The sequence below is a fragment of the Callospermophilus lateralis genome, chromosome X (genome assembly GCF_048772815.1).
Source record: "Callospermophilus lateralis isolate mCalLat2 chromosome X, mCalLat2.hap1, whole genome shotgun sequence".
Classification (NCBI taxonomy): domain Eukaryota; kingdom Metazoa; phylum Chordata; class Mammalia; order Rodentia; family Sciuridae; genus Callospermophilus; species Callospermophilus lateralis.
Genome location: NC_135325.1, coordinates 56,345,695 through 56,488,253, shown reverse-complemented (window position 1 = coordinate 56,488,253; position 142,559 = coordinate 56,345,695). Strand labels below are relative to the sequence as shown.

The window sequence follows — 142,559 nt, the reverse complement described above, 5'->3', positions numbered from 1 at the left end:
TATTATTTTTTTTACAGTACTAGGGATTGAATCCAGGAGCTCTTGACTACTGAGCTTCATCCTCAACTCTTTTTTTCTTTTTAGACAGGATCTCAAAAAGTAGTCCAGGCTGGCCTCAAACTTGTGATCCTCCTGCCTCAGGCTCCTGAATCTCTAGGATTACAGGCATGAACCACAAACTCAATTTTGCTCAACTTTAACCTGGTATTTGGCCAGGGATACAGCTCAAGGGTACAGCACTTCCTAGCATGTTTGAGGCCTTGGTGTGAAAAAACAATACTGAAAAAACAGACAAAAACAAAACAAAACAAACCTACTATTGTTTTGGCTATACTGTTCCACCTCTCTGAATTGGCTGCCTCCAAATCATTTTTTTTCTATTACTTTCAGCCTTCACAATGTCATCACTAGAAAGGCACTCCTGTGGGGTAACACTTACTTCTTCAAGAATTCCCTATTAACATGTCAGAACAGCATACCTTGGAAATATTAGCATATTTCAGTTTACAACTTTAATCTAGCAGTCACCTAGCAGGAAGCAAATGGGAGTAGGTAACAGATGGTAAGTTTTGGTGGAAGGCAAAGGAGGGAAGAGGAAATGTAAAGTAGCTGAGAGAAGGACCTAAATGTACTAGAAAAAAATATAGGAGCTGGGAGTGTAGGTCAGTGGTACAGTGCTTAACTAGCATGTGCAAGGCCTTGGGTTCCATCCTCAGCATCACAAAAAAAAATCTACAAAAGAAGAACTATAAACCACTAACAACATGAAAAGATACTTAATCTCAGTAGTAATTAAATAATAAAATAAATACAATTTTTTTCAGTCTAGCATATTGGCAGAGATTTAAATGACTGATGATACCTGGTGTTGGTGGGCATGTGGAGAGAAAAGTACTTCATACGCATTGTAAGTTATGCAATGTAAATTAGAAAAAAACTATCTGAAGGTTGGTTGACCACAGGTGTCAAAATTCATTTTTTACCCTTTCGCCCACTGAGGAATAAATGTGGATGACTGTATAGAGATATATGCATACGTATATACAGATATATCACAATGCTTTTTGGCAGTGCAAAACTAAAAACAACCCACGTGTCCTTTGATAGCAGAATGGGTAAATAAGCTATAATACACCCATGCAATGAAACACTATAAAGCTACTTAAAATGGGGAAATAGACCTATATTGATAAAGAAATGCCCCTAAAATACTTCTGAATGAAAAAAAGCAATAAAACAGCATGCAGAATGTAAATTATTGTGTGTGTGTGTGTGTGTGTGTGTGTGTATAGAGTATTGATTTAACATTCCAGCAGCCATCTTAAATGTTAACCGCCATCTTATGAGATAAGTTTTGCTTTCCTATTTCCTCCCCCACCCCCCTTACCCAACTCCCCCACCCCCCTTAGTGACCTATGTCATGGTACCATAACCCTAAGCCAATCCCAGAAAGACACAACCCCTTGTCTCTGGAAAGCCCCATGATGCTATCGACCTAAACTAATCCCATGCTATTCCCCACCGACCTAGCTCTGACACAAGCACCCACCCCCACGGCCTATCCCATAGTGCCACAGCCACAACTACAACTTCAAACCCCTACCCCATAAAAGCTGAACACCCAAACATCTCAGGGCCTCTCTCCATCTATGGAGAGATGTGCCTTTATTTGTTAGCTCTGACAAACTCTCCTGTGTATTTCTGCCTGGTCTCTGTCTTTTATCTTGCTTGCCCATCTCCCAGTTCCTCACTTTCCTTTCAGTGTGTGCATGCACACACATGTGAATTATCCTAGACAATATTAATAGAAACATCATTTCTAGAAGAAGGGAGGTAACATTTCATTTCTACATTAGGCAGTTCTCCAGGGTCCAGCTTTGGGCACAGCATATTAAAAGGTACAAAGATAAGTGACAAATTGGAGTCTGTCCAGAAGGAAGTGAGTAGGCTGGGAGGGAGTGGAACCTGAGTCAGGGAAACAGTTGAAGGAGCTGGAGCCAGAGAGGATTGAAACCCCATGGAAATTTATTTTGATTTACATAAAAGAAGCTCTTTGTATGGCTCAGGTCTTCGTGATTAAATATGTTGTCTAGCTAGGGATGAGGAGTGAGTGAGTTTCTCACTCAGGAAGTGTGTTAGGAGAGGGTCAGGGAGTCAGTTGGATGACCCCTAAATCCCTTTCCTTCTAGCTTTCGAGTCTCTTCAGACTTGACAAATGTTGTGTACTTGCACTGCCTGCCTGAGACTGATGAAAAAGGCAAAGATAGGGGGGCCAGGAAATAAAGCCCATTGGAACCTTCAATGAGTTAGAGCAAAGGCCACAGTCAGCTTGATTTTCTACCCTCAACCCCTTAAAAAGATCCCCCATCTCCCTGCCCTACCAGCCCCTCCCTCTCCCATGGCCTCTGAATTGTGGAAAAGACAGGACTTCTACCACAGCTTGGAACTCCCCCCCCCACCTCCTCTCCCCTCCCTCTGGGTCAGAGTTTAAATAGGCTCTACTATTAGGCTGAATAGGCAGGTGGTTAAGTAGGTGGTGTGGTCCCAAGGGCACTAGACCTACCCCCCTGTTTCAAGATACCTCCTCAAGGTCTGATTTTTCATTAGTGCTCTGTCCTTTGAATCTTGAATGCTTTCCAAAATTCCTTTGCAAAAATGCCAATAATTCCGGGAAGGGGATCACCTTAAGCTGCCAGGAAAAGGGAGGGGTGGGGAAGGGCTCTGCATTCTGCAAGGGCCTCTTTTGAGTGTCTAGAGGAAGTTTTGTAGGCTGGTAGGCTGGGCAAGGAAGGAGGGGAGGAGGCCCTTAGGGAGAAGTTTTCTATCCAGGGGCCCAAGTACTCTGTGGTTAAGGCTTAGAATGGTTAGACTCTGTAGTTCCTAGGCCTGCCCACACATTAGAATCACCCAGAGAGTTTTTAAAAATATTGATGCCCAGACTTCACTCAAGCCAGAAGGTTCCAATTTAATTGGTCTGGGGTGGGATCTGGGTATAGTTATTTTTGTAAAATCTCCCAAGTGATTCTAATGTTCAGCCAGGACTGTGAACCACTAAACCAAGAGAAGCTCAGACAAATGCAATCTAACCTGAAGGAGAAGAAATAGGGGCTGGGTAAGCTTCTTGATTCCTTGTAGGGCAGGACCTATAGGAAAGGGAATGGTACCAGCCCCTGCCTCAAGGGTGATTGAGGGCTGGTAGGTTAGTTAATTTCCTGGTTTTAATATTATAAATTCCCACATCCCTGGAAAACTGGAAAGATTGAACATCTTACAGAGGGCGACTGTAAGTATTTAAATCTTAAGTCATCTGAGCCTTATTGGGATAACCACCTTTTCCCCTCCCTCAGTTTTCTCTTCTGTAAAATGGGACTAGTCTTTAAACACTCATTCTGCCTCTCTCCTGGCTTCTGTAAAATGGAATAACATTAGTGAAGGGGCTCAGTGATTTGTGAAGCATTGAACACACTCTGGATGGAATGTTATAAATAATAAGCAAAACCTGCCAGGCTGAAAAGATCACAAGATGATTGCCAGTTAAATTTGTAAAGTCCACTGTAATGGCAGACTGGCTTTCATTTATCCTTTTCTTCCTCTCCTATGGGTTACTTTACCTCTTCCCCCAACTTTAAAAAAATATTCTAGGATATCAGGAGTTCTGGGATGTGGCTCTAGCATGTGCAAGGCCCTGGGTTCCATCCTCAGTACCATAAATAATAATAAATAAACAAACAATCCTAGGATATCAGGGATCAAAGGGACAGCAGGCAACTTTCAGTCCTATCCCACCATCAAACAGATAGATTGAAACCTAGAAGGTAAAATAACTGACCCAAGATCATATAGTTCATTTAGGGGCAGAACTGGGGTTCAAACTCGACATAACTTAATGCTTAGCCCCTTCATTCCAGAGTTGTGTATTACTTCTCAAGCACTGCTCTGACCCCCATAGGCCCATATGTCCATTTGGCGATATTGTGTTTAACATCTCCTACAAACATGCTCTCAATACAAAGAGAAAAGGGACTATGGGAAGCTCAGCATGGGGGAATTTAATCCAGCTTAAGGCAACTGGCTATGGTCAGGGAAGACTTCTCAGATGAAATGACCTGAGACTAGAAGAAAAGTAATAGTTCTTCAGGTAAACAGAGAGGGCCAATGGAGGAATGACATTCTAGGCAGTGGGAACTGCATATACAATGGCCTATAGGAGTAAGAAAACATAGTTTTTTCAGACCACTGCAGCATTTGGTATAACTGAAAGTCAGGGCTTGGGTAGACAGATAGGAGATAAAACTGGTCATATTTACCCTGATTCTGGACTTTAGCCTGTAGGTGTCAGAACACCATTGAAAGGTTTTAAACTAGGATCAGATATTTGATGCTATTTAACCACTTGTAACTCCAGGGCAAACAGAGAGGGATTAACAAAAACAATGGGAAAGTTACAGAGCACCCTCAATCTCAAAACACAACTAACACACTCCTGGCCCAAACCTCTGAATACTGGAGCTGACGCCTAGCCCTGACTCATCCTTGGGATACTGGGCTGGGAGGAGGTCCAGCCCCACCCTCTCATGTCTGGGCTGAGTCTAGGCTGAGCCATGTAGACTCTGGGCCCAGGCTGGCAGACCTTCAGGCCATCCCTCTCAGAATGTGCTTCTCAGGCTGGTCTGGGCAGAATCCTCGACCCTGACAGGGACCAACCAGTACCCCAGGATCTCTATTGTGGTTCTTGTTCTCATATATATCAGTGCTGGTTTTTTTTTTTTTTTTTTTTGGTGTTTCCTCAGGCTTCATGTAATAATCCCTTGTACTTCCAGGTTTCCATAACAGAGTTCTCTTTCTTTCTAGCCCATGGAGTTTCCCTGAATCATGTTCATGAGGGAAGTGGGTGTCCAAAGCATTGTGGCAGCACAGAGAAGGAAGGGAATTTGGATGAGTTGTGAGGCTGAGGGTGGAGTAGCTACACAGAAAAAATGACACTTAACTTGGGTTGTGAAGGTGAGTAGGAGGTGGTCAGGTGGGAAAAGATTATAAAACTGAGGCACAGAAGGCTTGACGGCACAGAATTTTGAACTTACATGGGAATGCTTAGTGGGTCCAAGAGAGACAACATACATGGTGTTGAAAAGGAGAACAGGCATGGGGAGGAGACCTGAGGAAAGACTACTCAAGGGTCTCTTGAGAATCACCACCTTGATACTTCACGGGTACCTCAAATTTACTATGTCTAAAAATGACATCATTTTCTCCCTACTTCCATAAATGGGTCCTCTCCTAATGCTCCAAATCTCTGAGCCTTATTTATTCTACTTCATTTAATCTGGCTCCAATTTATTCTCTTCTCTCCATTCCTGATGCTACTGTCCAAATCTATAGCTGAAAAGTGAGCACCTCTAGGTTAAATCCCCAGTACAAAATATAACAAAACAAAAATCCTAATATTATACACAAAGCCATTTATGAACTTAGCACCTCTTATTCATTTGTACTTACTGAGCACCAACTATATTAAATGCCAAGCACTGTACTGGGCACTGAAAGTGAATAGCTATCAAAACCAGACAGTTCTTATTCTCATGGAATTTATGGGTAATTTATAGAGATAAACATTAATCAACTCAACAGTCAATTAAATGTATACTTACAAGCTCTGGTAAATTCTCTTAAAGAAGGGTGGACAGATCTTTAAAGATGTGACAAGTGTCCTGATATGTGGCAGGGTTTAGAAAGTTCCACAATAATTGATTTTTGAGGGGCTGGGGTTGTAGCTCTGTGGCAGAGTGCTTGCCTAACATGTGTGAGGCACTGGGTTCAATCCTCAGAACCACATAAAAATAAATAAAGTACAGGTATTGTATCCATTTACAACTTAAAAACATTTTAAAATTGATATTTGATTTAACCAAAGGGTTGGATTGGTGTTAATTAGGTAAATGGTGGGAGTGGGGAAGCATGTGCCTTCTCACGAATAAATAGTATACAAAGATCTTCTTGGGGATAGGTTGGAAGAAGCATGATACACTTTAGAAACAGAAAGAAAGGTAGTGTGGCTGGGAGGCAAACACCAAGAGGCAGAGTTGGTTGAGACATACACTAGAGAGGCAGAAACCAGATCATAAGATAATTTCCAAGGCCATGACAAAGATTCTCTGTTTTTCATCAGAAGAGCAAAAAGAAGGAGCCATTGAATTCGTTTAAGTTGGACAATGACGCGATCAGATTTACATATTGAAAAGATACCTCTGAGTTGTGGAGAATGGGTTGGAGGAGTGCCAGAAAAGATGTGGGGAAACCAGTTAGGAACCTGCTGCAGTTATCCATATGAGTTGATTGGGACCAAGGTATTTAGAGTGGAGATGGAGAGAATCAGGCAGATTTGAGACTTACTGAGGAGGCTCAGTGATAGGAATTGGCAATAGGATGAAATGGGGGTGAGTGGGGACAAAGTAGGTATTAAGGTAATTCTTAGTTTCTGGAAGGAGATAGGTTTGAGAGGGAAGATCAGAAGAATTTTTGCAAATGCTGAGATGGAGGCATCTGTGAGGTGGGACATATTTGTTACATGGACCTGGTCCTCTAGCTTCATCAGTCTGCTTTCAGATCTTTACATTTCCAAGATCTCTCTTGCTTCCTTTACAATTAGATATTGTTCCTTCTGCCTGATGCACCATCTTCATTTATTCTCCCAAGCCTCCCTTTTCCCTTTCTAGGAGAAAAGTGTCTTTGTTCATTTATACTGCTATTACTAACACAGAAAGCACTCAATATAACAAAATACCTCAGACTGAGTAATTTATAAAAAACAGAAAAATATTTTTTATAGTTCTGGAAGCTGGAAGATCATAGTTCAAGATCATAAAGCCAGCAATTTCAGTGTCTGGTGATTGCCTGGTCTCTACCTTTAAGATAGCACCTTTAATGCTATATCCTCACAGGCAAGAGAGGATGAAAGGGCAAAAAGGAACCTAATTAATTCCCTTCATCTTTCGTATAGAGTTATTAGTCACCTTCATGACGAGAGGGCCCCATGACCTAATCACCTAAATGTCCCTCCTTTTAATATTGTTCTTGGGGCAATATGCTCTTGGGGCAATAATTATGTTTCAACATGACTTTTGGAGGGAATACAAACAACAAATCACAGACAAAAGAACAACTAGGGGAAAGTCTCCAAAGTGTATGAATAGGCAGCGTGAGTATGTGTGTGTGTGTGTGTGTGTGTGTGTGTGTGTGTGAGAGAGAGAGAGAGAGAGAGAGAGAGAGAGAGAGAGAGAGAGAGAATATACAACAGCCAAGAGAGTATAGTAGTCGAAAGTGTGGGACTGACTGGCAGTGTAAATAAGTGGTAGAATGCAGGTTTAGTGTGTATGCATGAGGTTCTAGGTTCAGTACCTAGCAAGGAAAACAAAATAAAAAGTGTAGACCCTGCATCAGAGCATCTGGGCTCATATCATATCATCTTCAGGGGCCAATGACCTTGGACAAGTTATTCTTTCTTGGCTTTAGCTTCTTCCTCTATAAGATGGGGATAACAATAATAACCTATGATTTGAAGTTGTTCTGAGGATGAAATAATTATGTATATCAATTCCTCATATATAAAAAGCACTCAATATTGATCATAGTTATTGTTGTCAAGTTTTGTGGGTATTGGGAGGGATGGACAAGGTCAATGAATATACCAATCTAACTAGAAAAATTCAGTGGAATTTATTTTTTTTCCATTTGATGTGTTAACTTGTTAATTTGTTTTGAGATGGGGTCTGGCTATATTGCTCAGGGTGTCCTTGAACTCCTAGGCTCAAGCAATTCTTATGCCTCAGCCTCCTGAGTACAGGTATGTGCCACCAAGCCCAGCTTCAGTTGCACTTAAATGAAGAGATGTGACTGGAAATAAAAGGCAGGGCCTGGTGGTAGACAGGGAGAGAATGCCAAAGATCATACTGCCCAGATATTAGTGAGTGAGCTTACAGACCTAGGCTGGGATGCTAAATCCTGTGACCTTTCTAAGTAATTTACTGCCTATTTTCACTAGGAAGAAAATGGAGGGAAAATGGTTGCTAAAAGGCAGGGCATATCACTTCAGCAGGGAGAAGGAACAGTGTTCAGGATGTGGTCTCTAGGTCCAATATGCAAGCTTGTATTTAAGGGAGCAGTGGATGTATATGGTAGTAAAAAAAACAACAACAAAAACATTAGTGAGTAGCACATGTGAGGCACTGGGTTCAATACTCAGCACCACATAAAAACAAAAATTAAAAAAAAAACAGAAGTATTGTGTCCATCTACAACTATTTTTTTTAATTACTGAGTTTCATATCTAGAGAATAGGATTCCAGTTCCAGCTTTTATGGTTGTATGGCCCTGGGCAGGCTTATATGTTCTCTGGGCCATTTTGTAGAAGGGCTAGGAATCCCTACACTGTCAAAGCAAAAAGCAAATGAGCTAATACAAAATAACATGTGGGAAAACAGACTGTCACTGCTACCATCCACAAATAACATATGAGCAAGCTCCTGGCATTGCACATGACATATACCAGGTGCTATAGGAAAGATTCTTGGATAAGCAACATAATCTGATTATATATATCTGATTATATATATATATATATATATATATATATATATATATATATTATACACACACACACACACACACACACACATATACATATGTATGTAAAATATGTCCTCACAGGCAGAGAGGATAGAAGGGCAATGCTATGATACACACACACACACACACACATACACACACACTTGCGCGCATGCACGTGTGTGCATGTGTGTGTGTGTGTGTATGTGAGAGAGAAAAGGAGAATACATGTACATTCTTGCGTGGATAGATAAAGGGAGTCCATAAGACTCTCTTTCTGAAAAACAAAAGATGTACCTGAGAAATAAATGATGTATGTTCTAGGTTATCTCTCCATTCAGGTGTTCAGGTGCTGACTAGGGAGGTATTGGCCTCCCTTGGACTTAGCCTCTTAGGTGAAATACCACTCCATATTGAGGGACATTGTGAAGGATTGATGTATAAGGCATGCCAAGATTTCATCCATTTATCTCTATTCTGTGTCGAGTGGTGGGACTGTGGTGGTGAGAAGAAAAGGTCCTGGCCTCACAAAAATCATGGTTTAGCTGGGTGTGGTGGCATATACCTATAATTCCAGCTACTTTGGAGGTTTAGGCAGGAAGCTCAAGCTCAAGATCCTAGGCAACTAAGTGAGACCCCATCTTAAAATAGAAAGTAAAAAAGGGTCGGGGGTGTACTTCAGTAGTTAAGCACCCCGGGTTCAATCCTCAGAACCAGAAAGCAAAAAAAAAAAAAAAAAAAAAAAAAAATATATATATATATATATATATATGGTCTAAACTAGATATGGTGGTGCACATCTCTATTCCCACTTGCTGGTAATAGAAAAGCTGAAACAGGAGAATTTCAAGTTTGAGGTCAGCCTGCACAACTTAGCTGAAATATCTCAAAATAGAAAATAAAAAGGGCTGGACATGTAGCTCAGTGGTAGATCACTTGTCTAGCATGTGTGAGGCCCTGAGATCAATCCCCAGTACAGAAAAAAAATAATCACAGTCTCATGGGGGGTAATAGTTTTCTGTAACTACTGTTAAAGTTATAATAATTTTAATGAGTTTATAATAAACTTAGTGGCTTAATACAATTCTTTTTTTACAATGCTGGAGGCCAAAAGTCCAAAACAGGTCAGCAGAGCTGAGTTCCTTCTGAAAGCACTAGAGAAGAATCCATTTCTTTGTATTTTTCAGCTTCTTGAGACTGTCTGCATTCCTTGGCTTGTTGCTCCTTCTCCTTCTTCAAAGCCAGCAGTGTCAGATCCAGTTGTCACATCACATTACTCTGATTTCCTCTTCTGCCTCTCTCTTCCACTTAGCCACTTCGCAGGTAGGGGGATGGGGGTCTTGCTATGTTGTCCAGGTTTGCCTTGAATGTGTTCCCTCAAACAATCCTTCTATCTCAGCTTCTGGAGCAGTTGGGACTATAAGTGCACACCACTGTACTTAGCTTCACTCTTCCACTCATAAAGACCTGTGATTATATTGAGCCCACTTTAGCAATCCAGGATAATATTCCTATCTTGAGGTCAGTTGATTAGCCACCTTATTTCCAACTGCAAACTTAATTCATTTTTATGATATTATATAACATATTCATAGGTTCTTAAAATTAGGATGTGAACATCTTTGAGGAACCAGTATTCTATCTACTACACAGAGGTAGATATTCAACAAGTAAACACACAGATAAAATACTCTTTTGCAAACTACAATAAGTGCTGTGAAGGAAACAAAAGAAAAAAATTATTTTGGTATGAGGGATTAGACCCAGGGGGTTTAACCACTGAACAACATCCTCATCTTTTTTCATTATTTTGAGACAGGGTCTTTCTAAGTTGGCTTTAGGGCCTCACTAAGTTACTGAGTCTGGGTTTGAATTTGTAATCCTCCTATCTCAGCCTCCCAAGTTGATGGGATTACAGGTGTGCCACACTTCTCGCAGGAAACAAATCTTTGAGACTGAGAAGAAAGGGTTGTTTTTTTTGGAGAGGTGAGGGCATTCTACCTTACAATGACTGAAGAGAGAAGTAATATTTAAGCTAAGACCTGAAGCAAGGGAAGAAGCCACCTTTGCAAAGCATCAGAGGAAGAATTTTCCAGAAAAAGTGAACCAGAGACTGGTGTCATGGTGCTCTCCTGTAATCCCAGTGACTTTGGAGACTGAGAGAGGAGGACAGCAAGTTTGAGGCCAACCTGGGCAACTTAGCAGGACCCTGTCTCAAAATAAACAGATAGACATTTTTTAAAAAGGGCTGGGAATAGAGCTCAGCAATAAAGTGCCTCTGGGTTCAATCTCCATTATAAGAAGTAAAAAATAAATAAATAATAATAATAATAGTGGACCAGGCAGAAGAAGCAGCATCTTTAAAGGTATGATACTGTGCAAGGAGTAGAAACAACCCAATTCTAGAATTGCCTAGAAAGTAGGAGAGCTTAGGTGGCAGAAAACTTTATAAAAGTAGAGTAGATGATGAATGAATAAGTGTGATAATGTAAACGTGTCTCATTACCTCCATTCTCATCCCCAGTGAGGTCTATGAGGTCAGAGCCTGGAGATTGGAAGCATCTCCCCTAGGTCATCAGACAAGCTCAGGTCCCCCAGGATGTGCTGTGCTCATTCAGGCCCCTGAATGATGGATATAACTAGAATGAGGAGCACCAGAGAGCTGGTGCAATTGCAGCACAGGGATACTGCCAGCCAGTGGGTGGATCCCAGACAGAGGCCTTTGCCCAGGCAGCCAGGATGATCTCATCTCTATGGCAAGCATCATCAATCAGGAGGTCTGGCACTGGGCAAGTTTCTAGGAGATGAAAAGAGAATGTAAGCCACAACCCTTTCCTTCAGGAGCTTTCGCTGGAGATCTGAATCTGATTTCACAGGAGGGAGATCTCCCCTGTTTGCAGATCAGCTGCTGGACAAGAGAAACCCACATTTCTCCTGGGTCTTAGATTCTGCTCTGAGCAATGTCCAGGTTGACTCTCAGCGGAGAGACCCACGAGACAGCTTCTGTACCTTTTTCCCTCTCCCTAAAATCTTCTTGATTTCTATTTTTCAGATTTATTCCAATCAACAGACTATAGGACCATTTGTCTCTTTATTAACTTGCTTGATTTTGTATTATTCTTGCATCTGCAGGCCCAGTGGAAACACTTGCATAGGAGTCAGGAGAACTGAATTTTCCCTGAGCAAGTTCATTCACCTCTCTTAGCCTTAGTTTCCTGACATATAAAGTGGGGACATGTATCCTAGATGATGTTAAAGGTGTGATATTTTAGGATTCTGTTTTCACTCTTTTACAAGGATATAGAAGAGGTGGAGTTAGGCAGTTATGAAGGAATATTCTCTAAGATTCAGTTAAACACAGGGTGGCCTCTATTTTGTCAAACATTCTAATACACAGAATAAATGGCTGAACATCATTGGAGCCAGTTATCTGGAAGCATATTTAAGGCTTTGTTGAACTGAGGAAAGTAGAGTCAGAATGCTTGGCTTCCAATCACAAAGGCCTTGGAGAAGGGGAAGCTGAGGAGTTGGCAGTGGTATGTGTGTGTTTGTGGGGGGGAGGGAACAGCCCCTCCTCTTTCCCTGAAGCATTAAACTGCCAGCACTACATCCTCTGGAGTCACTGGAGAGGCCCAGGAACCCAAGATGTGGCTGGCTTGAGGCACACTTCAAACCCTGGGGAGGGCCTAGCATTTTCCCCACCAAGACACAGCCACATATGGGCTCACATCTGCATGGACACATGGTTCAGTGGAATATAAAACAGTACTTTTGGCTCAGTGGGAAGTAGCGGGAAGGCTCTTAAAATATAGTTAGGGATGTTTTGAGAACTGCATTTCTCAGCTAAAAGAATACTAGTATTCTTTCTAGTCTGAGACTAGGGTTTAAGGAATATGAAAAATTATTTTAGGAAGGTGGACTATGAGAGGAAGAGGCTTATTTGGAAATACACATTAGGCACAACGATATACTATAAGCAAATTGACACAATCAGGCAAGCATGGGAGCATATGGACAACACCCACATTGCTAAACAAAGGTACATCTGGGATCAGGAAGACATTGGAACTTATATTACATCCCAAATACACATAGCTATGTTGCCTGTTTTTCCATGTGCAAGCACTTGGATTTGTGAAACACTTCTCATATGCAACCTTATATATCCTATTGACAACAATCCTGGGAAGTGGTGTATATATTTTTTTTTTCTTCAATTTTTACAGGTGGGGAAACTGAAATTTGGGCTAATTAGGTGATTTTCCTAAAGTTATCAAAATAATAAATGGCAAAACTGAAACTAAAACCAGGTCTTCTGTTTTCCAGATATGCTTTTCCCCCCAATATTGAGGATTGAATCCAGAGGCCTTCTACCACTGAGTTTCTCCCTTGGCCTTTTTAATTTTTACATTAAGGCAGGGTTTCTCTAAGTTGCTCAAGCTGGCCTTGAACTTGCAATACTCCTGCCTCAGCCTCCTGAATTGCAGGGATTACAGGTATCTCTGCCACTGCATCTGGCTCCAGATGTACATTTTCTCTCTCTCATACACATAGAAAAATTGATGCAGCTACTTCTATGCATGTATATAAAGGCATGCATGTATATAAAGGCATCGCTTGGCATGGTGGCACACACCTACAATCCCAGCCACTCAGGAGGCTGAGGCAGGAGGATTGCGAATTCAAAGCCAGCCTCATCAATTTAGCAAGGCCCTAAGCAACTTAGGGAGACACTGTCTCAAAACAAGATACAAAACTGACTGGGGATGTGGCTTAGTTGTTGAGTACCTATGGGTTCAATCCACAGTACCCTCCTGCAAATAAAGGCCTATACATAAAGATAAAGCATGTATACCTCCACAATAGGAGTTGTGGGTCTGCGCTGTCACAGAGGCCTCAGCAATGGGGGAGTGGTCTGTTCAAAGCCAGGGACATCCTCCTTTATATTTCTTGTCCAATCACCTATATGTAGCTTTCTAGCCTCATTGAGGTGAGAGCTATTTATCCTGAGTAAATTTTCCACTGACCCTACTAAGATGAAGCCTTTGATTCCCATAACTCAACACTTAGAATGCAAGGAGTAGTGGAAAGGAAACATTTCACTAACTCATTTCTTTGTCTTTCTTACCAGTTAGTGAGCTCTGTGAGGGTAGGAACTTCTATCTTTTCATGTCTATACTGACAGAGCCTATTACAGTACCTTGTTATAGTAAACATACACACATTTTGTTCAATAGATACATGAATAATAAAAACAAATGGCCTGATTTCAAGTCCTTATTTGTAGTGTGATCATGGCCAAGTGACTTTACTTTTTTAAGTCTCAGTTACCTTATCTGTCAAATATAGAGTGACATCTATGCTGTCTACCTAAGCTGTTCTTAGAAGTGAATGAAAAAATTATTTGAGATGGTTTTTTGTTTGTTTGTTTATTTATTTACTTATTTATTCATGCATTCATTGTACTGAGAATGCACCCAGGACATTTAACCACTGGGCCACATCCCCAGGCCTTTTAATTTTTTTATTTATATTTCGAGACAGAGTCTTGCTAAGTTGCTTAAGGCCTTGGTAAGTTGCTGAGGCTGGTTTTGAGCTTGCAATCCTCCTGCCTCAGCTTCTCAGTATTACAGGTGTACACCACCATACCCAGCTCACTTGAAGGTTTTCAACATATTGGTTGAAATGATTTCATGATTCTCAGAGCATAGAAATCTCCTCTTTAACCTCCCAGTGTGGGGTCATCCAACTTTTGTTCACACACCTCCAATTATGAGGACCTCAGTGCTCTCTGAGTAACTCTCTCCAGTTTGTGGCAAGCACTGCCCTAAGAACCCTTTCACTTGTGTTGCATTGTAGTTTTCTCTCACTGGTGCTAAATTCACTCCTTGGCATGCAAAAATCCAAAGACATACATAACATCCCTGAGAATCTTCTAAATATTTAACAGCTTCAGATCCTTCAATTATCCTAGGTCCTTGCTCCCTCTCTAGCCATCTCACACCACTATGGACAGACTGTGTGTGTGTGTGTGTGTGTGTGTGTGTGTGTGTGTGTGTGTGTATGTGTGCATGCACACATCTCTTAAAGTTGGGCAGCCATAGCAGAATACAGTTCTTCAAACAACCTTTGACTAGGACATAAGAAGGCAGAATGGCCCCCTTTCTTCTTTACACAAATAACTCCTAAGTTTGAATCAACTCTCTTAGCAGCCATAACCCATTTTTAACATCTATAGAATTCACTATCAAGTAAAACCTCAGAGATGTTTTTATCCATACTACTGCTAGGCCACATCTTTCCTATCTTTTCTTCATGAGGTTGGCTGATTGGACTCAAGCACAATCTTTACATTTGTTTCACTTTTAAACTTTACTATTATTTGTGCTTGCCATAAACTTTTTGGACCTTGATTTTGTTGCCAAATTAATATACATTCTTTCCTGGAGTATTCTTATTTTTCCTTTCTCCCTCCTCCTCTTTCTTTCCCTCTTCTTCTACCTCTTCCTCTTTTTCTTTCATTTTTAATGTTTTACATTATTACAAAAGTAATTTATGTTCATTGGAAAAATCAAAATATACAAAACATATACATTAAGAAGTAAAAATACTCCTTTTAGTCTCTTCCTTCTTCCCAGTTCCATCTGCAGAGATAACTATTATTATCAACTTTCTCCTTTTCTGTTGTTGTTCTTTTTTTTTTTCTTGTACTGGGGATTGAACCCAGGAACACTGTACCACTGAGCTACATCCCAAGCTCTTTTATTTTTTTATTTTGAGACAGGGTCTCACTAAGTTGCTGAGGCTGTCCTTGCACTTGTGATCCTCCTGCCTCAGCCTCCTAAGTTGCTGGAATTACAGGTGTGCGCCACTGTACCTGGCTTTCCTTTTCTAGGAACTTATAAACGAGTAAAAACCTGGGTATTTTAAATCATAAATGGGACTATCCTATTCATATTGTTCTGTGACTTAACAGTGGATCAAAAGTCTTATTTTCGGGGCTGGGGTTGTAGCTCAGTGATAGAGTGCTTGCCTTGCATACACAAGGCCCTGGGTTCGATCCTTAGCACCACATAAGTAAATAAAATTTTTTTTTAAAAAAGACTTATTTTCATTGTAGCTCATGTTTTCAAAAGGCTGAACTGCATCCTGTTGCTCAAACCCAGAACCTCACAAATGCTAGGCAAATACTCTAACCCGAAGCTACATATTTAGCCCTACCATAATGCATTTAGTCAGTTCCCAAGTAATGGTCAATTAGGTTGTTTCCTTTAATTATTATAGCACTATAGTGAACGTCCTTGTAAATGCTTTTTTTTTTTTTTGTGCATAGTACAATGTTCCTCTAAGGTAAACTGGAACAAAGCTGGCATAGTGTGTGTGTGTGTGTGTGTGTGTGTGTGTGTATGTGTGTGTGTGTTGTTCTGGTTGTGATTTGGGCCAGAGGAAATATGAGATAGGAGGCTCAGTTCCATTGGTCTTGTCTCCTAACAGGAGAAGCTGAGGTAATGTGAGGGGGAACTCCAATTCTTAGAGAATCTGGACATAATACAAGTTGATAAGCCCATAGGGCTGGAAATGATAAGAGCGGATCCTTCCTCTTCTCTGGTCTTGCTGAGAAATCTGGCCTGACCTCCCAAGGAGAGACCTGAATGGAACACAATGATATATATGACATATGTCATTGCTGTAGCAGTGGAATGAAGGAAAGAAGAGCAGTAGTTAGCAAGAGAGCACTATGGACCTACCGAGGGTTCTACAGGATTGGGGGCAGGCAGAGAGCACAAGGAGGGAGGAGCAACTGAGGGAGGACTTCATGCTGGAACTGAGATCCAGGAAGCCCATTGCTGCGCGTGGTGAGAGTATCCTGGCTAGAGTGCAAGGCCTGTGTTGAGGATCTACACCAGGAAGAGAGAGCTGGGAAGGGAAGTGTATGTGTTGGGGACTGGGTCGCCTGCCAACTGAGCACAGGTGAAGGCTGCCTGTCTGAAGATCACCATGGTCCCCATGGTGGGGGCTGGGGTAGGGCAGCATTGAGGCAGGGCAACCAGGGAGGAGGCTGTTTGGACAGCTCAGGCCAGAATCTGTGAGGGCTGGCCTAGGGCGTTGGCAGGGGAGATGAGAGGGAGAAGCTGGGAAGGACAGACAGAGAGCAGGGCTTGGTGACCGATGGTAAGGGTCAGGCAGAGGAGAATTAAAGATGATGACATTGTGCACACAACAGACGGTGCTAACAACAAAACCACCAACAGATACAGTCGCTGGGGAGGAAGAGGGCAAGCCTTCCTCGTGGAGCCTTGCATAGAAGCTAGCACCTACCAGGCACTCAGGCCCTACTGGACAGGTGGGCAGGGTGGAGGGATGGGGAGTGTCCTTCCAGGTGTATGGAGTGCGAATTGCATGGTTCATGGAGGGACCACGTGTCCAGTGGACTGTTTGTTCTCTCAGCACCCAAGGATTGGTCACATATGCCCGGCCACTGGACTGGGGGCTAGGGACTTGACTGAGAGAGTATCTCTGCGGGCCAGTTTTGTACTCCATGAGGACCTTGGTTCAAATTGAATTGATATTGGCTGGCTGTGGGAAGCTCTTGAAAAGCTTCCAGCTTTATTAGAGGAAAAGCTAGAGTAACTCTCTGCCCTCTCACTGTGGTCCATTAGTGTGATTAATAATAAATATTCTCAGGCACTCGATATTGGCAAGAAGCCTTATCACCACTGTTTGTTATTACCCACCCACCATCTCCAGCTATCCAGTCGGACCACTCAGGTGCAGGATGATACAATCTCAAAAGACATTTCCTCCCTTGTGTATGCCTGGTCACAGCTCAGGACTGAGACAGTCACAGGTTCCAGCTGATGGAAAGAAGGTAGACTTCAAACTGACAGGACATGGGCCCAGATCCCTGTCCCACTGTCCACTGTACAAACCATGTGACTTTTGGATAAGTCACTTCACTCCTCAGAACCTTGATGTCCTCATTGTTATTGCTAAAGATTTTTGTGAGGGATAGATGAGGTTAGATATTGAAATGATCTCCCCACTGCTCAGCACATGGTAAGTTCCTCATTAATATTATCTTCTTTCCTCTCAGCCAAACTTTGTTTTGTGTTTCCTAGAAGTGAGTAAAGACAAGTGGTTAAAAACAAGATTTCCCTACTGCATCAGTCTATGCTTTAAGTCATATTGTACCACAAGGAGATCTTGTTCTTTAAGTGTATTCTTAAGTCTATTCATATATATATACTAGGGATTTAACCCAGGACACTCATCCACTGAACCACGTTCCCAGCAGTTTTGACAATATTTTATTTAGAGACAAGTTCTTACTGAATTGCATGAGGACTCTATAAGTTGCTGAGGCTGGCTTTAAATTCATGATCCTCCTCTCTCAGCCTCCTGAGGTACTGGGATTACAAGCATGCCTGGCCTTAAGTCTACTCTTAAAGTCTATTCTTTTGTTTAAGAGACACAAATTGGGCTATTGACCTAGGGGAAGAAAGAGAGCAAGATGTCAGACATTAAGACCTACATCAAGAAGAATGACTTTAAGACATTTTCCAGTAAATGGGTGGATCTGGAGACTATCATGCTAAGTGAAATCAGTCAATCTCCCCCCCCATAAAAAGGTTGGATTTTTTTCTCCAATATGTGGAAGTTAATCCACAATAAGGTAGAGATTAAAAAATGAATTTCAGTGGAGGAGACAGGGGAGTGAAGAGAAGGGAGGGGGATAGGAAAAAGGAAAGACAGTGGAATGAATCTGACATAACTTTCTTATGTACATACATATGAGTGTGCCACAGTGAATCTCGCCATTGTGTACATCCACAAGAAATTATTTTAAAAAATAACTATGGGTAAATTGCAGAAAGATCATTAGAGGGGAGGGAACAGGGAATGTGGGGAAGGAAGGGGAAGGGAAGGTACTTGGAACTGAATTAGAACAAGATATATTCCATGCTTTTATAGTTATGTCAAAATTGATTCTACTGTCAAGTATAACTACCAAGAACCAATAAAAATTTAAAAAATACCCAATATCAAGCTGATGTCTGTCCTCTTTCTCTAACACATTTCTTTTCTATGAATGAGAAGAGCAGCCTCAGATGCTTAGTTCATTCCTTCCATGATGATCAACAAATGTGCTGAATAAAGTTCAAGGGACATAATTTAAACATAAAGAAGAACTTCCCAAGAATGATGAAAATGATAAGCAGCCCCCCCAAAATTCTTATTGGTGGGGAACTTTCAATTATGCTACCAATCCAATGTATTGGGTGGAGGATTTTGTCATCAAAGTATCCCAGGATTCAGGACTGCTTCCCACCCAAATCCTTTGTGGGTATTGTCTGACCTGCACTGCACTGTGTCCTCTGAGAGAAGAATACCATTTAGAATGCAGAAGCTTCTTTACTGCAGTGATCTTAGATCTAGGATGGGAATGATATATGGGCAGGTGATTACAAGTCCAATTTCATTTCTTTCTTGAGCTTGGCATAGGCTTCCACATAAATCAACCTTATGAAGTTCTTATTGCCATTCCCTTGACTTTGATACCCAGACTCTCTGCAGCTCTGGAACAATCTCAGACTACAAAGAATCCTGAGCCTTCTCAATAGGACCCCAAGTCCTGCAACCTAGAGCCCAGGTCAAATCATCTTCTTTTGTATCTCCTGCACTCTGATTATGATAGCCCCAGCTTTGTTGGACTTCAGCTACAAAATGTTCCTGCTTCATCCTCTGCTCCCCCTCACCCCAACTTAGCTTTACTGTTTGAAAAAGGCTTGCTTGTTCTTCAACTTTCCAAATTCAGATCATCTAAAACACCAAATAACTCTTTATTTCCATGTATTTCTTTCTACAATCAAGGCATAAACTTCATCATATATAAACTTAATTTGGAGAACTAATCTGGTCCCAGGAATATTGGTCTAACTTTCAAGTCACATAAGATCATAGTGGGAGGAGAGACCAAAAGTTACATATAGGCATAGGGTAGAATACAAAGAAGTAAGAAACAAAGGTATATTTCATTGGCCATCTTGAATAAGAGTACTGCAGCTGAATCTGCTTTGCTTTGGAAACATGGAGACAACTGAGACGAATGCTTTCTAGCCAGAGGGTTTCTATTTTTTTTAATTATGATCAGCTCTAATCCCAAAATTTATTAAATTAAATATATTTTAAAGAATATCTGTATGATCCTTTAAGAAGATAGAATCATAATTTCATTTTTCTTATTATTCAAGTTAGTTTATTATTTTATTTTTAGTTAAAGCTTTTCAAATCTAACCTCTGAGCACTGTCCGGTTATTCAATCATAATCACCATAACTGACTTTGTTCTGGTGTAGTAGGGAGGGGGCACCTACTTACCTGGTTCTATCTTTCTTGCTTGTACTACTGTAAGAGCTTTATTTTTGCACTAGGAATTGAATACATTCTCACTTTACCACTGAGCTACATTCCCTGTTGTTGTTGTTGTTATTATTATTATTTTGATACAGAGTCTTGCTAAATTGCTGAGGCTGGCTTTGAAATTGCAATCCTCCTGCCTCAGCCACTCTAGTCATTGGGATTACAGGTGTGTGCCAGCATACCTGGTTGCAGTAACTTTTTGATTTTAACTCTTTTTCTCCTCTATTATCTCATTCTTCACACCAGTAGTTAGGCCTTGGGCAAATCCTTTCCTTTGTGATCTTCAGTTCTCATGACTCAGATTGAGGGCTGAACTAAACAGAATCTGATAATCCATGCTCTCTATTTTCCATCCTTCTCTTTCCCTGAGATCCAACCCCACTCTGTCCCTCAATCCCTTTTTCTACTTACTTTGCTAGCTCCTGCACCCTTTGACACCACACCTACACTCGGACTCCTGTACCCCCTTTCCCATTTAGTAGTGTGTTTAGCTGCTGACACTGTACCTAACTCTCCAGTGTGTGTGTGTGTACATGCACACAAAGGTGGGAGTTGGCATGGAAGGTAGGAATAACACATAGGGAGTTTCCACTTTCTAGAAAGTTGGACTCTCCAATCAACTTCTCCTTTTCCTTTAGGCATTTAGCCTAGTGCTGAGCTCTGTGGGCTCTAGATGAACACAAATGAAGGAATCCGTGAGTTCCTTGAGCTCCTGGGGAAAAAGGGGCCATGGCAGTACCAAGGAGTGCCATTGCTAACCTAGTTGCTGAGATTTTCTGATAAGTGCTGCTAGTGTTCAGAACAAATGTTCAGCTTAAGAAGATGGTCTTAGTGGGAAACGTTGTTTATCCTAGAATCCATTAATGAATCTTGGCAGTAGTGAGAGAAACTGAGGCAAATAGATTCATGCACACTGTTAAGTTGGGAAAAACAAGGAAGAGGGAATAAAACTGTTGGTTTCTGAATGTAAATGCAAGTCTTTATGTAGCCCTACTAGGTTGCTCTGTTGTCCTAACCACTCTACATCCTTTCCCATCCTTTTATAATGAAAGGACCTTGGAAGCCCAGGGGTTCAATCCTTCTTACAGAATGGGAAACTCAAGTCCAGAGAGGAGTACATACTTAACCATGACCATACAGAGGTACAAGTAGAGGCAGAGCTACAAGTAGAAGCAAGGTGTCCTGACCACCCCTCTCAAATGTCCTTTCCACTGTCCCACACTAAGGTATGTGGTGCCCTATTTCACAAAAGATACTCAAACCATGCCTCTGCACAATTGCCAGTGGAGAGGAGAATAAAGGACTATGGCCAGTTACTTTCAAACTAAAACTCAGACTTAACCAGGTTAACTGCAGGCTACAACACTGCTGTCTTGGGACTCTGTGACCTTGACAAGAAGTACAAAGGGAGTTCATGGACACACCCTAAGGGACTGGAATAGAGAGGTACATCTCACCTGAGGGAATTATAGCTTCATCAAAAAGGGAATGTGTTGGGGAGGGGGCTGAAGAAAGAGGACGCTGATTTGAGAAGAGTGGCGGCTGGGATATAGAACAAAAGTGAGTAGAATACAGATGTGGGGGAAAAGGTTTTTGTGAAAATGAAGACCTAACAAAGATGCAGAGAAAATATGAATCCTAGAGAAGAGAATGGATGAAGTTTGGCGGAAATAAGGCATTTAGTCAAGAGACGTTTCCTGGGGGATATAGGATCTTCAGACCTCTGAGGAGCTGTTTGATTGTAGGAGGATAGTTGTGGCTCCAGGGAACAGAGCTGAAACGCAACGATGGAGGTCACACAGAAAAAGAGTTCAGACGCGCCCAGGAGGAACTTTCTAAGAGGCAGGATTGCATTGAGGAACAGGCTGTGATAGATAGTGAGTTCCTCATCAGTGAAAAGTTGCAGTCAGGGGCTGCCTAAGCATCTGCCAGGGTGCGGCCCAGGGTCCCGCTCTGGCTCTGAGCGGGGGCGGGGCAGGATGGCCGGGACGTGTGAGGCTGGGGACTGGGAGGGAGGTGGGAGAGGAATGGGCCTGATCCGGGGTGAGAGCCCCATTTAGGCTGCCCAAGCCCAGCCTGGCCCCCCACGTGGCCAGGCTGGCTGGGCTGGGCAGGGCCAGGCTGGGCGGGGCAAGGCCAGCGGCCCGCGGGGAGGCGGGGAGGCGGGCGCAAGGGCGGGGAGCGGCGCGGAAGCCGGGCCACATAAAGGAGCGGGCGGCGCAACGGGGGTGGCTCTTTCCTGGGTGGGGTTTGTGAAGTCGTGGCCCGTTAGCAGGAAGCCGAGCAGTCTCCCCGACGCTAGAGAGGGACCCAATCCGAGCCCCCGGCCCCCGGAGTCTAAGCCGTGGGTACTACGTGCTCAGCGCTGCCCGACAGTTTCTAGCCAAACTTCCTCAACTCCGCCGCCTTTGCCGCCACCATGCCCAAGACGGTGAGTGCTGGGGGTTGGCGCTGTAGACGCCTGGGGTACTAGTTGACCCTCGTAGCCCTATGTTAATGGCCATGGGCTTGGCCGGCCACTGGCCTGCTTGGGACGCCACACTCTCCCTCCGCCATGGCCCGAGGTGGGGAGGAGACCTGGTCCTGGTCTGGAGCGCCCTAGTGAGTGAGGGGATGTCCAGGCTAGAAGTGCGGTCAGGGCGGGGCCGGCCCCTTTTCTCAGGTTCCAGTTCCCTGCATCCGGGGATGCGACAGTGGGGAAGGTTTCGTTGGCGGCTCGGGGTACCCTCGTCCCCCAAAGGGCCCTGGACTCGGGACAGAGGACTTAAGTTGTGAGGAGTACACTTCCTAGGGCCCAGGAATTGGCGCCTTTTTGGGGCAAGGCTGCCACTTTTCTAGAGGGGCTATGAGAATAGAGAGAAGCAGGGAGTAGAGAGGGACCTGCTCAGGGCGGATCCTGCACCCCCCCGGCCCCACCTTTCATACAGCCACCCAGGGCGGCTTCTGCTGTTTCCCACTAGGAGGTGAGGAAAGAGATGTAGAGGGACTCATCATCCATATAACCCCCTTTTACCCAGGAGTGCTAACACTTGACTAGGCACCAGTCTCAGGAGAGGCCTACTCAGTCTACTGGGAGAGAGGACCAGTTTCTTCCTCCCTTTTACCTGCCAAATCCCTGGCCTTCCCATTACTTAACACCTCTCTATCCCCTCTTGACTGCTCTTTGAGGTGTAATAGGTTCTCTCCTATGGGGCCACACCTTTCTAGAATGGTGGTTGATTTTGGGATCTGGTCTCCACCCCACTGGCTGTTATGAGAAGAGCAGAAGCCTCTTGGGAGTGGGGCCTAGGGGGGCCGGATGCCCAGGAGGGAGGGGCGGGGGAGGGGTGTGCCTGACTAATGAGCTCTGCTTGCTTTTGTGCAAGTCATGCCAAATGGCTGCTGGGGCCCTTCCCTTGTTCAGGAAGGCTCAGTGACCACCTTGGCTTGAGTCAAGCAGCTTATTGGGCTGACCTACAAGGTACAGTGTTCCCATATATATATGCTGGGATTGCTTGAGCCTTGTAGATTGGAGATAGTGACTAGTAACCTTGAGAAAGGTTGTGAGCCCATGGGATGAGAGGAGAAGACTGGGGAACCCAGTTCTTTGGGTGCATGCTGAGGTTTAGTTGCCACATTGCTGTATTCCAATCTCACTGCCAAGTCATTGTTGCCTTTCCAGAACACTCTCCTTCAGAAACACCAAGTTTTCAACAAATATATATTTTCACCATCTCTTTTGAATTGCCTGTGGTTTTATGACATGGGACTTTTCCACACTTTCTAACCAAACCCCTCCCCCTACAAAGTAAGAGTGGTTTTGCAAAAGGATGAGAGAAAACCCACTGTCTGCCAACACAGAGGACTACAAATGTCCTCCAAGAAGCCTCTTTTCTGTCTATCTCACTCTGTTGGTTCTTGCCTCTTCTTAAGGTATGGCTTTGTCCAGTTTGATTTAGACTCCATCCTGTGGCCTCTCTTCTTTAGTGGTATATCTCATCCTCAATTCTGAGACATCTAACTTTAAACACAACTTGATGGGTCTGGAAGTCAGCTCAAAGTTGCAATAACTAGCCCAACTCAGTCAAAATAGGAAAAAGGAGTGTTGATCCTTTCCCTAAATATGGAGACAGAGGAATGTTTGGAGTCATGCCTGGGGTGCTAAAAGTACCTGAGTACTGAAGTATTTTTATGCATATTGAGAGAGAGAGAGACCCTCATTCTGTTAAACTCAAGAAATGGCAATTTTGGGGGGGAACAACTATGTCATGCCTGTTAAGACCATAGAAAAAGGGACTTTGGAGACTATCTAGTGTAATCCTCTTTTTCAAAAAATATTAATAAGAATATTTAGGCCTATAAGAAAGTACCCTGCCTAAGGGCGCATGGTACTGAGCCACAATTGGGGTTCAGGCCCACTAATGCTCATTCCGTTGACCCACTACCATGGCTCATTCATTGGTTCTTGAAGTTTGAGTTCACTTTCTTGCAGAAAGCAAATTGTGCACTGTTCTCAGGACTTCTTTGTCACTAGATGAAAGGAAATATGTAATTTGGGAAAAGTGACCTATGCTGGCATTTGTGTGGTCTCTTGGTAAGATTTGGGCATGTCACAAGGTGCCTCTTGTTACTTTTCTTATTCCTCATCCCAAGGCTGAGCCATCCAGGGGCACACCCTAGTTCACTGTATACCAGCCAGTAACTTTAATGAAGAAGGGAAAATTCCCTTTTCTCACCACTCCTTCTCCACTGGTGTGCTTTAGGCTATTTCTGGAGTATGACAGATAGACAAAGGTAGTGGAAAAAATCAAACCCATTCATTCATATGAACCATGTCTCTGGTCTCTCCAGGGCCAGTTTCACTTTTAGAGCCAATTGTTTCTCCTAGTTAAGCCAGCCTCCTTTAAATGTGTTAAAACATGCACAGCCCCCTTCTTGCCATTCTTGGACTCTGCTTCTGGTTGCCAGTTTCCTGAGTCTGCCGTAGTAGCCAAAATGGAGACGCTTATTAACTGTCAGCTGTGATTTCTGGTGATAAGAAAATTATGAGTAAAAAGGTTTTTCCATCTCCCTACCTCATTTAACATTTTTTCCCCAAATCAGAAAGATTTGGCAGTTATCTTGGATTCCATAGAAAGAAATTATTTTGAATTTTCAAAATGTTCTTGAGTTTTTTGGCTCTCTCCTTATGATTTATTAAATGTCAACATTTAAAAGGCTTTTTATAAGTATCAAGTCCAATCCTTCCCATTGTACAGATGGGGAACTTGAAACTTATGATGGGGAAGGACTAATTTAGATGATACAGTACGTCAGTGGCAGTGCTAGGACTTGAGTCTAGTTCTTAGAGGGTCAATCTTGGTAAGATCTCTTTGATTTGCTGGGTTTTTAGCCGTAGAGCAACTGGTCAGGGGAATGGTGATGGAGTGGTCATTTGATGGCATCATCCATGTGAGCAGACATAGAGCATAGTTCCTTGAAGTATTTGAGAGCTTCTCAGTCTATATTCAGCTAAACTTTAACAGGGACTATGTAGACTGTTTATTCTCCTTCCATTCCTAACATTACTTGAGCCATTCAAGTGGCACTAAAGTGGTACTTTGTAAATAGGAGGCAGAATCTAAGTCTTTCAACCCTTGAACCAGACCTACCTATGGACTTCAGGGTGGAGCAAGTGATTAGGAATGGAGGTTGTACGAGAGAGGCTTCTACCTCTCATTTTTTTCATGTTTTAGTTCACTGCACACTTCTTGAAAGCATGGATTATAATGACCCATCTTTGGGATTTTTTAAGGCTTGTCTTTGAAGAGCATTCTGGGTACAGAAGGGCTGGTTGGGCAAGAGGGCCTTTGTGGGATCCTCAAGGACACCAACTAATCTATGTTCCCATGTTAGGCTTGAGGAAGGAATGTTGCTCTGTCAGTGGTATTGACCATAAATCTGCTAACTTTCCATTTTTTACTAGATGTTGAGGGTGGTGTTCTTTCTTCTCTCTTACCTCCTCTTCTCATGCAACTGCTTTACTGAATGGTAGAGCTAGAAGAAATGTTTAGAGGTCATCTGGTCTATCCCTCTGCCTCTAAACCTAATTCTCTTTGGATGAGATGAGATGACAGCTATGATTATTCTGAACTCGGTTCTAATAGTGTTGCTTGGCAACAGCTTCTCTTAGGTCCCTTTGTGTATTCCTGGGAGTCACATTCCTACTGAAATTTCTAGACTCAGTGTCCCTGGAGGGGAGAAGATTTGGCTACCAACACTATCAGGGTTGGGCCTTTCATGGACAGAATTGCTCTGATCTTCAAAGATAGACCTGTGTCAGTCTCTGATTTTTCTAAGATAGAACTGGATTTATCATGTGCCTCTTTCTTAACTCAATCTTTTCTTTCTGCTACCCTACCTCATTCTTTTGCCCTGAAAGGAAACACACACACACACCAGAGTACAAAGGTAGTCTTCTTTGGGGAGTCTGTTGGTCAAGTGATGGGGCTGGTGTTTTCATGATTGACTGGCTTTGCTCTTCATCCCTCCTCCCATTTCATGCTTGGCAGAGCCGAAAACCTTTTTAATTCCAGGTTCCAATGTGTGGTATAGGAACTGCCACTTTGGAGGGTTATCTCAGGATTATGTGAATTTGAAAGGTGTGTGCTGGGAAATGGAAAGTAAAACTATATTGAAAATTTTTATTCCTTTTTTATGTAAGAAGATCCTTGTTCTTTTTTTTAAATATTATTTTTAGTTGTAGTTGGACACAATACCTTTATAATTATTTTTATGTGGTGCTGAGGATTGAACCCATGGCCTTGCATGTACTAGGCTGGCACTCTACTGCTGAGCCACAACCCCAGCCCCAAGATCCTTATTCTTGTCCTCTGTAAAGTGATCCAAATGAAGCAGGCCCTTTCTTAAGTTCTTTCTTCAGTCTCTCAGTGTCTCTAGTACTAGGTAAAAAACTCAAGGGACCCATCTAGGAATGATGTTCTTGAGAGCCTTGAGGGTACTCCTTTTTTTAATATGTATTTTTTTAGTTTTAGGTGGATACAATGTCTTTATTTTATTTTTATGTGGTGCTGAGAATCGAACCCAGTGCCTCACACATGCTAGGCGAGCACTCTACCACTTGAGCCACATCCCCAGCCCTTGATGGTACTCCTTGGGGCGTCTGTTCCTATCTTCATTTCTTCAGACAATCTTTCCTAAAAATTTGAGTAACTTCTATGTACCAGGCAGTGCCAGGGGATACAACATTGGACAGTTTGCTAAAATGTATCTTGTTTCCCTAAACTTCTGGAGTGCTGTTACTTCCAGAGCAAGTTCAGAATGGAGATTTTCTCATTTGGGAGTTGATTTGTTTCATTAGTTGACCTGACAAGACCCGGGTGAGCACTCTTGCCTCTTTCTTCCCAAGTCCTTGGAGGGGAAAAAACTGTGCTTTACTAAGGAAAGAAAGAAATGGAGAGAAAATATAAGCTTTATAGGTTCCCCTGCCTTTCTTCAAACATTTCCCAGGGCCTGCCTGAGGGTAGGGTAGACCCCCTACAGTTCTGCTGAAAGGCCATGAAGATACTAGGTAAAGTTTCAAATTTCTTTCTAACCAGGTGAGAGTGATAGTTAGATACATTGGTAGACACTGAGAAGCTGGAAGACATAAGCAAAGCTGGGGACTAGCTATGTGGAGTGCAGCTTTTCAAATGCACTTAAAATAACCCAGAGCTTCCCAGCCTTAAGCTTTCCTTTAAGTGATTGTTCTGGTTGGTTAGGGTTTCTCACCATCCAGAGGTATTTCACCACAGGACATTTAAGTTGGCCTTAAACCTTCCAGTTTAGCCTGTATGTTTTCAATGAGGACGTCAGGGCACAAAAAAGGGAAGAGATTTGAATGAATTAGTAATAGGCCAGGACTAAATCCAACCTGCCCAGCTGCCAGTATAGGGGAGGAACTTTAAATACCTGCTTTCTAAAAGGTGCTCACTCCAAGGAGTTCTGTTTTCTCCCTCTATGCTGGAGTTGACTTGACCATGATGGTCAGGGAAAGAACAAGCCCTGAGTGTTTGGAGCTGACCTCAGGGGCTTCTTTATACAGAGATGATTCAGGCTCTGATTTTAGGTACTCTTTGTAGCATTTCCTAGGAAGGTATTTTGCTTTGGCTGTAAAGGATAGTGGAAGCAGATGTGTAGGCTGAAAAAAGGGAAACCTGCTGTGTTTTCTTGCTAGAGACCAGATCATGCTGTCCTAAGAATCTTTAGGGAGTAGAGTTATATATTCTCTGGCTTGATGGCCAGCGGGCTTAGGTAGCTTGTTAGGGGTTCCATAAATTGGAAAGGAGAACTTGACTTTCTTAAATCCCAAGTTAGTGATCTCCCACTGAAGATCTTCCCACTGCTTTGGGAAGAAAAGTCTTTTCACCCAGGGGGCATAAACTTCCAGAGAATTGGCTCCATGGTGATTACATTAACAAGATGGCTGCAATGGAGTTCCCCTAAATACCTTCTGCTGTGGCAGGTTCCAGTGAGTGGGTGACTCAGTTCTTCTGGGACCTTAGAATGACTTTCTTCTCTTTCTGCCTGCCCCTAACCCAAATTCCCCTCTTTCTCTTTGCCCTTTTTAGTTTAGAGCTCTGACTTCTTTGAATTCTGACTCAGTGTTCTACAATTGACCTGTCCCTTGAGTTAAGAGAACATTATGGTACTTTCCTTTCCCGTTTGGTGACAATATTTGCTGCCATAGAAACCCTTTTGGATACAGACTGGAGACTCCTGGCCTCAACTCTCCCCACTAACTTCTAGGTGCTTGTAGGCAAAGTCAGTGGTAGGTAGCTAGCCAAAAATGGACTTTCCAGGCTTTCATAGATGGGAGCACACAATAGTATTGAAAAGAACAGACTGTAGAACCAGACTGCTTGGACTCAAATCCCCAAAGTGTGAATAACTAGCTGTGTAGCCTTGGGCAAGTTACTTAATATCTTTTTCCTTTCCTTCCCATCATTTTCTCTTTCCATTTTTCTAAAGTTCTGTTCTTTCTTTCTTTTTTCTTTTTTTTTTGAGATGGGATCTCACTGTGTTTATCCATGCTCATCTCAATCTCCTGGGCTCAAGTTATTAATCCTCTTCCCTGAGCCTCTAGAGTAACTGAACTGTAGGTATAGAACACTGTGTCTGCCTAAATTACTGATTTCTGTGCTTCATTTTCCTCAAAAGTGAAGATAATAATGATTCTTGTATCATAGGGTTGTTGTGAGAATTAAATGAGGTAACTCATTATAAAGTGCTTATGACTGTGCCTAGCATCTAATAATGCTATACAAACATTAATTATATGTATTATTATTGGTATAACTGTTATATACTGATATAATGTTGATATGATTATTGGTAAAGTGAATAAATGATTTATTATTAATATATTTACTTTTTTTAGTTGTAGGTGGATACAATACTTTTGTTTATTTTTATGTGGTGCTGAGAATTGAACCCAGTGCCTTAGACATGCTAGGCAAGTGCTCTACCACTAAGCTACAACCACAGCCCCATGATTTATTATTTATTATGTCCAACCCTCTGCTAGATAGGATGAATAAGAAGGAAAGCAGGAAGCTGCATTCTCTTCTTTCTTATTTCTTTTTTATATGGGGGAATTTAGTTTAAGAGCCACTTGAAACCACTGAGCCACTTGAAACCACTGAGCCACATGCCTATCCCTTTTTATTTTTCATTTTGAGACAGAGTGTCACTAAATTGCTTAGGGCCTCACTAAGTTGCTGAGGCTAACCTTGAATTTGGCAATCCTCTTGCCTCAATCTCCTGGTTGCTGGGATTATAGGCATGAGCCACTGTGCCTGACACAGGAAGCTGTATTCCTATCATTTATTGAGTGACTTCTATGAGCTTTCACTGTAGATGGTATAAACAAATGAATAGAGGATGTAGTTGCTGCATTCAAATATCTACTTAAGGGCCTGGATTGTAGCTCAGTGGTAGAGTGTTTGCCTAGCATGTGTGAGGCACTGGGTTTGATTCTCAGCACCACATATAAAAATAAAAAACTCCATTTACAACTAAAAAACTATTAAAAATCTACTTAAATGGGGATTTAGGGTTAACCCAATTATAAACGGTTTGAGACAAATGTATGCCTAGGATTGTCTATAGATTTTGATAAGGAAGGGTTTACTAGGATATTAACAAGGCCTTAAAGGATATATATACTTGAGGCAATGGATATTCTGGTTGGAAAAGTGATGTGGCTTTTGTACATGGATATAAAACATGTGACCCTAGATTAGCACCCTCATGAAAGTGAATTTATTTGAAATAAAGGCAGGCTTAAGGTGCTGATTCTATCAAAGGGAGCTACAGAAATGTACATGGATACATATACTAAGTTGTTGGTATCTTTCAAGAATTATTTAGAGCTAATAGTCTGTTCTTAAATGGCAGACCTTCTGAAAAGATCTGTGGGCTCATTTGTAAAGAAGAATGAAAATATGTCATTTGTAGGAAAATGGATGCAGAACATCAAGTTAAGCAAAATAAGCCAAACTCAGAAAGTCATGGTCATTTATTTTTTCACATGTGGAAGCTAGAGCAGAAAAAATGGAAAAGAGAGGTTTGGGAGCATCTCATAAAAATCCAAGAGAAACCAATAGAATAGAGGAAAGGGACAAGGGGGAGGCAGGAGGGAAGGGAAAGAGGAAATACTGGGGAAATATATTGACCAAATGACATTGTTATATAATGTGCAAGTATGAATATATCACAAAAATCCCACTATTATGCATAATTATAATGCACCAATAAAATATGGCAAATTGTTTAAAGGTTTTTTTTTTTTTTTAAAGAAGTCTGTGGGGAAGACTGTACCGTGGGTTTTCCAGAATTGTGTGAATTTATTTTTATAAATTTGTTGTCATTTACCCAGTACAGTGGCACATGCCTATAATAAACAGCTTGGAAGGTTGAGACTGGAGGGTTGCAAGTTCGAGGCCAGCCTCAGTAACTAAGCGAGGTCCTAAGCAACTTAATGAGACCCTGTCTCAAAATTCAAATAAATAAATAAATAAATAAATAAATAAATAAAAAGGGCTGAGTATGTGGCTCAGTAGTTAAGTGCCCCTGGATTCAATCCCTGGCACCAAAAACAAAACAAAAAACAAACAAAACAAAATAACAAAACAAAACAAATCTGTTATCTTTCTTGTCCAAGTAGGTATATAAAAGGGTCCTTCCTTCATGTTTCCATCAGAATCAAGGAATAGAGCTCATTGAGGATTCTGTTTAGGTCAGCAGACTAGAAACAGCTTTCACTTCTTCCAGTGGTTTTGCTACAAGATCAGGTATTTGGGAAAAGGGGGAGATAGGAGAAAGAATTCTCAGTGTGTGTGGTTGTGATAGGTCAAGGACTGTGGCACTTTTTGGCCAGGGATCAGTTGTGGCATTTGTGTCTTGAATCTGGAGACAAGGCCTTTTGGGTGATTTTCAAAGCACAGATTTGGCTGTGGCTGATGACAGAGACTCCAGAGTTGTTGCTCCTTTCAGTGGATTTGTAGCATAAGGTAAGGGCTACTAGTATGGTAAATGGCTCTGTTTCTGCTTAGTACTGTTTTGTCAGTGAGCTCCTGGGATTGGTGACTCCCCCACAATCTCTGTGTAATACTCTACCTCTGCACTACATTCCCAGTCTTTTAAAATTTGTTTGAGATAGAATGTCACTAAGTTTCCCAGTCTGGCCTTAGGTTTGTGATCCTATTGCCTCAGCCTTCCAAGTAGCTGAGACTATAGGGCATGCACCATTTCACCTAGTGGGATTGGTGACTTTGAATGCTGGCATTTCTTCCCATACCTGGCAACACTTTTGCATTGTGGGAATTTGCTAGATACTTTGTGTGTTCAGGGCATTGATCAAGACCAAATCAGAAGAGTTGAGATTATGAGTATTTGGTCATACAAAACCAAATATTAACTGGGTGTGGTGGCTCATTCCTATAATCCCAACAGGAAGACTGAGGCAGGAGGATTGCAAATTTGAGGTCAACCTCAGTAATTTTAGTAAGACACTGTCAAAAATAAAAAATAAAATAAAAAGCTTTGGCTTAGGGGTAGGGTGCCCTGGAGTTCAATCCCCAATACAGAAACAAAAATAAACAAACAACAACAACAAAAAACACCATATAATCCAAGGAGGGAGAAGAAGGCTTATCTAGTCAGGTTTGGTCAGCATTTTTTTATCCCTCTTTAGTTTTGGCTTCCCCTAAATACCTGGGGAAAAATGAAGTCTGTCTGTCTGTCTCTCTCTCTCTCTCTCTCTCTCTCTCTTTTTCTTTCTTGTACTGGAGATTGAATTTAGGGGCAGTTAACCACTGAGTCACATCCTCAGCCCATTTTTACTTTTTATTTTGAGATAGGTTCTCACTAAGTTGCTCAGGCCCTTGCTAAATTGCTAAGGCTGGCTTTGAACTTGCTATCTTCCTGTCTCAGCCTACCAAGCTGCTGGGATTATAGGCACGTGCCACCACACCCGGCAAGTCTTATTTTTCTTGAGTTAATTATGTTTAGATAGTTTTGGATCTTACTTTTTTGGTCTAATCTGCCCCACACCTGGCCTAGTCCTTTTTCAGAACTCTCAGCCTGGGTTTTTGATGAAGTATACAACGAGGCTCTTTCTTACTTGTAATCTTTAACTGAGATTGACTAATCTGTGGTATGGAGTTGGAGGGTGGGTGTCAAGGTAAACAGCCAATATGGTATCATTAGTTTGCTATCTATAAGGATTTACAGTGAGCTGAACTCCTCTTTAAACATCATTGTAGATACTTGTGAGAGACTGACTAGCCCTTAGAAGTTTCCTTAATGAAAACAAAAGTCACGTGACCACTTTGCCTTTTAATTTTTCATTTCCCCTACATGAACATATCAGCAATATTAATTGTATGTAGATGTAGTAGAGAAAAGCCCCTTTTCTCTGGTTCCTTATTCTCCTTGGTTTCTGGATCATGGTGGATCTAGCATATGCTTGGTGAGAACAGAACACCAGCCATTTTTGAATATCGCATCTCTGCTTTGGGTACTTGGAGAGCTGTTTGAGGAGGGCCTGAGGTGGGTCTAGGAAAAATCTAGCCTACTTGTCTTTTTCGCTGCCATAGCTTGGGCATTTTCCTAAGATTGGGAGTTTGCCTCCTGGCCTTAGTCCAGTTGCCAGAGGAAACCGATGACTAAAGGCTTCCTCCCTGCGACGTCAGCTTCTGGAACCTTTCCTGATGATTCCCTACCAGTCAAGTCTGCCTTATTTGGCTATTTTTCTCCCCCCTCAAATGGCCCCCTCACCTCAACTAGTGCCCTGTTCTCCTTCAGTACAGGGAACGCCTTCTTCAAATTTATGCAAGGCTACCTGCAATCTTTTCTCCTTGGTTAGAGCCCTAACAGGGGTAGGAATGGGGAATGAGAGAGAGAAAGATGAGAGAGCTCTGGAATGACTGTGATTTCCCCACCCTACTTTCTTATCTCTTCTTGTTCTCTTGACCCTTCATGGTCACCCCTCTCTAGCTTCTTACCTAGAATTCTGACAATCTAGGAGTGGTCTTGTTTAGCCTGAAAAGGCTTGGAGTGTGGGGGTTGGGTGGGGCTGGGACTCTCAACATCTGAAACTATTCCTTTGGAGTAGGTAAAGTAAGTAAGTAAGTTGGTAAGTCCAGTTTTTGGCATATGCCTGTTGTATGCCTAGCATTCTTGCTTGGATTTCCCGAGAGGGCTTAGTCCAAGGTCCCTATCCCAGCCCTGAGCTTAGGTTAGAAGAGTCGAGCCTTTGACATTTCAAGCTTGGAGCACTTGTCTGATATCTTTCTTTAAAGTATACATTTTAGTAGAAATGGTATAGTGGAAAGAATAGTGGACTGAATCAGCATATCTAAGTTTTAGTCTCTGCCTTTGTGACTTTGGACACAACGTTTTTTATGAACCTTAGTTTCCTTCTCTGTGAAATGGAGATACTATCTTTTTCTGACATTCTGATAAATTTTAAGAAATTCTGAACCCTTTAAGAGAGGGTTCTTGGAAAGAGTGTAACAGCAAACAGTAATGATTGTAGAAGTTGCCATTATTCCCCTTTAGAATGGCGTCAAGGGTGTTATTTTCACCCCAGCTATCAATATATAAGTGGCCCCATTTATTTCAGTGAGCTCTGCCCTGAGCTACCACTGAACTTGCTGTGGGGAGCCTGGCTTGGAAAAGCAACTGTTGACTGAGTGCCTTGGGTGGGGCCTTGGAGTCCAGCCTGAAGACTACAGTTGCTGGCTATTTTTGGTCATTGGTGACTCCAGGAAGAATACAAGACCCTTGGATTGGTCATTCTTCCATCAGGGAAGGGGAAGACCAAGAAACAAACCAAAACTGAGCATAAATGAGATTTGACTTCCTCTACCCCCCACCCCTACAACATCCTTCTCCTTGAGGCTATGCAATTGCTTTTGGCTGAGTCTTAAATTGCTAAGCTCCCCTTCCCCTTCCTCTGTCTGAGTCACTGGTGTCTATGTTGCCCTTGGATGAGGAAAACTAGGTAATGTGGGTTTGGGTGGAGGAATTTCTAGCCAGGGAGTTTTTGCCACATGCCTAGTGCTTAGTGTTGGGTTTTCAACTAGTCCTGCATTTTATGAATATGGGTTAGAAATATAAATAAAAGGAAAGGGGATTCTGAATTTTTTGCTAGGATGATATGGCATAAGCAAGTTTCTGGGGATGCTGTGCCCTTGTCTGGATCTGTTTTTACCCTATCTTTCCCTCCTACATCACTTCTTCCTCTTCTTTTTTCACTGTCATTTTGTCCAGTGCTTGCTTGTGAATCAGGGCCTCCAGGTTGTCTCTCAGCCACCTAGGAGTGACCATGAACATGAGCCTCACCTGCTCTGAGCCTCTGGATGGAGGGCAAGATAGAAGTATTGGCACCTATATACCATTCTTTAGGAACAAATTCCAAATGCAGTTTTAATAGAGAAGACTTAGTTGGGTAGAGCTGGACAATGCTGTTGGGAGCAAATTTGTTTCCCAGCATCGAGCTGGAATGGCCTCTGGGTCATGAAGGAGCTTGCTTCTGTGAGCAGCTGCCTTATTGGCAACTTCTTCTTCTTCTTAGGGGCCTCATATGGATTGTTAAGGATGCCAGTTGCAGATGGTAGATCAAAGTGGTCTTGATGAGTTAGGGTAGGCAAGCAGGAGGATGAAGGAGAAGAAATATGAAATCAAATGGAAGAAGAGTGTTTTTTTTAAATTTTCATATCTCCCCTTTTGATAAAACCCAGCATGGCATATGACAATGTTTTGTGAATACAGGGAGAAAATCATTCATAAACCCACCACTTTAACATAGCAATTATTATTTGTATTTCTTGTCACATCGTGTTTTTGTACCTTAGTTTTCCATGATGAAATCATAGTGTGCATAAAAAGTCCTACTTCTTTCCTCCTATTAAACATATCACTAAAAGCTTAGATAAATGCTATTCATTTTTATTCTTAATTTTTTTAGTTGTAGATGGACACAATACCTTTATTTATTTATTTTTATATGGTGCTGCGAATTGGACCCAGTGCCTCAAAAGTTAGTCAAGCACTCTACCACTAAGCTACAACCGCAGCCCAAATGTTAGATTTTAAAAAATGAATATTTTAATGGCTTTATAAAACTTCATCCAATGACTATGACAGATTTGGTTAACTATTCCCTTTGGGGGTCATTTAGGTTACTCTCAGTTTTAACAAGTTATGCAAACATAAGAAAATTTGAACCTTTTAGTCTGGCATGTAGGGAGGGCCCTCTGATACCTGGCCCCATTCTCCCTCCCTTTCTATGCTCATCTCCCACTTATTCCCACACTCACACTATGTTTCAGCTTTGTGGGATCAGGGTTTCCCAAGTAAGCTATAATTCTCTCTCTCTCTCTTTTTTTTAAACTGTGGTAAAGCCATCATGCCTTTTTATTTCTTTTTGCTTTATCCTATGCTTCTTTTTTTCAGCTTGAAATGTTAGGTGCTTCCTCTTCACTTTCCCTACCTATGCTTGAGACTTTCCTCTTTTTTTTTCCCTTGACACTTTGGATCAAACATAGGGCCTCGCACAAGCTACACACCCATTATACCACTGAACTACATCCTCAAACCCTGGAAGCTTTACTTAATACTCCTAAGTAGATTAATTGCATCAACTTCTGTGTGCCCAGTGTACTTAGTTAAGAACTCTGTTATGATGTTTATCATGGTTTTGCAACCATCTGAACTCCCAGACTTTCTCCTGTGGCAAACTTGTGGATTTGAAAGCTTCTAACTTCTCTTGCCTCAAGAGGAGGCCATCTCCAGTTGCAGATGGTTATGGAAAGTTAAACCTTTGAAGACTGTTTAATCAGTGATAGACATGGAGAAGAGCAGCAGCAGCAATGTATGCAAGGAATCCCACAGCACTGGTTGAGCACCTGGTAGAATATGCTACGCACCAGTCATAGAAGAAACAGCACAAAGAAGGGGAGAGTGAATTTGTACTTATAAGGAAGAGAGGCCTGAGTATAAGTACAGAGAAAGCCTGGCTGGTCTCAACTCACCATTGCAAACTTCTTTTATTTTCTTTCTCATTTTTCTTTTGTGTTTGGTTTGATAGGATCTTGCTATGTTGTCTAGGATGGCCTTAAATTCCTGGACCAAGTGATCCTCCTGCCTCAGCCTCCCAAGTAACTAGGAGTATAGGCATGCACCGCCACACCCAACTTTGCAAACTTCTTAAAATATTCCAGATCTTAGTTTCCCATTTGTGGAATGGAAAGGGTAATAGTACCCTACTTCTTTAGGTTATATATATTGAGGATTCATTCAGAATGTTCATGCTTCTGAATATGCTCTGAGAGGTATAAGACCCAGAGGAATGAGTGGTAGGCCCAGGATATTCCAGAAATTTTGTTCTAGTTGGTCTCTTAAAATTTTGTCATGTGTGTATCCCATCAAGCCTTCTCTGAGCCATGAATGCCAGATGCTAGTTTCTCTGATCCCCCCACATAGGGGCTCAACAGCCTCATTCTCTTTATTAGGAGGCATGCAAGGAGGTACCATTTCCCTGTCCATCTGAGCAGCATAGCTCCAACTATCTCCAGCATAATCCTGCTCAAGAATGGCGAGAAATGACTAGGGAGAAAGAAAGAGGTGGGGAGGTACCACCTTCTTCTTACCCTTTTTTTCTTTTACATTATTGAGGATCAGACTGAGGACCTCACAAATGCTAGGCAACTGCACTACGACTGAGCTACATCCCCCACACTTTTTGATTTTGAGATAGCATGTAGCTAAGTTGCTCAGGCTGGCCTGGAATTTGTAATCCTCCTGCCTCACCTTCCTGAATAGCTGGGATTATGGGTGTGCACCACTGTGCCCAGTTTACTTAGCTCTTTAGCATCAAACAAATGGTAGTAGAATAGAGGGTTTCCTAATATCCTTTTAGATGGACGTAGAAGTGTTATAGAAGCTGCAGTGAAACTGGTACCTTTCAGTTCTCCTGGGCCCAAGCCTGCCATGCAATGTTAGGACAGATCTTCATGTCTTTCATTGCCTATACACTCTTCAGAGGCTTTCCAATTCTACCTTTGTGGGACAACTGGCTCTTGGGGAAACCTGCAAGCTAAATTTAAGATCTTTGAGTGGAGATTTTTGATCTAGTATTCTTTTTGTTTTCACCACATACTTGTTGCTGTCTTAGACATTTGCAAACTCCTAGTCTACTCCAGGATTTTATGTTTTATAAAGAAGCAAATTACCTGAGCCTGTTGAAGATCTGTTGGTTAACCTTAAAACATAGCAAGATAAAATGACTCATTCGAAGTCATGTAATAAGTCTGGAGCAGAAGTTGGTCTTGAAGCTGAAGCTCTCAGGAGAGTTGTCTGTCCATTACCTTAGCCTGGTCCACTAGAATAAGAACAAAGATGGTTTCTGTTCCATTACCCAGTGTATCCCCATTACTTAACATAGTGGCATAGAGGAGGTTCTCAACAAATATTTGTTGAATAGATATATACAATATTTGTTGAATAGACTCTTGTCAAGTTGGAATTGTCTTAGATTCCTTTAGCTAGGTTTGCCAGTTAGCCAAACATTCCCAGTGGTGTACTTGAAACTACCTAATGTGAACCTATCTGGATCCTGGCAGAATGGGGCTTAGTAGTGGTAGGGAATGAGAAGGCGTTGTCCCTCTTATGCACCTTGGAGAGCCTGTTTATCTGTGAGTTGCCAGCTTGTTCACAGCCAATTTCCACTCCCTTTTTCCACGTCTTCACATAATACAGTAGTGTTCATGCCAAGGGGAATATTTGAATCAAAGCTTTTAGTGGATTCGAACAGGCAGCCATGAAAGCACTTCTGTCTGCCTTTTTGAAACAGCCCAGAGTTTGACCATGGAGTATATATTTGAGGCATTACCCAGTTTTTAATGTTTTTATGTGCACTCTCCTTTTGCATGGCCAGCAGGGCTGCCTTGTATAATATAATCCTAAGTGATTTGTGCTCCAAAGTTTAGGAATTGGGTTGGCCTCTGTGCTCAGGGATGAGCAGAGCCAGTCATGGATCAGGAAGGATAGCAGGGAAGTCCTGGAGATCATCATGTTAGGGAACCCAGCAGCTGTTCACTCCAGCTGTTGGCACCACCATCACCACTACCCCCGAGCCTGACTGAAGGCCCAGAGCTATATATATTTACAGATTCAAACATGTTCTGCTCAAGGTAGGCTTATTTGAGGGGCAATAGGAGGATTTTTTTCTCTTGCTCTGGAAGGAAGAGCATGACCAGCATTTAGGAAGTATAGGTTTAGGCTTACTAGGTAAGGTTGGATGCCCTATAGTAGAGATTCTGAAGGTTACCTTATTTTTAAAGCAGTTATTTTTCCTGTCTATCTTTGCAGTGCTGAGATAGACACTGTACAAGGAATGTTAACAGACAGTTGTTTGTTGGGCAGACTTAAATAAAAATAGACTTTATTGTATAATTTTGGATTAGTTTTTTTCATTATGAAACTAATATATATTTTTGTAATAAATGAAACAGTACTGAAAAATAAAAAGTCCTTGTCTTCTATCTCTGACTCTACTTTCCAGAGTAAACCACCATTAACCATTGATGTAAATGTATTTTTCAATGCATTCATACATATGTATCTTTAAACACACAAGTAACACTAATTCATATTGTTCTCCAACTTGATTTTTTGCCTTATTATGTGGTGGCCATTTTTTTTGGTCAAACCAGATTTTAAATTCTCTTTGGGCTCCTTAATAAGCAAATTAACAAATGAGAAGAACACATAACATCTGTACAAATAAAGGGTCCATATTCATTGAATGGAAAATAATGGCATTGTAAAAGCTTGCTTTCTTAGGAGTGAAGTCTTTCTGAACAAGATGGGATTTGTGGACCCTGCTGTTGGGATAAAGCATGCTCCCCTTTCGATGTTCAGTAGAGCATAGTTCTAGATATTACTGTAATTTCACATGTGTCTAATTGATGTTGGAGTTATTGGTGGATAGGTAAGACACTTTCCTGTGAATAAAGTGGTGGTCCCATCTCTGGTTCTGTGGTTTTGCCAGTTTGGGGTCCTTTGATTGCAGGTAATTCCTAACTGAGAACCCTGCTCATCAGACATCTGGCTCATGGAACTGTCTGAGGTAAAGGAAAGAAACTTCGAATGTATGTGTATCTGTGTGTGTGTGTGTGTGTGTGTGTGTGTGTGTGTTGGTGGTGGGTACACATTTTTCCAAAGAAGAGCAGTGGGAAGGTCTGTCATTAATCAGTGAAGCTGAATTAGAATCTTCCCTCCCTCCTTCTGCATGCACAGCAGCAATCTTGTCCAGGTGGTAGAAAAGTGGAATTTTGCAGAGTGCTCATCTGTAGCTGAGCCACCTAGTTGAAGAGTTTAAGGAAATAGAGATTTGTGAAATTTATATACCTGCTATATTTTTAAAATTTTATTTATTCTAATTAGTTATATATGACAGCAGAATGCAATTCAATTCATATTACACAAATAGAGCATAATTTTCTATATTTTTAATGTAGCGTATGTGACCACTGGTCCTGGTCTTAGAAACCTTGTTAGCTTGAGGATATTGATCATGTTGAAGGAGCCAAGCTGGGAGAGGAGAAGCAGAATTACCAGAAATGCTGGCTCGCTTCTGCCCACTCATGGCAGGCCCCACCCTTCTCTTGCCTTCTTAGTTCCCAGTTCCCAGACTTCCATGGTGGGTGGAGCAGAGCTTCTTCTTGCCCCGCCTTTAATCCTGGAGCCTCTGCCACCAGAGGTTGACCCTGGCTGGGCTGGGCCTACAGGCCACTGCAGGCATTATTGCCTTCCCCTTCAGACAAACAGGAAGCTGCTTGCAGACTGAGTGATTGGAGCTTTTTGAATCCTTATGGGGCAGGGAGAGCAAAGCTCTGAGATCAGCCTCTAAAAAGGGAAATGGAATGATATTTAAATATTATTTTGGCCGTTTAAGAAAACTTGGATCCCCTGTATCTCCAGGCACTTACTGTAGGCCACACTTGTATGAAGTTTTGTGTTTCTATACTTACTGGCTGCACAACCTTGAGGAAGTTCCTTAACCTCCCTGAGCCTCCTGTTCTCCTGTTGATGAAGTGAGAATGATAGTGCTAGCCTTGGAGTTGGAAGAAATTTGGATAAGGTAAAATTGGAAAGTCCTCAAATGTTACCTCTGTAGAAAATCATGCGTACAGAATTCAGATGCCTAGAGTAGTTTAAATCATGTTTTAATAGCTTCTGTTGACAAAGGCAATAGAGTGTGTCAGTAGATGAAAGACTTTCAGCTCACCATTAAGAATGGTTATGATCCTTAAAAGGGCAAGCCTCAGTTATCAAGAAAAGTTCACTTCTGTGGAATAGCTCATTTATAGACCATTGGGGACCAATGAAGCATTGCCATATAATTGGCTCTCAACTATCCATAACAAACCTTATTCCAGCTACCTGTGGACTGCCTGCCCTAAGTCATGTGAGCTCAGGGAATACAAACTCCCTTGACTCTTATGATAGTCCACATAAGATATAATTATTGGGTAGACATACCCCCCAAATTCCCAAATTAAAGTGGTTAGATTGTGGGTATTACTATTGCTTGTGGGTATTACTTTTAGTTGATGTGTAACTGATTTTAATCACAAGGAAAATGATGAATTGTTGCCCTCTGAAGTAATGGATATGATAGACTTCTACTTCACAAGTTATTTGTGACCTCACTGATCCACCCTTCAGGCTGTGAACTCAGGTCAGGGTGACAAATTTGTGAAACAGGGATTGGAGGGGTACAGCTGTTCTTAGACTGGAGGCAGATATGACCTTGTGTGACAGTGTTCTCTGTGGACTATATTCCAGGGAGCGTTTGAATATTCCTCCCTTCCCGACACTCCCTTGGGATTCAACCTTTGGCAGGAATAGTCAGTGCCAAAGAATATCTTGAAAGGGTCTTCCTGGGCAAGATCCTCTGAAACCTCCAGCTCTTGAGCGGCCCAAAAAAGAATTAGGAAATAGGATTAGGAAGCTGGGAGGGAGTTATAAGTTTAGGGGATAGCTGCCTACATTCCAAGTAGTTCCCTAATTAAATAGACAACTCAGATATGAATTGAAGGAATCCTCTTACATGTTGACTGGTATTTCTCTGTAATTATTTTTCAGTGTTTTTAAACTTTTTTTACCTTGTCTGGACCAAAAACAAAATTCCCCAATATAAGTGGTGCTGATTTTCTACATTTGTAATATTCTTCATAGTTGTAAAGCCCTTTTTAACATTTTTATTTTGAGGCAGGATCTTATTGCTAAGTTGCCCAGACTGGTCTCAAAATTGCTATATTCCTGTCTTAATCTCTCATGTAGCTGGGATGGTAGGAGTGTGTCACCATGCCTGGCTATAAAGTTCCCCTCCATTTACCACTATTATTATATCACTTGATATTCATTAAGTCTCTCCTGTTGTCAGGTTAGGAATTATCCCCATTTTCTCATACGGGGAAACCAAGACTCAAAAGAGTCAAGTGACTCTGAAAATATTACTCAGATAATGAGTAACATGCACAGGACTTAAACAGAAGGTAGAAGACTTTGATTTTAGACTATGTACAGAGTGGGGTATGGGAAGGGGAGGGAGATGTTCTTTCATAAAACCTGGACTTAAGCTCTGGTGATGCTTAGGTCAGATTTCTGAGGCTAGCAATGAAGGTTCATCTTTAAATGTTTGGCCCTTTCCCCATTCCAATAGTTGCTAACCTCCCTTTAGCCTCCCTTCTAAAAGATCATGAGTCAAGAAAAATGATTAGAGAGAATTCAGGCTGTTGGGGCTGTGTAGGGATGGCCACCTGTTACGTTGTTTGTGTTCTGCCAGCTTGGGGCTGGCCTAACTCTTGTTTTGCAGCTGGCTTCCTGTGTCACCCTCTTGCTAGTGTCAGACCACTGCCTTAAGGATAGTTGCATTTTCCACCTGGTTGAGCCAATAACTTGCTTGGCTTTGCCATGCTCATAGACACATAATAATTACTTGTTAGCAAGCAAAAATTGTTTGGGGGCTACTTAGACCTAACTAATATAGGCTCCTGTTTATACCTTGGCAGGAATATGAACATTGATCTAGTTTCTTGTTGAGATGATGACGTATTGGGGGAATTGTGCAAAGGGGACTTTTTGGATTTGAAGGGTTGTAGTTTAGGTTCTGCTTCTAGCTTTCCTGGGTGTGTGTGTGTGTGTGTGTGTGTGTGTGTGTGTGTGTGTGTGTATTGATTCAACCTAGAGCTTTGTGAATGCTAAACATGTACTGTACCACAGAGCTACACCTCCAACCTATACCAAGGCAATCTTGTCCCTTTCTGGTCTATCATCTCTTCTATAAAGTATTGTACAACTTTGACTGATCTCTGAGGGCTGAGGGCTATTTTTTTTTTTTGTGGTACTGGGGATTGAACCCAGGTGTGCTCTACTACTGTGCTACATCCACAACCCTTTCTGTTTTTTCTTTTTGAGACAGGTTCTTGCTAAGTTGTCCAGGCTGGTGTCAAACTTGCTATCATCCTACCTCAGCCTCCTAAGTCACAGGGATTACAGGCAAGCACCATGTCTGGTTCTGAGTGCCATTCTTATTCTAAAGTTCTGACTTATTGAAAAATAATAGGGGCCTGTCTGCTCTCCCATGGGCAGAGGGATGGTTGGCAAACATCTTTGAAATGGTCTCATTCTTTGGGAATACTGAGCCAAATAGGCAACTGTTTGAATTATAGGAGGCTGGAAGTGTTTATCTGTATCTGACTTTTGAAGTGGGAAAGGTCTTGGGAATGTTCAGGAGCATGACTGGGTGAAGGGGTAGGCAGGTGAGGGTAGCAGGAGTCAGTCTAGGCCTGAAGTGGTGGTGGGTGAGGAGGAAAGAGGTTCTCTGGAGAGAGAATTCTTAGGGAACCCACCAGAAATGGATTATAGACTGACATCCTAGAGTAGATAGTTTACCAGTTCTTGGTCACAAGCAGTTGATAAGCCCTCAGGAATGTGACACCATCACATGGGAATGTGTCACTAGAGCAGGCGAAGGTTGTGACGGCAGAAAAAGCAGCTCCCCCTTGTCACCATACACTCTGAATAGGATGGGAGGTCCTTAATGTTGGGCCATATGGACCATATGTGGTAAATGGAAAAATACAATTCTTAATGGCAGAGAGAACTGTCCTTTAGAAGAAGGAAAAGTCATAATACTTGTTTGATGTCAAATCATGTACAGTTAGGTTTGTTAGTGATGATACATTGTATTTTATTTGTGAACTTGATACAAGTGTTAAAGAAGAGAGAAACTTGAATTCTTGATTGTAGTGACCCTAGAATGAATCTGGAAATTAATTTTTAGATCTGCCCTTGTTGTAGTAGAAGGCTAACTTTTGCATGGACCTAGCTAGGCTCCCTGTCTTCTGATCCATTTTGGCCAGAGTGTGCCTGGGGAAGTCCAGCTTGCCTGTGCAGCTGGTCTAGGCCAGTGTATGTAAGCACCCATAGGCCTGGTTGGTCTGGGTTAGGTCTGTGGACATCGATATTTTCTAACAACTCCTCTAAGGGATTCTTTTTTGTATTTTTGTTGCTGTACTAGTGATTGAATCCAAGGGCACTTTATAACTAATTTACATTCCCAGTCCTTTTTATTTTTTATTTTGAGACAGAGTCTCACTGCATTGCTTAGGGCCTTGCTAAGTTGCTGAGGCTGGCTTTGAACATGCAATTCTTCTGCCTCAGCCTCCTGAGTTGCTAGGGTTACAGGTGTGTGCCACCATGCCCAACTCCCGTAAGGGATTCTAACTTTGGGCAAATGTTTATAATTATATCTCTAATGGGAGCTTTTCTGTCTTACCTGCGAGAAAATCAAACCTGAGAAAGGATCTTATCAGAGTCCTGTGCCCATACTACATGGATACAGCTGAGCTGAGCCGAGACTTTGTTTAGGGTTTTTCTACTCTGGTAACTGGAGGTAAAGTGGCCCGACAGCTTAATTGGGCATCCTCTAAGGTTGGTCAGAAGGCCTGGAGGAAATGGCAGTAATTTCCCCCAACCTACAACAGCTGGAGCAAGGAGTGGGGTTCAAGGTAGCAAACCAGACTTTTAGGAAATTAGTAGCTCTCTTTATAGGACGAATTTCACTGTCTGGGCATGTGAAGACCAGTGATGGTTGGGGAAGGATAGGATAGAATGGGAGATGAGTAAATCCGTGGGCACCTAGGCATTCACTTAGTGGGAACATTACAGGCAGTTGGTGAGTAAGAGCCCAAGGACCTGGTGACTTCACTCTTCAGCTCTCTATATAAGTGCTAAGCTGGGGCTCTGTCCTGTGTCCAAGGCAGAGTTCTTGGGAACTGAGGATTGCTTGTTCTCTGCTTCCTGTTTCAGCTGGATGGCCTTTATACCTGACTAGCCATAGGTTAGCTTCTCCTAGGCTCCAGCCCCTGCTGCTCCTATACTTTCAGATTGTATCAAACTTTCTTACATGCTGTGGCACTATGTCGCAAAGTGATCTTTGACCTGATTAGAGAATAAGCTCCTTCTTTGGTAGGGCAGGGGGCTTTGTTCCCCCCAGGGGCATGAGAAGGTGTTTAACCATTATGTCACATTGTCTTATAAAACTTAAATTGAGCAATTCATAGGTGTCCTATAAAATTTCATAGGTTTTATAGGTGTCCAATATATAGGATGATAGAACATAATAGGTTGATGTGGAGAATCAAGCATCACCAAGAAGACATTGAGTTTGTTTTCTGTCTCCAACCTCCAAAAGATAAAGGTGATTGGGAATTTTAGTGTAGATGTAGTACACACTTTATTCTGGGAGGTTCAAGAATTATGTCTTTTTTCTACTAGCTGGGGAACCACTTGAATTCAGGGTTTGTTTTAATCTCTGTGTTCCCAATTTCTAGTAAAATGTCCTCACATTTATCAGGAGCTCAATAGCTGCTGAACTGATTAAAGGCATTTCTACTCCTATGCCCTTCCTTGGGTCAGATTAGATCCCCTAGATGACCTTTATCTCATGACTGAAAAATGTGGAACCTAATAGGGAAGAAAGGATTGCATCTGAGGATTGCCTGCTTGTGGTATCCCTTATATCCAGAAGTCCACAGTTATTGGCAGTACTTGACTTTTCAGGTGCACACACTTTTACATATACATGTTTTTCTTTCCTTTTCCTATAGAAGTATCAATCAAGGTGCAAATTTCAAGAAATGGATGTTAGAAGGTGGGCACTCCTGAATGGTTGTGTTTCCTCTCTAGTTCCTTGTGAGAAAAGTGCCAGACAATGAGCATCCTAGACCTAGTCCAGAGAAGAATGGCCCGAGCATAGTGTTGGCCACTAATGCAGGTCTTTAGCCTTGTAACTTTGTGGTTGGTATTAGTTTTGTTCTTTGCCTCTCCCTCCCACTGAGTTTGGCATCTCCAACTTGATTTCCTTTTATTCTTCAACTTTTTCTGAGGGGATAGGAAGAAAAGCAAGCCATATGTGTCCCTTTGTTTCTTGAGCCCTTAATAGGACAGCTGGGAGGAGTCCCCTTGCTTTTCTTTCTTCTTCTATGCATGCCACTTGCTCTCCAGGGTCAGGGACTTAATCCAGAGGCTTAAGAATTGGGAGAACAGTTTAGCCTAGTGCCTTCCTGGTATGTGAATGAGCTTTTGGGAAAGACGGTTGGTGGTATAAGCTTATTATCTATTTTCTCCCAATGCTTTTGTATGGGAAGGGAGTAGGCTACTGTGTGAGATTATCCAGTATGTGGGCTAGTTACACTTGATTAACTTTTAGATGAGACCTTTGTTTCCCATCTTCTTTGGTAATTAGAATTGAAGAGAGTTATTAGTCCAGGGTTGAGACCTTGCAGATAGACAATGGAGTTATCAGCCTACCAGTATTTGATCTATCCTAAGAATTGGCAGATTTGCTTCTATAGGGCCCATTTTTGTATGTAGTAACAATAGGTTTTACATTTTAAAAATTTGAGAGAAAAAAAAAGCAGCTAATTGGGAGTCCCAGGCAGGAGGATCACGAGTTTGAGGCCAACCTGGACAATTTAGTGAAACCCTGTATCAAAATAAAATAAAGAAAACAAAGGTTGAGTGACACAACTCAGTAGTAGAGTACTTGCTTAGCATGTGCAAGAAGGCCCTCCATTAAATCCCAAATTACCCCCCACCAAAAAAAAGCAAGCAAGAAAAAAATAAAAATAAGTTAAGAATATGCAATAGAAACCATATGTGGCCCACACAAACAGTGCCAAACCCTGGTAGACTATGCTTTGTACCATCAATTATTGTATACCATTTCTTTTCTTTTCTTTTTGACACCAGGGATTGAACCCAGGGGCACTCAACTACTGAGCCACATCCCCAACACTTTTTAGTTTTTGAGTCAGGGTCTTCTTAAGTTGTTTAGGGCCTAAGTTACTTTGAATTTGGCAGTCCTGCCTCAGCTTCCCAAGTCACTATGACTTACAGGTGTGCTACACACTTCTTTTTTATTTTTATTTATTTTAATTTTTATATTTTGAGATAGGGTCCCTTTATGTTACATAGGCTAGCCTTGAATTCTTGAGCTCAAGTAATCTTCCCACCTTGGCCTCCTAAGTAGCTGGGACTACAGGTGCCTGCCACCATACCCAGCTTATGCCCATTTCTTACATTCTCATGACTCCTTTACACTTACCTCTTTCCTGAGACAGGCACATTGAAGGACTTTGAATTTTTTTTTTTTAATTTTTAGTTGTGGATGGACACAATACCTTTATTTTATTTGTTTATTTTTATGTGGTGCTGAGGATTGAACCCAGTGCCTCACACATGCTAGGCAAGCGCTCTACCACTGAGCCACAACGCCAGCCCTTAAGGCCTTTTAATTTTGATTTTTGTTTGGATTGCTTGTCACAATTCTTAATCCCTTCCCTTTTGGTTACTAACTAAACTACTATCTCCTGGGGTACACTTGGGGTCATAATTATCTGAGGTTAAAATTAAAATTGTATCTTCCTTGGAGTAGAAAGAACCTGATAGATAAAGCTTTCTTCCAGCTCACTGTTCTTTTGTAAAACTTTGCTTTTCATCCCAGATGGCCCCAAATCTGATAAGTATGCATCTGCTGTTGATAGTAATTAAGGAGATTTGAAAACACAAACATAAAAGTCCAAAGCTGTACTCAACAGGAGATTCCAGAACTGGGGCCAGCTCTTCCTGTTCCTTCCCCCACACTCCATCCCTGGCCTTGCCGAATCAAACCTGGTTTTTCGAGAAGGTGCTTCCTTTGTGCTATTGTGGAACTATGTCCAAACAGAGGGAAACTTGGCTACTTTTGTAGGAAGATACTATGACTCTTTGGAGTTGGGGTGATACTACAGTATGGCCTTAGTGGTAAGCTTACCCAGCCAGGGAAACATTCCCAGTTCCATCTGTAGTCCTTATTCCTTTTGCAGTATGTTGGCTGCTGTGTGTTTATGTGGATATATGCCTGTTTTGTCACTCATATTATGTTGTGCCTTTGGGAATCTTTTAAGTGAAAGGAGTGTGGTATTAAGACTAGGTCACTTTCCTGCAAAGGTCAGGATTATAAGAGGATTCACTCCAGGTCTGCTGTGGATTGTCTTCTTGTCTTCTTGGTGCCATGCCTGCCTTTCCATTTGTAGATGCCCACCCAGCTGCAGGCTACTAGACCTGGAAGACATAACTACTGGGCTTCTGACCAGGATTAATGCCCAGGGCACAAAGTGGTAAGCAGCACTCATCAAGGCTGCTTATCCTCTCCCATTCTCTAGTGCTCCCAAAGCCTTGCACTTCTACCCACAATAGTGGAATAGATTGTGAATAATATGCAAAGATGCTTCCACTGCTTAAGGACTGAGGCATATTTGTGAGTAGACAGTAAGTAAAGTTGGCTTAGATAATTTTCAGGTGACAATAACTGACCATCCCAAGCAGAATAGCCTCACATTTTCCTTTGACTTTTGGGGGGCTGGTTTCTGCTCTAAATCTCGTGTTTTTCCCTGAGATCAGTGAGTTTTAGGGCCATGGTTAGGCTCTGCCTCTACATGACTTTTTTTAAATAGATAGGAAACTGAAAGAGTTAGTGATGCCCATGACTGATCTAGTTTGCAGTGAACTCTACCCATGGTGCTTTCTGCTACTGCCCTTGGGTGGAGGGGAAGAGAACAGTCTGAGAATCTGCATGGGTGTGTCTATCTCTGTTAAAGAGGAACCCCACTTCTGGGGCCTCTTGAAAGTCCCAGGATGAGGTAGTGGGGGAAAGGAGAAGAGGTGTATGACACTCAGGGTAGAAAGGATAGTTATGGTGGGAAGATTGGAGGATGTGCAGAAGAGAAAATGATTAGAAGAACCCTTACTCAAGAGGGCAAAACAGTTTGTGAAATCAGTGGGCCCCTGCCCCTTTGCAGAAGCCAGGCAGCCTTGGCTGGGGCCCACCCCAGGCCCTTGCTGTGCTGGTAGCTTTCACTTCCTCTTTGTGTGAACGTGGGGTGGGGAGACTTGGGTGTGGGTGCAGGGGAATCTTATTCTGGTCGCCCCTTCAGTCCTATCTGTAGATGGATGGATTATATATAAGGATTAAAAGCATGTTATAGTTGGCTCTCTCAGTTCTGGAAGGTCTCCTATGAGGTCTGTGAGAGCTAGGGGAGGGCGTGCTCATCAAGTTAAGTTGTGGCCTCAGTGGGGCTGTAGGAACAGGGTCAGCTGCCTACCTATATATTGGGCTACCTTGTCTGGTTTTATCTGTCTGTGGCACATGCCCCATATCTGATAAGCTGGTGCCTAATGCCAAATTGTCAAAGCAGTCTCTAAGTTTTTTCTTTTCTGATGGATTTTTGGGAAGGACTTGATCTTTAACTTCATGCCTTTTGGAGGGTTTTCAGTTATCGTGTTTCTCTGTTGCACTGCATTGTGTTTCTTGCTCTGTGTCCTTGTACATGCTGTCTCTATCCAGAACGCCACAAGCTCCCCTCTCCCATTAACCTTTTTCCTGTGACAGTCTTATTTATCCTTCAGGATACATTAGCTCTTTCTCTAGAAGCTTAACTTCCTATTTGCCCTTGTCTCTTTACTTTACCTATTATGGACTAGATGGCCCTTCTTTGTGTTTCCACAGTTGCTTCTGATTACTTCTGTCACTGATTATACCCCAATCATGTATATCTATATGTTGACTCCTTCCAATAAATAATATTTTCACACACTCCTGTGTGTTCTCTCTCACATGCACACATACACATGATTAAAATAATCTTTAATTTCATCCATATTGAGTGTCTGATATGGGTGGTATATGGAACCAGTATCTGTGTGTATATGTATATATATATGTAATATATATATATATATATATATATATATATATATATGTAATATATATATGCTTATGTCAGGGGTGTAGGTCCTTTTTTGAAACATCTGAGGTAAGTAAGAGCCTTATTTTCCTTTCCAGGTCCTACTAGAATTATAAGCAGATTTTTAGGAGTTTCTTTAGATTGTAGAGTAATATATGTTGTTTAGGACTTTATGGAAGCTGCAGGGTAATCTCTATATTCTTGTGGGGCTATTTTCCTGCTACTTTCTGAAGAAACTAGACAAAAGTTGGGGGATGATAGGAATGAGGGTTCTTGCTGTACCCAAAGAACTGTTATGTGTATGTGGGGGGAGGGGACTGGGTGGGTTCATGAATGCTCACCTCAGCATTAGGGGGTGCAAAAATATATGCTTATGGTGGTAGGAGTGCTAAAACCCTGGTATTGTTGCTGGGATAGGTTAAATACTTTTTACTGGTCTCAGTAAATTGGTAGCTGAGTTTGTGGTTTACAGGGCAAGATGTGGTTTTATCAACTTAAAAAAAATCACAAAAAAACAAAGCCAGCTTTTACAGAAGTTATCTCAAGCCCAAAATTTAATAAAATTTAAAATTTAAAAAAGACCAAAAATTAATAAGCTGGATGCCATGTGTTCTCTTACCTTCTCACACCCCCACTGCCTTTGTCCATCAAAAGAACTTTCGAAAAACAATCACAGATACACAGAACCCGAGGGCATTATTTGGGGTCTCTATACCTCTGCCTCCAGGAAGGCAGGCATGATAAAAGTGAAGACTGATCTAGTGGCTATAAACAGAGACACTTGGGGAAGATCAGCCTCTAGCTAATCCACTAGAGGTAGATATTCTTGAAAGTCTGTATTTTCTTTTAAGTCTATTCAATAAAGCTTGTTTCTTAATGTGGACAAGAGTTGGATTGGGCTGCAAGATTAGTGTGGGGAACTAGCAGGGTGGGTGACACTAGGGACATCCTGCTCAGAAATGGCCAGCCAAAATCCCTTTTTATAAGCCAGTCAAGGACCATGCTACACTGAAGGTGTACACTTAGGCAGTACTGTGGAATGGTATCTGCCTTCTGAGTTCTTACCCTGGTTGGGTGAGGAGGCCCTCCCTGAATACTGAGATGGAATGTTCAGTCACATTCTTTGCTATATTTACAAGCTGAAAAGGAAAGACAAAGGGGAGCCAGGGAGTGAGCTGATTATAGAGGAGTGAAGAAAGATTTAACAATGAGTGGGGCTGTGGTACCCCTTCACCATTCCTTCTTTGTTTTTAGAGCTGCTCCTAAGGGTTTGAAGTCATTTTCTATTTCCAAGTGGCCAAAGTCACTCTTTGACTATTAAATCAAGCTTCTTAAGCAGAAGTGCCAGTGCTAGCATCTAAAACCCATGTTTAGTGAAACAGTGATGTTTGGGATCCTTTTTAAAATATCAGTTTTATTGTCTTGGCATCTCCTTGTTCATTAGTCAAAGAAGAACCCTGGCTTGTTACGTCCAGTTCCTAAATGTAGGAGAAGTTGCTAATTTGTGTTTTTCAAGAATGTTGGTTATAATAAAACTGTTTTTGACCATTAGCATCTCTCTGTAGGCATGGATCATCCAATGTAATGTGGACATTATTCCCAGTGATAAGTCACCTTTTTTTCATCTTTTTTTTCATATCCAGATAGATGTTTTATTTATTTTATTTTGGGGGGAAGTCACCCTTCTAAGGGTAGTAGCAGGCCCTTCTTATTCTCATCTGTGAAACTGAGAGATTTACTGCAAATTATTCAGCCTGTTCAGGCAGACAACTCCAGCTCCCTCCCCAGTCAACCAAAGCCTCATCCAGGGAGGGGAAGTGTGGTAATGACATTATCTTTCCCCAGGCAGCCACGTGTTCTCTGAGAACAGGATGTGGGGAGGGCTGGGCCCCAGTCACAGGGTATGGGGGCGGGCGCAGGAAAGTAACTGGCAGTGTAGCCATGAAAGTTGGTGCCTGCCTCCTTGACAAAAGCTCAGTGGCATAAAGTGAGTGGGTTCATATTGGTCGCTGTACCAGGCCATGCCTTGTGACTTCAGCACCCTATAGGTCATTTTGGCAAGGAGTTGTTAGAGTGTTGGGCCCCAGTAGACAGTGGGGCTATTTTGCTGCTCTTTCTCAGGGCCCTAGTTGGTTATCTTCCCCAGATGGCTCCTTAGCACACTGAGGTGATTTGCATGTTCAGTTTCCTTTTAGGCCCCATCTTCTTCTTCTCCCTGCCCCCACTGCTTCTACTGGGGACCTTTGGAGATGTGCTGCCTGGGGTGGGGAAAAGAGGATGTAGCTAGCTTCCTGTGTAAGAGAGGGTGGGGCGCCCGCCTTCCTGCCTGTCTGCCCACCGCCCAGCCGCCATTCACCCAGTGCTTGAGGAACTGCCTGAAGAGTTCATTCCAGAGTCACCAAAGGCTGAGGGGGCTTTCTGGGGCATAGGGATAGGGCTTTGCTTATGCTGGTCCCTCTTCATGATGGGGATAGCTGGGCTCTATTTTTTTTTTTTCTGGAGTCAACAATGCTGAAAGAGCCTTTAAAGGCTAACTTGTTTAACTATTCTCATAATTACAGATGGGGAAACTGAGGGCCCAGAGAACCTATAATTCCCATGAGGAATTATTGGCAAGGTTAATATGCATAGAATTATAGAAGGTCAGACCTACAATTCTTTCCCTCTCCCCAAGTTGCTAGTCCAGTGGGTTGTAAACTATTTTGCTAAGCTGTCTGGTAAGCTGCAACCCTGTTCAACCAGAACATCTTTGATTTTATGTACTTCATATTTTGAAGTTTCATGTAATTTTTTGTTTGGGAGAGTGAGGAAGCAGGAAGCTGCTAAAAAAGTTGGAAACCACTGAGGAAGACCTACCAAGTACAGTTGGGGATAGACAAACCTAGAGGGAATAGGGAGTATACCAAAGTTACTGGGACCAGACCCAGACCTGAGCTCTGGGCCACCATTCTTGGCTGGTTGCTCCCAGGTAATAGTGTGACTGTCTCCACCACAAAAAGGACCACCCCTACCATGTGCTGCTTTGTTCTTCTCACATCTCAGTGAGGACCCTTCTTGTAGCATCCTAAGACAGAGCTAGAGGCTAGAGTCTACTAAATTTCTTAGATGGAGTAAATGATAATAGTTAAGCCTTTGGAAGGATCCTCTGTAACCTTAGATAAGAGCAATTTAGAAGGACAAACACCATTGTACTTGTAGTTGGGGAGACCTGGTTTCTAGTTTTGTTTCTGCATTTGAACAAGTTGCTTTTCACTTCAATGAGCCACTATTTCTCCCTTCTGTAAAATGGTGCTTGTCTGTGCCCTTCCTTTCATACAGGGTTGAATCCAGTGCCAATGCATGTGTACACATCTTTTAATCTGTAGAGCTGTGTGTGATGGAACACTCCTATAATCTCAGTGATTTGAGAGGCTGAAGCAGGATGATAGCAAGTTTGAGGCCAGCCTGAGGAATTTAGCAAAGCCCTCTTTCAAATTTAAAAGGTGAGGAGGGCTGGGGATATAGCTCAAGGTAAAACTCCATTGGGCTCAATCCCTAGTACCTAAGTAAATAAAAAAATAATTTGTACAACACTGTACATGTGGAGATAAGATTATTATTGTATATAGATGGGCCAGAGGCTTGGCCATTGAGGTTATAGGAGAAAGGAACTAAAATGTATCAAGTATCTACTGCATTCCAAGTGTTTTCCTATAAGTAAAGGGGGTAATGCTAACCTCACAACAATCCTATGAGATAGGCATTACTACTCCCTAACACTAACGCTAAAGCTAACCCTAGCCCCAGCCCTAATGCTAACCTTACTTGTAGGGAAACTGAGGCTTCAAGAGGCCTAGGGACTTCAGAGCCCCAAGTCATTTTCAGATATTTATTAAGAAATCTTAAGAGTGTGCAATGATTTCTATTGGAGCTTTCAGCACATTCCATGCCCCACTCCAGCCCCTCACCTCTGGTGGAAGATGGGGTTGTCTCTTATTTTCTTCATGTCTCAGTTCTGGGCTTTTGACCCCAAGCTTTTTTTATTGGTGCATCAAGCTACTTTAACCTTTAGCTGATGGCCTTGAGTCAACTGCCTTTTGGCTAATAAGAAGGGCCTGCTACTACTCTGGGAATGCTGATAGGGGGATACAGGGTTTTATTAGCTCACCAAACAAACATGGTTCTTGGTGAAGATTATGTAGCTAGAAGATGGCATTTGATTCCCTTCCATAAAACTCAGTTTCCTCATTGGTAAAACAGGTTGAAGGATGCTTGTTTTGCATGTGTTTCTTGGCTAGTATGCTTGTAATAACAATCAACTCTCTGAAAAAAACATGATTTGTACTGTCTGGCAATTCCCATGTTGTAAATACTCCCACTGTGGCTGATTCAAGCTGCCAACACAAAGTCCTTGATGAAGAAGTTGGGAAGAGATGTGCCTGATCAACTCTACTCTAAGCTGATTCCAGTGTACCATTGTTAGTCATGCTTATCTTAGACTCCCTCCTCTCTTCTCCAACTTGTTGATATCAGTATGTAAATGCAGCATCCTCTACTACATCCATTTTGTTCTCTAAATTCCTAGGTCACCCAGGAAAGGGAGAACATTATTTAAGGTCTGTTTCTTGCCTGAAAGTTCTCCCAGGAAAGAGTGAATATGCAGTGTTTGAGAGAGATAGGCAGGAGGATCCTGAGTATGAGGACTACCTGGGCAACTTGTAAGTCTCTTGTCTAAGAAAAAAAAATTTTTTTTTTAAAGAGAGAGTGAGAGAGGAGAGAGAATTTTAATATTTATTTATTTATTTATTTTTGTTATTGGCAGATACAACATCTTTGTTTTGTATGTGGTGCTGAGGATCGAACCCGGGCCGCACACATGCCAGGCGAGTGCGCTACCGCTTGAGCCACATCCCCAGCCCCGAAAAAAAATTTAATAAGTAAAGAGGCTCAGATCTTAAGAGGCTTTAATTGGGGCCTGAATTAGAGCATTTTGATCAATGTGTTTTGGCTGTTGAAGTATCTGCACCAGTTGTTTTCTCCCACTGTCTGGTTCTTGACTAGATGGGAGGATGATTGAAGACTCTGGACAACAGCCAAAGGTTTGGCACATTTAGTTTTCTGACTGGAATTCTGAAGTCTCCTTCTCCTGTCTGCAGAGCCTGCTCTTCTGGGCTAACTTCAAGGTCTGTGACATGGGGAATCTCTGGCCCAGAAAGCATTTTTGAGGACCAGACTTGTATGGTCCTATATTCTCATCTCACCACTGTCTGTGCCAAGGGATGTTACTTTAAATTTCCAAGATGAGGCCAGGCATGGTGTCGCATGCCTGTAAGCCCAGTGACTTGGGAGACTGAGACAGTAGTATCATAAGTCGTAGATCAACCTCAGCAATACAGAAAGACCTTGTCTCAAAATATAAAAAAGGACCAAGGATAAAGCTCGCTGGCAAAGTGCCCCTGGGTTCAATCCCCAGTACCATAAAAATAAAAAATAAGATAAACTTCCCAGATGGTAAGAATTACTTGGGATACTTGTCAAAATATAAATTCTCAAGCCTCTCTTCTGGGGTCTATTTTATTAAGCTTGGGGTAGGATCCAAGAACCTAGGTTGTTTGACTAGCAACACAATGATACCTATGATCAGTTAAGTTTCGGAAACAATGTAATAGCACTTCACAATACTCTTGCCAACTTGGCATCATGATGCCCATTTTACAAGTGCGGAGAACTGAGAGCTCATGGTTTGTTATATATTCATGGAGCTGGATCTTATACTCAGGGTTTCGGAATATAAAGCCATATTCCTCCTAATACAAACATATTACTTTAGTGCAAAATAGTGTCTGCAGCGGTGGACAGTAATGATTCTTGGTAGGGAGGAGTAGGCATAATTCTTACCTTACTTTACAATTAGGGAAACCAAAATGCAGAGGGATTTTGGAGCAGTAGCAGGACTGACCACATCCTTGATCTTTTGTGAATGTGGGTTGTGTTTAACTCGGGAGAGCTATTTATCAATCACTGCAGTTCTTTACTTGCTGTGTTTCCCTTTGATAACCCATAAGAGGTTCAGGAAGCTATAATCCATGCCATGGGCTCCCAAATCTGGTTGGGTCTTAGAATTATCTGAGACTTTTAACTTCTGATGCCTGGACCCTATTTCTAACCCAGTAAATCAGAATCTCTATGCATGAGGCCAAGGAATCTGTATTTATAATTTTGCCCTGAGTAATTCTGATGAGCCATTCTGCAACTTGGTCTGTGATCTCTGGTTTACCAACCAAGGGAGTTGGAAGTCCTGGTGGGTTGTGTTGAGGGATGGGGGCTTGTGTATATTCTGGGACATGAATGAAGAAAATGGACAGGCAGAGTCCAGAATAATGAAAGAAGATCAAGCAGCCTTTGAAAAGCATAAGGTAACATAAGTGCTCTGCTGTGTTTTGCTCCCCATGTGACTCTGCTTCTTTCTGGGTGGTGGGGAGATCCCTATCCCTCCCAAGAGAGAAAGCATTTAAAATAATTTAGGGGTATGTGTGTGCATCTAACTATTGTTCGTGGTTTCACATTGTCTAAGCCAACTTGAAATGTAATTACATTTTAGAGTTTATCCCTAAAGGAAAAGAGTCCTTTATGCTAGAATGGCTCTTTGGAGGTTTTCTCAGGCAGCTCCTAGTCTTCTATTGTCAAATGAGTTTTTGTTTTAAATCATCTCTGACATCTAGGATATTTGTAACAAAATGGCTAAAAGAGGAGGAGTTAATTATCACATTCTATTCATGATGTGCCAAGTACTTTCATGTCTATTTTTTAAGATAAATTGTTCAATGACCCTGTAGTGAGATTGACATTATTAGACCCACTTTATACATTAGGAAACCAAGTTTTGTTGTTTTCAAATAACAACAAAACCCAACAACAACCTCAACCTCAACAAACCCCAGATCTCAAGCATATCAGACAAGTGCTCTACCACACCAGTCCTAGAAACTGAATTTTAGAAAGAGAAAGGTCAAATCGACTCCAAAGCCTCTTTCTGTTATATCATACTTTGCCTCTGAAAGAGCTGAGACCATTATTTCTTGGAAAAGGACTTCAATTTGGGGGGTTTCCCAGGCACCATGTTTGGATACCAGCTCACCAGCAAGGTAAGTAGGAAGCCAAACTTAGCGTAGTCTTTGGTTGAAAACAGAGCTTTTGTAAAAATTTTGTTTTGCTGTTTCTTCTGGTACTGGAGATTAAACCAAATCCTTGCACATGCCAGGCAGGGATTCTACCTGTGAGCTTTTAATTTTTATTATGAGACAGAGTCTCACTTTTTGGCTAGGCTAACCTTAAACTTGTGGCCCTTCTGCCTCAGCCTCCCAAGTAGCTGGGATTGTAGGCATGCCTGGTTTAAATGATTTTTTTTTGACTAAGTAAGTTAAGAAGCTACCTCCTTCCCCTGCATAGTTGACTGATTGTGGCTTCAACTTCTTTAACAGAAGACAGGGTAGGATTTCCATGAGCAATTGATGGAACCCAAGCTAGGTCTTGGATCAGCTCCAGTGTGCTGGAGAGATGTAATGCTGGAGGTTGCTGGGGTATGCTCCTGAGCAGGGGAAATAGAGCCCTCTTCTGGTGCCCAGGGCAGAACTGTCATCTTTAGGGATCCAAAAATGGTCTGTGTCTCCAGTCTACCAATACTTCCTGTAAAACATGCAAGCAGGAAGCTGGGTCAAGCAGGAAACTGACGTGAGAGAGTAAAGCCCAGCTGGGTGTGGTCCCAGAGTACAGTTTTGCCTATTTGGAGACTTTATTAACGGTGGACCTGCTTCCTTTGTATTTCAGCACCTTCAAAATTTTATGTGAATTGAAGGAATCCATTCTTGGCTGTACTGATAAAAACACTGAAATTCTCTGCCTCTTTCCTTCCATGTTGTTATAAAAGACTGAGTTTCCCTAGAATGTATGATGGTGAATGTCTCAGCCTGAAAGTTAAGCCTGTCCTCTGTTGGAAGCTAGACTTCGAAGCAGTGCCAGCTTAGAATTTTTCATAGAAGTAAGCTGATCCAGCCTCTTCTACATAAGTCTTTCCAGATCTGCAGTAGTGCACATGAATTGTCTACTGTGTTCTAAGAGCCAGGGTGGCACTATAGCTTATTAAATAGGCTATTCAGTCAAGAATCAGGTTTTCAATCCATGCTCGCATAATACTTATAAGCTGTGTGACCCTGAGCCAGTGCCTCCCCTTCTCTGGAGCTAAGTGTCCCCAGCAGTATTTTGTGGGCTTTGAATCACATGATCTCTGAGGTCCCTTTCAGATCTGAGTTTGGGATTCTGAAATGTTTATTGTCTTGGAAAACCAGAGATGAGAAGTTCAGAAGGGAGAAGTCAAATGATAGGGTGAGTGGATTAAAACCATGAAGAAGTATAAAGAGGAGGAATGGCTATGCTAAGTAAGGACAAGGCCCAGCAGCCCATGTGCCTGGGAAGGAGATTTGTGATAAGGTGAGGCAGTTTGCTCTTAGGGACTTATTTTTGTCTTGGGTGAGCTGCTTATGATAGTAAGGATCTTTTTTCTTTCCTATTACATATGGACAGAAAAATGGGGGGGCGTGGTGCAAAAGATCATGTAATTAAGTCTGGGTTGATGAAGAAGCTTCAGCTTGCTAAAATGACATCACTGTTACTGATTTTTTTCAGCCTTGTCCTCTGCCCTGAGCTCCCTTCTCATAGTGATAAGATGGTTATGCTCTCATGGCTAAGATGGGTTAATACCTCACACATGATAATTAGAAGATAACACTCAATCTCCAGTATGTTCTTGTCTCTCAGTTGGAATGGTTCTTGGGGAACTTTTGGAGGTCAGGGCTGGGGCAAAGCAAATGAAAGAGTCCCTTGTCTCCCATGCCTTCTGGAGCAGTTGGAGTGGTTAAAGAACTAATGCTGACCCATTAAGGTATGGGTGTGGGTCGGTTTGCATAGGTTTTCTTTTTTAGAAACTACTGGAAAAAGGAACAGGCACAGGAAAAGGTTAACCCCAGGCAGGTTTTGCCAGATATATTAAAGATCTGGAAATGGGCATGAAGAGGTCAGAGCAGATAACTGTACCAGGTACTAATTCTTGAGGGTTGGAAGAGGCTGAATTGCTAGAAAGTGAGTCAGTGGAGGAGGAGGAGATGAGGATGAGGAGGGGGAGGAGGGGGAAGGAGGAAGACTAGGGGGAACAGGAAGAGAAGGAGGAGAATGGCTCCTAGGCTAAAGATTCAGAGTGACTCTTATTTTTCCCCTTATGGAAAACAGCTGCTTGAGGCAGTGCTGTCATCCCAAAAAGCAAGACAGACCAGGCCCCTAACCTGCCCTACCCTGGCGCACAGCACAGGCAGCAGGAAATCGTGGGTTCTGGAACTAAAATAGTGGGGATTTGCCTCCAGGCTGATGAAGGAGTTTGGGTGACATAGTGGTGACTACTCTGGCCAGGAAACAGATTGGATTTCTAGCATTGCCCTGGTAGGGCCTGTCCTTCCTCTTGCTTCCCTTTCCCCCAAATTATAATTGCCTTCTTCTTCATACTATCAGCCCCACCGAAAGCCTAGAGGGAGTGGACACTAGGCGAGAATGGGGAGATGGCAGGTGGGAGGTGAGGTCATTGAGCTCAGACCAAACTGGGCTGACTCACAATTTCTGCCCCAGCAAGGCAAGGGGGCCTTCCCAAGTAGTGTTTCCCAGATGTACCCAGGCTTCCTATGCCAAGACTGTTTGGGCCCAGGCCAAAATAGTTGCCAAGGCAGTGTCTAGAGACAGCAGTGAAATCAGCATGACTAGAGAGGTGGGTGGAGTTGTGGAAGGAGCTCCAGGAATGTCCAGAAGACCCGCCTCCACCAACTGCTGTCTGAGTAAATGTGACTTTAGTGATGTTAAGTCAGACTGTGGGTGATATGGCTGGCATATAGTTGGCAGACAGTAAGTGTTCATTTCTATTCTTTGTCACCTGCATCTGTGCACTTTGGTTATTTATCTATGAAGTAGGGCCAGTAATGCTTATCCCTTCTGCCTAGGAGGGCCATGTATTAGGCTAGTTACTTGTGATTTTTTAACTCTCTCTGTTTTCCCATCTGTTTCTCCCAAACTTCTCTCCAGAAAAGAGTCACATTGTAGTTCAGTGACAGTAGGAAAACCATCACCAGAACCCCTCTGTCACCTGGGTCTTCCTGGCTATAGTGAAATACAGTCCCTTATGTGAAGCTGGCCAGGCCTATATAACAGAGCATTTCAACTGCTGCTGCTAAGGAAGAGTTAGCATTTGACTTGATTATTTTTGTTTCTCAGGTCAGCCAGTCAGGTACATGGGAGAGATCCCAGTTAGTTAAAGCCTTGGATGGTGGACCACCAAGATGGGTTTGTTAGTACTCAGAGAAGAACTTGGTGTGGGAAGTGTCTATGTTCAATTGTTCAATAAATAACAGTAGGTTTATTGTTCTTGGACTAGAGGTGGGAGGGCTAGTGCGTGTGAAAGGATGACACCCCCCCCCCCACAATAAACATCCAGACATTTTTTGTTTTTCTTAAACCCTTCATGTTCTCCATAGACACAATATTTTACCTCATACGGTGCCTAGATCCTCAATTCCAGCTTAGGTAGGAGTTTAGCTGTATTAGAGTTCTCTGCTGGGGACTACATCTTAAAATGCTACTCCTCCCAGGTTAGCACCTCTACTCCTGCCAAGCCAAGGGGCTGCCTATGAAGTTTCTGACAAATTCAGAGGTTTCATTTTCTGTTTTTTGCCTCCCAAACTAAGCCACATTCTTCTCAGTGAGAGAGCAGATACCAGACTTAAAAGGAGGGCAGTGGGTACCCACAAATGAGTATCCATTGGGCCCTGTGTGGCAGTGGGTCTGCACTTACAGCTCATCTTGTACATTTGGGTCCCAGAGATCAGAACTCCTAAACTACCCCTCAACTTCAGGACCCAGTTATGTTATTACCCTTATTCTCTCCCACCCCACATCCTTTTTTTGTTGGGGGGGGGGGTTACTGGGAATTGAACCCAGGGGCACTTAACCACTGAGCCACATCCTCAGCCCTTTTTTATATTTTATTAGAGACAGGGTCTCACTGAGTTTTTTAGGGCCTCGCTAAGTTGCTGAGGCTGGGTTTGAAATTGCGATCCTCCTGCCTCAGCCTCCTGAGCTTCTGGGATTACAGGCATGCACCACTGTGCCTGGCTTCTCACTCCAATTCTGACACACAGAAAGTAGGAGAACACAAACCCATGGCCTCGTCCTTATGACTCACATTTTCTTTTGAGTTAAGTGTAGCAAGAATGGAAGTTCCTTTGTATTTGTTGTTTTTTTTAATGTCTCCATAATGAAGATCAGAAACCTCAGGCTTCAATCATTAGAGAAGCTCCACAGGAGTGATAGAAACCGTGAGCAGAATTCAGGATAAACTCATTCTAGTTGGGTTTCATATGGACACCTTCAGATTTTAGGAGATCCCTTGTTCCAGGTTGATGTCTGTCTAGGAGGGAGGAAGCATGGCCAACAATGGCCTCTCTGGCATGCTTATTCCTAATGAATTTATTTAAGAAACATTTCCTTAACAAATATCTGAGAACCTCCTAAGGACTAGTAGTAGGCCCCACACTTTGTCAGATTGACATGACCTTCAATTGACAAGATTTGCAAGAGATACTGCCATACTTCCTTGAAAATTCTTTTCAATAGTTTGAACTAAAGGGAACTAGGTTGTGGAAAGTTTCACTGGAGTTTTACAACTCTTTCCTCAGTTTCCTTCCCACTTTCTTCCAAAAATCCCAGTTTTTATTTTATCAGATTTTTTTCAGAACCTCTAGCCCTAGCTGGCTAGTAGTGACAGGATTAAGATCCGGCTTTCTAGCAAAGTAGCTTTCTAGCAAAGTCTTCAAGACCTTCCATCTGCCTCCCCAGCTTCTTTGTTCCCTCTTTATTGTGAAAGCCTCCTTCATCCTGGAATAAATGTACATACTTGGTTCTAAACAGGTCCTCTGTGTCCCTGCTTTCATCTAGGCCATTTCACATATTGGTTTCTCTACCTGGGATACTTGAGTACTCTTTACTCCTACAGTCTCCCTTTTTGAAAAAATCCAGCTTGTCTTTAGAGACTGGTACAAATACCACTTTGAACTCAGATTTTATTTCCACAAAAGGTTTTTCTGTTCTTCTGGTTTGACACTTCTTAGAGCCTCCCTTGTACATTTTTAGTTTTATTGTTACTCATCAAGTACTTTGAGGGCAGGGAATTGTTCTACGTCTCTACTATAACCACAGTTTTCCTTAAACATTGTGTTCCATCTTTTGAGTAAATTAAAATAAATGTGTAGGAAGAACTTTAACCTGAAATCCTTGAACCTCCATGGGAATCATGGATAGAGTTTATAATGACAAGGATCTATGAAGTTGGATGGAGGAAAAATGTATACAGTTGGCACTCTACATATGTGGATTCTCATACATAGATCAACCAATTGTGGACTGAAAATATTTGGGAAAAATTGAGTCAATACTGAACATGTATAGACTTTTTTCTTGTTGTTATTGTCTAGGTAATATATGTATAACAACTATTGACATATCTTTTACATAGTATTAGGTGCTATATGTAAACTAGAGAGGATTTAAAGTATACAGGAGGATGTGCATAGGTTATATGCAAACACTATGCTGTTTTATGTAAGGAACTTAAGCATCCATAGAACTTGATATCTGTGGTGGGTCCTGGAACTGATCCCACATATATATTGAGAAACTGTCTTGGTTTTTACTGTCTTTGTTTTCACTAACCTCTAACTTATAATTCATCTTATTTTCCAATTAAGAATGTAGGCAAAAACAAACAAAAAAAAAAACAAAAAAATGTACCAGAAATAAGTGTTCCTATGATTTTCTCACCATTGGGAATGTAAAATAGTTTTATGTCATCATTTAATCATTATAGATTTTTCAAAGTAACACTTATACTCATGAATTTGAAATTATAATAGTAATAACTTATTAATAAGACTCAGTTCTAGGTAATTAACATAATAAATAAACATACATTATCAAATTTTGATTATCTTTAAAATAATTGACCTCCTTATATTTACTTTATTTCATGCATTTACATATATTCTAAGAAGGGGGTCCATGGACTTCACCACATTAGTAAGATTGATACATGGCATGAAAAGGTAGAGATGTAAATTTTCTCAGTCTCTCTATGTGTGTACTGTTATGTCTGTCTATGTGTTGTACCCCTCAGTTGCTACCTATTCATATAACCATTATTTTGTGAGTACCCACTGAGTCTTGGGTACTAGAGAGGTAATTCTAAGTTTTATACAAACCTTAAGGTCAGAATGAAGTCCAATGTACTAGAAAGTCCACTGTCTCCATTCCACTCTCTCCTGTCCCCTCTGTCATTGGTGTTTTGAGGTCACCCCTGACCCAGCTCAAGGGTGATATGAGGCTAGATACAGCATGGTGCCCCCAAAACTCCAGTCCACTTGATCTTATTCCCGCTGCTTTATGAGGGTCCATTCTATTGGAGTCACTAAATTGGCAGGAAGCCTAGGGTAACACCAAGTCAAGATGGCCAACCTTGCCTTACTCCCACGTGGTACTTACTTACTTGTTCCTGCCTTCAGGGCCTTTCCTGTCCCATTGTCAATCCTGAAATAGATTTCCTCCCTGGATCCCTGGTGAGATTTATTTACAAAGTTGTTCCCCCAGCAGGGCCTGATCTTCAACAGAATTGTTTAACCAGCAAAATGGTTGCTGGCCCCCTCTTCCCGGCTACCTGACCCTTGTGCTCAGGAAAGGCTCAGAGGTTGGAAGACTATTAAAGCTTTATGTCTTACCCACTATGTGGGGATTTACTTCTTTGAGAATATAGAGGTCTAGATTTAGTCTTTCCCTCAGTAGTATAAGTAGTATGGCACCAACCTAGAAAATTAGATTTTGTGTGTGTGTGATTTTAAAAAAGAGAGAAAGCACCCAATCACATCACTACTCAAAAAATACCCCTGACTAACATTTGGACATTATTTCAATCATATCTCTCTCTCTCTCTCTCTCTCTCTCTCTCTCTCTGTCTATATATATATATATTTATACGCAGTTGAATTATTGAAATGTATTATATGAAATCTTATTTATACTTATATAATATAACTAAGGTATTTTCTCTGGGCATGAAATAGTCTTTGTAAAGATTTTATATGAGTATATAATAAGCCATCTTGTGGCTGCCCCATATAGTTTACTTAAGCAAAATGTCTGATAATTAAAAAATTATATTTGATTTCTTTTAATGGGAGACTTTCACACTTTGTAAGAGAAAATTACATATTGCTTTAATCAGGAGGTTTGCCCTTTGACCTTAATTCAAATGTGTCTCTCCCACTTATTAGTAATGTGACTTTAGGCAAATATTTATTTCTTTATCCCCAATGTGGAGATAATACTTTCTACTTCACAGGGTAATGTAGACTGATAGGAAGTGTCCAGTGAGTAGAAAGTCTGGATACATGAATGCTGCTGTGTGTTGTTACTATCAGTACAATTATCATCACTACCAACCTTTTAGCCAAGGGAAAAAATATTTAAGACCTAGGTTAGGAAGTATATTTGTAAACGCAGTGGCTATGTTTACTAGTGCTGATGAAATCGTGTGTGGCTACCTGTTATTTTGTTCTGGACTTATCCTTTTGTCCCTTCCTTCACATAGTTTTAGTAGAACCTCTATGTTGTCCACACCCATCTCTGCTGAGGCCCGCTTCCTCTCTTGTGCCTAGGGAGGCCAATGAAACATAAATACAGGAAGCATTAACAATGCAAGGCAGTGTATAGAACCACATACGTCACCCACAGGAATGGTCCTTGGAGATCAGGCTACTTTAATTGTCCCTGCCCCAATTCTGCCCTTGCACAGATAAGGGAAACTAAGGCACAGGAAAGGGATGAGAATTATCTGAGGTTGTATACTTGAGTCAGTTACAGGTTTGTAACCCAGTGTTCTTTTTTTTTTAATTTTTTTTATTGGTTATTCAAAACATTACAAAGATTGCAGAATCACATCGGTATCGGTTACACATCCACATTTTTACATAATACCATAATAGTAACTGTTGTATTCTGCTACCTTTCCTATCCTCTACTATCCCCCCTCCCCTCCCCTCCCATCTTCTCTCTCTACCCCATCTACTGTAATTCATTTCTCTCCTTATTTTTTTCCCATTCCCCTCACAAACTCTTATATGTAATTTTGTATAACAATGAGGGTCTCCTTCCATTTCCATGCAATTTCCCTTTTCTCTCCCTTTCCCTCCAACCTTATGACTCTGTTTAATGTTAATCTTTTCCTTTTGTTCTTCCTCCCTGCTCTGTTCTTAGTTGCTCTCATTATATCAAAGAAGACATTTGGCATTTGTTTTTTAGGGATTGGCTAGCTTCACTTAGCATAATGCCATCCATTTCCCTGCAAATTCCATGATTTTGTCATTTCTTAGTGCTGCGTAGTACTCCATTGGGTATAAATGCCACATTTTTTTTTATCCATTCATCTATTGAGGGGCATCAGGGTTGGTTCCACAGTCTAGCTATTGTGAATTGTGCTGCTATGAACATCGATGTGGCAGTATCCCTGTAGTACGCTCTTTTGAGGTCTTCAGGGAATAGTCCGAGAAGGGCAATAGCTGGGTCAAATGGTGGTTCCATTCCCAGCTTTCCCAGGAATCTCCATACTGCTTTCCATATTGGCCGCACCAATTTGCAGTCCCACCAGCAATGTACAAGAGTACCCTTTTCCCCACATCCTCGCCAGCACTTGTTATTGTTCGACTTCATAATGGCTGCCAGTCTTACTGGAGTGAGATGGTGTCTTAGGGTGGTTTTGATTTGCATTTCTCTGACTGCTAGAGATGGTGAGCATTTTTTCATGTACTTGTTGATTGATTGTATGTCCTCCTCAGAGAAGTGTCTGTTCAGGTCTTTGGCCCATTTGTTGATTGGGTGTAACCCAGTGTTCTTTATCCCACCATTAACTTGCCTCCACAGTTATCTCACAGTACTTTAGATAATCTGAGTAGTAGGAGGTGGAGAAGACTTCCGGGAAGAAGTATAGTCAACACTTTCTTCTCTTGGTAGTAGGCTGATTTGCATTCTCATTTGTCCTTTGGTAAACATTATTCTGTGTCTGTGTGTTTTTTGTCTTCAATAACCTGGTTGAGTACAGGGTTGGGTTGTGGCTTATGTTAGTAGCCCCCCTTCTCCCCACCAATATCTAAGTTACTCAGGTTCTTAGCATCCTATTTCCTTCCTATGTAGTTCAACAGAAACACTTATGCTTTCTTTAATCTCATTCTAGATCAGTGTGCGTGTGACCACCATGGATGCAGAGCTGGAGTTTGCCATCCAGCCCAACACCACTGGCAAGCAGCTGTTTGACCAGGTAAGGGAGAGATTTATTGCTCCTTAAACACCTTCCCTTCTCCCAGTAGCTCTCATCACAATGCTGACTATCCATGCCCTTGCCTTTTGTCAGAGAACTTCTTTACCTACTTGATCCTCCTAGATAGGTCTGAACAAACGCTGACCCCAGACTTAATAGAGAAGGAAGGCAAAGTTTAAGTTTGGAAAACTGTACCCCCATGGCCCTAATTAATCCTATTCTTGGTCCTAAACAAAAGAGAGAAGAGGAGGAGAGTATGATTCTGTACTAGATGCTCCAAAATCAAAAGCATATGGAGCCTTCCTTTAAGTTATGAAATATGTAAGTGCTCTCTTCTTCATTTTAATGATGAGATTCACAAGTTAAATAACTTCTTATTCACTGTTGGTGTCTGACTAGAATTTTGAACCTCACATTCTTTTTTTTTTGTACCAGGGATTAAACCCAAGGGCACTTAACCAATGAGCCATCGCTTTTTATTTTTTGCTTTGAGACAAGGTCTCATTAGGTTGATTACAGCCTCACTAAGTTGCTAAAGTTGGCCTCAAACCTACAATACTCCTACTTCAGCCTCCTAAGCTGCTAGGATTACAGGCGTTTACCACCATGCCTGGCTGAATTCCACATTCTTTGAGGATTTGAAGCCCTCATTCTTGCCACTGCAACATATAGCCTCTGTCACTTCTTTTTTTATTATTTTTAGTAGAAGGAAACCAGCTTATTCTCCCTGAGGTATTGAATTCTATGTACATTTCTTCTGTGTTGTTTTTTGTTTGTTTTTGTTTTGCACTGAGGATCAATCCCAGGGGTGCTTAACCACTGAACCACATCCCCAGCCCTTTTTTATATATTATTTAGAGATAGGGTCTCGCTGAGTTGTTTAGGTCCTCAGTAAGTTGCTGACGCTGGCTTCGAACCTGCAATCCTCCTGCCTCAGCCTCTTGAATCTCTGAGATTATACTATGTGCCACTACTCTAGGCAATATTTCTTTTAAAGAAATGTTGTGACATAGGAAACACTGGAGGTGATGGATACAGTAGGAAGGTAGTTTATCTCTTTTGGCCATGCTATGGAGATAATTGTTTACTCTCCATTGGTGAAGCATTTATTCCCATTTTTAACTCAGGGGATGTGCCTTCACTATGAATCACCTTTGTCAGACAGGTGTGCTGGATGTTTTAGCTTGTCACTGCTGTGATCAAAATACCTAGCAAGAAAAACTTAGGGGGTCTGGGGTTATGGCTCAGTGGTAGAGCGCTCGCCTTGCACATGCAAGGCCCTGGGTTCGATCCACAGCACTACATAAAAATGAATAAGTAAATAAATAAAATAAAGTTTAAAAAAGCATTTCTTTAAAAAAAAGAAAGAAAAACTTAGGGAATGGAAAGTTTATTTGGGTCTCATATTTTCAGAGGTCCATAGATGACCAACTTCATTGCTCTTGGTCAAATAAGGCAGCACATCATGGGTGAAGTACCCAGCAGAGGAAAGCTTCTTGGCTCATGGTATGGTCAGAGAGAGAGAGAAGGGGGCAGGGGCTGCAGGGAAGATGCACCCTTCCAGGGCATACCCCTAGGGACCCACCTCTTCTAGCCATAGCCCACCTGCCTAGAGTTAGCACCCAGTCAGTTTAAACTAAGATAGACTAATTATATTGCAACTCTCACAGTTCAATCATTTTATTTCTAAATATTCCTTCAGAAATTCAGGAGCTTTGGGGGGACACCTCATGTCCAACCATAACACCAGGTAAGGGCTACAGAATTTGGTAGTATTTGAAGACTCTATAGGAGCCAAGGGAATGTGCCATCTATGACCAAACTTCCAGGAGCAAAAGTTGGACTACCATTTCCAGAGACTGGGGCCCCATTACATGGACCATTATCTCATTTGCCAATGGCCTGTGATGGGATGATGTTTGAGTTATTGTCCAGGAAATCGGGACTATTCATTGCCTTGATTTCTTGCTTCCTTTTTCCCCTTGTTCTCTGGGTCCTTCTACTGTATGAAAAATTCCCAATGGTCAGTGAGGGGAAGGAAGAAAGAAGGGGGTCATTTTCAAGTGGGCTAATTCTGTTCTTGTGAATAAACCTTCTGGTACAAGGAACGACAATGGGAGAATGGAGATGGGGGGTGGCTTTTTTCCATGCAGGTCACTATATAAGAAGGAATCGATGACTAGAATTATGAGGACAGCGTTGGGCATGTCTTCTGAGTCCCTGATATCATGGCAAGTGGAAAAATTGTTGTCTATAGCTAATACAGAAAATTCTTAAATATCTCTGGATTGTTATCCTCATTTTGTAAAAAAAAGTCTTATATCTACCTCACTAGATTTTTGTGAAGGTGCAAAATAGTATATTATTATTTATACCTCTCCTGCTACTCCCTAAACAAGTTATAGTTACATAAGATCAAAAAAGAAAAATTAGAGGGCTGGGGTTGTAGCTCAGCGGTTGAGCACTTGCTTTGTATGCATGAGACACTGGGTTCAACCCTCAGCACCATTTAAAAATAAATAAATAAAACAAAGATATTGTGTCCATCTATAACTAAAAAGAAAAAAAAAGAAAAATTAGAAGAGAATGACAATAAGAAAATACAAATAGGAAAAGAAAGTGTTATGTAAAGCATCCAGTATGTAGTAAAGATGTAATAAATGATAGCTCCCTTCCCAATGCTGTGATGCTTCTTGTCTCATTCATGAGATACAGTTGGAAAATAGGCTTGATGATGCTCAGAATATCTTACTTTGGATTTAGCTGATACTTGCTTCTTCTCTAGAGTTTGTTTTATGTTTTTGTTTTGAATGGTACAGGGTAATCATTGATATTTAATTTATAAAAATACAAATTAGTTTGACGAATTTTTAAACACATGCAATTACTACAATTAAAGTAATGTGCTGACATTCACATAGCTCACAAGTGATTACAGTGCTAGTCTGGAATGACTGAATGAATTTTGATTATATTAAGGTTTTGCATTCTCCCTTTGCATGCAGGTTTTACATTGGAGAGCTTTTAAAGGGATAGCTTGGTGAAGTCAAAAGGGCACTGAATGGAAAGTGAGCCTTTAAGCTCTATGGCTGCTCTCACAATAACTCCCTGTGATACTTTATATAAATCTTTCCCTTCTTTGGGCCTCAGTTTCCCCATCTCTACATTGTGTAATGGATCTCTCAAATCTGATTATCTCCCCCAAATTTATCTCTGGCATTTATGTATTCTATATCTCTTTTTCTCCTATTTTAATATCCACTCTTTGGATTTCAGGCAGCCCTTTTCTGTAAAAAGAAGGGAAATGCCTCATTTAAGTATGATTAGCTATTGGCATATGCAGGGGTTGAGGGAAGGCAGCTGGCAGGGGGACATCTCTTCTTGGGCAGGTCTCTGTGTCTAAGACTGAAGGGATTAGGTGCCCAGAGACTACACAGGCTGTTGGGCCCTATGTTTCAGACAGCAATATCATTATGTGCAACAGCTATAGGGGGGAGGGTATCATTCAGGGTGCATTTTGTGGTCCAGCTGAGAGCCAGAGGCTCCTTCAGCCTCTACCTAGACTTCTTCCCAGAGCCCTGATTCTACTCAGTCCCCCTCCCAAGCCAAATGACGCCATCCCCTGCCCTCAACACTGGGGGCTTTGTCTGTTTGTATTGGAGGGGGATGGCTGCGGAGGGTGAGGAAGGCATGATTTAGAGCCTTGGGCAGAAAAATTCTTGAACAAAGAGGTTTATTAACTTCTAAAAGCCACAAGGCATGGCAATTCTTTGTGAGTGTTGGTTTGGTTTGGTACTATGGGTGTGGTTCTGAAGGAAGCTCAGATGGTAGGGAGCCCTGGTTAGATTGGTATATTGGTTTTGAAGGCTACTCCTTCCCAAATAGAGCCCTTGAAAGTTTTTCATAATGGTTGAGAAAAGAAGAGAGAGGAAACCAGGAAGTTCATGACTTCTCATCCAGAAGACCAGTGTTTGTCTTGTGAGGTATCATTTATTGAATATCTCTGGCCAGGTGTTCTAAATTAATCAATTTTAATTGGCAAATAAAAATGGTATGTATTTTTTTGTATATAATCTAATGTTTTGAAATATGTACACATTGTGGAATGGCAAATTTGAGCTGAGTATGTGACCAAAGGAAATGAAATCATTGTGTCAAATAGATATCTGCATTCCCATGTTTACTTCAGCCTATGCACAATAGCTAAGATATGGAGTCAACCTAAATGTCCATCAACTGATGAATGGATAAGGAAATTATCAGGGTATATACATATATATACACACAATGGAATACTATTCAGCCATAAAAAGAAGGAAATCCTGCCATTTACAACAACATGCATAAACCTTGAGGACATTATGTTAAGTGAATAGGCCAGACAGGGAAAGATAAATACTACATAATCTCACTCATATGGAATCTTAAAAAGTTGATCTCATAGAACTAGACGTGGTTACAAGGGCTTGGGACAATTAGGAGATAGAGGTCAGGGTGATATGGGTCAAATAATATAAAATTTCAGTCAGATAAGAGGAATAAGTTTAAACAATTTTTGTACAAAATAGTGACTGTAGTTAATAACAATATGTTTTATCCTTGAAAATTGCTAAGAGTAGATTTGAAGTGTTCTCACCATATAAAATAAGTATTTTAATTAATGTACATGGCTGGATGCACTACTCTTCATAATGATCCTGCCTTTGAGAGGTGAAATAACATGAGGTCAGTAAGTTGTGATATGGAATTTCCAGTACAGACAGCTCTGACTGAACAACTATACTTTCCCACCAATGCACTATTCAGCTTGGGGTGAATGAGACTGTTTTAGCTTGAAAAAGAGAAAAGATGTATTGTTTGTCCTCAGGTCTCTGAAGGGCCATTGTAGGAAGGAGGGGGCAAGTCACTTTCTGTGAGGTCAGAAGGGGCAGATCTAGGACCACATAGGTGAAAAACATGGGGGAAAATATTTAAACTCCAGGGGCTGGGGTTGTGGCTCAGTGGTAAGAGCTGCTCACCTAGCATGTGCAGGGTACTACGTTCGATCCTCAGTACCATATAAAAGAATAAATAAATAAATAAATAAAATAAAGGTATAAAGAAAAAAATTTAAACAAGAATTGAATATCTGGCCCTCTTGAGGCCAAAGGACACCAGAACAGGAACACTGAGTTCTGTATTCATAGGCAGTTGGAGGACCAGAACTCTTTTCTGTAACTTAAGGTATAAGGGAGGAAGTCCATTTTGCCTGACTCTTAAGACCCATCATTCAGGAGGTCCCTGTGGCAGAGCCAGGACCTGGGAGGAAGTAGCTTTATTCCTTGAGAGGAATTGACAAAAGCTCTGGGGCCATCCTGGAACCCAGAAGTCATCTGGCTGATGACCAGAGAGGAAGCAGACTGGAGAGGAAGCACCCTCCTTGGCACCAGTGATAAATAACAGGCAACAATGGGAAGCCATAGCTTAAGGAGGCTCAGGGCCTGGTGGGAAAAGGAAGTGGGGCCCAGTTCCTCCCATTTACCTCTGTTTCTTCTTGTGAATGTGCTCACTGCCAGGGAAGAGAAAGAATAATACAATATAGTGATTCTCTTACTTGCCTCAACCTCTGATGGCAACCTCTGATTCTTCAAAGGACTTGATCTTGGGTTATCTAAATGCCACTAGGGGGCAGTGCCACCACTGTGAGTTCCATTTTTGAGACCCTTTGTGCTTGTTTAGTCCCCAGTAAGCGTCTCCAGCTCTAGATATAATCTGTCACTACTTGCCCTCTTCTTTCATGGTGTTTGAGCTCTAAGAGAGAGGTGAAATCTCAGAGCATCCATTCATTTATTCATTAACCTATCCAATATTGACTGAAGGTTTACTGTGTCTCAAGGAGAATCCCTAAACCTAGTTAACATCATCTCTGCTCTTAAGGGCTTGGAGTTATTTACTTATGGAGGCATAGATAAGCACATGCATTTGTCTTTCCACAAAGAATGAAACACCTGCTGAGCATGGTGGCACACTGAGACAGTACAATTGTGAGTTCAAAATCAGCCTCAGCAAAAGCGAGGCCCTAAGCAACTCAGTGAGACCCTGTCTCTAAATAAGCTACAAAATAGAGCTGGGGATGTGGTTCAGTGGTTGACTACCTCTGAGTTCAATCCCTGGTACCAAAAAAAAAAAAAAAAATGAAACGTCTGTGAGGCTCAGGTTACATGAAGCGATATATACAGCACAGCATTTAGAGTCAGTCCTGGGTTCACATTCTGTCCTGCTGCTTAGGTGTGTGACCTTGGATGATTTGTTTAACTTAACTTTCCTCAGTAAAATAGTAATCATATTAAAATATCAGAATTTTTATGATTTAATCCTGAATTAAGTAAAGGGCTTGGTGCATAGCAGGCATTCTAAGATGTGTTGTTCTTATTAAAAGCTAAATAAGTGGTTGGGAATTGTGCTAAGGAGTTCAGATGAGGGAGCCATGAGATCATGGAGATTTTCTGGCTCTGGAAAGCCACACTTGATGACTTTGCATTGAGAACAGCAGCTCTTTTCTTCTATTTTTTTTTTTAATTTATCAAATCACTAACATCTGTTATATGGTACTAATGTCCTCATCTTACAGATGGAGGACTAAGACTTTGAGAGGGGAAAATATTTATTTAAGGTCTCATAGCTATAGGAAGTGGTATAGCTAAGATTTGAACCAGGGCAGATAGCATTTCCACTTTTCCCGGTATCTTTTGTCAGCTATGTCCTCTGTGATTCCCCCCATCACCCCACCACCATCTGCTCCTAAAACTTAAAACCATAGCCAAGTGTGTTCTCTGCTATAGAGCAGGAGCTCACTAGAGCACAGGCAGTGTGAAGTAGCAGAAACAGCAGTTGTGGTAGCCTCTCTTGGAGCTTTCCAGTTGTGCATTGATTTGCTTTCAGGTGGGTGGCTGACGCAGCTGTTGCCTAGTCTATAATGGGATCTCAGTGGGCCTCAGGTGTTTGGGCATTGACGCAGTTTTGCACATAATTTCTCACAGTTTTTCTCTTGAGGCTCTAGCCTTGCTTCCTGATCCTGCACTGGGCTTCTGAAGTGGCTGAGACGTCATCACTGGTTTGTTTATTCAGATGCATGGCGGGTACAAAGAAGGAGGCATTGGGCTCCGGAACTGACCTGATATGTCCCCCCATAGACCTCAGATGTATGCAGCCTCCACATGTACAAGAGATTTAAGGGTAGTGGGGGGGGGGGGTGTTCTTTTCTTACTTCCAGAAGCTCCTGGTAATTAGTAAGGATTTTCTCAAAGGCAGATTTCTTCTACTTCCTGGACTTCAGTTTTCCAGTTTATGCTGCTTGAACCCTATCAGTCTCCACAGCCTGTTTTAGGGATTTGTGTTGTGGGGCTGAATAGAATCCATAGCCTCCAGTTTCTTAAGCCAGTGTCTTACAAACTGATGTCCTAATTCCTCTAGGAGTAAGTGGCAGATTTGAGGAGGGGCATAAAGCTATGGGATAAATGTGATTTAGTACATATCTGTGAGCATTCATTTTACTTATAATAATTTAAAAATCATTATTTAAGAAGCAGAATGTAAAATTTGCACAAATGCAAAGCCTAATCTGAAGCTTCAAAGAAATTTTGGCCGGCTTGCAACCATCTCCCGTCTCCTATCTTCTCACCCCATGAATCACCCCCACTTCCTGGGTGTATGCATTTGCTTGTTTTCTGCTGCTTAAATATTTCTCCCATGGCAGGTTTAAGAAATACTGGTTCAGGTCAGATGAACTGTCTTTCTGGAGTCAAAAGGGAACCAAGAAAGATTTTTGCCTTCTTGGGATGGAGTCATTTCTCAGAGTAGAATAATAATGACTCTAGTAACTGGATCCACAGAGATTATTCCTGGAACCAGGAGTAGATACTTCCCTTTCACATGAAAATGAGGTTCCCCCCCTCCCTTTGGAGTGGAGGTCTCAGCTGGAAGCAAAGCTGGAAGTGAGCAAAGCTTAGCCCTACCTCCATGTCCTGGGAATTGGAAATGGGGACAAGAGTTGCCTGACCAAATGCCCGAACTGCATGGACCTTAACTGGAGATTGCCTTATGGCCTGTGGTTGGGGTCATCTGTTTTGTCCTTTGTTCTTTTTCAGTATTAATTCTAACTTCAGACCATGTTTCCTCCGCCCCCCCCCATCATCACTTCCTTTGGAACTTCAGTACTGACTGAGAGAGATTTCTCATATTTCCAACCCCTAGAGCCTGAGGAAATGGAAAATTGATATTTATGATTTTTCTATGTTCATGAAGAAACAGACAGTGCTCAGATCAAAATGCCCCCACTGATCCTGAAATATTTCTCTAGACATTGCTTTAGCAATTTGTCTAACTTTTCATAACTACTCTGGATCCCAGAACTACTTGGGTCATCATGATCCTCTTCTTCTCATCATATCTCTACCCATCTCACTAGTGAAACAGACAATGTAGTGCAAAAAGGGGTAAGGAACTCACTCCCAGGACCTCCAAGACTGTCTATATAGTCTGTTCCTGTCTTATTTACCTTTAGTCCTGGGTTCTCTGAGCCTCTGCAACTGGCCTATTGGTAATTGGCAAAGGCCAGTTACTGCTCTACTAGTTCTTTTTCTTTTCTTTTTTTTTGTACCAGGGATTGAACTCAGGAGCACTCGACCACTGAGCCACATTTCCAACCCTATTTTGTATTTTATTTAGAGACAGAGTCTCACTGAGTTGCTTAGTGCCTCACCATTGCTGAGGCTGACTTTGAACTCTCAATCCTCTTGCCTCAGCCTCTCAAGATGCTGGGATTACAGACATGCACCTCTCTCCCAGCTGCTCTACTAGTTCTGTTGCCAGTTTGCTCCATTCCTTCATGACCTAGCATCCTAGATTTAATGCTTCATCCTATGTTTAGCGTTATCGGTGTGTCTTTCTTTCTCTTGCGACTGGATTGTTTCTTGGAACTTGCTTCTCCCCCACCCCATGCACACTTGTAATCAGACACACTGTTTATCTACAATCCTGTGGAAAATTAGTAGAACTGTTAATTGGACCTTATGTTAGATTTAGGATAAGACACGCTTTAAAAATTCTTTCCTGCCAGGCATGGTGTGCAGACCTATAATCCCAGTAACTCAGGAGGCTGATACAAGAAGATCCCACATTTGAGGTCAGCCTCGGCAATTTAGTGAAGCCTTGTCTCAAAAACACAAAACAAAACAAAAGTAATCAATAAGGACTGGGAATGTACCTTAGTGGTAAAGTGCCCTAGGGTTCAATCTCCAGTAACACCTCCTCCCAACCTTTTTTTCCTTGTTCATAACCATCTTCTCCATCTTTTGAAAAAAAAAAAAACAGTTCAGAGCTGGGGTTGTAGCTCAGTAGCTGTGTGAGGCACTGGGTTCAATCCTCAGAGAAAGAGAGAAAGAGGGAAAGAAAGATAGTATGTCCATCTATAACTAAAAAGAAAATTTAAGAAGCCAGTTCACATTTCAACATAAGCATTCATATTTCTCCATCTAGAACTTGCTGACATTTTGTTGTCTGTTGACTTAGAGTAAGGGACTTAACTAGCCCTTGAGTCCTGGAAACCTTTTGCTCTTTCCTCCCCTCACCTCATGTATCTTTTCGGTCTTTCTCTCATTCTCTCTCTTTTTCTCCCTTTCTCTTTCCTTCTTTGTTTCTTTGTTTCTTCTTTTTTTGTGGTACTGGGGATTGAACCATTGAACCAAGAACTACATACATGATATGCAAGCATACCACTAGCCCATTTTATTTTGAGATAGGGTTTCACTAAGTTTCCCAGACTGGCTTTGAACCTGTGATCCTTCTGAGTAGCTAGGATTACAGGCATGCACTACTACACATGGCCCCATTATTTTTTTTAAAACATGTTCCTAATTACCCAAGTCAGCAAGAAGTAGGTGGAAAAAGGGATTAATTTTTTAGCAGTTTTTGCAAAATAATGTTGTAACCTAATTAGTAGAATGATAGAACTTGAGCAAAATGTGATGTAAGACACACCTTTAAATTGGATAGAAGGGAAGCTAAGGCTCAGAGAGGGAAACATTCTGCTTTAGGATCATATGGCAAACTGGAGATAGAAATGAGACTTTTGTTCTTGTTTCCTGATATCTGACATTAAGTATGAAAGGAAAGTGTAACCCGATGAGCAACAAAGGTTGATGACTTGGGGACATGACTTCTTCTCAAAGTGGTTGTTGACTGGGCCTACTGGGAAATCCAGAAAGCATATCTAGATGCAAAGGTAGTCAAAGATCATGATCTGGACGGGATGTTTGAGCCAAAATATAAATAACACAATCATGTGAGAACCCCAGGAGTCCTAAGCTCCTATAAGCTCTTGGCTTTAGAATATAGCATACTAGAGAAAAAGGTACAGGCTTTGGAGTCAGACATATTAGTGTTCTATGCCTTTATGATATTAGACAGGTTTCTCCTTGCCTTAATTTTTTCATCAATAAAATGGGGTAGTAGCTAGTTCACAGAATCATTTTGTGTTCAGTGCCTGGCATGTAATCACTTACACTTTTTCTTAAGACCCTCTGAATGTCTAGACTGTAAGCTCTGGGTGTGGCTGTGGGACCTGACTTTGAATGCATAGTGGAAACTTTGTGACTACAGTGGAAGTGTATGTGGTAGGAGGAAAAATATTAATTTGTTCGAGGGATGACATCAGCAACTCTGGCTTCTTGTTCTTTGGTTATATTTCTAGTTATATCTCTTAGGTTTCCTATTCACCCCACCCTCAACCCCCATCTCCACCCGCCAAATGGTAAAGAAGAGTACTTGGTATCATCCTGACCTCATTAGGATGTGACTCAGCTTCATTGCCACAATCCCCAGTGGTAGGCATGCTGGGATTGAGCAGACAGCCAGACCATTAACATGCTAATGTCAGAGACTAGAGAACAGACCCCATCTGTCTTTTCCTGGCAGGCTTCCCTTCCCTGCCCACTGCTCAGCCAGGAGGCCCAGGGCACCAGGGGGCATCCTCAGCTACTATGCTGAGGTATCCACCCCCATTACCGCCCTCAACCTGTGTAAGTAGTAAGGAGAATCTTGACTGGGCTCTGACTAGGGCTGGATAAAAGCATCTCAGTACCCAGGGATAGCATAGCTTAGGGATGTACAGATACCACAGCCCTGCTTTGTCTTTTCAAACATTCTTTCTCGGGTATTGTTAATGGGATTCAGTCTTAAGGGTGTGGGCATTACTCCCAGTTTCTAAAGATAAAGGACAATAGAGAGAGGCTGAAGGTTGAGTTGATACCAATGGTTGGTGATGTAATCAATTATGCCCACATAATAAATCCTTCATAAAAACTCAAAGGACTGGATTTGGGAAGTTCCTAGAGAGGTGAATATGTGGAGGTTCCTGAAGAAAGCAGTGCTTGAGGACATAGAAGCTCTGTATTCCTCCCATAACTCATCTTTTTCATCTCTTCCATCTGATTATTTATCTGTATCTTTTGTAATACCTTTATAATAAATAGGTAAACATTTTTAAAAAGATAGACAATATATCAGAGTAACCTCCAAGAATAAGATGCAGGAATTAGCCCAACAGTCTTTGTCCTCAGCCCTTAATTCATTCTGACAGCAGATAGCTACAGGACCATGTAGAGGGAAGGCAGGGGTGATAGAAAGCACTGGATCTGAATGCTTTTCAAGTCAAACAGAGCTCATTTCAATCCTGACTGCACTCACTCCCTGAACCTTGGGCAAATCATTTCACTTCTCTGAACTTTAATTTTACTGCCTATAAAATGGGTCTAGTTGTAATTTTATCAAAGGGCTATTGTAAGAATTTAAGAAGGTAATAGATGTGAGGCTCTTGGTATATGATAGTGCTCAGAAGCAGAAAGATGGTGACATCAGTTTTTGACTGCTACCCAAGTATATTTTCTTTCTGGACCTTTAGCACTTAAAAACCTTTGAGGGCAAAGAACAGTTTGGCTTTACCTTTGTGTCCTCTGCCTAGCATAGGGATAGGTATTCAACCAATGGTTGTTTTGTGTTTTCTCTTCTAGGTGGTGAAAACTATTGGTCTGCGGGAAGTTTGGTTCTTTGGTCTGCAGTACCAGGACACTAAGGGTTTCTCCACTTGGCTGAAACTCAATAAGAAGGTAACTACTTACTCTTATGTCAGAGTTTAGAATTTCTTCCTCCACCAGAACTTGCTCAGGGAGATAGCATATGCTAGCTAGCAAACCTGGGGTACCTAGGGCTATGTTTGACACTGGGTGGTCTGTTGACCATCTGAATTAGATAAGGGCAGAGTTGGACAAGACAAAGCTCTTGTCTGTCTCCACTTTGAATTCATTTTTTTCCTTCTTTGAATTCTGATAGTGAGAAGAATGGCCATGTACAAGGAAGAGGAGGTCCTTCCCTTCCCACTAGAAGTTATGTCTCTAATTTTGATTTATTTGGGACCAAATCCATTAGAGGCTCTTCAGGAGGGGATTCATATTCCTTTCTTCTTTGCAAACTCAGGGGCTGTAGGAGATTTGTTATAAAAGAGAGCCACAGAATTACGTTCTGGAAAAAAAATCTTAACCATCTCAGTATTATCATACTCCCTTTTTCTCACTGGCTAAATGATGCCTGACCCTATTATAATGCTCCCCTCATTGTTGATCTTCCACCTCAACTGGACTCCATGTGGGATGATTTCATCCATTCACGCTTTCTGCTCCAAGTGTCATCCCAACAGGAACATAGTAGTCCTCCGTCTCAGTATCCTCAAACTGGCCAATTTTATCCTTAGAGGTATCCATACTGTGCTATGACTTGTTTTCTTGATTTTTGTCTAGTGGATGCTTCACTTTCTGCTGGTTGAGTCTTATTTTTCCAAAGAGTTGAGACATTTACTGGACAAATATAAAGCCACTAGGAGTCAATTTCAGGCTTTTAAAGGTGATCTAGCATTTTTTATTTTCAGTCTTGGGAATCAAACCTGGAGCCTCACACATGCTAGTCAAGTGTTCTTCCACTGAGTTACATCCCTAGCCCCTAAAAGTTAATCTAGTTTCTGCTCTTGCCCAGCCAATTTCGAGACCTCAATCATAGTTCCCCAGTCTTTACTGTGCTAGTTTATTGAATTAGAAGAACCTTAAAAGAATTTTCTTAAATCTGCCCTTAGAATATGAGGCCAGTTGTATATATGGACAGATAACAGTGGCTTGACAACTTCTGATCATCAGTGGGTATTAAGAAATTTCAGGAAAATAATTCCTAACAGAAAGTGATAATTGACATGGGATGGGATCTCTAAAGAAAGTAAAGTATTTTTAGTATGAATTATTAGAATGGTTGCCCCCTAGTTCTCTTGGATTACCCAAACTGGTGACCTTTCAATGTCTCCTCTTTACCCTGTAGCCATCCCCTCCACCACTAAAACCTTCTTTTTGAGAGTCTATAACCCCTTGCTTCTCCCAGGTGACAGCACAGGATGTCCGGAAGGAAAGCCCCCTGCTCTTCAAGTTCCGGGCCAAGTTCTACCCTGAGGATGTATCTGAGGAACTGATCCAGGACATCACCCAGCGCCTGTTCTTCCTGCAAGTGAAGGAGGGCATTCTCAATGATGACATTTACTGCCCACCTGAAACTGCTGTGTTACTGGCCTCTTATGCTGTTCAGTCCAAGTATGGTGACTTCAATAAGGAGGTTCATAAATCTGGCTACCTGGCTGGAGACAAGTTGCTGCCCCAGAGGTGAGGTGGTACCCTGGCCTCCTTTGCCCTAGCCAAAGGGGGCTGCAGCCCACAGTTAGCCAATCTCTGCTCCAAAGAGGCTGCCAGATCTATTCCTCTCCACTAGGGTCTGTCTGAAGACCATGTTATGCTGCTCAGAGAAACATTTGCATATAGCGTCATGCCCTGTTGTTTCTCTAACTCTCAAAATAAAAAGCTTTTTTTCCCCTCTCTGTCTGATTACAGAACTTCATTACCCTGGAGACAGGTGCTTATAACTGAACCAGAGATGGATTGATTTTTTTCCTTCCTCCCCCGTTTCATTTTCTCAATCCCTTTCACTGATTTAGACCTTTTATTTCAGAAGTTCACAGGGGAGAGAGAGAAATACGCAAGCAAGGGACATGGGGAGCTCAAACAGTCTTTTAATATTGATAACCACTGTACAGGGCTTTCTGCTTTTGTAAACTTCAAAGTTGAGAGCTCTCAAACACTCATTATTTTTGTTTTAACATCACGACAACACAGAAAATGAATAAGGCAAGCATTATCCTTATTTCCTGGCTCAGGAAATAGAGGTGTAGAGATACTTGTACTGACTTGCCCCATCTCCCACAGCTCATTTGAGGCAAAGCCAGACCAGAAACTCTAATTTCTTGATTTTTTTTTTAACCCTGAGATTTTTCTATTGCATCCAGTGGCCATCTCCATAGGCTTGTATATTAGAAAACAAAACAAATTAAGCCTCATTCTGGGATCCCTAGTGCCATTGGGGCTGTGGCATGTACACAATCCATCAGAAGGTATTAGGGATAGAAGTTGTACCCTGGAACATTTCCTGACTCATTGCCCCAATGTCTGAGATGGCATGTTTAAAGCAAGCCTTATTTATAATCTAGTAGATCTGAGAAGTTTGGCCTTTTATTTTTTTCCCAAAGCTGTTTGGGCTTAGTTCTCTGTTCTTTAGCCAAAAGCTGTCTGTCCTCTCATCCCTGAGAAATATTCTTAAAAACACAACCTGTTGACCCCAAGAGGATCTAGGAGAGAGTGTGTCTGGGTCTGTGGCTCATCTCTACTCTTATCCCCTCAAGTCAGCACTGACTCCTGATACATTCCTATTGTGCTTAGAGAACACAGCATGTTATTGGATTTTGTTGTTAAAGGTACATAGGAAGGTGATCTCATTGTCTTTCTTGACCATCCATTCTTGTAAGTTCTCCTACCTCTTAAGCAGTTACTTATGTCTAATTTAATACCTTCCACTGTAATCTGAATCTGCTTCAAGTGTTACCTCCATGAGCTGACTCCATGTCTTGGAGAACTAAGTGGGCTTCCCTTCTCTCCTGTACATTGACTTTGCACTTTAAACTACTCACTACCAACTATCATTTCAGAGTCCTGGAGCAGCACAAACTCAACAAGGACCAGTGGGAGGAGCGGATCCAGGTGTGGCATGAGGAACACCGAGGCATGCTTAGGTAAACCTCACCTAGCAATTGTGGGCCCCACTGGTCCTTGAAGGGAGATACTATAGAAAAAGAAGCAGGGATGATACTAGCACTTAAAGATAGAAGGCAAAACCAGAACCATCATAAACCTGTTTTTTGTTTGTGTGCTTTCATGAATAGTAGAAGTCGAAAGGCCAAATACTTCTGAGCACTGAATAATTGAGAGGACCATAGGATATCCAGGGAGCTTCTGGGTCAACAGCAGGCTCCTATGCAAAAAGGAACTAGGAAATGAGCTGTCTGAATATTGCCAAGAATTGGAGGGTTGTCTGTTTGAAGAACAGATCTCATCATTTTGCCATCACTACTACCCTGTCTAAGCTTTGCTAAGAATGTTCTTGTATAAGAGACTGTCACATTGAATGGGAGGAAGAAAATAGATTCTATGGCAACTAACATGTCAGGGCCTAGGTTCCAGTTGGTTTATTTTGCTTGGTAAAAGTTACATGTGCTCTGTTCTCCATTATTTGTTTACCATGCACCCCATGTCCTTCTACTGATTAAAAGATCCTTATCAGAAATACAGAGCAAGTAGGCTTTTCTGTCCCACTGGGTCTGATTCAAATGCTTCCCTCTGTGATCCCCTCTTGCCCAGAGAGGATGCTGTCCTGGAATATCTGAAGATTGCCCAAGATCTGGAGATGTACGGTGTGAACTACTTCAGCATTAAGAACAAAAAAGGATCAGAGCTGTGGCTGGGGGTAGATGCTCTGGGTCTCAACATCTATGAACAGAATGACAGGTATACTTTAGATTTCTCCTAGTTTATTTGGGTCATTCTGACACCTAGCTTACCTCTTGAGTCCCACCAAAGTTCTTCTTCTACCTAATTTAATCCAGTCCAGATGGTTGTACCACCTCTCTCAGACGTTGAAATCCTGTATTGACTAGACTTGTTCTGCCTATGATGGTAGTCAACTAGCCATAGGTGGCCAATGAACACTTGAAATGTGGCTACTTTGAATTGAGACATGGTATAAGCATAAATTATACACCAGACTTTGAATGATTAATGTGAAAAACAGAATGTGCAGTATATCTTTGATATTTTCTTAAATATTGATTTGCATATTCAAATAATAGTAATATTTGTTGTATGTTGGATTAATTTGACTATTTTAATTCCATTTATTTATTTTTTACTCATTTTCATGTGGCTACTAGAAAACTTAAAAGTAGATATATGATTATCATTATAAATTTTTGGACAGTGCTGCTCTAGAACCTACCTTGTCAGGATTTGTAATTAGATACAAGCCCCATGTGATAATAAGTGGCTTTGGCCTATAATACTCATGCTATGACCTTATCTCACTTGCTTATATTTTTCCCTTTTGGTCTGTTCTTGGTGAGGATAGAGATCAATAGATTATTGTTCCATATAACTTCTGAATCTCAGAACTCATTATTTACCTCCTCCTCAACTTTCATAACCTTGGATAGAAGAGTCTCTGTTTAATAGAACTAGGGATGCTGTTAAAGGATTGTTACAAGGTCCATGCCTCAACAAAAATCAAAACAAACTAAATCTCAAGAGATTGGAACAAGGAATAATATGTTGGTTGTGGTTTTGAGTCTTTTGTGCAGCCTGAGTGCTAGCAATTAACCTGCTGGCATGTGATGACATTGTCTGCACTGTAGTGGGTCTACCTCCTAAAGGGAGAGGTTTTGGGGGTAGTGAGGGCAAGGCACAAGCCTCTATGTACTTCTTTTCTTGCCCTTGTCCTAATGTTGTTGATCTCCATTTCTACAGACTGACTCCTAAGATTGGCTTCCCCTGGAGTGAAATCAGGAACATCTCTTTCAATGATAAGAAATTTGTCATCAAGCCTATTGACAAAAAAGCCCCAGTAAGTAACCCCTCCCTGTGACCATGACAGGTACTCACCAAGGCCTGGATAATGCTAGACACAATCATATCATTGTATTCATCTCTCCTTTTCTGGTTTGTGTGCATGTCTGTGTGTGTATAGGTATGTGTGTGTGTTGCGTGTACATGTACATGTGTGCATGTGTACATGCACACATGAACAGGAGGCACAAGTGATGATTGAGATACAAAGGATGTCAATGCTAAGAAATGACCAGGAGGCACTCTGTGCCTACTGTCATTCTGCTACCCACATTTCAGGTGCCACTCTGATACCTGTCTCACTCTGTGGGTGAGGGAGAGCCACACGCAGTCCTAAGTGCTGCTTCTTAGTTATTGTCTTGCTGCTCTGAGTATCTGTGGTGAAAACAGAGTGTATCTCATCTTTTCAAGCCCTTGGGCCCCAGAAAGTAGATATATACTTGATTTATCTTAATTGTGGAAAAAGGGAAGAGCCAGCAGAAGTCCAAATCTAAAAATGACCTTCCAAATTTGCTCTTTTGGTGTAACTTTATCTTTGCCCTCTCAGACTTCTCTCCAGAGAAGAAAATTCTGAGTCTAGTCCTTCCTTTTACACATTCATTATATTTCTCACCCACTCAGTTGCCTGCATCTGACAGGACTGGAAAGCTGGTGATTGAGGGTAGGATAGAAAACTAAGATGAGTGTCTACTCTTCTGGTATACCTTGTATCCAGCAAGGCCAGTGACCTTGCTGAGCCTGACCCATTTCATGAGGGCTCAGCCTTATTCTCCAATCCTAAGATATCTGAACTTTTCCATAATATGTTGTCTCTTTAAAGCCTTAACTATGTAATCAGGTAGGTAGTAGCATTCCAATTAAGTTCATGAAATTGAGGTTCAGAAAGATGAAATGATTTGCCCAGGATCACTCAACTGAAAATGGTAGCACTTGGATTTGTACCTATGTCATTTGACTTTGAAAGCCTGTGCTCCTTCCACTGTACTCCAAACTATGAGATGATAGCAGTTTGGTTCCAGTGGCAGAGGAGGTGGTTGTTAGCCCATCAGAGAGTGACCTTGGTCCAGTGGTATTTGTAGCAACAAACTTAAACTCACTGGATTTTCTTGTGTGTTCTTTTTTATTGCTGCTGTGCTCAACTTTCATCAGAAAAAGGTAAGTAACAAAGCCAGCTGAGCTCAAGGGCTTATTTAACAAACAGCAACCAGGACAATCAATGTTTAGGAGATTTATGTATCTATGTATGTATTTACAGCCTATCTTGTTCTAAAAACGATTTAAAGGCTGGGTCTAGGATATGCTTTCTGGAAATTACAGGAATAGTCTAGCCACCCATACTGCACCCACTGGGTGCAAGGATTATTTGGCTTCTAAAAGAGGCCTCCTGAGACTTAGTAGGATCTCTAATTAGCAGATAAAGGCAGTTCTGATTCTTTAACTGGGTATATTAGGATGAATGTATTTTAGGGATCCTCTTATAAATGTATGTTGGAAGAAATTGTGTTTTGGTGGAAAGAGCACTGGTTTCAGAGTCAAGAAACCTGGGTTCTAGTCTCGGGTCTACCCTTGTCCTGCCATCTGACCCTGGGCAAATCACTTCACCATTCTGATAATTAGTTTTCCCATCTGTAATGTAAAGCAGTCTTTCCAGTGCTTGTGGATTTAGCATTTCAGAAGGTAGAAACTCATTTTCCTTTGTTCCTCCAAACATTTTCATTGCTGTTTTCCCACCAGGACTTTGTCTTCTATGCTCCCCGGCTGCGGATTAACAAGCGAATCTTGGCCCTGTGCATGGGGAACCATGAGTTATACATGCGCCGCCGTAAGCCTGACACCATTGAAGTGCAGCAGATGAAGGCACAGGCCCGGGAGGAGAAGCATCAGAAGCAGATGGAGCGGTAGGTGCTAAAGAGCTAGAGGAGATCCTGGAGAAAGGGCCAGCACTAGGGTAAGGAAGCCTCACAGATGCCCAGACTGTAAGAGGTACCCAGGATATGAAGTCAACTCAGGACTAGAAGTGAGTGAGCTGTGTATGGATGATACCACTAGGTTTAGTTTCAGGCAAAGGCATCCTTGTTGCTGGGAAGCAGGCATTGGAAACCTAACATTTCAGAGGTTTATTGGAGGGAAGGATATTTCATAGTTCCCCATTATCTATGACCCTCATGCCATTACTGTGTTAGGACTAGTTTGCTCCAGACTAACCTACCAGTATAGTGGGAGTAGCAGAGGGTTCCATGCACATTTAAGTTTGGATTCTTCAGGGTGCTTTTTTTTTTTTTTTTTAAGCAGAAATCGGCAGGGCTCCCAGAATTTTCCATACAAAGTGTCTAGTCCTTGCACTATAACCCCTTGCAGCTCAAAGTGTAATGTGAGCCTTAGCATCATTAGCATCAGCTTGGGAACTTGGTAGAAAGGTAAGATCTGAGACCCTACTCCAGAACTACTGATCAAAATCTGCCTCATAAGATCCCATTGTATCTTTGGAAAATGGTCATGATCATATGATATGCAAATGGCCAACAGGTACATCCTTAGTCACTAGGGAAATGCAAATGGTAATCTTAATGAGTTACCACTCCATACCCATTTGTATGGATACAATAAATAAAACTAGAAAACAAGTGTTGAAGTTGTAGAGTGATTGGAACTGATGTACATTGCTGGTAGGAACATATAATGGAATATAGGAGTGTGACAGCTCATCAAAATGTTAAAGATAGAATTACTCTATATATGATCCTGCAAATCCCACTCCTAGTTAAGTACCTAATAGAATTGAAAATGGGTGTTCAAACATTTGAACTAGCAGTAGTATTTCAATAGTTAAAAAGTTGAAACAGCTCAAAAGCCTACCAATGGATAAATGAATAAACAAATTGTAATATACAGTAGGGTATATCTTAGCCTAGTTTGTGTTGCTATAACAAAATACCTGAGGCTGAGTTCTTTATAAAGAAGAGGCATATTTTAGTTTTTGGAGGCTAAGAAGTCCAAGATCAGGCAGGCACATCTGTTGAGAGCCTCAGACTCTAATATTACACTGCAGAAGGCTTCACAAAGCAGGAGCATGTGTACATGTGGAAGAAGGAATTCAGAGTAAGTGCCAGACTCATGTATAACAAACCAGTCTCACAAGTACTAATTCAGTCCTATGAGATCCAACATACTCCCTCCTGAAAGGCATTAATTCGATCTGAGGATAGTTCCCCAATGACCTAATCACCTCTTACTGGGCCCCACTATGTAAAGTTTTCACCTCTCAATACCATTACCTTGGGAACCAAGGCTCTTTGGGGAACATATATGCTACAGTGTGGATGCTCCTTTAAAACATTATGGGAAGTGAAAGCAATAAGACAGAATGTTGCATATTGCATGAATCTATTTGTATGAAATGTCCAGAATAGAAAAATTTATAGAAACAGAATGTTAATTAGTGATAGTCAGAGGCTGGTAGTGGAGGGAGGATAGGTAGAAACTGCTTAATAGGTATAGGATCTTTAGAGGATGAAAATGTCTTTGGAACTCAAAAATGGTGGTTGCAGGGCTGGGGTTGTTGCTCAGTGGTGGAGCACTTGCCTAGAACATGTGAGGCACTGGGTTTGATCCTCAGTACTACATAAAAATAAATAAATAAAATAAAGATATTATGTCTATCTACAACTAAAAGAATTTTGTACAACATTGTACAACATTTGTGAAGGTATTAAATGCCACTATTCATTTTAAATTAGTTAATTTTATGTTATGTATGTTTTGCCTCAATTATTTTAAAAGATCCCAGGTGATTCCTATGCATATTAGGGTTTGAGGAGTGTTGCTGTACTAGATACTCTGTCATAAAGAGTTTGGAACCTGCCGGGTGCAGTGACACACACCTATAATCCTAGTGGCTTGGGAGGCTGAGGCAGGAGGATTGCAAAGTCAGCCTTAGCAATTTAGTGAGACCTTGTCTCAAAATAAAAAATAAAAAAGGGCTGGGAATGTGTTTTAGTGTGTAAGTGCCCCTGGGTTCAATCCCTGGTACCAAAAAGTTAAAATATATATATATATATATATATATATATATATATATATATATATATATATATAATGTTTCAAACCTTGGAAGGCTTCAAATCTAGTAGACTAGAAATGACTCCATATATGATAGCTTAGACCCTGAGGTTCACATTTATTTAGGAAAAAATTTACCAGGATTGGGAGGCAGTTTATGGAATTGGATCTGGTAAGAACCTACCCTCTAGGACCTCACAATCCTGGTAGGACAAATAGTTTCAAATGTATATGGTTTTGGAGTTTCATAATGTATATGAAACTTAAGTTACAAAGTTGTGTCATTCATTCACTTAGTAAATAATTAATGAGTATTTGAAAAAATACCAACAATCCCTGTTCTTGTGAAGCTATAATTTTATTGGGAGAAGACAGACTAATAAATAAGAAAATTACATAGTAAGTAGAATATTAAAAGTGCTATGGAGAAAAGCATAACAGGAAAGAGGGGTAGGGAAGAGGGTATCTCAAATATTCTGAGGGCTCAGAGGGATTAAAAAACATTGTTAAGGAATAAGAAGGCTTACTGGAAAAAAAATGCTATGGCTAAGAAAAACAAATTCTTATTTCATATTTGCAATAAACTCTGAGCAAAAGGAGCCTAGAGCTGGGCTTTAGGACAGGCAAAGTTAGCCATAGATACTTGAAGCATAGCATCTTAACATGGAGCCAAAACTTGTCTTCCTAAATTCCACAGGTAGACAGAGGTGGACTTATTAGACCGCTTTTACAGATAGGGGAAATGAAGACAGAAGTGAAGCAGTAGCATAGCTAGGTTCACCTAGTGGGTTACTGGCAGAGTCGGGAGTTTCCCTACTGGGCCCTGAGTATAATATAATAATATCCTATATGGGGTTGTGATATGAGGGCAAGGATGTGGAAGTAAGGGAGAATGGTTCAAGTTTACAAGCCCAGGATTTATTGGAATGATGTTGACTGAGGGACTCAGGGCCAGGGAGCCCTGGGAATCTCTATGCTTCCATGCAACCTTGCTATCCTGCTCTATTCCTCTTTCCCTTCCCCAGTGCTCTGCTGGAAAATGAGAAGAAGAAGCGTGAAATGGCAGAAAAGGAGAAGGAGAAGATTGAACGGGAGAAGGAAGAACTGATGGAGAAGCTGAAGCAGATCGAGGAACAGACTAAGAAGGCTCAGCAAGGTAAAACTGGAGTCACACTGGAGATTGGGTTTTCCCAAAGCCTGACTCTGTGAGCTGGAGACTCTTCTGCCTAACCTGCAGACCCAGACCATAGAGACTAGATGTGGCCACAGAAAAGTTGAGGGATGGGGCAAGAAGAGTTCTCAGAACCATCTGCCAGCTGTACCGTGGAGTAGAACATTTCCAGGAAACATGTTAATGTACTATCATCTCTGTGCCCTTCACCTCATTTTTCCTTCACCTTCCTTTTCTGCCCAGAACTGGAAGAACAAACCCGCAGGGCTCTGGAACTTGAGCAAGAACGAAAGCGTGCTCAGAGTGAGGCTGAAAAGCTGGCCAAGGAACGTCAAGAAGCTGAAGAGGCCAAGGAGGCCCTGCTGCAGGCTTCCCGGGACCAGAAGAAGACCCAGGAACAACTGGTAAAGCTGCATGATGGTCTGGAATTGTGGGACCTGTGTTTTCTCTCTTGTCTGCCAACCTATTTATAGCTACCTCTGCCTTCAAGCCTGGCTCTTCCCAGCAGGGTTCCACTCCACAGGATTCTAACAGCTCATTCAGAAACAAGCTGAGGAGTCACTGGTGTGGCCCAGAAACCTTTGCAAACAGTTTTCTCTCACCCTTAGTTTTTATTCACTTTATTAACCCTTGGAGATATGAAATGGTAATCTTGCAAAGGAAAGGGATGGAGGAAAGAAGTAAAGGAACTCCCACTCAATTAAGTACCTATTGTGTGTTGCTATTCTAGTCATATTTTCCTTTTTCTTACTTTCTCATTATTTCTTTCAGTAACCTTATGCGATTAACCCCTACATGGAATAATATGGCCAGATAAGAAAATTAGGTCTTAGGGAGGTTTCCCAGAGGCCACACAGTTGTGGTTGAGCATGGATTGGAACCCATTTCTACCTCTGTTTTAAGGGTTTGCTCCCCTGAAATCATTTGCAGAACTATGTCAGTGTATATGGGGGCAGGCTTTTGTGATTTACAAGAGAGGAACCCGTGGCCCAAATTCTTGGACATAAACTCTTCCCTTGTATTATTTGAGGTGGGAATAGAGGGAACTAAGACCTATCTCTCAGGAAGAAGCTAGCATGGGAAATTTGTTGGAGGTGTGATTGTGTACATAAGCATTTTCTCTTGTTCAAATCACCTTGTGACACTTGAGGCACTGCATTTTAGGCAGTGATCTCCACAGCTTTACTGAGGTCTAAATCACATGCCTACTTGGCCATACTGCGGGGCGGGTGGAGGAGAAGGAGAAGAAAGGGAAGAAGAAGAAAGAAGAGAGAAAGAGTGATAGATAGAAAGAAGAGACATTTTTTTTTTTTTGCCTCCAGGAATCATACAGTCTAGGAGGGGAGCTATGACTTACAAGAAGGTGGTGGGTGTGGAAGATGGGACTGGAGTGGAGTGGTATGGTTAAAAGAGCCACGGGGAGAGGGGACGTTGTGGCTCAGTGGTAGAGTGCTTGCCTAGCACATGTGAGGCACTGGGTTTGATCCTCAGCACCACATAAATAAATAAATAATATAAAGGTATCATGTCCATCTACAACTAAAAATAAAATTTATAAAAAAGCTACCAGGGTAGCAAGCAAGTGGAGCATTAGGTTCTCCAAGAGAACTTGGGTGGAAGACACCTGTGCTCTGAAAACCAGAATGCCCAGACCTCACTAGCTTTTAATCTATCTGTAGGCTTCAGAAATGGCAGAGCTCACAGCTCGGATCTCTCAGCTGGAGATGGCCCGACAGAAGAAGGAGAGTGAGGCTGTGGAGTGGCAGCAAAAGGTAAGATAGGGGCCAGAACAAAGCATTGTGGGAAGGGGTACTATATGTATATATTCCAGCTCCTTCATTTGGGCTCCTCTCACTTCCAGTCTTTCTGGACAGCAGAAATTGTGAGAGAGGGTGCTCAATGCTGTCTCAAACACTTTCCAAATTCCCTAGTACTCCTGGAAAGTTGGTACATTTGCTTCTATTTTATAGCTGATGAAACTAGGGATTAAACAGATGAAGCTGTTTGTCCTACCTGGTATCTGTCTTTTACCAGACAATTTTAAGCATGCACATGTTGCCACAGGTTACCTGATCTGACCTCTGTTCCTTTTCTTTTTTTGTCACTGGATAGGCCCAGATGGTACAGGAAGACTTGGAGAAGACCCGTGCTGAACTGAAGACTGCCATGAGTACACCTCATGTGGCAGAGCCTGCGGAGAATGAGCAAGATGAACAAGATGAGAATGGGGCAGAGGCCAGTGCTGATCTGAGGGCTGATGCTATGGCCAAGGACCGCAGTGAAGAGGAACGTACCACTGAGGCAGAGAAGAACGAGCGTGTGCAGAAACACCTGAAGGTATCTAGACAAGGCCAAATGGTCCAGGAGACTTTGTGTATTGACTTACTAGCCATGGTCTTCCCTAGATCATCATGAAGGAATAGATATAGGGGCCTGTCCCAGTGCTGTATTAGAATCTGAGGTTATCTTAAGTAAAACATTAAAGGTGGGGGGGGTGTGTCTCACTTATTAATCAGTCCCTAGGTTGCCTTTTCAATTTTTGGGGGGTACTGGTGATTGAACTCAGAGGCACTTTACCACTAAGCTGCATCTTATCCCTTTTTATTTTTATTTTGAGACAAGGTCTCACTGAATTGTTTAGAGTCTTGCTAAGTTGCTAAAGCTGGCCTTGAATTTGCAGTCCTCCTGCCTCAGCCTCCTGAATTGCTGGGATTACAGGCATATGCCACCATGCCTGGCTGCCTCTTCCATTTTCAAGATTTTATTTTTGCCCCACCTTCCACCCACTCCTTATCTCTTACATTCATAAAATATTTACCTGAAAAAAAAACTTACCTGATAAAATTCCTACCCAAATCTTTCTTTGGTATGTTGTTCTACTCTCAAGGAATATGCAACATCAACTGGTCCCCTAAGTTTATATTTAAAAAAGAAACAATTCTTGCCGCACTGCAGTGCTAATGGGGCTGGAATTGGCAGGGAGAGAAAAAACAGAAAAGAAGAAAAATCTGATCAAGTATGTATACTTTAAATGAAAGGAAGCCATTGAACATTACATTGCTTGCCTCCTCACAGGCCCTTACTTCAGAGCTGGCCAATGCCCGTGATGAATCCAAGAAGACTGCCAATGACATGATCCATGCTGAGAACATGCGACTGGGCCGAGACAAATACAAAACCCTGCGCCAGATCCGGCAGGGCAACACCAAGCAGCGTATCGATGAGTTTGAGTCCATGTAAAGGGCACCCAGCCTCTAGAGACCCCTCCTCCCTTCTTCCTTGCCCCGACACTCCTTATACTTTTGCCTAACTCACACTGTGCTGGAGCCACTAACTAGAGCAGCCCTGGAATCATGCCAAGCATACAGTGCAGCCATGGGACCAAACCTAGCACCTCAGTTCCCACTCTTTTCCCTGGGCAGTCAAATAGCCCAATGTGGTGCCAATGGGACCCTGTTTCCCCTCTCTGTTCCATTTAATCTAGCTTGCTAGAACCAACCACTTCCCCAGTTGAGAGGCACTTTCACTTCAGTTGGCAACTGCCCACCCCCCACTTACTATTGTCCTTTGGAAGTCAAATGTGGAGTGTGGTGAAACCTAGCTCCTCTCCCCTACCCCACCACTGACTTCCTCTTCCAGGGCCTATGATTTACAGGGTTAGGGTATTACAGGGTATAGGGAAGCAGACAGGTCCCTGGTTATCTGTTCTAATGTGTCAACTTACATAGGATTTGGCCTCCCAGTGCCCATCCTTTTTAGAGTTATTTAGGCTTGGTAATGATTGGAGGATAAAGAGATGTTCAGTCATTCTTGTTTCTACCTCCCAGATTGGGCCTGTTACAAACTCAGTCCCAATAAGCCTTGTCCCTGAGTTCAGGGACTCAGTTTCTCCCCAGGGTGGGATGAGGGAGATTGTGCCTTCAAAAGGCTTCACTATCATTCTGGAAGGCCATTGGCACTTTTAGTCAGCCAATGCTGGGTAAAAGATCCTGCCCCAATGCCTTATATGAGCCTAGGCTTGTCTCAATTGAGCTCTATGGGCAGAAGTACCCCTTGTAGTTCCAGGTTCCTGGTTCCTTCTCTGTATCTACCCATGCCCCCTCCAATCCACAAATCCCCACAGTTAGAATAATAGGGATAAGTACCCAAAAGCTCAGCCACCCCCAACCACTGCTCTTGCCAAAAGGGAGGAAATGTTCACACCTGCCTTCAGGATTTTCCCAGCCAGGAGCTCTAGGCCACTTCCCCTATCAGAGTTACATGGGCCACAGCTCCTGCCTCACAGCTGTGTGGGCCTTGGTATGGTGAGCCCTAGATCTTGACACCAGTAGGCTCAATTGGGAAGTGGATAGCAGAAGCTGCATGTGGTGAGAGAAGTCCATGCCTCTGGTCCTTCAGTTTACTCAACCCTCTCAGGTGCCCAGTAGCCCCTTCCCATCATCCCCATCCAAGGTGGTGACTGGGCCCTACCTCTGACAAACCTTTAACCAGGTCTTGTCACCAGCTGTGGTGTCCCTTGGAGCTACATATCAGAGAGCTGCTGGGGATTCTAACCTGGTCCCTTCAACACCCCCGACCCCTTGCTCTCAACCCAGAAGTGGCCTCCTCCTCTCTGTCTTGTGTGCTCTTTTTCTTTCTACCAGTATTATATATTCTAGTGATATCTAACTCAATATTGATTTCTGCCTTTATTGCTAATGCACCATTAGAAGATATTAGTCTTGGGGCAGGATCATTTTGGCCTCATTCCTTTACCTGGGAAGCATATACTATATTATAAAAGGATACTTTGCCAGAAACAGTAATGTAAGAAACTTTCAGTATTGGTGATATTACCTGTCACTATAGGTCATACAATCCATTTTTAAAGCACTTGGTATTTGGTTTTATTGTTCCTGTTTGCCTTCTCCCTAGGGTCCAGTCCCCCATGGGGCTATCCTTTCCCTCCATGCAGTGCCCCTGAGAGCCTTCCTCAATACCTGCCCCCCACCTGACCCTGGGGAGTCTTGTGTGCATTGCTGTGAATTATATTGATACTCACTTGGTGATATGCCCTGTTTTGGCTAAATTCAAATCTGGAATTGTGGGGCAATCTAGCTGCCTTAAGGGCAGTAACCCACCCCCAGGGAGGCTGGGGAGAAAGGTTAGATTTTTATATTCAGGTTTTTTTGTGTATTTTTGGGTTTTTTAAAAATTGTTTTTGGCAGGGTTTATGCTCAACCCATGTTCTATTTCAGTGCCAATAAAATTTAGGAAGACTTCACTGTGACTCAGTCTTTCTTTGTGGTATGGGTGGGCGGCTGTAATATTTCAGTGTAACTTGCACTCTCCAGACCACCTTTTCCATCCCTGATCTCCTTTTTATCTTTACTTTAGTTTTATGGGAAGGAGGGGTATCACCACCCCCATTTTAAGAGGTGGGAACAAGCTCAAAAATACAGGAAAATTCCAAGGTCACAGACTGTCTGGCTTAATTGCTAGCTTTGCTAGTGTGGTTATGGGTCCTACATTGACCATGTGGTGTTTCTAGACTTGCTTGTCATCAGGACCTAGGGACTTCTTACTTTTATCTCTGAACTCCTCATGGGTGGTCAAATCCTGTCCTTCCTCCTTATTAGGAAGGCCCCAATCTTGTCCCACCTTCTTACTTATTGCAGTGCCAATAAAGGTTGTATAAACTACTTGGGTCTTGTTACAGAAGGGAGTGCAGTATAAATGAGGATGAAGAATGTATGTACATACAAAATTATTAAGCAGTACTTTATAAAAGTTTATAAAAGGTGTCTATTCTGTAACCTAGTTATGTTATCCTCATTTTGCCGATGAAGGAACTAAGAAGCAAATAAACCTAGTCTATCTTGGACCTGGCACTTTCACTTGTACCAATCTCTTCTTGGTCATCCAACACTGCAAGGAAAGTTCCCACATGTGCTTTAAACTCTCACAACAACCATTTGAGGCAGTGGCTCCTAAACTTGTCTGCAAATTAGAATCCTTTAAAGTTTCCAAAGTGCAGATCACATCCTCAGATCAAATTATAATCTGTAGAAGGGGAACTCAAGCATCAGTATATTTTCTGATTCCAATGTATTCTCCTAGGAGAGTTCTGTCATGTACTTGGAAAAGGACAGTTTCACAACTTCAATTCTAAGGTTAGAAATGGAATTCTAGGTCCCTAGAGCATCAATCTAGGAGGAGACATTAAGAATCTCTTAATGATCATCCCAACTATTGTTGTTGCCTTGGAAGTTAAAGGGCTCTAAATTCCCTCCAACCTCAACCAGAGGATGTCTGTTTTTATATGTTGGGCTATATATGTGTAAATAGTTTGTAGTTTTAAAAGGGGGAAAGAAGATGAACTTCTTCCAGGAAGATAGATGTGATAGGCAGGATAATGACTCCCCAAAGATCTTCATGTTCTAATCCATGGAAACTATGAATGTTACCTTAAATGGCAAAAGGACTTGAGTATGATTAGGTTAAGGATTTTAGGATAAGGGGATGATGCTATGTTATCCAGATGGTTCCAGTGTAATCACAAGGGTCCTCAAAAGATGGAAAAGAGTGATAATTCTAGAGATCTGAAGATGCCATGTTGCTGGTTTTGAGGTTGGAGGAAAAGACCACCAACTGAGGAGTACAGGTGGCCTCTGGAAGCTTTGAAAGTCAAGCAAACAGATTCTCCACAAGAAGCTTCAGAAGAAATACAGTCCTGCTGATACCTTGGTTTTAGCTCAATTATAGCCTATTTTGGACTTCTATCTGACCTTCAGAATCATAGAGTAATAAATGTGTGTTATTTTAAGCCACTATAACATTGTTCTCCATTTCTTATGATTCTCCTTTTTTTTCCATACTGGGAATGGAACCCAGGAGTGCTTTACTCCTGAACTACATCCACGGTCCTTTTAAATTTTTTTGAGACAGGTTCTTGCTAAATTGCTGAAGGTCTCCTAAGTTGCACACACTGGACTTAAATTTGCAATGTTCCTACCTCAGTCTCCTGAGTCACTGGGATTACAGGCATGTGCCACTGCACCAGGCAGCTTCTCCATTCTTGAAATGGCAATGCTATATAGAAATGGAGAAGAGAATAAATGTGGTTGCCAAAAGCTAAGAACAAGTGAGAGGATGGAGTGTATGTAAGAAGTCGCTACAAGAGACTAACATGAAGTATCTTTGTGGTGACATTCTGTATCTTAACTGTCAGTATTTTGGTTGTGCTACTATAGGAGAATTTACAAGATGTTACCACTGGGGGAACCAGAGTAAAGTATACCAGAGCTCTCTCTATTGCTTCTTTCTTTCCTTTTTTCTTTTTCTTGGTTCTGGGGAATTAACTCAGGGGCACTTAACCATTGAGTCACATCCCCAGCTCTATTTTTGTATTTTATTTAGAGACAGGGTCTCAGTGAGTTGCCTAGTGGCTCTCTTTTGCTGAAGCTCGCTTTGAACTTGTGATCATCCTGCCGTAGCCTCCCAAGATGCTGGGATTACAGGCGTGCATCACAGCACCCGACTTTCTATTATTTCTTAAAACTGCCTGTAAGTCTACAATGATGTCAAAATATGAGATTTAATTTAAAAAATAAGGGGTGAAGGTCCTCCTGGTTATATATTGTTGAACAATGTGTGCTTATATCTGCTAAAAGTCATAGGGGTACTATTTGCAACAGTTTAAATTGAGAAATGACCCAACTTGTATTAGTAAGAGAAAGGACAAGCTGGGTATGGTGGCACATGCCTGTAATCCCCGTGGCTCAAGAGGCTAAGGCAGGAGGATCACAAGCTCAAAGCCAGCTTCAGCAACTTAGCATGGCCCTAAGCAATTTAGTGAGATCCTGTCTCAAAAAATAAAAGGAGCTGGAGATGTGGTTCAGTGGTTAAACACCCCTGAGTTAAATTCCTGGGGAGGGGGGAGAGAGAGAGAGAGAGAGAGAGAGAGAGAGAGAGAGAGAGATAACAGAACTATGGAATGTTCAAATGGTGGTATTTTGTCCAAAAATAGAAACAGACTACTGATGCACACAACAATATGGGTGAATCTCACAGGCATTGTGTTGTATAAAATAGGACAAACACAAAAGAGAACATATCACCTAATTCCATTTATATAAAAAATTCCACAGCAGGAATGGTTACTTGGAGTTGGCTCAGGAGAAATTGACTAGAAAGTGGCATAAGGAAATTTATGGGCTCATGTAAATATTCTTGGTTTGAATGATGGTTATAGAGTATAGACAGGTAAAAATTCATCATGTATTATATGAACTATAAATCATTTTAAAGGGAACATTCATTCATTGCAAAAATTTGAAAATATCTAGAATAATGGTTCTCAAAATTTTGTGTGTATTAGAATCACTTGTGGGCTTCTTGAAGTATGTCAAGTAAATCCTGAGAATGTGTATTTCTAACAAGTTCTCAAGGGTTACAGAAGATCTTGATGGTTCAGGGGACCATACTTGAAAAACCCCTGCTTCTCTAGAGTAGACCAATATTGGTAGAGATGGAGTCCTGGGGGTGGGGGGGAGAGAGAAGGGAATTATCTTAAGTTCACATAAGACATCAGGCAGATATGGGCCTAGAATTTGCTTCCTGGCTTTTTTTCCTGGGTCTTCAAGGCCTGGAACAGACCTTCTCTATTCTTAAAAGGCTACCTTCACCTTGCAAGTAGTACTTCTTTACCTGATTTCCAAACTTATCTTTTTTTATTGTAAAATTCAATACATGTTGATTGCTAGCCAACAGTTTTAAAAATAGAAGTAATCGCATGAAAATTTCATTAAAACAATTTTAAAATAAATAGATGAAAAGTCCAGTGTGAAGAAGTAACTGCTTGAGCTAAAGCTGACCTTAAAATAATTTTAAATTAATAGGTGAGAAAAAAATCTGTTAGAAAGCAGGTAACATGTGAATAAAATCTCCATTATAAAATTCTCTTTTCACAATCTTAGTAACTCACCAAGAAAAGAGAAATATTTGTTTTTGCTTTGGTACCAGGGTAGAACCCAGGAGCACTCAACTACTGATCCACATCCTCAGTTCTTTTTATTTTATTATTTTTTTTTAAATTTTGAGACAGGGTCTTGCTAAGTAGCTGAGGCTGGCTTTGACTTGCAATCCTCCTACCTCAGCTTCTGGAGTCACTGGGATTACAGGCATGCACCACCATGCCTGGATGGTATTTCTTAAAGTTATATTGAATTTTAGCCTAAAACAAATGTTAATCTAGGTGTTAGAAAATTGTGTTCAAAATTAATTATAATATCTGGATAGGAAGGGACCACAGAGACTCAGACTCCTAGATCAAATTCTTTCTTACCATTTTATTAAGAGGGAAAACTAAGACCCAAGTAAAAGGAACTTGACCACAGTCACAGTGACAAAATTTGGCCTTAAACAATTTCTTACCTCTGCAAAGGCCTGTACACAGTCTACTGTGGAGTGCCCTTATTATTTCAGTTGCTTTGTTCCCAATCTTTTTAGAAAGATTCCCTTCCATCATCACTGCCATTTACATGCACAGTTGATGACTTTGGAGCTTTTAGTTAGGATCCATAAGGCACTAGCCACACTACTTCTCTATTCATTCCTATAGGTGAAACAGAGAACTCCAAGCTAGTCATCTGAGAACATCTCCTTTTTCAGGGGTCCCAATTGATCCGTTGTTTTCTTTTAACCTAAACTAGATTGTGTTCTGGAGAATTTCTTTTCTTTCCACTGTCTCCAGAATGGGTTGAACACAAAGCTAAGCCAATTACTACCTTGATTGAAACTTTACTCCCTAATTCAGAGAAGCCAAATTTCCTTAGCCTAGGAGCATTCATGGATCTTCACAATTTGACTTGTCTTATCTCCCACCATCCATCATTATCCGTCTCCCTCTAGCACTTTAAATTCCAGGCATACTAGACCCGGGCAAGCCCCTTAAAATCCAGACTTGATCATGCCTACATGCCTTTTTAAATAATTATAATTAAAGTTGATGGAGCACTTACAGTTTGCCAGACATCATTCAACATCCTTTATAGTTATTATCTCAAGTTGCCTTCACAACATATTCAAGGCCAAGGCAATAATTACAGATGAGAAAACTAAAGCACAGAGAAGATGAGTATTTTATCCAAGATCACACAGCCTGCAGTAAGAGAGGCAAGATTTGAATATTTTCTTGACCTCAACCTCAAAATAGCAAATATATTATCTTTATTCTCACTCTACTCTGCTTCTCATGCTCCTCTCTCATTTGGTGGCATAACTATCCCCTCATTTTCTCTGTATACAAACTTGAATATTTTTCCTTGACAATTCCTTCTTCCTTACCCTGTCCCTGTGCTCAGTACTTGTGCATTCCACACTGCACCCTGAATAGCTTTTTAATGCTACACATATTTTACTCCTCCTTTGCAGCTGTAACAGTTGCCTCTAGTGAGTGACCTCCTCACTAAATCACCAGTCTGATTTCTATTCTGCTGCCAGCCATCTGGCCAGAAACCCCTACTGTTCTCTCACCTTCTTAGCTTAGTTTCTCAACTCCTACCTAGGTTGGTCTCACTCTGAATATTGATCTTCTGTCCTAAAGCTCTATTGAAGTTGTTTATAAACGCTGCTTTTTGGGAAGAGTCTTTAAAAATTTCCTATATTTTCTGTATTTTTAGGTCATGTCATTTGCATTTAGAGATAGTATTACTTCTTACTGTGTTAGCCTTTATTTCTTTTCTCTTGCCTAATGATCCTGGCTAGAACCTTTACTATAATGCTAAATAGAAGTGGTAAAAATAGAGTTTCTTGTCTTTTTTCTACTCTTAAAGTAAGGTTTTCGGTCTTTCATCAAGTCAAATGATGTTAGTTATGGGTTTTTGTAGAGGCCTGAAGATGTTTCCTTTTATTCCTATTTTGTTCCATGTTTTTTTTAATCATGGAAGAGTGTGAATTTTGGAAAATATCTGCATATATTGAGATAATTATGTATTATTTCTTTATTCTAGCATTGAAACCATCTTATCCTGGGTTTTTCTTTGTGGGAAGCTTGTTAAATAATAATACAATGTCTTTACTTATTATGAGTCTACTCAAAATCTCCATTTCTTCTTGAGTTAGTTTCATTAATTTGTGTTTTTCTAGGAATTTGTCCATTTCATCTAGGTTGTCTAATATTTTGGCATATTAATGTTTATAGCATCAATTTATAATCCTTTTTATTTTTCTAATCTTGGTAGTCATATATTCCTTTTCATCCCTGATTTTAGTCACTGAAATCTTCTGTGTTTTACTATGGGTCAGTTTGACTAAGGCTTTTTCAATTTTGTTGATCATTTTGAACATCCAATTTTGGGTTTGTTGACTTTATTGTTTTCTATTCTATGTAATTTATTTCTGCTCTAACATTTATCTTTTTCTTCTTGCTTGTTGTATTTATTTTCCTTTTTAAAAATTTCTTAAGGTATCACATTATTTATTTAAAATCTTTATTTTTAATATATGTATGCAGCTATAAATTTCTCTCTAGAAAATGCTTTAGCTACTTTCCATACATTTTCTTAAGTTGTATATTTTGTTTTCACTCATCTAAATGTATTTTCTAATTTCCTATGTGATATCTTCTTTGACTACTTGTTTGTTACAAAATATATTAAATTCCACACATTTGTGTGAGCTTCCAACATTTTCTTTTTATTGATTTCTAATTCTATTCCATTGTTACCAGATAGTGCATTTTGTATTTTCTCAATTGTCTGAATTCATTGGTTTTCTTTACAATATAAATATATAGGTAAGTAGATTATATTCTGGAATGAGATTTTCACCCCTCATAAGGGTTTGGTCTGTTATCTCTCTCTCTCTCTCTCTCTCTCTCTCTCTCTCTCTCTCTCTGTGTGTGTGTGTGTGTGTGTGTTTTGTTCCTAATCCTAATCCTTTTTTTGTTCCTAATCCTAATTCTGCAAAGTACTTTTTGTCTCATGCTCAGCCACTGAAGTCTCATTTGCTTATCTTAGTTGTCCGATAGTGTGGCTGTATAACCAATGTGATCCTGCAATCTGTACTCTTGGAAAAATGAGAATTTATACTCCATTTGAATCAAATGTATGATATGTCAAGATCATTGTATTGTCTCGAGCAACTAATAAAAAATAAAAACTAAAAAAAAAAATCCTGGAAACAAGTTTCCCAGTCTTTGCTGAAGGGCTCTGTGTACATATTGAAGCATGCCTTCAATATTCAGGCAGTTTACAACTTCACATTAGCCTTCACTTCCTGCTTGTTCAGAGCCTAAAAGATACTAGAGGTAAGAGCTTAGAGTGTTCTGAAGTCATGACCATGTACACATTAATACATCCCTACATATGTGCATGAAAGCTTTCTAAATTTCTAGGATATGTAAGAGATTATCAAATCTCCAAAGGATATCTCATTTCCCATTCTTTTAAGATTTTTATTTAGTTTATTATTTGCTCCAACTCTTACTCACCACTTCAGACCCATATATTGATGAAAGAAGAGTCCCTAACGATTTCCAACAAATCCTTTGTGAAAAATGTCTTTTTGAAGTATATTAACTCAGAGTCTGGTCTTCCAAGGAACCATTGAACAGGTCAAATAATGACAATCTTCCTCCAATTGGGACTTTGAAGCATCTTAACCCTGTTCTGTACTAACAAGTTGTTACCATTGCTGCTGACTTTAACCATGATAGTAGGCTGTTGATTTTCAAACTACTATAGAACTGGGGAAGAGGAAATGTAAGCCCCACAATAAAATGCCACAGAACTCATTGCTCTTTTATTTATCGTTCTACTGGGCATTGAACCCAGCGCCTTGTGCAAGTGCTTTATCACTGAGTTACATTTCCAGCCCTGAGCTCACTTTTTTTTTAAAACCAGGAACTGAACCCAGGGGAGAACCACTGACCCACATCCTGAGCCCTTTTTAATTTTGAGACAAGGTTTCACTAAATTACCGAGGGCCTCACTAAGTTGCTGAGCCTGGCTTTGAACTTCAGATTCTCCTGCCCAGCCTCCCTAGCTGCTGAGATTACAGGTGTGCCCAGAGAACTCACTGTTGTTAATGAGATTCAACCACTTTTCCTTGAATGCTATGAGCAGTTAATTTCTAGATCTGAAAAACCAATTTTCTCATTGTATTTATAGAGGACAGATCATTTAGAGTCCTTTCATTCACTCACTGAAAGAACATCTTGGTTGCTGTTTTAACAATTATGACTAAAGCTGTTATAAACATCCTTGTATGTTTTACATGCATGTATGTGTGTGTGCATACATAAATTTTCACTTATTTGGCTAAATAAAAAGAATTATAATTGCAGTATCATTATGGTGAGTGTATGTTTAATTTTGCAAAATGTTGCCAAATTACCGGTGACTCTTCTCAGTTAATGTCCTCTCCAGAGGTAATTATTTCTGAGCTCACTCATGATAGATTTGTTTTTATCATTTTGTACTGAATAAATGGAGGCATACAGTATGTTCTTTTTATATGTGGTTTCTTTTCTCAACATAATGTGTATGACTTTAATCTACATTACACCATGCATAGCTGTAATCCAGTGTATGAATATATGAAAATGTATTCACTCTCCTTTTTACAAGCATTGAGCAGTTTCCAGTTTTTGTCTGTTATGAAAAAAAATTGCTATGAACATTCTTATAAGAGTCTTCTTATGGTACTATACATTCATTTCTCTTGGGTGTATTTCTAGCATCTGTATATATGTGTATATATATATAACTTTGACCCCCTACTTCATGCTATACATATACATGTATATATATATACACACATGAATATGTATATATGTATACATACACACACATATATAGCTTTAGTAGATACTTCCAGGAATTTTTCAAAATGTTGAGCCAATCTACATCCCCACCAGCAATGTATGATATTTTCAATTGCTCTACATCTTTACCAATTTATGTTGGTCTTTTAAATCCTAGTCATTTTAAGTGGTGTGTAGTGGTATCTTACTGTACTTTTAATATGAATTTCCCTGATGACTACTGATGTTGACCACTCTTTATGTGTTTATTGATATTTGAATATCACTCTTTGTGAAATGTCACAGCATGAGTCCAGTTTTTAATTGGATTGTGTTTTTCTTATTGATTTGTAAAAGTTCATTAAATATATTCTGGAAATATCTCCCAGCTGTGACTTGTCTATTCATTTTATTAATGATGTATTGTGAAGTAATTTTAACAAAGTCCAACTTTATCAATTTGGGGACAGTTGTTTGTGTGTGTGTGTGTGTGTGTGTGTGTGTGTACGTGCATGCATGCTAGACATCAAATCCAGGGCATCATACCGGTTAGGCAAGTGTTCTACCACTGAGCTCACTCCAGCCCAGGGTTAGTGTTTTTTAGTTTGCTCTGTTATTAATTTTTCCCTATCCTAGGTTTATTAAGACTTTTACCTATATTTTTCTAGCATATATGTTGTTTTAGCTTTCCTGATACTTTTTTTTTTTAATTTAATTTTATTTTATTTGGGGAGTTTCCTGAGCCACATCTCTAGTCCTCTTATTATTATTTTTTTTATTTTGAGACATGGTCTTGCTTAGTTGCTTAGGGCCTTGCTACATTGCTGACTTTGAAATTCTGCATTAGCTTTCCAAGTCTCTGGGATTACAGGCATGTGCCGCCATCCTCTTTAATGAACTTTCATGTATGGCATGAAGTAGGGGTCTAAGTTTTTGTCACTATGTATATCAATTGTCTTTAGCAAGAGTTATTGAAAAAAATTATTCTTCTACACCCTAAACCTTAAAATGCAGTAGTGGCTTTTTCATATATCAAGTGTATACATGTGAGTTTATTTCAGGACTCTATTCTGTTTCATTGGCCTATTGGCTTATGCTTGCATTAACACCACACTGTCTTAATTGCTTTGTAAAATTTCCTGAATGTTGGTAACATGAGACAAAACATGGAAGGACAATTGCATGTTAAACCATGTTGTCCTACATGGGTGGGACCGGAGGATATATGCTAAGTAAAATAAACCAGGCACAATATGAAATACAACATGTTCTTATTCATATATGGAAGCTTAAAAAGTTGTTCTAATAGAAGGAAAGAGTAGAACTGTGGTCACAAGAAGTTAGGAAGTATAGGAGGTAGATAGGGCAGGGAGAAGTAGAATAAGAGATATCAAAATCCAGTTAGATAGGGGGATCAAATTCTGGTGTTCTACAGCACAGGAAGGTGACTATTGGTTATTAACATTTATTATATAGTTCAAAGAGGTTCCAATATAAAGAATATTAAATATTTAAGGAAATAAAAATGCTAATTACACTTAGTTGATCATTACTGTTATATGAAAGTATCAAATTATCAAACTGTAGCCCATAAATTTATGTACAATTAATTATTTTTAAATTTTTTTTTAGTTGTTGATGGACACAATACCATTATTTAAATTTGATGCCAAGTATTGAACCCAGTGCCTCGCCCATGCTAGGCAGGCACTCTACCACTGAGCTACAGCCCCAGTCCCACAATTAAACATTTGAAAATGTGTGCTGATAATATCAGACGTGAGCACTCACAAAGGAGGTTAAAAAAAAAGATTGTGTGGGTAGCTGCAGCTAAGGTGTTTAATAAAGGTTCATTGTTAGTAAAGTAGAGACAGCTGGACATGGGGCTGGGAGAGGGAAATGAGCTCCAGACGCTGAACATCATGGAGCTGTACAGAATAGCCAATGAACAGAGACATGTGAGGGTGGAGGTCAAAGGCAGAAATCATTTGTCCAGAATTTACTAACTACTAAGCTAACTGAATCTGAAGACAGCTCAGAGAACCTATAGGATTGGGCCAGGAAGTATCAGCAGCCTTTGAAATCAGGTCAGGGTCAGAAGAGTAATCAGGCAAGCAGGCTAGAAGTGAGATACTATGTTGATTCACAAGAATAAAGAGACAAAGAGGCCAGTGAGTGGCTGTTGAGGGTGGTACGGGAGATGGGGCCAGGCTTACAAGCTGTGGCTCCAAGATGAACATGTCCAGGACTGGTATAAGCACAATGTACTAGTATAGCAATATCAGCTATTAATATATTGCAATATTTTGATGTCATGTATTTTAGTGTTTCTTTCCACCATTGCTCTGGTCACTCTAGCCCCTTTCCCATAACTTGATCTTCCTATCAGCTAGCAACCAAAAGGTTAACACCTGGCCTAGCAGAAAGACTTCTGAGATCCTTCTTCAGCTCTATGGTCAGGTTGATTTTTAATATGTTAGTGCCATATTCCTTTAATATTGCTAATTATTAAAAACATACCCTCTGAATACATACCAAGCAGGAACACTGAGGCAAGAATCCATTATGGACCAATGGGGGAAAGTAATTGTGATTTAGACTCAGAAGTCACCCCTATAACATGGCGAAGCTAAGACACAGTCCTACTATCTGAGACCACTGACCAAGCTTCAGCTTTGATTGGGATTTGTTTAAGAATGGGACATGTAAACATACATGGAGATCCTCAAAGTTACAATTGCTACACTCATCTTCACAACAGCATTATTCACAATTGCAAAAATGTGGAATATTTCAAGTGAATGAATAAACAAAATGTGGTGTATCCATACAATGGAATATTAGTCAGCCATAAAATTATTCAGACTAAAGTTCTGGCATAAGCTATGACATGGGTGAACCTTGAAAACATAAGTTATATAAGCCAGACACAAAAGGAAACATATTATATGAGTTTACTGAAATGTGATTATTATGGTTTGGATGTGAGATGCCCCCAAAAGCTCACATGTGAAACAATGCAAGAACATTCAGAGGTGAAATGATTGGGTTTTGAGAGCCTTGACCCAATCAGTGAATTAATCCTGATAGGGATTAACTTGTTAACTGAAGATGAATAGGGTGTGGCTGGAAGAGGTGGCTCATTGGGATGTGCCTTTGGGATATATATATAAAATATGTTTATATATATATATTATATATATATAATATATATATATATAATATATTATATATTTTAATCATCATGTGAGCCACTTTTCTCTGCCACACTCTTCCACCATAGTGTCCTGCCTCACTTGGAGCCCCTGGGGAATGGAGTCAGCTATCTATGAACTGAGACCTTTGAAATTATGAGCCCCCAAATAAATTTTCCTCCCCTAAAATTGATCTTGTCAGGTTTTTAACTTACAGCCGTGAAAAAGCTGACTAAAACAGTGATATCTAGAATAGGCAAATTAATGGAAAACAAATTTAGAATAGAGATTATCAGATGCTGGGAGAGAGGAATGAGGAGTTTTTGCCCAATGGTTACATTTTCTGTTTGAGAAAATGAAAAATTTCTGGAAATAATAGTGAATGGTTAAAACATTGTGAAAAGTTGATGCCACTGAATTGTGCACTCAAATGCGTTTAAAATAGTAAATTTTATGTACAATTTACCACAATAAAAATATAGTTTTCAAAATAAAGAATGGAATAGCAGATTATGAAGGCAAATGGGCATTAATGACTCTAACTAGGAAAGACAGAAACAAAGGAAATACAATTAAGCTAATATCAGGAACACATGAAAACATAACTAGAGGCCTAGAATCCTCAAAGTCTTTTCTTACCAACTGAGTCCCATCATCTCTAATGCTATTTTCCTGTCTACAGACAATGTTAGGGTCCTTGTGAATTCACTGCCTCTGCATTAGTCTTCTTTGGGATAAGAACTACCTGGTCTCAGTGCTTCTTATTGTCCGCATTAGACCTGACAGCAGCCAGGTGATCCCAGTCTGTTTTGAGTCTCTGAGAGCCCAATAGTATCCTTAGCTTTTTCCCTGATCCTCAATAATGTAGGAATGAAAATTGAAACAGACAGTAAGGTGAGTTCAAAGGCCCCCAGGTCTGCCAACAACAACACAGGGGAAGGTGATCACAAAACAGGTCTAAACAAGTAAGTATTCAAAACTTAGTGGCACTGGACCACCAAAGAAGAGAAGTTCAGCTGACAGCATGGGATCATGGAGATACGTACCATATAAAATTATTATTATGAAAATAAAGCAAGCCCCTGATAGGCTGGAGAACTTGGGGTCTTGTGCATTTCCTGACTTCTTCTTAGCCAAACTGACTTGTAAAATCACTTCTCTGGGTGGAATATGACTACTTTCAGTCTCAAATGTGAGAGACAAATATAAATTAAGACATACAAATCAGAAACCAAGCAATTAAATATTCTGCTTGCTTTTGAATTGAGAGACTGTTGAGCGTGAGATTTGGATTCTAATGCTGGACGAGTTAAGTCACTACAGAATTTTGCACAAGTCCCTTCTGCCTTTTAGGCCTTAGTCTCTCCATTGTGTTAATTTAAGTGGGTATATTACATGTCCTCCATGGGTTCTCCTGGCTCAGGTGTTAGCGTTTCTAACTTGAAAGTCAACATCAGCTTCTTATACTTCTCAGACCTTAATCTCCCTTCCCTATATTTAATACAGAATAAACATATAAAACCATGCTGGCTATGTTTTTTTAACTGCTTAGAAGACTACATCTTGACTGTTTGTTTATTGATTGATCGATTATAGTACTGTAGATTGAACCCAGGACCTTGCACATGCTGGGCAAGCACTCTACCACTCAGCTACATCCCTGGACGTTTTTTTTTTTTTTATATTGGGGATGGAACCCAAGGCGTGCTTTACTGCTGAGTTATATCCCCAGCCCTTTTTATTTTATTTTATTTTTATTTTGAGGCAGGGTCTCACTAAGTTACTGAGGGTCTTGCTAAGTTACCCAATGGACCTCAAACTTGTGATTATTCTTCATCAACCTCCCTAGTCACTGGAATTATAGGAATGTCATGCATTCTGACATTTTAAAACATGAGGACAGGGCTAGGGCTGGGGCTGGGGCTCAGTGGTAGAGCGCTTGCCTAGCATGTGTGAGGCACTGGGTTTGATTCTCAGCATCACGTATAAATACATAAAATAAAGGTCCATTGACAAATAAAAAATATTTTAAAAAAACATGAGGACAAAATGATGTCATAGAGAAAAACAAAGTTATTTAAAAGGATCAGGACTAAAAATGTAGTCATACTTCTCAAGACCAGTGCCTTTGATTTCTGGGGCAAAATATTTTCAGAACAGAATTCTCTACCCAGAAAATTTTGCCCATAAAATGTGAAGTTAGGAAAAAAATATTTTCAGGTATGAAAGATGTCAAACAATCTACTTCCAACATACCCATTTTGAGGAAGGTCTGGGAGGATATGCTAAGTAAAACAAATGAACAAACAAACAAAATAAACAGAAATATGTCAAATAGAAAATAAGAAACCCAACATATCATGGTGAAGGAAATCACCAGGATAATAAGAGGATATCTCAGGATAATAGGTATGCACCAGTTATAGAAGGCAACCATTCTAGGTCAGAGCAGATCAGAAGGTTCCAGGAGAGACTTTTTTCAAGAAGATACAATTGATCACCATCTAAATTGTCTGTAGATATTAAGAGGAGATATAGACAACTGACAGAGTTTGGTATGAAGCAGTGATAGTGTAAACAAAACCCCCAAACAGCTTCAGGGAAAACAAAAAAGTTGTTGAGAAATGAAAATGTAGTGAAAGTTCACTCTATAACTCTTCTTTGAATAAAATAGTCAAAATAATGCATGTTGATATGTTATAAGATTGTCCTCCAAAGAATTTGTACCATTTATCCTTTCAGTAACAGTGTAGGAAATACCGTGTTTCCTTATATCCTATCAAATCTTGCCCATTATCAAATATTTTCATTTTTTTAGTCTGTGAGGGTGAATGTTTTTTTAAGTGTCCCACAATTTTGACTGAAAAATAAGCATCTTTTCAATGTGTTTAATATCCATTTGTGTTTATTTTCCCATAAAATTTACCTACATTCCCCATTTTCCTATTTGGTTACTGGTTTTTTACTTATAAAAATTTAAGAACTGTTTAAATTATGAGGAAATTTTGCTTGATATTCTTTTTGATACTTACATAAAATTACATATATTATAAATTATTTGTTCATCCCTATATCAATGGTCACTTGCGTTGTTTCCATTTTTTTTCTACTTTAAAAAAGAGAATGCTAATTCAACAGAATATACATTCAAAGCTTTAATGCATGTGGCAAAACTGCCCTCCAAAAAGATTGTATTGATTTATACTTCTGTGTGGCTCTTTTAGCATTTAAAAAATTATTAGGTTAATAATTAATTAAAATTAATAAATGAAAATATAATAAAAATAAAAAATAATAAATAAAATTAATAAATGAAAAAATTTAAGTTTAATTTTTGCATATAAATGACCATGTTTTTATACACTTGCTAATTACTGGTTTTTCTTCTTTTCTTTCTTAAATTGCCTTTCACGTCCCTTGCCACTTTTTAAATGGGGGAATTAGACTTTTTGCATTTTAAAAGAACAATGTACATACTAGATCATTGAAATATATCCTTCATCTCATTTGTCAACATTGTTTATATGTATATATATTTACAAACACATGTGTTAAAGCAATCAGAATATTTTCTTTTTTTTGTCAAATCTATAATTCTTCCCCTAATTTGAACTCGATTCTAGCATTTGGTATTTGTTAGTGCCTCAAGAACAGAAAGTAGGGTTTTTCTTATCCTCAGCAGTGTCTAGCACAGGATCTTGCAAATAGCAAAGGCTCAGTAAATATTTCACAAAAATCAAAAATTTTCCTGTAATAAAGGAATGAAATTTAGAGACAAGTATAATTTGAAGAATGCAGTGGAATGAGTCAAGGAACATATTTTTCAAATGATCATAACCTGTACATGATTTATGTGTATGCTTTTTTCCCCATCCTCATAGTGGTGGTTAAGTGTTGTCTATCCAGCTGCCTTCGTGTTCTTGATATTGTTGGCACTCATATGGTCTGTCTTGCCAATGCACGGGGCCTCATTATGATTACAAGAAACATTCTGATAGTTACAGTCAAGGACGTGGAGGAGGAAAATGAAGAGGAGAAAGAGGAGTAGAAGAAGGGGAGTTCGATAAATAAAACTGCCTTGTGTACTAAGAAGTGTAAAGTGAAGTGGCTGACACATTCTGGATGTCCCTGAAGTTAGGGCATTGTGATCCCACTTTCACCAACTCCTTTATCTAAATGAAGATCCTTCCAAGTGCATGGGCAGCAGTTGTGGAACACATACCAGCCCCTGAATGCAAAGCCATAAAGGGAATGGGGAAATTGTGCCCTCTACTGTATATGTAGGAGAGGGTAGGAAAGTGAACTGGTTCGGTAATTATAAATACTGAGGTGACTCCTCCCTCTTAGGCTCCAGCTTCATTGCAGAACTGAAAGCTATGTTTACCTTCACCCAACATTTGATTCAAAGCCAAGAGGCTCAGTCAGCAGGGCCTATTAATGCTAGACAGGAACATCCTTCAAAACAATGCATCCTCAATAGTAAACAAGCCATGATGTACAGGAAAGATGTTTAATGGTGAGCAGAGAAGCTCTTCCAGCTGAACCTCACCCCCACCACAGTAAGTCTGTTAAGGAAACATAAAGTCCCATAAATTAAGGTGATGTCGTCAAAGGGCTAGGAATGTACATGGAAGGGACAATGCTATCTCTCAGGAAATCAGAACCATTGTGAATACCAAGATATGGACATAGATACAATATACAGGTCTTATTCAGATTTCACTGTTTTTTTCTTTCTTTAAAATTTTATTTTTGGCTTGTAGGTGGACCCAATATCTGTATTTTATTTTTATGTGGTACTGAGGATTGAACCCAGTGCCTCATGTATGCCAGGCAAGCACTCTGCCTCTGAGCCACAAACCTAGCCCCAGGCTTCACTGTTTTATTAGTACTCATTTGTGTACGTGTTGATGTGGGAGAGTATTTCATTTTATATTATTTATCAGAAAATGTAGGTCTATGTATCTAATACCAGTGCCAAGATTTGGGGCAGTTCCATGACAAGGATTCCTCATGTTACCCTTTAATAACCTACTTACCTCCCTTGAGTCCCTATCCTAAAACATCTGGCAACAGTTAATAGGCTATCATCTCATTTGTCTTTTCAAAAATGTTAGATGAATGGAATCATAAAATGTGAATATTTTGAGCTTTACTTTTAAAATTTGATATAGTTCTTTGTAGATTCATTCATTAAAATGTTAATTGTTCTTTTGCTTCAATTGTGGGGAAATATTCCATGATACAGATATACCACAGTCTGATTAACCATTTACCCATTGAAGGATATCTGGACTGAGTCCAATTTTTGGATATTACATAGTGACTATTCACATTTGTTTTGGGGTCTTTGGAGAATATATGTTTCACTTCTCTGGATAAATGCCCAAGAATACATTTGCTGTGTCTACAGTAGTTGCATATTTAGTTTAAAAAAAAAACAGCTTTATTGAAATATAATTCATATTTCACAAATCACCCACTTGAGTTGTACAGTTTAATGGCTTTTAGTATATATTGTGCATCCATGACTACAATCAATTTTAACATTTTCATTAGTCTCAAAAGAAGCCCTGGACCAATTTATCTAAGAAACCACTGCTTAATCCAAGGTCATTTTCGAATCCTCTTTCTGAATTTGAGCCATAATCCTGAATGACACGATCCTGAACATCATAATACCAATGTTAAAAATCCTATAAGATCAAAATCCTTAAAAATCTAAAGTCATGAAAGATCAAAATTCCAAAAACCTAATTCTGGGAAAAGTAATAAAAATTCTTTAAAAATCACTTATTTACATTTTAAAGGGGTTTTATTTGAAAAACATGAAAATAGGACAGAACACTTTATAGGCTACTGTACAAAATAAAATAGACAATAATAATATACATTATATTATTATTTTTACAAGCATACACACTGAGGTGTGCTAGTGACAGTCACACATCTATAACAGTTATGTCAAATGAACCATATTCATAAAGAAAAAGGTGAAAAAGTCAAATGTATAAACACATGTGACTTTGGTTGGTAATTATGTGCACTTGGCTATATAACTGAGGTCATTTGAAATACTGTGACAAACAGCCTAAATTTTATTGTGAGATCAAGCAAAAAGCAGTTGCCCAAAGAGCTAAGATCTCAAGAATTTTTTCTTTCACAAACGCACATGTATAAAAAGAAAATCTTTTCATTCACTAAAAAAGTCTTGATGTTTTTACATACATACACAGCTTACACACAAAGTGAACATGGTGCGGCTGTGGACATAGTTCAGTGATAGAGTGCTTTCCTAGAATGTGTAAAACCCTGTGTTCAATCCCTAGCACTGGAAAAAACCTAAAAAGTGAATCTGGTGATGATGCACTTTTGTGAAGACGTACTTGGGGGAAAATGCATAAAATAAATTAATAAAATAAATGCATAAAATAAAGTCTTTACACAATTTATACATAAAGCATTGGAAATTTCATGAAGAAGGAAAACATAGTGCAACATATTTAAAAAAGTAATACAGATAACTTTAAATAGTGGAGAAAAAAAAAAACTTAAGCCAGGTGCAGTGGCACACTTCTATAATCTGAGAGACTTCAGAGACTGAGACAAGAGCATTGCAAATTCGACTAGCCTCAGCAATTTAGCAAGATAATGTCTCAAAAAATAAAAAGGACTGGGTATGTGGCTCAGTAGTAAAACACCCCTGGGTTAAATCCCCAGTACCAAAAACAAACACACACACAAAAAAACTTAAAAAGAAAACTTGACATGAACAAGTTTGCTACAGGAATAGATTATGGACAATTTTGTGGAGGTAATCTATAAGAGCTGGCTGACTTTCAAAATCATTAACTATATTTTGAAGTCTTGCAGTGTGATGAATAACATTTTTATTTTAAGGCATGGCTTTCCTTGGAGAATACCCTCACATTCCTTTTCTACATGGTACCTCTCTTTCAGGAATTCTTTTATGATTTGTTATACATCAACATGAGTATTCCTTATTAAAAATTTCCATCTTCTGTGCCATTCTTCTGTGTTCTTTGGGTATGCAGCAAATATAGACCACAGCTTTAGCAGATTTGGTACATTCTTGTATATTTCTGATTTTTCAAACTCATTGCCATTGTGTGTCTTCCTATCCTACTAGGCATATAGTTACTTTAAAAATAATCAGTAACTTTGCTGAATTCTTCAGGTTAATGTGGTTTTAATTTATTAAAATTTTCTAGCATTTTAGGCTGGGGTGGTAGCTCAGTGGTAGAACTTTTGCCTAATACATGTGAGGCCCTGAGTTTGATCTAAAGCACTGCATAATAATAAATAAAATAGAGATATTATGTCCATCTACAACTATTTTTTTTAATTCTAGAATTTCATTAGCTAGAAGGAATGTCAATGCAGAAAAATGGCTCATTTTAAAATTTAATTTTCTGTTGTTGCTACAATGCACAGTCAATGCACTCATCTGAATTTTCCACCAAATGAATTGAGCTGAATGGGAAAAACAAGCAAACTTTATTGGTAACACCTTGGATTTCACATTTAGAAGCTTGGTTACAACTTTTTCCAAATCTGGTATTATGTTTTGAGAATTCAATTGAAATCCTATTTCTTCCGCAAAGCCCACCATTTTGAAGGCAAGTATGGTACTATATATGAAGGAGCAGAAGTAATATTTGATTGAAAAATTTTGCAAGGGAGATTCCTTGTGTTTTTACCTATGTTTTCATTTCTATGAAACACTTAAAAACACTTTCCACACGTATATTTGAAGATTGGTTATCGTCATCAAATTTTATAAGTTTGTGCTCTACATTTGGGTATGCTATATTTTGTTTAAGAAGCAAAAGGGTGGAATAAGAAACTATATATGCATTTCTTTATTTGTGCAAAATAAAATACCACAAGGATCAATCAGAAATTAATGATTGGTTTACTTATGTGAGTGGGTGGAAATGAAGCGGAAAAGATGGGGAATGAGAATAGGGTAGAAGTAAAGATTTTCAAATCATGCTAATATTTCATATAGAGAATGGGTCCCAAAACAAGATAAAGTCCCCAAAGACATGTCCCCCAAACCTACTCCTTCCAATGAGGTTCCACCATCTCTCAATAGTACATTCAGCTATGAATCTCTTAGTAGGGTGATACATTAGGTCATATTTTCATTGCTATGACAAAATGGCAGAAAAATTTAAGTTAGATGAGGCAAAATTTATTTCAGAGGTTTCAGTCCATGCCAATGGTTGCATTGCTGTGGGCCTATGGTGAGACAGAACATCATGACAGAAATGGCATGGTAAAGCAGAGATCCTTATCTCATGTCAGCAGAGAGAGGAGATATGGAGGCTTAAATGCATTGAGAGGGATATTTTTCTTTTTTATAAGACATTCATGGTAGTTGGTGAGATTTAAATAAGATCTAATGTATTACCAGGGGTCAGCAAACAAAGGTCAGTATTTGATTACTGATTAGATTGTTTTACTTTAGGTATGTTAAAATTGTCTGTTTCTCCTTTTCCTTCTCCTTCTTCATCTCAGTATTGGTTATTGAACCCAGGGGCACTTTATTACTGAGCTACAACCCCAGCCCCTTTTATTTTGAGATGGAGTCTCAAAATATTTATTTTTAGTTGTATATGGACACAACTACCTGCCTTTATTTTATTTATTTATTTTTATGTGGTGCTGAGGATCAAACCCAGTGCCTCAAACATACTAGGCAAATGCTCTACCACTGAGCTACAACCCCAGCCACATCCCCAGCCTTTTAATTTTTTTTTTTTTTTAATTTAGAAACATGGTGTCACTAAGTTGCTGCGGGCCTCATTAAATTGCTAAGGGCCTCACTAAGTTGCTGAGGCTGGGTGTAAACTCACAATCCTTCTGCCTCAGCCTCCTGAGCTGCTAGGATTAAAGGCATGCACCACTGTGACCCTTGTGAATAATCTTATAAATATTCTGTTGGAGTCAGACTGATAGTATTTTGATGAGGATTTTTGAGTCTGTGTTCATCAAGAAGATTAGCTTGGAGTTTTTTTTATTGTTATTTCCTTATCTGATCTTGGTATCAAGGTAATGCTGACTTCATACAATGTGCTTGGAAGAATTTGTTCCTCATTTTTTTGGGGGGGGAATAACTTAAGGAGAATTCACATTAGTTCTTCTTTTAAATGTTGGTAGAATTCAACAGTGAAACCAGCTAATGCTGGGCTTTCCATTGATGGGACGCTTTTCATTACTGATTCAATTTCATTACTTGTTACTGGTCTTTTCAAATTTTCTATGTGTTCACGATTCAATTTTGGCAAGATTTATATGTCTTGGAATTTGCCCATTTCTTCTGTATTATCAAGTTTGTTGGTATGTAATTGTTCATAATTACGTCTAATGATCTTTTGTATTTCCGTGTTGTCAATGGTAACATTTCCCTTTTCATCTCTGATTTTATTTATTTGAGGTTTTCTTAGTTAATCTAGCTAAGTTTTTTTTGTTTGTTTGTTTATCTTTTTAAAGAGTCAGCTCTTTGTTTCATTGGTCTTTTTTTTTTCCCTCCAGTATTGGGGAATAAATAAATCCAGGGGTACTGAGTTACATCCTCAAACATTTCTATTTATTTCTATTTATTTATTTATTTATACTGTGAACTAAACCCAGAGGTGTTCTACCACTGATATATATCCCCAGCCCCATTTTTTAATTTTAATTTTTTTATTGGTTATTCAAAACATTACAAAGATTGCAGAATCACATCGGTTACACATCCACATTTTCACATAATACCATAATAGTAACTGTTGTATTCTGCTACCTTTCCTATCCTCTACTATCCCCCCTCCCCTCCCCTCCCATCTTCTCTCTCTACCCCATCTACTGTAATTCATTTCTCTCCTTATTTTTTCCCATTCCCCTCACAACCTCTTATATGTAATTTTGTATAACAATGAGGGTCTCCTTCCATTTCCATGCAATTTCCCTTTTCTCTCCCTTTCCCTACACTTCATGACTCTGTTTAATGTTAATCTTTTCCTCCTGCTCTGTTCTTAGTTGCTCTCATTATATCAAAGAAGACATTTGGCATTTGTTTTTTAGGGATTGGCTAGCTTCACTTAGCATAATCTGCTCTAATGCCATCCATTTCCCTGCAAATTCCATGATTTTGTCATTTCTTAGTGCTGCGTAGTACTCCATTGTGTATAAATGGCACATTTTTTTTATCCATTCATCCATTGAAGGGCATCTGGGTTGGTTCCACAGTCTAGTTATTGTGAATTGTGCTGCTATGAACATCGATGTGGCAGTATCCCTGTAGTATGCTCTTTTGAGGCCTTCAGGGAATAGTCCGAGAAGGGCAATAGCTGGGTCAAATGGTGGTTCCATTCCCAGCTTTCCCAGGAATCTCCATACTGCTTTCCATATTGGCCTCACCATTTTGCAGTCCCACCAGCAATGAACAAGAGTACCCTTTTCCCCACATCCTCGCCAGTACTTGTTATTGTTTGACTTCATAATGGCTGCCAATCTTACTGGAGTGAGATGGTATCTTAGGGTGGTTTTGATTTGCATTTCTCTGACTGCTAGAGATGGTGAGCATTTTTTCATGTACTTGTTGATTGATTGTATGCCCTCCTCTGAGAAGTGTCTGTTCAGGTCTTTGGCCCATTTGTTGATTGGGTTATTTGTTTTCTTATTGTTTAATTTTTTGAGTTCTTTGTATACTCTGGATATTAGGGCTCTATCTGAAGTGTGAGGAGTAAAAATTTGTTCCCATGATGTAGGCTCCCTATTTACCTCTCTTATTGTTTCTCTTGCTGAGAAAAAACTTTTTAGTTTAAGTAAGTCCCATTTGTTGATTCTTGTTATTAACTCTTGTGCTATGGGTGTCCTATTAAGGAATTTGGAGCCCAACCCCACAATATGTAGATCGGAGACAACCTTTTCATCTATCAGACGCATAGTCTCTGATTTGATATCAAGGTCCTTGATCCATTTTGAGTTAACTTTTGTGCATGGCGAGAGGAGGGGATTCAGATTCATTTTGTTGCATATGGATTTCCAGTTTTCCCAGCACCATTTGTTGAAGATGCTATCCTTCCTCCATTGCATGCTTTTAGCCCCTTTATCGAATATAAGATAGTTGTAATTTTGTGGATTGGTTTCTGTGTCCTCTATTCTATACCATTGGTCCACCCGCCTGTTTTGGTACCAGTACCATGCTGTTTTTGTTACTATTGCTTTGTAGTACAGTTTGAAATCTGGTATCGCTACACCTCCTGATTCACACTTCCTGCTTAGAATAGCTTTTGCTATTCTGGGTCTTTTATTTTTCCATATGAATTTCATGATTGCTTTATCTATTTCTACAAGAAATGCCATTGGGATTTTGATTGGCATTGCATTGAACCTATAGAGAACTTTTGGTAATATCGCCATTTTAATGATGTTAGTTCTGCCTATCCATGAACAGGGTATATTTTTCCATCTTCTAAGATCTTCTATTTCTCTCTTTAGGGTTCTGTAGTTTTCATTGTATAAATCTTTCACCTCTTTTGTTAGGTTGATTCCCAAGTATTTTATTTTTTTTGAGGATATTGTGAATGGGGTGGATTTCCTCATTTCCAGTTCAGAAGATTTGTCGCTGATATACAGGAATGCCTTTGATTTATGCGTGTTGATTTTATATCCTGCCACTTTGCTGAATTCATTTATTAGCTCTAGTAGTTTCTTTGTAGACCCTTTTGTGTCTTCTAGGTATAGGATCATATCATCCGCAAATAGTGATAATTTAAGTTCTTCTTTTCCTATTTTTATGCCTTTAATTTCTTTCGTCTGTCTAATTGCTCTGGCCAGTGTTTCTCGAGAACTATATTGAATAGAAGTGGTGAGAGAGGGCATCCCTGTCTTGTTCCAGATTTTAGAGGGAATGCCTTCAGTTTTTTTTCCATTTAGAATGATGCTAGCCTGAGGCTTAGCATATATAGCTTTTATAATTTTGAGGTAAGTTCCTGTTATCCCTAGTTTTTCTAATGTTTTGAACATAAAGGGATGCTGTACTTTGTCGAATGCTTTTTCTGTGTCCATCGAGATGATCATATGGTTCTTATCTTTAAGTCTATTGATGTGGTGAATAACGTTTATTGATTTCCGTATATTGAACCAGCCTTGCATCCCAGGGATGAATCCTACTTGATCATGGTGCACAATCTTTTTGATATGTTTTTGTATATGATTTGCCAGAATTTTATTGAGGATTTTTGCATCTAAATTCATTAGGGATATTGGTCTGTAGTTTTCTTTCTTTGAGGTCTCCTTCTCTGGTTTGGGAATCAGGGTGATATTGGCCTCATAGAATGAATTTGGGAGTTCTCCCTCTTTTTCTATCTCCTGAAATAGATTATGGAGTATTGGTATTAGTTCTTCTTTAAAGTTCTTGTAAAACTCTGCTGTATATCCATCCGGTCCTGGGCTTTTCTTGGTTGGTAGTCTTTTGATGGCTTCTTCTATTTCCTCCCTTGATATTGATCTGTTTAGGTTGTTTATATCTTCCTGATTCAATCTGGGCAGTTCATATGTCTCAAGGAATTTATCGATGCCTTCACTATCTTCTATTTTATTAGAGTATAGGGTTTCAAAATTATTTCTAATTATCTTCTGTATTTCTGAATTGTCTGTTGTGATGTTGCCTTTTTCATCCCGTAAGCTAGTAATTTGGGTTCTCTCTCTTCTTCTCTTTGTTAGCGTGGCTAGTGGTCTATCAATCTTATTTATTTTTTCAAAAAACCAACTTTTAGTTTTGTCAATTTTTTCGATTGTTTCTTTTGTTTCGATTTCATTGATTTCAGCTCTAATTTTAATTATTTCTTGCCTTCTACTGTATTTGCTGCTGATTTGTTCTTCTTTTTCTAAGGCTTCGAGGTGTAGTATGAGGTCATTTATTTGTTGGCTTTTCCTTCTTTTAAGGAATGAACTCCATGAAATGAATTTTCCTCTTAGTACTGCTTTCATAGCGTCCCAAAGATTTCGATATGTTGTGTCTGAGTTTTCTTTTACCTCTAAGAATTTTTAAATTTCCTCTTTGATGTCTTCTGTAACCCTTTGTTCATTCAGTAGCATATTGTTTAATCTCCATGTGATGTAGGGTTTTTCCTTTCTCATTTTATTATTGATTTCCAATTTCATTCCATTATGATCAGATAAAATGCATGGTAGTATCTCAACTCCTTTGTAATTTCTAAGATTTGCCCTGTGACATAATATATGGTCTATTTTTGAGAAGGATCCATGTGCTGCTGAGAAGAAAGTGTATCCGCTTGATGTTGGGTGGTATATTCTGTATATATCAATTAAGTCTAAGTTATTAATTGTATTATTGAGCTCTATGGTTTCTTTATTCAACTTTTGTTTGGAAGATCTGTCCATTGGTGAGAGAGGTGTGTTAAAATCTCCCATGATTATTGTGTTGTGGTCTATTAGACTCTTGAACTTGAGAAGAGTTTGTTTGATGAACGTAGCTGCACCATTGTTTGGGGCATATAAATTAATGATCGTCAAGTCTTGTTGGTGTATGGTTCCCTTGAGCAGTATGTAGTGTCCTTGTTTATCCCTTTTGATTAAACTTTGGCTTGAAGTCTATTTTATTTGATACAAGTATGGACACCCCTGCTTGCTTCCGGGGTCCGTATGAGTGATATGATTTTTCCCAACCTTTCACCTTCAGTCTGTGTATGTCTTTTCCTATCAGATGAGTCTCCTATAGGCAGCATATTGTTGGATCTTTTTTTTTAAATCCATTCTACTAGCCTATGTCTTTTGATTGGTGCATTTAAGCCATTAACATTTAGGGTTACTATTGAGATATGGTTTGTATTTCCAGCCATATTTGGTTATGTACAATACTTAACATGATTTGTTTTTCCTCTATGCTTAGTTTTTCCTTTACTGTACTCCCTCCCATTGTTGGTTTTCATTGTTATTTTTCATTTCCTCTTCCTGTAATGTTTTGCCAAGGATGTTTTGAACAGCTGGTTTTCTAGCTGCAAATTCTTTTAACTTTTGCTTATCGTGGAAGATTTTTATTTCATCTTCAATCCTGAAGCTTAATTTCGATGGATACATGATTCTTGGTTGGAACCCTTTTTCTTTCAGCGTTTGAAATATGTTGTTCCAGGATCTTCTAGCTTTCAGAGTCTGTGTTGAAAGATCAGCAGTTATCCTGATTGGTTTACCCCTAAATGTAATCTGCTTCCTCTCTCTTGTGGCTTTTAAGATTCTCTCCTTATTCTGTATGTTGGGCATCTTCATTATTATGTGTCTTGGTGTGGATCTCTTATGATTTTGTATATTCGGTGTCCTGTAGGCTTCTAGTATTTGGATTTCTTTTTCATTCTTTAAGTCTGGGAAGTTTTCTAGTATTATTTCATTGAATAGATTGCTCATTCCCTTGGTTTGGACCTCTGTACCCTCTTGTATCCCAATAACTCTTAGGTTTGGTTTCTTGATGTTATCCCATAATTCTTGGATGTTCTGCTCATGATTTCTTAACATTCTCGCTGAGCTGTCTATGTTCTTTTCAAGTTGAAAAACTTTGTCTTCGTTGTCTGAAGTTCTATCTTCCAAGTGTTCTACTCTGCTGGTAATACTCTCATTTGAGTTTTTAATTTGGTTTATTGTTTCCTGCATTTCCAGGATTTCTGTTTGTTTGTTTTTTATATCCTCTATCTCCCTATAGAGTTGATCTTTTGCTTCTTGGATTTGTTTATGTAATTCATTGTCAAAGTGATTTTTCATTGTCTGAATTTGATGAATAATGTCTTCCTTGAGACTCCAGATCATCTGAAGCATGTATATCCTGAAATCTTTGTCTGACATTCCATCAGCTGCAGATATTACCTCATCTAATGCTGAATTGACCTGTATTGTTTGTGGTCCTTTCTTTCCTTGTCTTTTCATTCTGCTCATGATTCTTTGTAGCTTTGTGAAATTGTTGTGCTAATGTTTTTCCCCTTATATATTTGTATTGTTCTTGTATAGCTCCAAAATCCCTCTTTTGCGGAGAAAGACAATATTAACAGATCCCAATATCAACAGTACATTATCTAAGGACAAGTTTTCATTATTAATACATTTATAGTTAGATTCTAAGACTATAGATATTGGTTTTAATTATTACTTAAGAATATATTCCTTAGTTTCATAAAAGGCATACCATATCTGGTGGCATATAGAAAACTTAATTTCAGACGAAGGATGTTATACTTAAGGGGAAAGGAGTGAGGGTATGAGGTTAAACTAACTTAGCACCTTTGGAGAACTCTAACCACTCAACTGGTGATTTATGGAAGAATGTATAGACTCAACCTCCTATTTAGATAGTTACCCTATGTATAGATAGCAAAAGTTAGGAGATTGAAAGTGGGATAGAGAGAATATGAATTTAAAAAAAAGAAAAAAATAACAAGGAAGAAAAGAGAAATAAGAGAAGGGAAAGGGAAGTAAGATAGAAATAAAGAAAAAAAATGGGGGGGGTGGGGTATATGCAATTCCTATATATTACTTTGGTAATTCAGTTGTTCATGCACAGTTCTTGGTTTCACATATGCTGAAGTTGTGGAAGAGAGAGAAGAAAAGAGAAAGAGAGGAAAAAAAAAAGTCTCTCAGAACACTGTTTTCCTTGCTTCCAGTAGGTGGCGTTGTCTATTCCTAGTTTGAGCCTCTGTATTCAGGGTGGTGGGTATAGCCAGTGTGAAGGGAAATGAGCTTCCACCTGTATCTTCCCTACTCTGGTCTCTGAGGTAGAAACCAGGTGCCTGTACAGTTGTTGTTTTGTGTTGATAGCTACAATCCCCAAAAGCTTGTGGGAAATATTTTGAGTTATGGCAGCTAAGGGTGGGGGAGTTGGAAACCGGGTACCTGGATCAGCCGCAACCGTGTTGGTAGCCACACCCACTTTGATGGGTTTTAAGGGTTGATGGGCTTCCTGGATACTAGCGCTCGGGGCGGGGCCAGACTTCCTCCTCCGGTCTGGCTGGGCGGCTGGGCGGCTGGCGCCTTCCTGCTCCGGTCTCTTATTATTTTTTTAGATAGAATATCACTAAGTTGGCCTAGACTATCCTTGAATTTATAATCCTTTGGCCTCAGCCTACAAAATACCTAGGATTACAAGTGTGTGTGACAGAATCTGGCTGTTTCATTGATATTATTATTATTGTTGTTGTTGATGTTTAGGCTTTATTTACTTTTTTCTACTCCTTGTTATTTCTTTTCTTCTACCAATTTTGCATTTAATTTGTTCTTGGTTTTATAGTTCCTTGAGCTGCAGTAATAGGTTTTTTACATGAGCTCTATCTAATATTTTGTTGTTGTTGTTTGGTACTGGGGATTGAACTCAGGGGTACTTGACCTCTGAGCCACATCACCAGCCCCTATTTTGTATTTTATTTAGAGACAGGGTCTCACTGAGTTGCTTAGTGCCTCGCTTTTGCCGAGTTTGGCTATGAACTTGCGATCCTCCTGCCTCAGCCTCTCAAGCCACTGGGATTACAGGCATGCATCACTGCGCCCGGCTCTGCCGCAGTCTGGCTGGGCACAATTCAGGAGCCACTTGTCAAAAGAAACTAACTTTATTTTTAGAACCACACAAGATAAACAAAACAGCTCCTCAGGAAAAAACCCTCAGAGCCCAACTGCCAACACCGGCTTCCCACAAGCCACACACCCCAACAACCTCTTCCTCCCACAATCCTCCTGCTCTTGAGGCCGATTGGCTGGGTCGCATGGGCGGAGCCAAAAAAGTCCCCCAATGAGCAGCTCTGTGGTCTGAAAGGGCAAGGAAACAGCCCAATGAGCATCACCGCAGAGGAGCCAATCAGCTAGATGTTGCTGGGGCCGCTGTGAGCCAATCATCAGCTGGCAGTCTGAAAGTTTGCTGGAGCCCCTTCAGCTCATCAGCTGGCAGTCTGAAAGTTTGCTGGGGCCCCTTCAGCTCATCAGCTGGCAGTCTGAAAGTTTGCTGGGGCCCCTTCGGCTGTGGCTCTCAACACGGCTCTATCTACTATTTTTAAAAATATTCTTATTTTTTTCAGTTGTAGTTGGACACAATACCTTTACTTTATTTTTATTTATTTTTATGTGGTGCTGAGGATTGAACCCAGCATCTTGCACGTGCTAGGTGCTTAGCCACAACCCTAGCCCTCTATCTACTTTTTTATTGTGGATATTGCATGCTATAAAATTTCCTCTTAGTCCCTGCCCTCTTGAAATCTAAAGTCTAGGTGAGAAAGACAGATGATAATAAGTAACTATTAAATAGTCATAAGTGCTATCAGGAAAGTGATTGAATGTGTAGAGGGGTTAGGGATTACCTTATGTAGAATGATCAGTGCAAGGTGTCTAAAGATATGACTTTGAGTTGAGGCTTAAATGACCACATGGAGCCAGTCATGTGAGAATAGATACATTATCATATTTAATTTCAAGGGACAGGATAAAAATTGGATCTCACACCAAGGCAATTTGAATCCTGAACTTGAACTGATATCCACTAGATTATTACAATATTAGCCTCTATCTTTTCCTGTAAATCCTCTTGACAGTGATATTACAGAAGGGATATGGACACTGGGCTGGGTAGCTATTACAGAAGAAATATGGACATTGGCCTGCTATGAAATCTTGGCTCTTCTTCATATTAATTGAGTGACCATAAACAAGTAAATTAACTTCTATATGTCTTGTTTTCCTCAATCATCAAATGAAAATGATAAAAATATCTACCTTTAAGGTTTCTCTAATAATTGAATGACTTATTAGATGTGATAGAAAATATTTAGAATATCTTATATATTATAAGCACTGCAAACCTGGTACATATTATTACTATTATTATTAATCTACTGTATGAATGTGAGAAATCAGACATGTACAGAATTTCAGAGCTGGAAGAGACACATGGTCATATGTGCAGCTAAGGCAGATAGATTCTGTACTAGGAAGTGATCTGGAAGATGTTCACATCAATTGTACCCTCATTTCAACAGCTTGAACTTGTTTTTCTGGATGCACACGGCTGAAAAGGAGACTTGGAAATACAGTAAGAAGCTGTGCATCCATATATCCATACAGGCTCAAGTCCAGATGGTTATGTTACTGTTTTAGCTAGCTTTGCATCAGTGTGACAAAAATACCTGACAAAAACAATTTGGAAGAAGGAAAGTTTATTTGGAGTTCACAATTTCAGAGGTCTCAGTTCATAGAGAGCCAAGTCCATTACTCTGGGCTCAAGGTGAGGCAGAACATCATGGTGGAAGGGCAGGGCAGAGGAAAATAGCTCACCTCATTATGGCCAGGAAGCTGGGAAAGGGAGGGGGGAAGAGGTTTCAGAGCAGATAAAATTTTCTAGGCAAGCACCTCCAGTGACCCACCTCCTTTAGCCATACTCCATCTGCCTACAGTTACCAGTCAGTCAGTCCATTCAAACTACAATCTAATCATTTCACCTCCAATCATCCCTGCATTAAAACAGGAGATTTGGGGGGATACCTCATATTCAAACCATAACAGTTACTAAAGGAAAAGGAGGAGAATGAATTCTTGGGGACAACTAACTTCATCTTTAACATTTGACTTCAGGTTGGGCATGGACTGCAATCCCAGTGACTGTAGAGACAGGAGGATAGCACGTTTGAGGCTAGCCTAGGCAACATGGCAAAACCTTGTCTCAAAATTTCAAACAAAGAATTGAAATGTAGCTCAGTGGTAGAGCACCACTGGGTTCCATCCCAATATCACAAAAATTGTCTTTGGCCTTTACACTTCAAGTAATGGGATTCTCACTCTTTGAAGACAATGTATTTGATTCATAGCCAATTCTCTTTTTAATTTTTTTGTTTATTATAGTTATATATAATATTTTTAAAATAATTTTTTAGTTGTCAATGGATCTTTATTTTATTTATTTATATGTGGTGCTGATAATCGAACCCAGTGCCTCACCCATGCTAGGCAAGCACTCTACCACTGAGCCACAGCCCCAGCCCCTATAGTTATATATAATACTGGGGTTCATTTTGACATAATTATACAGGTATAGAATGTAATTTATTCCAATTCAGTCCATTCGTAGACATCATGAAGTTTTTACTTCTATTGAGTTAAAATCACTCCATCTTATGATCTTACTTCTGTCCCAGGGTCTACATAGACCATTGTATGCTTCCTGAGTTCTGTGATAGAAGCATGAAACAGAAACATTCCCACTGAGTCTTCTCCAGGCCTAAGGCAGAAGAAATATCATGTACAAAAGCCTTAAGAACTATGCTTGACATGTTCACAAAAGAGCAAGGAGGCTCCCAGGCTGCTTGCATATGTAGTAATGCTCTTTTCTAGGCTTCCCTTTTCTAGATATGAATCTAGTTGCCAGGCTTGACATTTATCTATGTTAAATGTGCTCATTTCAAAAAAGGTGTAAACAGTCTTCTTTCCACTGTTTGGAAAATGTTTTCTGATGTCTATTCCAGTTTCTTGTCTCAAATTCATGTCACATGCAGATATTCTAGATATTCTGGACTTTCTTTTTTCCTTTTTTTTTTTTTTTTGGTAACAGGGATTGAACCCAGGGGTGCTTAACCCCTGCGTAACATTCCCAGCCCTTTTTATATTTTATTTTGAGACAGGGTCTCACTAAGTTGCTCAGGGTCTTGCTAAGTTGCTGAGTCTGGATTTAAACTTGAGATCCTCCTGCCTGAGCCCCCCGAGTCACTGGAATTACAGGCATGCACCACCACACCTGGCTAGATATTTCTTTCCTGTCTTTATTCAAGTCTTATGTAAATATATTCCTCACAAATAGCTAAATAAAAGACTGTAAAAATTGCCATAAGTCCGTTGCCTCCTTTGGGTACCTCATTTAACCAATTACATAAGCACTTGAGTGACCTTGTAGTTTCATATTTTACCAGTTTATCCACAAGGCAATCTTTAGTTTATCAAAAAAGTTTTAAATTATGATATAAGTCTTCTTCTGGCAATTCTGTGGAGGGGTTGTTTTTGTGTGTTTGGTTGCTATAACAAAAATACCATAGACTAGGAGATTAAACAGTAAGACACTTATTTCTTGCAGTTCTTGACAGTGAGAATTCTGAGATCAGGGTGCCAGCATGGTTGGGTTCTGATGAAGGCTCTTTTCTTGGCTTAGGGACAGATGACTGCCTTCTGTTTATGCCCTTACATGAGAGAGAGAGAGAGAGAGAGAGAGAGAGAGAGAGAGAGAGAGAGAGAGAAAGAAGAAGAAGAAGAAGAAGAAGAAGAAGAAGAAGGAGAAGGAGAAGGAGAAGGAGAAGGAGAAGGAGAAGGAGAAGGAGAAGGAGAAGGAGAAGGAGAAGGAGAAGGAGAAGGAGAAGAAGAAGAGAGGAGAGAGAGAGAAGAGAAAGAGAAGAGAGAAGAGAGAGAGATGAGAGATGGGGGAGAGAAATAGAGAGAAAGAGATTAAGCCAGTGAGCTGTAAGTTATTCCATACTTTATCATGTCCAAAAGAAGTAAGTCACTTCTTCTTTTCAAAATGAAAAAAATAATATTTTGAACTTTTGTTTTTAAAAACAATACATTGAAAAGCAATCAAATAGAATTCAATAACTTTCTATCCCAAAATTTTTGGCAGAACTTCGATGGTCTTTTTACTGCCTTCTTTACACTTTTCAATATAACTTAGAGTAGACAAATGATGCTACCAAGAATAACAAGAAAAGCCACCTAAAAGTAAAAACGGTGACAAACAAATATGTTTAAAGGTATTGGATAGATGCTAAAACATCTGAAATGATACAAGCCAATATTGTGGTGAAACAATAAATTACAGGGAGGTGAGCTAATATTTTTATATCCACTTTTTCTCTGGGAATATTTGCTGCTTTGGGGTATGGAAGAGTCTGAAAATAGACACAAGTCAGAGGGCTGCTGTGGGTTGTAAAGAAACCAACAAAGTTTTGGGTAGTGTCTTGTGGCTTGAGAGAATAAGAAAAAGAAAAAAAAATATAGATAAACTGAGGGAAAATCCAAGATAGCTGAAATCTATTTAAAAATGCAGATAAGACTAGGAAAGACAGCAGAATGAATCAGACATAATTTTCTTATGTTCATATATAAGTACATGACCAGTGAAACGTCACATTATGTACAACTACAAGCATGGGATCCTAATTAGAATAAGTTACACTCCATGTTTGAATAATGTGTCAAAATACACTCTATTTTCATGTATATCTAAAAATAACAAGTTAAAAAAATCATAAAATGCAGATGAGGTGGGTTGTGAATATAGCTCAGTGGTAGAGCACTTGCCTAGCATGTGCAAGACCTAGGTTCAATCCTCAGTTCTGAAAAAAAAATTAAAAGCAGATGGGAATTTTAGAAAAGGAAAATTATAAAAACTGAAATAGCTCAACAGAGAGGTTCAATATCAAGTTAGATATTATAGAAGAAATGGTTCATAAACCATCTATAACAAATTAGATATTGCAGAAGAAATGGCTAATAAGAGATAAATTATACATCTTCTAGTAGCTTGCAAAACAAGTAGACAAAAATCTCTATTTGAGATTGAAAATTTTGATAGGTGATTGCAATATAAATAAGTGATAATTGGAAGTACAATAAGGAATAGTTGGAAATGGGGGGATAGGATTGGCAAAGAAAAATTTAGGACTTCAGTCCTAGAGACATAGCAGATAAGTCATGTCTTGATTCAAATTCAAGTTTATTTGTCCTTGAGCAAATTCCTTATCCTTGGTTTGTTCCTTTGTAAAATGAAGCTTAGATAAACTCTTCACAGGTTGTTATGACAATCATATTTAGATGGTACTAGGGTACATAGGAGTTGCTTTACAAAAATAGTAGCTTGGTAATATTAGATGGACTCATATACTAGGCAGTTTACTAGACTCAGGCAGAGAACTAATTAGCATCAGCCAGGTACAGTTTAATAATGAGATAGGAATAAGGAGCTAGGTTAAAGTGATCACTTTCTCCAACTTTTCTTTTCAATTCCCCATAAAAGCCCCTGTTTTAGGAGATATAAGGAACACCAGAATATAGAATGAGAGCTCATCCTTTTCTTCCACAAATTTGGCCTCCCATCTTTGTGATCATGGTGTGAGAAGTGGTTAATGACCCAAAGCAATTTTCAATGGCTTCCAAAGGAACTAGAGTAGAGGAGGGACCATGTTCCCAACCTTCTTTACTTGGAACTTTCCTCTGTGAGTTGCAGTCTTCCTGGTTGAGTTTCCTCATTTATATGGAGTTGGGAGTCTTGCTAAAAAGAATTCCAGAGCATTCTGTGGCTAGAATCAGCTCTTGTTTCTGATCCTGCTGTACTTGATGGGGGACTCCACTGAGGGCTTGGCCATAGCGTTAGCTTTCCATACTTTGTTTCTGTTCTAACTCAGTGAATCTACCTGTCTTCATGGTGAGGATCAGAGGTCATATATCTGTGTGGAAGAGCAGGCCTGAGGTCGGTCCCTGCTTCTTCCAGGCCAAGATAAATGGACTTTCAACTTCAGATCATGACTCTCAACTTTATTTTGACAATAACTTTGTCAAAAAGCCTGGTTCCTACAAGGACAGACTTCTTTTCTGAAAAGAGTATTAGTATGTTTATAGGTATTCTGTGATTATGTTTGTTATTCAAAATAAGCTTAAAGGACATACTTAATAATTCTAGAACTATTGTGACTAAATTTGCAATCCAATTATTACTATGGGTTTATGATCCAAACAAACAAAAATAATGATCCCATTAGTAGTTGAAGACTGTAATAATGTTGGTTGAGTGTACATTTTGCTTCTAAGGATACAAAAACACATGGATAATAAGTAAAAATTACACTGTTGTTCTTGGGAAGACTTTATATTGTTATGACTAATGCCCAAACACTAATTCCATTAATACTTAAAAATCACAACCATTCTCTTAAAAATAATTTTTATGTTAAAATGGAAAAACACAAAAGTTAAGAAGTAATTTTATCCCCAGGAAAGATGTAGGATAATTTAACCTTATTAGCGAGAAACCCGTTGATGTATTCTGTGGAAGCCAGAGTTACTAAATAGCAAGCCAAAAGGTCACTAATTGAAAATTTGACTGTCAGGAGATAGTATGATATGCTCATAGGTGTTTGGATTAGGACAATGTGAGTCATAGGTAAATGTGATGATAATTTTCCAGCCCACCTAACCTGTTTTATTGGTAGCTTTAGAATTTCTATTGTGAAAAAGACTTAAAAGCAAAATCTAGTTAGAATGGTTGTAGACGGGGGAATTGTCTGGAGGCTGCAATTGTGTAAGCAAGTACATCTGTACTGACTTAAATTCTGTGTTTAGTTCAGATAGCTTGAAGAAAGGAAAGATGAACATTGGAGGGAAGGAAGGTTCATCTTTTTGGTGATGTGGTTCCTATCCTCTACCTTGAAATGCTATTATATAAACAAAACAATGATATCGAAGATGTTAAAGATCCACTGATAAGTGGAAACTGGAAGTTGCAGAAACAAATGTATATCATGGATTCTTGAAAAAATTAAAGAGAAGGAGAGAGAGAAAATAAACATGAATTAGAGAAGGTCCAAAGATGGTGGTCCAGAAACAACCTACAGTAGAGACCAAAAGACCAAATAAAGTCCTTTTACAGGTATATTTATCAGTTTCCCCAGAGGCCAAAAAATAGGAAAGCTGCTGTCTTCTGATCATTGAAGATATACTTTTTTCCTTTTCTCTTAAACTTTAGTGTTCCACATGGCAGTTCAGATATCTCACTCATGATATTTGTGGCTTCGGTTCTGCCCATAGCACTGAAAAGACCTGCTGGTTTGAATACCTATAATCTTACTTTTTGTTAAAAAAAAGCACCTTGTCTTCCGCTTCCCTCACATACAACAATGTAGCAATTTAAGGAAATGGGCTTTTATTTTGTCATAAGATAATTTCAGACAGAATTTCAGAACACACACAAAAATAGGATATAAAATAAAAATTTAAAAACCCTGATATACCTACCTATGACAGAGACCCAACTTTCATCAACCCATAGCAACCCAGGCCCAAACCATGCTCCTACTCCTTTCTCTTCCCATATCATTTTTTTTTCTGTTTGAAAGATTATTGCCACTTTCGTTTGATACAGATTTTGGTCCCACATTTGTTTTTTCAAAATTTTTATATTTGTTCTAATTAGTTATTAGACAATAGAATGCATTTTGACACATCATAAATAAATGGAGTTTAACTTCTCATTCTTCTGGTTGTACATGATGTAGAATCACACCGGTCTTCCCATATCATTTGAAACAAATTCCACTTTTAATCTATATTTCAGCACATATGTATAAAACATGAATAATTAGGGGATGTGGCTGTGGCTCAGTGGCACAATGCTCGCCTAGCTCATGTGAAGCACCAGGTTTGATCCTCAGCACCAAATAAAAAAAGATAAATAAACAAAATAAAGGTATTGTATCCATCTACAAATAAAGAAAAGCATAAAAAGGAAAATATGAATAATTAAAAGTATAACAATGGTGCAATCATAACCCATAGAAAATAAAATAATTTTAATATAATCAAATTTATAGTTATTGTTCAAATTTCCAACTTTTGCATAAATGTGATGAATTTTTTTCACATAAATTTTCTTTTTTTTTTTTGCCTGGTTTTTTTTTTCCTTTTTTTAAATTGGTTGTTCAAAACATTACAAAGCTCTTGACATATCATATTTCATGCATTAGATTCATGTGGGTTATGAACTCCCATTTTTACCCCAAATACAGATTGCAGAATCACATCGGTTACACATCCACATTTTTACATAATGCCATATTAGTAACTGTTGTATTCTGCTACCTTTCCTATCCTCTACTATCCCCCTCCCCTCCCCTCCCATCTTCTCTCTCTACCCCATCTACTGTAATTCATTTCTCTCCTTGTTTATTTTCCCCTTCCCCTCACAACCTCTTATATGTAATTTTGTATAACAATGAGGGTCTCCCTCCATTTCCATGCAATTTCCCTTTTCTTTCCCTTTCCCTCCCACCTCATGTCTCTGTTTAATGTTAATCTTTTCCTCCTGCTCTTCCTACCTGCTCTGTTCTTAGTTGCTCTCATTATATCAAAGAAGACATTTGGCATTTGTTTTTTAGGGATTGGCTAGCTTCACTTAGCATAATCTGCTCTAATGCCATCCATTTCCCTGCAAATTCCATGATTTTGTCATTTTTTAGTGCAGAGTAATACTCCATTGTGTATAGATGCCACATTTTTTTTTTATCCATTCATCTATTGAAGGGCATCTGGGTTGGTTCCACAGTCTAGCTACTGTGAATTGTGCTGCTATGAATATCAATGTGGCAGTATCCCTGTAGTACGCTCTTTTGAGGCCTTCAGGGAATAGTCCGAGAAGGGCAATAGCTGGGTCAAATGGTGGTTCCATTCCCAGCTTTCCCAGGAATCTCCATACTGCTTTCCAAATTGGCCGCACCAATTTGCAGTCTCACCAGCAATGTACAAGAGTACCCTTTTCCCCACATCTTCGCCAGCACTTGTTGTTGTTTGACTTCGTAAATGGCTGCCGATCTTACTGGAGTGAGATGGTATCTTAGGGTGGTTTTGATTTGCATTTCTCTGACCGCTAGAGATGGTGAGCATTTTTTCATGTACTTGTTGATTGATTGTATGTCCTCCTCTGAGAAGTGTCTGGTCAGGTCTTTGGCCCATTTGTTGATTGGGTTATTTGTTATCTTATTGTTTAATTTTTTGAGTTCTTTGTATACTCTGGATATTAGGGCTCTATCTGAAGTGTGAGGAGTAAAAATTTGTTCCCATGATGTAGGCTCCCTATTTACCTCTCTTATTGTTTCTCTTGCTGAGAAAAAACTTTTTAGTTTAAGTAAGTCCCATTTGTTGATTCTTGTTATTAACTCTTGTGCTATGGGTGTCCTATTGAGGAATTTGGAGCCCGACCCCACAATATGTAGATCGGAGCCAACTTTTTCTTCTATCAGACGCATAGTCTCTGATTTGATATCAAGGTCCTTGATCCATTTTGAGTTAACTTTTGTGCATGGCGAGAAAAGGGGATTCAGTTTCATTTTGTTGCATATGGATTTCCAGTTTTCCCAGCACCATTTGTTGAAGATGCTATCCTTCCTCCATTGCATGCTTTTAGCCCCTTTATCAAATATAAGATAGTTGTAACTTTGTGGATTAGTCTCTGTGTCCTCTATTCTGTACCATTGGTCCACCCGCCTATTTTGGTACCAGTACCATGCTGTTTTTGTTACTATTGTTCTGTAGTATAGTTTGAAATCTGGTATTGCTATGCCGCCTGATTCACACTTCCTGCTTAGAGTTGCTTTTGCTATTCTGGGTCTTTTATTTTTCCATATGAATTTCATGATTGCTTTATCTATTTCTACAAGAAATGCCTTTGGGATTTTGATTGGCATTGCATTAAACCTATAGAGAACTTTTGGTAATATCGCCATTTTGATGATGTTAGTTCTGCCTATCCATGAACAGGGTATATTTTTCCTTCTTCTAAGATCTTCTTCTATTTCTCTCTTTAGGGTTCTGTAGTTTTCATTGTATAAATCTTTCACCTCTTTCGTTAGGTTGATTCCCAAGTATGTTATTTTTTTTTGAGGATATTGTGAATGGGGTATTTTTCCTCATTTCCATTTCAGAAGTTTTGTCGCTGATATACAAAAATGCCTTTGATTTATGCATGTTGATTTTATATCCTGCCACTTTGCTGAATTCATTTATTAGTTCTAGTAGTTTCTTTGTAGACCCTTTTGTGTCTTCTAGGTATAGAATCGTGTCGTTTGCAAATAGTGATAATTTAAGTTCTTCTTCTCCTATTTTTATGCCTTTAATTTCTTTCGTCTGTCTAATTGCTCTGGCCATGTTTCGAGAACTATATTGAATAGAAGTGGTGATAGAGGCATCCCTGTCTTGTTCCAGATTTTAGAGGGAATGCCTTCAATTTTTCTCCATTCAGAATGATGCTAGCCTGAGTCTTAGCATAGATAGCTTTTACAATGTTGAGGTAAGTTCCTGTTATCCCGAGTTTTTCTAATGTTTTGAACATAAAGGATGCTGTACTTTGTCGAATGCTTTTTCTGCGTCTATTGAGATGATCATATGGTTCTTATCTTTGAGTCTATTGATGTGGTGAATAACATTTATTGATTTCCGTATATTGAACCATCCTTGCATCCCAGGGATGAATCCCACTTGGTCATGGTGCACAGTTTTTTTGATGTGCTTTTGTATCTGATTTGCCAGAATTTTATTGAGGATTTTTGCATATAGGTTCATTAGAGATATTGGTCTGTAGTTTTCTTTCTTTGAGGTGTCTTTGTCTGGTTTCAGAATCAGGGTGATGTTGGCCTCATAGAATGAATTTGGAAGAGCTCCCTCTTTTTCTATTTCCTGAAATAACTTGAAAAGTATTGGTATTGATTCTTCTTTAAAGGTCTTGTAAAACTCTGCTGTATACCCATCCGGTCCTGGGCTTTTCTTGGTTGGTAGTCTTTTGATTGCTTCTTCTATTTCATCCATTGATATTGGTCTGTTCAAATTGTGCGTATCCTCCTGACTCAGTCTGGGCAAATCATATGACTTAAGAAATTTATCGATGTCTTCACTATCTTCTATTTTATTGGAATATAGGTTTTCAAAATAATTTCTAATTGTCTTCTGTATTTCTGTAGCATCTGTTGTGATATTGCCTTTTTCATCCCGTATGTTAGTAATTTGAGTTCTCTCTCTTCTTCTCTTCATTAGCATGGCTAAGGGTCTGTCGATCTTATTTATTTTTTCAAAGAACCAACTTTTAGTTTTGTCAATTTTTTCAATAGTTTCTTTTGTTTCAATTTCGTTGATTTCCGCTCTGATTTTAATTATTTCTTGCCTTCTGCTGCATTTGCTGTTGTTGTTCTCTTCCTTTTCTAGGGCTTTGAGATGAAGTGTGAGCTCATTTATTTGTTGTTTTTTTTCTTTTTTTGAGGAATGACCTCCAGGCGATGAATTTCCCTCTTAAAACTGCTTTCATTGTGTCCCATAGATTCCGATATGTTGTGTCTGTATTTTCATTTATCTCTAAGAATTTTTTGATTTCCTCCTTTATGTCTTCTGTAACCCATTGATCATTCAGTAACATATTGTTCATTTTCCATGTGATGTAGGATTTTTTCTTCCTTCTTTTATCATTGATTTCCAGTTTCATTCCATTATGATCAGATAAAATGCATGGTATTATTTCCACCCCTTTATATTTACTGAGGGTTGCCCTATGGCATAATATATGGTCTATTTTTTGAGAAGGATCCATGTGCTACTGAGAAAAAAGTATATCCACTTGATGATGGTTGATATATTCTATATATGTCAGTTAAGTCTAGGTTATTGATTGTGATATTGACTTCTATAGTTTCTTTATTCAACGTTTGTTCGGAGGATCTGTCCAATGGTGAGAAAGGTGTGTTGAAGTCACCCATGATTATTGTGTTGTGGTCTATTTGATTCTTGAAGTTGAGGAGAGTTTGTTTTATGAACGTCGCAGCACCCTTATTTGGTGCATAAATATTGATAATTGTTATGTCTTGTTGGTGAATGGTTCCTTTTAACAGTATATAATGTTCTTCCTTATCCCTTTTGATTAACTTACTCATGAAGTCGATTTTATTCAATATGAGGATGGCCACCCCTGCTTGCTTACGAGGACCGTGTGCGTGGTATATTTTTTTCCCAACCTTTCACCTTCAGCCTGTGTATGTCTTTTCCAATCAGATGTGTCTCCTGGAGGCAGCATATTGTTGGATTTGTTTTTTTAATCCATGTTACCAGTTTATGTCGCTTTATTGGAGAGTTTAAGCCATTAACGTTTAGAGTTACTATTGATATATGGTTTGTACTTCCAGCCATATTTGATTATTTATCTTTTTTTTATTTAGTTTGTTTCTGCATGATTAGCTTTCCCCCTGACCTCTGTCTTTACTGAGGTGCTTCCCACTGTTGGTTTTGGTTATTGTTTTTTTTTTTTTTTTTTTTTCTTGTGTAGTGTTTTGCTCAAGATGCTTTGCAGTGCTGGTTTTCTGGCTGCAAATTCTTTTAACTTTTGTTTATCATGAAAGATTTTTATTTCGTTGTTGTACCTGAAGCTTAATTTTGCTAGATCGAAAATTCTTGGTTGGCATCCATTGTCTTTCAGTGTTTGAAATACGTTGTTCCAGGATCTTCTTGCTTTCAGCGTCTGTGATAAAAAATCCGTTGTTAACCTTATTGGTTTACCCCTGAATGTATTCTGCCTCCTTTCTCTTGTAGCTTTTAATATTTTTTCTTTGTTCTGTATATTGGATATCTTCATAACAATGTGTCTTGGCGTTGGTCTACTGTGATTTTGTATGCTCGGTGTCCGGAATGCATCTACAATTTGTATATCCATTTCCTTTTTTATTTCTGGAAAGTTTTCTGTAATTATTTCATTCAGAAGGTTACTCATTCCCTTGGTTCGAATCTCTGTACCTTCCTCTATCCTGATGACTTGTAGGTTTGATTTTTTTTAAATTGTCCCATATCTCTTGGATGTTTTTCTCATGATTTTTTACCAGCCTTTCTGAGTTGGCTAGACTCTTTTCAAGATGATATATTTTGTCTTCATTGTCTGACATTCTGGCTTCTACTTGCTCCACTCTGTTAGTGATACTCTCAATTGAGGTTTTTAATTTGGTTTATCGTTTCCTTCATTTCTAGAATTATTGTTTGATTTTTTTTATAATCTCTATCTCCTGATAAAGATGCTTTACTTCTTCTTTTATCTGTTTATGTAATTCATTTTCAATGTGTTCTTTTACTGTTTGAATTTGCTGTCTCGTATCCTCTTTAAGGTTCCATTCCATCTGTCTAAGGTGTTCCTTGAGTTCTTTATATGACCATTCTTCTGGTGACTCTAGGTCCTCCTGAATATTTAGGCTGTACTTCATTGTTTGTACTCCCTTTCTTCCTTGCTTTTTTATGCTGCTCATATTGCTTCTTGTTCTGTTTGATTGCTGGGTTACTGTTTACTCTTATAAATTTATTTGATGCTTGGGAGGAAAGATATTAGAAGGGAGGGGAAGAAGTCACTAAAGAGAATGAGGGTAGGCAGGTAGAATTCAAGGAAGGGGGAATAAGAAAATTGAAAAGAAATGAAAAGACAAAAGAAAAAAAATAGAAAATAAGGGAAGAAAGAAAAATTTAAAAAAAAGAAAATAATGATAATAAAAAATGAAAATTAAAATTTTTTTAAGAAAATAATAAGAATAAAATAAAAAATTAAAAACATTAAAAAAAGTTAAAGAACAACAACAACAACAAAAAATGAAAATGAAAGAAAAAACAATTAAAATAATAATAATAATAATAGTAATAATAAATACAGTCTTAGAGTTTGATTAACTTCTTTTCCAGTAGGTGGAGCTGTGCCCACTGGGCCAAGCTTCTCCTCTCAGTAGGCGGGAACCAATCACTGTGCAGCAGCTCCTCCTCCCAGACTGGGCGGGTCTCCTATCCTGAGTGCCTAGGGCCTTCTCTTGTGTCTAGTCACTTCCCCACTTTTCCTCAAGCCAGGCTCCACTCTCGGGTGACGCTCACCACAATACTGGCTACACGCCAAGTCAGCTGCTCCCGGGAGCCCTATTTTCTTGAACGACTGGGCACACTCTCCCTGTTTGCCATTCCCTCAGACCCTAAGTTTCTTGACCTTGGGGCTGAGAACCCTCAGCAAATTTTGCTTGCCCTCCGGTAGCCACGCCCCCGGTAGCTGGTGCAAGAGACCTCAGTTGTCAGCACTGGTGGGAGCGGTAGCCCGGGGTTCCACGCTGCGGGTCCCGCGCCACTCCTGATTCCCTCAGTCTGACTATAGCACTCACAGGAGAGCTGGAAGGGGCCCTTAAGGTTTCCCCACTGTGTGGAGAGGAAGGGCTAGGGGGTTACACACATGTCGCCACCGGTTTCAATTAAGTTATGTCCTCTGCCGCATTCTGGTTCTCTGCCATGGTGGTATCCCATGCAAATGGCGACAGTTCATTCCCTTTGCCGGGTGACCAATGCAATGGGTGGATCCTGACTGGCTCTCCCAAGCCCCGTCTCAATCCTGTGGCCACTGCCTATGAAGGCTCCGTTGGTATTAACCTCCGGAGGTTCAGAAGGGCCGACCAGTTGTTTCAGCGGGATCGTTTAGTGCTGAGTCACAGCGGTTTGTCTGCAAGACGCAGGCGAACGGGAGCTAGAATTCAGCCGATCCACGCTCGGTGTGTGTTCTGAGAGGCCTAGACTGTTCGCCCCAGATCCATGTCAGCTCAGCATTGCCTAGTGATCCTGAGCAAACAGCATTTAGACGGTTTACAACTCCCTATGCCCACGCAGCTGAAGAGGTCAGAGACATGATCTCTCCGTGCCCGCCGCCATGTTGGATCTCCTATTTGCCTTTTTTTTTTTTTATTGATTGTTCAAAACATTACAAAGCTCATGATATATCATCTTTCATACATTTGACTCAATTGGGTTTTGAACTCCCATTTTTACCCCAAATACAAATTGCAGAATCACATCGGTTACACACTATTTGCCTGGTTTTTAAAGGCAAATTAAATTCTAACTAAGTTAGAGACCCATTCACAGCTGCTTTCTTGAATGGTTCAATCTCAGCAGCCCTAAGCTCAGTGCCCATTGCTGGTAGCTGGTGGCTGCTGCAACTAGGAAGCCTCACATAAATTTTCTAATTGGGATTCCAGTAAGGTATGAATGCTGGGGTTGTCTTATTATTTATTTATTTATTTTGGTACTAGGGATTGAACCCAGGGATGCTTAACCACTAAGCCACATCCCCAGGATTATCTATCTATATATCTATTTATTTATTTAATTTTGAGACAGTTCTCACTAAATTGATTAGGTGTTGAGGCTGATATGGAACTTGCAACCCTCCGTCCTCAGCCTCCTGAGCTGCTGGGATTATAGGAGTGCACTACCACACCCAGTTTATTTTCTTTTAAAATTTAATTTAATTTTAGGTACTGAGGATTGAACACAGGAGTGCTATACCACTGAGCTACATCCTCAGCCATTTTAATTTTTATTTTTTTAAATTTGGAGACAGTGCTAAGTTGCTTAGAACTTCATTAAATTACTGAGGCTGGCCTCTAACTTGTGATCATCCTGCTTCAACCTCCTGAGTTGCTAGGATTACAGGCATGCACCATTCTGCCCAGCTGTTAATTTATTTTTAAGTAAATAATTTAGTGGTTTTTAGTATATGAGCAGAGTTGTGGAACCAACACCACTCTCTAATTTCAGCACATTTTATCACCTCAATAAAAAATCCCATACCCATTAAGCATTAAATCCCACTCCCCATTTCCTTCTCTCAGCCTCTGAAAGCCAGTAATTTATTTTCTGTCTCTCCAGATTTGTCTATCTTGAACTTTTCATAAAAATAGAATCCTTTAATATGTCTGAATTATTTCTGTTTGAATCCTGTCACTTAGGATAACGTTTTCAAGGACCATATATGCTATAGCATGTATCAATACTTCATTTTTATTACTAATAAAATATTCCATTACATGAATATATCACAGTTTATTTATTCATTAATCAGCTAATAAAAATTTGCGTTCTCTCCAACTTGAGAATATTACGAATAGTCTTATCATGAGCATTCTTGTACAAGTTTTTGTGTAGACATATACTTTCAATTCTCTTGGGTATATGACTATGAGTAGAATTGCTGGTTCATAGCTCACTTTTTGAAGAACCATCAAGCTGTTTTCCAAAGTATCTGTAATATTAATGTTGCCAATGTATGAGAGTTTCAATTTCTCCACCTTCTCAACATCACTTTTGATTTTCCATTTCTTTATATTATAGCCATTCCTTTGGATGTGAAGTTGTGACATCACCAGAAATTAGCCAAGGAGGTCCCATAGAGGGGAACCACTGACTAAGAAAACCAGGGTCCTTAATATACATGATGGAAAAGAATTTCAGCACACATCATATATTGAGGTGTGAGGATTTATTTAAGAAAACAAGGAATTCAAGGGACAATGTGGGCCATCTCTAGAGTAAGAGATGCTTCCAGGTTTCTCAGGCTCTTCCTTAATTTATTATCATTATTGTTTGGGGTACTGGGGATTGAGCCCAGGGGTGCTTTACCACTAAGCTACATCCCCAGACCTTTTAATTTTTTTTTTTTTTTTTTTTAGATAAGGTCTTGTTAAGTTGCTGAGACTGGCTTGGAGCTTGCAATACTTCTGCCTTCACCTCCCAAGTTGCTCGGATTATAGGTGTGATCCACTACACCCAGCTCAGACTCTTTTAAAGGAGACTTGATAAGGGGGTGGTTATACAAAGGTATGTGGGGATGCTATCAGTCCAATGATCCGAAGATGGTTATGGTGGCCTGGCAATTCTCAGGATCCTTATGGTAACATCTTCTTCCTTAACTGATAAAATTGAGAAAATACCCTATATGATAGGTTTCTGGGAAAATATACTAAATTATAGGGATTTTTAAATCTCCCTTTGTTCAATATATTCTAACTATTCATGTATTAGTGGGCTAATTAACCACACAGGAAATTTTCATAAGTGGGTGAATTTAGCTAGGGATATAGCTCAGTGGTTGAGAATGTGCCTAGCATGTACAAGGCCCAGGGTTCAATCCCTAGCACTGATTTTAAAAAAAGATTATGAGCAAAGATTGGAAAATTTCCCAGAAATTTGAAAGCTACAGGACTAGAGAAAGAACTGGCTTGGAGAGTGAAGTTATGAGAAACCTAACACAATGCTTTCAGATTAAATTTAAATTTCTATTTTCCTTCTGTTTGTCTCCTTTTGTTTTATACCCTACCTCAAAATTGTAGTTTTGATTTATTGTCTTCTTAAAAACTTTGTTGAATTAAGCAGTGATGAAATTTGGTTTTGGGTTGCTATATATTGGAAGACATTTTGTTACTAATTTACAAACTAACTTTTTAAACAATGTTGAACACTTTTCATGCACTTACTGACCTTTTATGTATCTTCTTTGGGTAAACTATTTGCCCATTTAAAAATTTCACTCATGGAGTTGGGGGTTGTGGCTCAGTGGTAGCGCACTTGCCTAGCATGCGTGAGGCACTTGGTTAGATTCTCAGCACCACGTTCAAATAAATAAAATAAAGGTACATAAACAACTAAAAATATTTTTAAAAATAAAAATAAATAAAAATTTCACTCATATGTCCTTTTATTGTTGAAGAAATGACTTTATTCTAGATATAAAGCATATCTATGCCAGCTTTTTGATTTGCAATTATTTTCTCCCATATTCTTTTCACTTTTTTCCTTCCTTTTGTTTTTATTATAGCACATTTGCTTAATTTACAACAAGCATAAAATAACCTGTGTCTTGTTTTGATGCAAACATTGATGTTTTCAAAGATTGTATACAATAATTGTTAAAAGAACATATAAAAATATCTTTTCAGAAACTTCTATAAGAAAGAAAATACAAAGTTTAACCCCACAACTTTTCTCTTTGCTCAAACTACAAATACTGCTACAGTTTTAAATAGACTTTTTATTGTTTAAAATATACATTCAGGAAAATCTAAAAAAATTAAAGAAACATGCATATAAATGATTGCATAGCAGAACATGAACTTTATATTAACTTCAAATAGTAAAGAAATGAAAGAAATAGTATCAAATATACAAAGGTTGTAGAATCAATCTTTTAAACACACAAACGGTATTTAAAAACCATCTTTTTGTTCTTTACAGGCTATACCTAGATTTCTAAAACCAAAATTGAAAAAAGGAATTGTTTCCCCACAATACTTTTTACTTATATCTGCAAGTAAGCACATATATATGTAATCTGAGATTTCAAAAGATGCTAACTTTTTACTCTGAATGTGACTGGACTTTTCAAGTCACTTTTTATCGTCTCCAAATGATCATTCAGAGAAATGCTAGAATTTATAAATAGTTAACTGTATTACTTCCTCACTTTTAGTCAGGTATGACATTGATAAACAAAAACTCATGAGGTGGCTCTTGCTTAAAACTAACCATTTTCCCCAAATTATTTAAAATTCCATGGCACCAGAGAATCATTCACTTAGAATGGGAGTGTTGTCTTTCAACTTGCCTCATGTTAAATAAACTGACATGTGAAGAGAAAATCTCCCCCATAATGAGGTAGGGAAATTGTGATAAAAATGTACACACTGAGTGCTGTAAGCATCAAAATTCAGTTCTTTTACAATATTCATGCACACACACACACATACCCACAAACACCCCTACTTTGAAACAATTTACTTGCTCCTAACAGAAATAAGAAATCCAAGGAACAGTGCTCCTTAATTTTAGAATAACTACATTAAGAACATTCTTTTCCCCTTAAAAAATATTTGTAATCATTGACCTTCTCAAATTTTAAGGGGAGCTTTTCTGATATTATTATATTCCAAACCTTCATAGAAACCAGAAAAAAAAAAAGCAGTGAAAGCTTCATGTTTCATTCAAAAATTATTACCCTGAAAATATTACTTAACCAAGTGGGCATCATTCCCCAAGACAGTGGGGTTAACAAAAGTATTATTACACACTGTATCATAAGTAAACTATTATCATAGGCATAGACATTTTGATAAGACAAAAAGGTCCACCCTGGACCTAAATGTATCTGAGCAGTCAGTGTTGTACTGTGGCTACAACTTCACTTTTGTATCATTCCATCTTATTAACAAGCTATATTTCTATGTTGTGTTTAACCAAATGTGGATATTGAAAGTTTATTCTTAATAAAACAATGCTGCAAACTATGGTCAACCAACATCTTTTCACCAAAATTTCAAGCATAAAATATGAGAATCTTTACAAAAAATATCAACAATACAAATTTGGTAGCTGCCCATAACATTAAACAAACTGGACTCTTTAAGAGTGGCTTCTCAACAGCATATCATTTTAATTATAACCATTGCCAGGTACAAGGAAAACTAACACGTATTTTTATGCATCATTGCAACATTATGTTCCCAATGTTTTAAGTATACCAAACTATGAGTAAATAAATGATACATGCCTAAAATTTATCATGGTTTATACCATCAGTGGCCAATGGACTTAGGAGTAGTCTAAGACCTTGATCTAGATTTTGACCTAGATCTAGACTGTGATCTTGACTGAGATTTGGATCTAAGTCTTTCTTTCTTCCTTGATTCTTTTTCATATCTTGCGCCAGACTTTGTTTTGGAATAAGTTTTAGAGGTGCCTCTAGTTTTGGTGCGAGATGCAGACCTGGAACGTGATTTAGCCTTCGTTTCTCTCTTGGGCTTGGACTTGGACCGTGATCTTGAATTGGATGTAGATGTTGAAGAAGATCTATTTCGGTGTTTGAATCTATCGCTGTCGGAATGGCTTCTGCTACGCCGTCGTCTTCGAATAGGTCTACTCTTTTTGGGGCTATAAGATCTTCTATAGTTGTAATCAAAAGACCGACTTCTTGATCGCCTCCTTTCATAACTTCGGCTTCTAGAACGTCTGTATCTGTCATAATCATCATAGCGTGAAGAACGGTACACATTCCTTCCTTCCTTGGCTTTCATTTGATTTGGTGTTTTTCTATCCCCCTGTGCAAACTGTATTTCGACTTGACGACCACAAATCCATTTTCTGTCCAAATTTTGTAAAGCATCTTCAGCATCACGGACATACTCAAATTGAACATAAGCAAATCCCCTTGGCCGTCGAGTATAAAAGTCAAGTGGAACATACACATCGACTATAGGACCAAAACGACCAAATTCACGCCATAAATCTTCAGATCTAGTGTAGTCAGCCACATTTCTGACGAAAAGA

At 40.0% G+C, this 142,559-nt stretch overlaps 2 protein-coding genes across 2 annotated transcripts in view; one reads left to right on the top strand and one right to left on the bottom strand.

Annotated features, from left to right (window-relative positions):
• Positions 1-22,244: 22,244 nt before the first annotated feature.
• Positions 22,245-93,900, top strand: Msn (moesin). Its single transcript, XM_077106394.1, has 13 exons — positions 22,245-22,452; positions 66,255-66,338; positions 78,386-78,481; positions 79,794-80,068; positions 81,442-81,525; positions 82,151-82,297; positions 83,309-83,405; positions 85,142-85,305; positions 88,492-88,622; positions 88,881-89,041; positions 90,317-90,409; positions 90,750-90,974; positions 91,713-93,900. The coding sequence occupies exons 1-13, from the start codon at positions 22,441-22,443 to the stop codon at positions 91,875-91,877; spliced, it is 1,734 nt and encodes a 577-aa protein (XP_076962509.1). The 5' UTR covers positions 22,245-22,440; the 3' UTR covers positions 91,878-93,900.
• Positions 93,901-141,835: 47,935 nt separating this feature from the next.
• The window catches only part of LOC143411804 (uncharacterized), a 756-nt gene continuing 32 nt past the window's right edge, over positions 141,836-142,559 (bottom strand). Inside the window, exon 1 of the mRNA XM_077107401.1 lies at positions 141,836-142,559. This exon is cut by the window's right edge and continues 32 nt beyond it. Within this exon, the coding sequence (XP_076963516.1) occupies positions 141,836-142,559 (724 nt within the window).

Coding starts and splice junctions, on each gene's coding strand:
- Msn (XM_077106394.1), top strand. Junction 78,482..79,793: donor GGCTGAAACTCAATAAGAAG/GTAACTACTTAC, acceptor TGCTTCTCCCAG/GTGACAGCACAGGATGTCCG. Junction 82,298..83,308: donor ATCTATGAACAGAATGACAG/GTATACTTTAGA, acceptor CCATTTCTACAG/ACTGACTCCTAAGATTGGCT.